The sequence below is a fragment of the Diadema antillarum genome, unplaced genomic scaffold, assembly GCF_040938485.1.
Source record: "Diadema antillarum isolate AM-2024a unplaced genomic scaffold, OU_Dant_1.0 scf00000202, whole genome shotgun sequence".
Lineage (NCBI taxonomy): Eukaryota > Metazoa > Echinodermata > Echinoidea > Diadematoida > Diadematidae > Diadema > Diadema antillarum.
In genome coordinates, this window is record NW_027271091.1 from 470,443 (window position 1) to 588,069 (window position 117,627).

Below are 117,627 nucleotides of genomic sequence, written 5' to 3' on the forward strand. Positions count from 1 at the left end.
AAAGAAAATAGAATAAGGTTCGTTAGTCCTGAAAATGATTTAATGTTTGTTATTCTGAAGAATTTGTAAGTTAGAAAATGGAAGTACAACTATGTGTGATAGTCCTGAAATGGAAAAAAAAGAGGTTCGTTAGTCGAAAAATAAAGTAAGGTTCGCTATCCCGAAGGTTCTTTGATACCACAATGAAATGAGGTTCGTTATTTCGAAGGTTCGTAAATCCGAAAATGAAATAGGCCGAAAATGACATAACTGATATAGGGTTCGGTATTTTGGAAGTCAGAAAATGACAATAAGATCGTTTGTTCGAAAATGCAAAACAAACAAACAAACACACACACACACACACACACACACACACACACTCACACACACACACACACACACACACACAATCTCTGTCGGAGACCCGAGGGCCGAACTGGCGGGGTTGGGGGGGGGGGCATCGTCTCTACTGAGTTGTTATGAACGAAGGAAGATCTTGATCTATCATGACCAGGTGTGTACAAGACTTTTTCAAGGGGGTGGTGATGATTATTATAAGATATCAATGTGTTCCACTTTTTGCAAAGCCTGTTCAGAGGGTTACAGCTCGTTATTCCGAAGGTTCGTTATTCCGAAGGTTCGTTATTCCGAAGATTCGTTATTCCGAAGGTTCGTTAATCCGAAAATGTGATGAGGTTTGTTATTCCGAAGGTTCATTAATCCGAAAATGAAATAAGGTTCGTTATTCCGAAGGTTCGTTAATCCGAAAATGAAACAAAGCTCGTTTTTCCGAAGGTTTGTTACGGACCCTATATCATTTCGGATCAACAAACCTTCGGAATAGCGAACCCTATTTCATTTTCGGATTATTTCACGAACCTTCGATTAACGATTTGTGTGTTTCGGATTAACGAACCTTCGGAATAACGAACCTTCGAATAACGAACAGCACCCGTTCAGAGAGATATCACAGCTGAAATCTGCTGGTTAGTGCATTTTATTGTTTTAATGTTAGTAGACCTAAACGCAGATGTGATCTTTATATTTTCTTTATTTGTGGTCATTCAGGGCCTCATTATAACAAATATTTCTACGTCATGAATGGCTCATCCTGATTACGATGCTGAGGAAGAGGGAAGACACTTATTTTTCATCTTTAATAGAATTACAAATTACTATACAAAATATTCCACTTCTAGTATAAGTGTGTGTATCGTGGGTGTGCATAAATTATTCATGCGCCTGCGTTTCGATGTGTGTGCACGCATGTTTGTTTGTTTAAAGGGTATACTATTACAAGCATTTAGGTATCCACTTGTTAATAGTAAATTTGTCTACCTTGAAATGTTAGGAAATCTGATGCTAAGGTTCAGATTAAACGTGAGTCTTTCTATCTCTAATTTCAAGGATTCCACGTGCATCCTAACCACTTGCTTCAACACACCATAGACATACACGCGCGCGCACACACACACACACACACACACACATATATATATATATATATATATATATATATATATATACATATATATATATATATATATATATATATATATATGTATGTATATATATATATATATATATATATATATATATATATATATATATACTGTTCCGTGAAATCAATTTAAATCTCGCACTATGATTATCAGGATAATGAAATACTGGCACTTGTAATCATTAACAATATCAATTTGCAATAATTAGAACTGGAATTATCATTATTGTTATCATTGTAATATTACCATCATTAAAACGTACGCGTATCATTCTCCCTGATATTTTACCAAAATTACCCTTGCGTGATATCTTTAGCATGTTTGAATGGCAACACGCATGTTGTCATTTTCGAGAAGTTGATTCTATTTCCGGAATAAGGAACCTTATTTCAAATTCGGACTAACAAACCTGTCATTTCTGGACTAGCAAACTTTATACATTATTTTATCATTTTTGTCCTGACGGACCTTATTTCATTTTCGGATTAACAAACCTGATTTACATTTCGGACCAGCGAGCCTTTGGAATAACGATCCTTATTTCATTCTTCTGATTAACGAATCTCCGGAAAACGAACTGTAATAAGCAAAACACCATTCCATTTTGCATACTTGAACTGCAATGCTCTACAGCATTAAGATAGTGTCATAGTGATTTAGTCTCAGAGATGTTTGTTGTTTCCACGCTAATAATAATTTGAAAGCTGCGAAAATCATATCGTTTATAATATCTTGTAGATTTAAGCCCTTCTGACTAAAATTGACAATTTGAGGAGCCGAAGAGACCGGGTGAATAATGCTACTAATCACGAGTCTCTCTGGCGGTACAGCGGTTGTGCCTCTAGGCAAGGCACATTATACCATTGCCTAGTCCTTCTCAAGGGAGTAAAAAGCCGCCGTCTCTGTGGTTGCTTGCTGGTAAGGTTTCATTTCTTCCTTGGCGGTTTCGTAAAACAAATCAATTTAAATCAAAAATAAAACTCTTTAAGAAGGCTGATATGAATAATCCTCATCGAACCCGTACTTTGCCATATTTTCATATGCTGAACTGACCTGAGGGCACAATCATGACACTTCCACATAATATAGATTTCGACACAACAAGTCCCCAGTATGCCAAAGTAGTCAGGTAGTATTTCCCAAAACAGGGAATACTCTATGTTATTAAAAAGGAAACATTTTGTTTTCAATCCGGTCTGTGTGCCAAACTTGTCCTTTAGTTCGAAATATTCATGGTCTGATCTTACGGTCATAAAATCTCCCAGGTTGGAGCTTGTCACCAGCTAATGTTTTCTTTGAGGTTGGAATAATATATTAGTTTGGCTTTGTGGTCGTGACGTTATCAACTGAAAATACACCTTAGCTCGAAAATACATCTTAACTAGTTTTCATCTTGATAATTCTTGGCATTTTTTGTTTTCATTAAGAATATACAGGCTGAAAGATTCACATACGAATACAGACACACATACACACATGCGAGCGCGCACACACACACACACACACACACACACAAAACACACGCACTCACACAAGCAAACGTATACATATTCAGGTTTCTGGGCCACTTTCAGATCGCCCTCACTCTTTTAGCCTTTTATGTCAAGAGGTTGCCGTGGCCCCTTCTGAATGAAAAGTTTGCCAAGATTTACGAGAGACTTGCAAGCAATACGGCGATTGCCTCATCAATAATGACCTGTCAAAAGAGAAAACACTAACATTGAGTGGCTCTGCCTTCGATGCGTCAAATAAAGAAATGTGCCTAATGCATCATTTTTAGAAGGGAAAATATATATTCTTTCATTCATTTTCGTTTTGTTCAGCAACATGCATAACACTGCCACATACATACCTTTAACACTGTCTGAATCTCACTCAAAGTATGGTTTGCACGGTTTATGGTCATATATTATCTACAATCATGGTAATGGCCCAGCGATTCTATAGACCCGGCATACTTCTCTCTTTGCAATATTTATAATCTCATCAGTGGCGATTTTTTTTTTTCGAGCTGATATTTAAAGGGAGATACATAACTTATCTAAAAACGCTATGGAGGAAAAAGTATACCGACATCACATGAAATTATGTCTGTAAAATCCAATGTTCTGTTCCTTGGTTCAAAATTTTGAACTGTTTTCAGTAACCGGCCTTATGCATTTCTGTGAAATATCAAAGGTGAATATAAATCAAGAACATCTCATTTCTTCTCATAGACATCTTTCTGCGAAATTTTGCTCTCTGACTTTGATTTTCGCACTTATTTCTGGTGATATCAAAATGAGGAAGAAAAAATGATAGAAAAAGAATGCTCCGGGAAAACCCCTCAAAATTCTGCCAAAGCTCGGAGAATTGTTTTCGTGATAACCCGTTTCTAAAGAACTCTCCTTGTACTAAACGCAATGCATTTGGTTAATCATCTCCAACCTAAAAACGGTGAAAATGACATACATCAAAACAAAGCATAAAAGTTATTTTATTATCCATCATCATGAACACATTACACATACGCACGTACACACACACACACACACACACACACATACATAGACCCGTAGACACATACACATTTGAATACATATGTAATAATACGTCACGTATACATACTATGCATAACTATTTCCTATATTGCGGCAAGCTTTACTTTCACTGCCATAAATGCAGTCATTGGCCGGCCACATACAAGCTTTCATGAAGTAGAGAATACTCACTCTTTATTACACACTTCATAAACTACATTTTCCTTATCTCCTTACAACCACTGCCCTGTAAAAACATTGCTGTGTAACCCCCCCCCCCCCCCCTCCAGGCAAAAGTATTATTAAAATGTTTCATGTTTTGGGAGAACTATACAATAATACGGTCGAACGTCACTACTAAGTCGTTTATTTGTTGTTTTTGTTGGAGATCAGAAACATTAAAAAAAATATAAGTAGGCTACCCAAGAGGGCCTACTGAAAGCTCCTCTCGTTCCGGTGGCGGGCCTCGTCACGGGAAGTGGCGCATCTCAACCACTTTCTGCCACTTGCATGTTCAGTCGCACATTTCCTCCTTCACAGGGCAATGCATTCTGCGTCCACCTATCCGAGAAAAAAAAAAGGGTCCCTACGTCACCTGATACATCACAAACCGCCCATCAGGCTGCATTTTAGTCTTTGCATGTAGACGGTTCATTGTGACGATGTTTGAATGCAAAGTCAAATTTCTCCTGGGAGTATAGCGCTCTACAGTGGCGGGAAGCTCTCCTTTCTTCGGCAAGGCTGGGAAACCGGGACGGTCTGAAAAAGTTCGATGACTTCATACCTCTGTCTTACCTCGCCTTTAGATCTGTGTGTTAGGTATTCGTGCAGTAATTAAAGTGAGTAGATATTTCTTGCTCGTATGTTATTGTTGTTTGTTTGTTTGTTTGTTTTGGAGAGAGAGAGAGAGAGAGAGACCTTCATTACAAGCCATGTTTCCCAAAGAGATTCTCCTTGTCTTTCTTTGTTGTTAATGTACTTAAACATGTGATTGTTAAGATATTTGTTTTTGAGAAACCCAAGGCAACTATAAGTTCCAATTCATTATTTGGTACAATTTATCATCCTTATACATCTAAAAAAAAACAGTGTTGGCATTTTGAATATCAATGTATTTTTCCAAAGATTTCAAATAGCGTCATTTTTGGAAAACTGGAATAAAACTATCTACAAGTATTGATAACATGACAGTCATTCAGTGTTAATAGGTAAGCTGTACGTAGGGGGGGGGGGGGGTAACGCACAGCAATTCAGAACGTCGTCAGATGTTGATAGAAGCACCCAGGGCCGTTGTCAATAATAGGGTGTGTAAATATGATCGTTGATTTGTAATTCAAGTATTTCAGTCTAGGTACGCAATCCGTCAAGATATGATTCCATCTAGTTAATGTTCATTTCACTTGTTTTTATATTCTACTATTTTTATGTATTATTTTCATATTGCATTTATCCCAGTTAGAAACAAAACACGAAGTGTTTGCGTTTTGGCAGGTCCAATTTCAAACGATTTCGAAATGTCATTGAACAGCACCGACCTCTTAGGTCCCCTGTCCCTGAAACCAAAGCTATAGGAATTACTTTCAGCGATACATAATGTCAAAACTGTTGCCACAGCGTTGCGTACAAGCTAAATTTGTACTGTCATGGTCCAAAATGTTCTATTATCTAAATCAGTCACCGTGAATAGCATTAGAGTCTTTATTTTGTGATGGTCCAAGCGGTCACGTGTCTACCTCGTATGCTGTGTAAAATGTTTATCACAATATAGGCCTATGTGGAAAAGGGGCATAAATATGGACAAGCTTTTGAGGAGTGAGTCTGTCTGTCATGTCTGAAATTAAGCTCTAGATCTTCACTCAATCCTAAACAGTATAAGGCAATTCACATTGGTGAATAGCAAAATTCTTATTCAGCCACCCTTAATCTTTCTGCGACAAAACTCCTAACATGAATATTTACCCACGCACCATTCCCCATCGGGAAGGTGATAAATTCGTGCACTTATTTGCTTCTACCCTCTAACGTAGTTGCGTCTTTTATTGATGGCTCTTACCTTCGACACCATTCTCGCTTTTCAAAGAGGCCTGTAACACTTCTCGCAGCCCTTCCAGTAATTTCTGCGTGATATTTGTCAGCGTATCAAGTTTCTCTTAACAGGCCGGTTTTTGTTACGGTCTGTTCTATAGCTATGCTCAACGATTCCTGCTAGAAGAAAAGATATGTTAAGTCGTGCAAGACTTGGTGTAAGCCTGGGTGTAAGTTAAAAATCGTATATACGAGCCTTAAAACTTCTCACATATCTGATTCTGAAGGTCACTGTTTTAACCATGCAGACGGCTTCTGTGTACTCCATTTTATTGACCGTAATAAACGAGTTACACCAAAGGAAACTCGATGTGACTGGAATCTCATCCAATCTGAATGTGCTTAAACTTTCCCGTCCGAGATACCTAGGCATTTCATGACTTATTCACTATTTACCTGTACGGGACACCAGTGAGGAAACAACCAAAGACCTGCAAGGCATTGGTCATGATGCCAGTTAGAATATTCATCATATCCACGGAGTGGATGTAGCTATAGTTTTGTTGCAATTTATCTGTTTTGTTCGATCGATCCTCATCCCGTAACACACATGGTAACAATGTCATAACGTCTTTTTTTTTAGTATCAACGCTGCTTAAAAGGGAAAGTCGGAGAGATGTTTATTAAACAAAAAAAAAAAAGAGGAAAGGGGAGAAAAGAGAGACCCAGTTTCTCTGTCACTATAGCAGATGCAGGAAGGATGGGGGTGTAAGTGCCCAAACAAAATAAACGGTATTCCGTCTAATGAATCAATGTCATGCTCAACATAGCTGAAGGCAACTCCGCTCATGAATAAAACATGGTGCGGGGAAAGGAGATAAATGAAACGGTAATACGAGCACGGGATACCTTAGGTCGGATCGTTCGGTGAAATGTCTCGGTATGCAGCAGAGGCTTTTGGTGAGAAATGCGATATGAGACAGATAAGACGGCATTAACACAAAGCCGTTCGTGTCACATGTGGCATTTGTTGTTGTTTTTTCTTTGTTGTATTTTCATTTTCACTGCAGCAGTATCTTTTTAGTTGTACATATTGTATATAAAAGATGAGTAGGTCCTACGGTTATCATGTTCAGTCGTTTCATATCTAAGTCAGATCACGTTCTAAAAGTCGTGTAATGATCCCGGGTAATGATCTACAATGCTTATTAGAGACAGACTTAATGTTCTCTTGCAGACCGGCTTGCCATAGATCGCAAAAGCTGGAGGTCATTTATCGCCTATTCCTTCTGCCATCGTACCATGCATTACGGCTTGCAAGCCGAGACTCACTGCCACCGGTGTCTCTCGCCGTTAACTTGTACGTGACTTCCGCTCCTGCAGCTATTGTTTACCGCGTAATTGAAGAATATGTCAACGGACTCGCCGCATGCTTGCCTCCGCAGCGAGAAGATCGTTTTTCTCCAAATTAGATGCTGACGACGTTATTCGATCAAATCAAATCAAGTTTATATTGACTGGCCAGCTCTATCTCGAGTAAAGGTGTTGTGCACTTGCCTTTCCGCCATTTAAGAGTTATATGGATGTGATTTCACCAACGTCATCTAAGTTGACGGTGTAGATAACCTTACACAATAACGTCATGTGACATAATTACGCCCTCACGGTCTTTTTGATAAACCAGAAAGACAAAGATAGAATAGGTCAAAATTTAGCTTACAGTACGTATCATTTTAATGGTAAATTTAGCTTCAGCCGCTAGACAAAAACTGATTTTTGTTAGTGTCACATTAATCATTTATTTATTTTTTTTTTTTTGCTGCCCTAATTAGGACTGGTTTTAAGCTTTAACATGAAAATATAATGCAGAACACTTTTGTGTCCAAGAATTTGTCAGTCTTTATAGGAGGTCTTTGTGTGTCGGGCGAAGATGAATGGAGCACTCTCATCTTTCTGCATTCATGAAAGAGTGATGAAAATATCAATATTAGATAATATCTAAGATGATATCTTATCATTATAAAGGAGTAAAATTGAGAAACAAAAACAGAAACAAACATTAAAATTAGACTTAAAATTTTACCATAATTTGCCCAGTGAGTCTTGTCGTAGTGTTCCTGACTACTCTTGTCGCGCTGGTTACTAGTAACTTTGTGCATGGGAAAGACTGTGTTTTGCAAAGTAAAGAGGTGTTGAAACTAGCTTTAATATTCATGGACATTGAATGGCCCTTTGGCTGAAGGTCACTGACAGATTGGTGTCCATAGATGGTCCCTTGGGCATGTTGGGTATCCTGATTTCTGTACTTCCATCGGCATGCGGTCAAACGTTATTGCGTACGACGGGGCGCTGGCAATTTTTGGCTATAAACTCGAAAGCCGTAAAACTCGTAACCGGAATAGAGATTGCTTTTGTGTGAATTCGCTCATGCAGAAAGCCATTTCCGAGTCAATAAATGAGAACTCCCAGATAGTTACCTGCTCGTAATGATGATTTGATGTTCAACACCCTTGCTCTTGGAACGCAACACACGCAGATCCCATTATAGTCAAGTCGCTTAACGTCAAATTTTTAGATTACCGTTACTAGTACACTGCGGATTAAAAGCACCAAATTTGGAGAGATATATATGACCCCTCAGGACCTACTCATTGATATTTGAGTAGGAACCCTATGTAAGAATTTTATTTTCATTGCATAAATGCTGAATTTCATTTTGCAGAAAATTTCGCGAGCATGAAACTTTCGCAAATGTCACGAGAAGCCAATATTCGCAAAAGCAAAATGCGCGCGATTCTAAACAATGCATTTAATGCCAGTGGCAGTTCGCTGAAGTTTCATGCTGCGAAGAAGACCGTCTGCTCCAATTCGCAAAAATTTCATGTCGCGAAAATTATACTGTATTTATGTATCTGAGGAAGTAAAGTAACAAAAAAATAGGTTTAGATTTGTTGTATTTTTTCCATTTTTCATGGAACTATAACACACTGACCCAATATTGAATTCCGTGATCAACAAAGCATTTAAAACATGGAGATGGTTGAATTAATTACCGATTTATGAATAGAAAGTGCTGTTGAGGTGTCACAGTGTGATGTACTATTGCCAGTTCAGAGTTATGTATATATGTACATGAAACATAGACCCCGATATTAAAGGGAATGCAGAACGTTTTCTAATTTGGGGGGAGGGGGGCTGCGAACCATTGAGGGGGTGATCAAGGGTCAGTGATCTCTCTCCCCCCCCCCCCCCAACCGTGACATAAGAAAACATTCCAAGCCCCTGTGATGTTATATACGTAGCTAAACTGGGAATAGTAGGGAGCTACATCACACTGTGGTACCTCAATAACATTTTCTTTTCATAAATCGGTAATTAATTCAACAACTTCGATGTTTCAAATGCTTTGTTGATCATGGAATTCAAGATTTGGTTCATGTTTTCCAGTTTTATTAAAAGTGAAAAAAGTACAACAAATGTGAACCTCTTTTTTGTTACTTTACTCCCTCAGATACATAAATACGGTGTTGTTTTCGCTACATAAAGCGTTCGTGACTTTGAGCCGACGGTCTTTTTCTCAGCATGAAACTTCCCCGAATTGCCACTGGCATTCAATGCATTATTTAGAATCGCGCGCATTTTGCTTTCGCGAATATTACCTCGCGAAATTTTCTGCAAAATGAAATTCAGCATTTATACAAAAAAAAAAAAAATAGAAATTTTACAGAGGGCTCCTAATCAAATATCAATGGGTAGGTCCTGAGGGGTCATCTCTCCAAATTTGGTGCTTGCAGTGTTTCAAGATTTGTACAGCACCTCCTAGTCCCCAGTACAAATTTGAAATTGAAAACAAGTCAAGCGCGTTGCAGGTTGATATCTTTTAATATATTAATGTCACTGCTGTTTAAAGAATATAGTTTAGATAGATACTCATTAAATTATTTTAGTTCAACAATGAAATATCAAGTTTACTAGACAGGATGAAGCCTAACGAAGTCACAGAAATGACATACCTGGAAGTTGACTTTTCGGAGGGGGGGGGGTATTTGTCATTAAATTGTTCTTATGAGAAAGTAGTGCAAAATATTGAAAGACGAGAATGTAGCGTAGAATACGCGACGTTTGATACTAAATGTCACTTTTACCCGACAGACAGTAACGGAAGAGTTTTGCTGGCAGCAAAAGAGGGTTGCTTTTAAGCTTCAAAGTGAAAATATAACACAGAATACATCTGTCCTCCCAAAATGCGTTAACAGGATGTCTTTGTCTATCAGGCAAAGACGTATGGAGCACGGTTATCTTTTCTATATTCATGAGAGAGAGAGTGAAATTTTTAATTAATTACTCTGGGATGAAAAATATAGCTCAAAGTAAGTTTCATTTTAGTACTAAATGTCAGTTTTAGCCGAAAGACAAAAACGGAAGATTTTTCGCTGACGGTAAAATGGGGCTTGCTTTTAAGCTTCGACGTGAAGATTTGATACAGAATATCATGTGTCGTCCAGAAATGCGCTAACAGGATGTCTTTTTCTGTAAGGCAAAGTTGTGTGAAGCACAGTTTTCTTTATCTGTATTCATTAGGAGAGAGAATGTTAACTCGTATGACTACCAGTCAGATCGGGTGCTTTGTTTCTCTTTCTTCTTCACCATGTCAGTTTCTATTTCTTAACTTCATTTACTTTTGTTTGTTTGCGTCGGTTTGAGTTGAAATGTATCCGGCTCTAGATTTTTTTCTTCTTCAAACAAGAGAGAGTTTCCGTACATACCCCCTACCCCCTCCCCGTAAATATTAATGGACTCATTATGGCATGTTTACGACATTTCTCCAGTGTCCTTATCATAACAGATTCCTTTAAATTGACATTAGCTTCCTTTTGCAAGGATAAAGAAGAAGGTCGGTTGTTAATCTCGTTACCCCGAACGTTGTTAATGGGTTCGGTCTAGTCGGTAGTCTAAAATTTCGAGTGCAGTGGTTTGACCCAACAGCAAGGAAAACATATCAAACAATGTGACCAATGGAATGACATGTGTATTAACCTTCGTGAAGCTAGGAAACGTATTTTCCTACTTCCTCCAATAATGAAGAGAAAGCAACATTTAGATAACAACAATTAGGTAACAACAATAACACGCCGTTTAAAGCATACTTTCTTAATGGTATTTAAAACTTTAAATGATTTTAGCGCTCCTTATTTATTGGATCGGTTTGATTTTGTATCTCATCAATATTCTTTACGATCTTCTGGAAGATTAACGCTGTTAAAGCCCAGAACAGAATCTTGTAGACGCATGTTCGCGTACCGTGGGGCATCCATGTACAATACTGTTCCCTTGGATATAATATCTTCATCATCATGTAATTCCTTTGAAAAAGCAATGAATAATATGTTTTACACCGGATGTTACGATAATGAGAACGGATTTCTGTATTTATGCTAATTCTGAATGATTATGTTATATGGGGAGGGCTGTGGGTGGGAGAGGGTATATTGGTAGTTGGTGTTTTTTTCATAAACTTTTGTTTGTAATGTTATTTTAGTTGATTTTGTACTGATGTATCAATTTTTTGTTCGTATCATATTATGAAAATAAGTGTATGTATGAGTAGTTTTATTGTATGGAGTTTCAACTATTGTACTTTTTCATGTCAAGTTGGACCCCTCGGAAGACCAGCACGGCCATGAAGGCCGAGCTGAGCAGGGCACTCCATCCGTTTTCCTTCTGTTATTTATCCCAGTTGTATTGTATTATTGTTACTTTTGTGATTTTACGGTAAATAAATAAACAAACAAACAAGCAAACAAGAAAATTGTTCGTCCGTTACTCCACGACTTACACAATGAAACCTGTAGATGTAATTCTTAACTTTTTCTTCATCTATTTTCGTATAGTACAGACAGGGTGTTTACGACGTGCAGCTGCTACACCAATTCGTGCAGTCATAAACAGAATTGGGGAAATTCCCAATACATAATTATTAGCATAATCTTGGCCGGTTTCATCGAAAACTAAGTGTTCCATTTCTGGAAAGAAAACGAGGGTATGGGGTTCGACGCTCTTTGAAAAACACCTTTTTTTTCTCCCCGAAGCTGTTATCGCGTGGCCAATCTTTCGCTGCACTTGGCGTACTCGTGATGTAGGCCCCGTGTCGTACGTTGAAACCCGAAACGTCCACACCTGAACGTGTTTGCTCTCTGTAATGAGAATGGGACTAGGAATCGATGCACCAACCTAGATCGGTGCCATATTAACCAGTTTCCTGCGGGAATGCGGTGCGAGCTGTTCGAAATTTGGGGGGATTTTTAGTAGCTTGCAAAGAACGGGTTAGCTTTGTAAACATTGAGCATTATAAGGCGAGATCCGTGTCGATGCCAGTCAGACCTATAATCTCACTTTCTGAAGTCAATGATAGACCAGCTTTAATCAATCTTGAAGCATTTTTTTAGGGGGAGGGGGTGTTTCTGCGTGTTTTTTTCCGCTCTGGAAGTACGCCTAGAAATATCGGAATTTTGATATTCAGATGTGACAAAATCAACAACTTATTCATCCATCGTTTCTCGCACGGAGTGTTAATGATTAAATCTAATGCACCCCACGAACGAGTCTACCCGCGATCATCTGCAGGAGAGTATACATTATTCACATTATCGTAGCTCGCCATGGATACAAAACAATTTTGCGACGGTCACGTTTTCGCGTCAGACAAGAAAATGGGATGTGATTGCGTCTTGATTGCTCCTACCCGCCAGGCGTCACATTGTACTCGCTCGACGGTTACTTTCAGAGCCATAAAGATCACGAACATTATTGTTCATCATTTTCACTGTGTATCATTAGTGTATCATGGATGACTTTAGGCCTTTTCTAGTAGTAGTTGTAGTGGTAGTGGGACAGCCTTAAATGTCGATACGAGTGTTGGGCGAAGCAAAAGATGCAAACGTACTTCCTACTGTTAAAGAATCATTTCTGAGAAGAAAAATAACGATGCGTTCACACGTACATGTAAGAGATTAAAATGTCCATGACTGTTGATTGCCACAAAACGAATGAAAAGAAAGCTCTCTTGGGAATGAAACCGTATAGACGTGGTCGAGAGCCTCAATGAATAGTCAGCCCTCCCGAAACTCAGACTCGCTATCGAACTTATGACGCACACACACACACACACACACGCACACACACACACACACACACACACACACACACACACACACACACACACACACACACACACAGGTTGGATGCGAAAAAGAAAGGGTAATATTCATTGCCTTTTTCCTCGTTGGACGAGGGAGGTGGATACCATCTCCCTGGTTTGACTGTATGCGGAAAATCCTTTTGGCAAATGTACGTAACGTTAAACTGAAACTTATAAGCAGATTCCTTGCATTCTCTTTCTTCCCAATAAACACACAAGCAATTTCCATTCATCGAGACCTTGCCGCGTCACGTGAAGTGGCCGGACAAAGCCATTCATTTTTTATTATTTTCGCTCACTTCATTCTGTCTATCGAAACGCTGATAAAATTACCCTCCAGTACCGTGTCGCAGTTGAAACGTGACGAATTCACCTTTCTCCACCTCCTCTCATACCCATCAATGGGTTCGACAAACTGGCGCACGGGCATCGTCTCAGCATCGCCATGATCACGGATACCATTTCAGATCAACTGCAGCGAGGAGGAGAGGAGTGAGTTCTGTCCACACACCACTCCATGTCGAGACTGAGATCGTTAGAAATTAGCCTCGGGATACAGACCCTTGCCTACTTTTGAAAAGTGGTCTCATTCTTCCTTTTTTTTTCGTTTCCTTCCAGCCTTGTTTGTCTCTTCTTTTGCCACATCCTTACAAACAAACAGACTGGTTTTTAGATTCGGACGGGAAGAGTTCATTGATAATGGACTTCCAGTTTATGCATTGTGTCGCGTTGGACTATAGTAAAATATAACTTCTCATCACCGCATTCGTCAGAACTGTGCTGGCAGTCTCGGCGTATCTTTGAATACACGAAATGAGATTGCTACCTGATCACAAGCTCGCAATTTTGTCTGACAAGAAGTAGTACCTTGGTCATTTGTCCATACAAGTATGCATATTTGGAGTCCGAAAGGTTTGCGTAGATAACAATATTCGCTCAATCCCGTCTGAGATAAAAACATAAGCAAACTTGACAGACGCTTGAAGTGCCGTTCCCCAACATAGTCAATTTGACCTTAGAGGGATCATGCAATGCAAATGCATGTAAACTTGTTTTGGTTCATGATACCCTGACCACCATGTGGCCCAAAGTATGTGCTATATGTTTTATAACAATTGTTCTACTATTTTTCTTCAGATTGCTCTGATACACCCACAAACGAAAACAGCTTTCAAACCAAATTTCTGCCAGTGACATATTCTGTCTATCAATAATCTGAATAGTAACAATAATTTGATTAACAAAAGACATTGGAATGCACCTTCCAATATCTTTTGTTCAATACATCAGTACTTCGCCAGTGAATGACAGATGATGTCACAGACAGAATCTTGGTTTGGAGGTTTGGTTTTTGTAGTTGTTGTTGTTTTTGTGGGGTTTTTTGGAGGCCCGTATAAAAGTAATCTGAAGAAAAATTAGAAAGATAATTATAAAACATATGACACTTAATTGGATGTTCTTTTGGCCTCATAAGGTGATGATCAACATTCTGTACTATCTATCCATCAACACAGGTCAACATGCACTTGCAGTGCGTAGTTCGCAGTGCATAGTTCCTTTAATAAAAACAGTGAAACCATCTCAGAGGAACAGAATGGTAGACTTTTCATGGAAAGTGGATGACAGTTGTAAAATTTGATATCATTTTACGTTATAGGCTTACAGTCTAATGACGCCAGTGGCAATCCCGTATTCAAAACCATAAGGCGATGATGTAATTAACACACAATTCTCTCTTGCTGGAATATATGATAGATATTATACCGCGTTTAGTTTTGTTTGTTATTGACTTTACATAAATAATGACAATGAAATAATGTCATCTTTCACTATCCCTCGTAATATGCTTACTGCTTGGCAAATACCCTATTCAATGTTATTCGAAGTTGATTCTGCAAAACATACCTAAACCTTTGCTACGCACCATTGCTGGGATTATCATATTCATTCCTCTCAAGACTGTAGATCTTCTTTGGCCCAAAACGCATCTAGTTCATGATTGATGCATTAAAATATGTTATGCGCTTGAGGGCATGATTACAATTTTTTTCTTCATGGTACATGTTTGCTGGTTAGGGGTTGTGAGAGCTGATTTGCATTCATTTGATTTTTGTTTTGTTTTGTTTTGTTTTGTTTTGTTCTGAACGTATTGCGTTTAGGTCTTTAACGCGATAATGATGTGGGGTCCACGAACAACGGATTAAAGTATAGCCTCACAGGAAGGGCTGAGAGAGGGAAACTAATTTGGATTGGTGAATATATAGGAGTTCCGGAGAGAGGGAGAGTGTTTGCACCGCCATGTTGACACTCCTCGCAGCGGGTGTTTGAGCAACATCTCAAGTATGAGCCGTTTGAGCTCCGAGCCCACGGTGTGGACACACTGGAGGGACAATGTTTCGATTGATTACTACGGAGGCAAGAGCCCTAGCTGGAAGATGGAGGGTTGGGGGAAAAATTCCATCAACCTCTCCCTCCTCTATCACCCTGGCCCGTACGTGACATTGGCAATGATCCACCGGCATGTGTGGACACTATAGCGTCTCTGTCAGGGTTTGACGCGGAATAATGTATGAGATGATCGAGACGAAAATGTAAAAATCAGTTCCACTGGGTAGGAGACACCTCTGTGATCTAAACGTGAGGAGGGCACACAAAAGATTTCAAAGGATCAGTGTTCATTCTACTGGAGCGTATTCTTTCATACACACCCGACAACAAAGTATAGGTCTTAAATCTACGCCCTTGAGCACCTTGTATGAGGTTGTTTTTTCACAGTCCTCTTATAATAAATGTCCATATTGCTCATGTGTGCGTGCATAGTGTGTGGTAAAACATGATATATTCGCGGCATGAATTTTTTTGCGAATTGGAGCCGAGGGCCTTTTTACCGCACGACATTTTCGCGAACTGCCACTGGCATTCAATGCATATAGTGTAGACAAGAACTTTCGCGTCCATTTTAATTTCGCAAATCTTGGCGCTCGCGAAATACGCGAAATTAAAATGCACGCGGAAACTCCTCGTTTTACAGTAATGGGTGCGTGTATACGTCTATACAGTATACTTGTCAGTCGTATTCAGAGCAACTACCTTTCTCCTCGGCATGAATCCTTGGGTCATCTTCATTTCTAAATTGTCTTTTTTTCTTATGATATACGAAAAAAGACAAAAATATTATTTTTGTTACTTTTCAATATTGTCGAAGGGTGTGGACTTCTTTTAAGCTTATATAATCATTTGCTTTTCTTTTCTTTTCTTTTCTTTTGAAAACGTTCTAGGGTCTTGAAAATATCGGCTGTTATGAAACTTCATTTCATAAACACCACTATGCATCAACCACATAAAATCAACAGTATTTCACTGCAAGTTAATTCCTTTTAACCATTCATTCGCAAATTCCTTTACTTACTCTTCACTCTTTCCTTCTCTCACACTCTATCCCTCGGGATCTCTCCTTCTCGGTCCCCCCCCCCCCGTCTCTCTCTCTCTCTCTCTCTCTCTCTCTACACTTTAGAAGGCCTGCATTGTCATTTGCTCATGCTGACACGAGGTTGGCATTTCTTTTTAAGGCGTATGGTCTTTTACTGTGAACGCATTTGACATCCTTTAAAGCAGGGTCTGCGCGTTCTCCGATACCCACAGTGGGACCGGGTATTTTCACCCTCACAATGAGAGGAGATGATAACTGATCGAATCCTTGTTTCTCGTAAACAATCCCCGTCCACGGGAAAAACATGGGATGAAGATTTATGTTGCGGCCGCGTGTTTTCTCATCTTTTGCTTTTCCGATTCGCTCCCTTATTGCTCCCATTAATCACGGGAAGCTATAACGGTCTATGGCTGTCCAGACACGATTTAAGGGTTCGGAAAGAAGTTGTGAGACAAGACGGGCGGGTAATACAGGGCACGGGTAATAGGCCTACACGACACCGGAAATTCAGCTTCCTTATGAGATCCAACACCTACCAAGGTACCTGTTGCCACGAGAGGAAAATCCCGGACACTGTTCATTGCAACTCATCAATTTTTATAATTTTTCTCCTTTTTTGAGGGTGGGGGGAGGGGGAGGGTGCTTTTTGGTTTGTATCTGTTTTATTTTATCCAATGCTTACTTTAACTGCCTAAGCGTGATTTGGACGGGATTGATTGTTTAGTCTGTGTCCGTGTTTTGGATGTAGAATGCGTTTCATAAACTGTAGTACCATTAGATCCTATGAACTTTACTCACTAAAAGTTGTTTCAGTATATATTCGGGTGCTTTAATCAAGGATGATTTGGCCGTCGGTTTGTTGGTTTGTTTTTACTTACTCTGGGTACCAACGAAATATTTTACAGATTAGCCTAAGTATCCCCCCCCCCCCCCCACCACAAGAAATGGGACTATATACATCCGTCTCTTCAAACTTAAGTTTCGCTGAACTGGATTTACAGCAGCTTCAATGAGGATAGCACACATGACAGGTCGTGTGCGATATATATAACGTGCGGCAATGGTCATCGTATCAAGGTACCACCAAACAGAAAACAATAGTAAAACACTACTCTGCTGCTTATTGCCTAGCGTAATGGATACAAGGCATCTGTCATCCCTGGATGGTTCCTCATCGATCTTTCAAGACAGTGAGAGATCGATTTATGATCTCAAATAATCAAGTATGACCTGCTTATCTCTCTGATTCATCGGTCTTCGTCCGAGAATACAAATTAGTTTCTCTTGCTCCTCCATCTACTGACGCGACTGAAGACACGCGAAGTACCAAACCCGCATCACTTTATTCTGTTTCCTTCCAAATATGCCGTGTAGAGATTGTACATCTCGCGATCTGGACCCGTAAGTAATGGATTATGGTTATAAGCATATCAGGAGGCAAGCTATGGCATGTTAAGCCTGCAATGGCTGGTTGAAATGAAAAAAAAAGAAAAAGAAAAAGAAAGAGGACATCAGATCTTTGATATTATTTATGAGCTCAAAATCTGCAAAGCGTTTCTCGTTTGACTGCATCTGTCCTTAAGGCGACAACGCGAAAGTGGTCGCATGGGGACGGGGTGTTTGTGTTGCAGCTACACATGATTGATGGGTTAGATGAGCAACAGTTTTCGTGTTACGTTCATTCAAGATGCTGGTATGCGCAGGCCCCGCTGGATATGCAACGATCAATGAATTTATACATTTGGGGTAGATAGTATTAAAGGGAAATTCCAGTGCAGTTGAAAGTTAGTCAGAAAAGAAGGAGTAAACTTTTCTCAGCACAACCATGAAAAGTTTGATCGAAATCGGACGAAAACTTATGACATTTCGATATTTTGCTAAGTTTTCAGGAAACAGTTCTTTAACAGTCGATATTATGAATATGCAAATTGTGAAGTGGTGATGTCATGCCCTCACAACTTGTCACTTAGTTTGTACATGAAATTTTAATAGAATTTCCAGTTTTTCGTTTAAACACAATTACGCTCCAGTCTCATATTCTGATATATCTAACTGCTCATTATTCTGAATTTATTCATCTGGGAACAGCATTATGTTTTACACTTTAATAACAAGGAATTGAATTTTCGTCATTTCTTTTCATACATATTCAATCAGTCGAAAATTGTGAGGTGACAACATGATCAGCTCACTCATTTGCATATTCATATCAAGTGCACGAGAACTGCTCTGCAAAAATTAACGTAACTTCACTATTTCATAACTTCCCTATATAGTTTTTATCAAATTTTGGTCAAATTTTCACTGTAGTACTCGTAAGATTTTACTCTTTCTTATCAGACTAACTTATAACTGGAATTCCTCTTTAATGCTTTAAAGTAAATTTATATGCGATTCAATGTATGCATTAAACTCAACCACACAGATATGAATCCATACGCAGCCTCACACACACACACACACACACACACACACACACACACACACATCTCATGGTGCATGGTATGACGAGTTTAGCTGACGACAGTATGAAGGTGCTGTCACAGAAAACCATGACAATTGTCTGCCACGAAAGCAACAGAGTTCAAAATGGTCAACAACCCTTGACGTCACAAGGCGAAGCAACCGGCGGTCATTAAAGGTCTTTCTGACTCTTCCTTCCTCTCTTCCTTCTCCCCTCTCCCTCCCTCTCTCCGTGTCTCTCCCTCTCTCTCTCTCTTTCTTCCTTTCTCTCCCTCCCTTGTCTTTTCCATGGCCCGAATTCACGAAGGTGGTACAAATGAAACCATGGTTTAAACCATGGACAAAAATAGGGAGCGCCAAGTGTCGGATGGAATATTTCGTTGCGAAATCATTCATATCGTTGATGAAATGATTATTTTTTTACGAAATGACAACATTTCGTTACTAAATGAACATTTCGTCCACGAAATGATAATTTCGTTAACGAAACGGTCATTTTCGCATTACCATTTTCGTAATGAAATATCCCGTGCGACACTTGGCGCTCCATGGTTTTGTCCATGGTTTAAACCATGGTTTCATTTGTACCTCCTTCGTGAATTCGGGCCCTTGTGTTTCTGTCTCCCTCTTCTATCTTCACTCCTTTCCACTCTTCAAGCTCTTTTGATAGCTTTTTCCCAATACTGTAAAAGCAAGAAATATTCGCTTCAAGAGATTTAGAATAAAAATGCAGCGAACATTTCTAGTTTTATGGTAGGCCTATCTAGGTCTCTGTCAATACGTTCTCTCTCTCTCTCTCTCTCTCTCTCTCCCTTTCTCTCTCTCTCTCTCTCTCTTTTCCCTCCTCTTTCTATAAAGACTACTCTACGTTCGATTCAATTTCAATTATTATCACATACGCGGTAGGTAACCTTTAAATACATATCCTGAATTTTTATATAGGGCAAAACAAATGAGAGTGTTTTGTTATGAGAAGCACCGTAAAGTTCCATAGAATATAGGTCATGCAACATAATGTATAGACATGGCAAACATAAGAAAAACAATATCCATTAGTCCACTGAGACCGAAACAAAGAAGTCGAAGGCAAACACGTGAACAAAACAGATAAACAGGAAATCTTACTTCAAAGAAAAAAAAATCTTAACAGGAACTGACTCGCTCTGACGGGTAAAGTCTTTAACAAGGTATACATGTACTAGGGAAGACCAAATTAGTGCATAAGGAAATACTTCTCGTAGCCCATCAGTAAAACCTGCCGGAGGCCGTGCAATTTTTGATATTTGGTCTCCCACTTTCACAAAATATCTGAGAACATGCAATTTGCATCGAACTCGTTCAAAAGAGAGTCCTAATATATGATATCATTCGCCATCTCTTCTACTACTCCAGACATCCTGAGATCCTCCCCTCAGCCAACCATACATAGCTCGACTTGCACACTTCGAGAAATTACAGATATGATAAATAAACAGAAAAATCTATGACGCCCAAGGTACAAAATGTTTTAAAAAAACCCTAAGCAGATGATATTTGAACCACTTAGTCAAAACAAAACAAGTGACACAAGCAAAAAAAAAAAGTCTGGTTATCATTTTAAACTTTACCTACAAAAAAAAAAACAGTGCAAACTAGCTTGTTGTTAAAGACATGCATACAATATGAAGCAACTTTGGGCCTTGTTCCTGCTGTCATGCGCAGGGGAAGTTGTGATAAAACGTACAGAAGGTGGGGTGCATGCAAAAGGAAGTTATCGCCTTTTAGAAGATGAAATAATGTATGAAAGATGTAAAACATGGCTTACCTTTTTTTTTATTTTGTCCCTATGTAGGCTCCACATGACATTGAGGCTAACGGCGTTTTGTTGGCAAATCGCGGTGCAACCTTTGACTCTTGTCGCCGTCGGTCTTGCCTCGACGCCTCGCATACGTCTTCGGAGAAAAAGAGTCTGTCTGGGGGATACGCTTCTTCTCCTTCCCGCATAAGATCCTTCCGCATCCCCCTTATGCCCTCACGACTTGCTTCCCCCTCCAATGAGCACAGCTTTTGTCTGTCTGCATTTAATCCAGTTTAACGAACATCGGTGATGAAGTTTTGTGCCGCGTTCCACCAAAACAACAAAAAAAGTAAGTCGAAGCAAAAGGTTAGTACTTTGTCTTGATGGAGAAGCGCCCTTTTAGAGTGATCCGTCCCTTATTGTTGTTGTTATTCTTGTTGTTTGTGCTGATACAGATGTTTCTTTAAACAGTTATATTTGTTGTTTTTATGATCCTGTAGATCTTCTTCCCCTAGGCTGTCACAGAAACCTGGAACGAACACATCCGTAGCTCAAAGGGAAAATATCACTGAATCAAAAGCTCGGCTTTGCAGCATTTTATGCTGTGTACTGTTTGAGTTTTCTGCTCCCCTAATAACACCTCCCCTCAGGATGATCAGGTAAAACGATTTCTAAATGTCAAGACATCGAGGTACGTGAAAATATGACTGACGTTGTAAACAACAATTATTTGTGACATCTCGCCTTGTTGTAAACATTACTGTTGTCTAAAGCATCTAACTCACTTTCGCTAAACCTCGATGTTGAAAACAAAATAATATACCCCCGCGCGTTTTCTCACGTTCTGAATAATTTGAAATACCTGAGTCTCAATTCACTCACAGTAATTAAAGGAGTGAAATTGGCACAACCCTCTGTCTGTAAAGATTTTACCTTTTTGCCTTTACATAAATTTGAGGTGTCAAACTTGTTTTTAAGTACAGCCGATCCCTGTATCAGCTCGATCGTTATCATTGCATCCCTTTTCATCTATAAGGTCATTCAATATTATCCTCTGGTTTCGAATGATTCAGTTCACTTTTATTTTCTGATATCACAGTCAACTTTTTTTTCTTTTCTTTTGGAAAAACAGATCACCATGATTCCATTAAACAAAAGAAAATGATTATCTTGTCTAGATTTATATACAACATATTCATCAACAACAGTTGCACAAACATTCCATCAAAAGTTTTGTTCTTGAGGAAAGGTTTCAGAAAACGGTTTGCGCCTATCATACAATGAGTGTCTCACAGTTTGTCTTCAAACAAAGCACTTCCCTGAAACCTTGATGCGACTGCGTGTACATCGCTATAAACACTTTACGACAGTGCAACATTGCTTAAAGCCTGATGCGCAGTAAGCCTCAACTTATCGTCTCATAGTGTTAACGTTTTCCTTCATCCTTGGCTTCGTTGTGTTTGATATCCTGGAGTACTGGCTTGTTCCAGAACCTTCCAATGCCTTCACCCTTTCGTCATCAACAAATCACTCATAGATCTGCATAGGTCTGTATGTTTAAAGACGGTCTAACTTCAACCACGCGTTTCCAAAATCATTCGACATTTTGCTATCTAACGAAGATGAAGAAGCCAAGAAGAGCAATGAGAATGACTCGCGGGGCGTGGACACCCGGTAGGCACTCGCCGGCAGCGCGGTTACAGAAGTCTTCCTGACAACACGTCTGACAGGCGCCAGTTCGGTTGACTTGGGTCTCACATTCGTTAAGGGGACGACACGGATAGTACACCAAACATCCCCGAGAGAAGCTGGTGATATGGCCGGCCGCAGTCATTTTGTTAACCTGGTAAGACGAATAAAAGACAAATATATTCCTTTCATTTTGTCAAAGCAAGCTGCATGTCATGTCATTTCAAGTTCCACCGTTCTACCCGTAGTCTTCCTTTCACTAAATTGGTTGTGTGTTGTATAAATGCCCCAGAGATATTTTCACATCTGCCTTCTTATGTGTCAACACGTGGAAAATAATATAAATATTTTTGAAGTATTTCAAGTAATATCTATCCATTGTACACAGTTGCTATGGATGTGCTACGTAATCTTCAAGATGATGTCTCTTTCTTAATAACCTAGGAAAAACACACATTAATAAGAGAGGCAATTGACAAGTCATAATCTGAAAGAAAGGCAACCCTCGTGTACGAAGTTCCATTCTTTTTACCAAGGTAGATCAATTTCCTTTTCTGAACAAAGGTTTGCATGTTCAGATGGTTACTTATACACATGAACAAATCGCATGAATGGTTGGATCGGTGCCTAATTCGAAACATATACAAAACACTGCACACCCGTGTGCGATGCAGAAGCAAAAGAAGACGAACCATCAAACTGACTCTTCTTAATGGCCACTGTTACGAGTGCATTGGTTTCCCCCATAACTACGGATAGTTTGCAGGCGTAACAATGACAATGCTGGAAGAAATCCAAGCGAGAGTTTCCAAACTTAGATTGAATGTGGTTCTACAATGTAACAAAGCACTTGGAGAACATGTGTGAGATGGCATGACGACGCATCCCTCCCCCCCCCCCCCCCCCCGATCTTCACAAGACGATATTGACAGTTCCAGATGTGAAGAAAATACATGAATCAAATCATGTAAAATGTGTAGTCTTTGATCGAATGGATCATTTTGCAGAAAGCATTCACATGTGTCTTATACATGTGAAAGGAAATTTGGATGACCTGAATGTAAATGTATCACTCATCTTCTTCAGTTACTCTTTTCATTGAAAGGATGTCTGCAAAACCTGACAGAGCGCGGAGGAGGCAGAAAGAATATTGCAATCCCTCACTGACGTCTACTCGAGGTTTACGTAACCTTTGAACGAGAGTCCAATAACAGGCTGGGAACACAGGCTACTGCGACCAAATCAAACACGCAGGCAGGCATGATGACATACGCATGGGGAGTAATTTTCAGAGTAAACCTGCCCTGCAGGGTTTGTTTTCTGCAGAGATTTGTTTAAGATTTCCCGCTTCTAATGTGCCTTGCTCTCTACTGTGTCATTCACGAATATCTACTACTGTCTTTGATCCAAAAATAATGTATGATGCGCTTCGGGTCTATTGAAGTAACAAATCTTGTGTGAGGTTGTATCTATAGCCGGGGCAGAATGATTGTCAGTTTGGGGACTTCCATTTTTTTTCTTTTGAGGAGGGAGGGAGGATTGAAGTCTAGTGCCAATGTGACAGAGGTGAAATTTGCAGTGAATCGTTCAACCGTGATGTATGACCGCTTGAATTTTCTACACTTGGCAAATGAAAAGTCAGAAGAGCACTTGAGCTGATTCTGCATCTGTCGTGCATAATTGTATCATATCATATCATGTCATATCATATCATAAGTGATTTTACTGTACTGGAATGTATAACATTATAGACACACACACTTTCACAAACAGGCATACTAATATATATGTTTTGTGGTGGCGTAAATCACTGCCGCTTGTCCTTGCGATCAAGTTGATTCGTCATACTTAATTAATCGGTTTGACAGCTATCCATAGATGAAATTATGTGAGCCATATTCTTCTAAGCATAAGATTTTCTGGTTTAGAAGCGCAGGTTGATTGTACTTGGGCCTACATTAAGATGGGAAGTGGGGTATGGATGCTGTCTAATACAGTGTGGGTTCCATTGGATCATTCCAACACTCTGGTGGTATACTCAATGACTGGATGGAGGTCGGGAGATAGATCTGGTCATCGCAGTGTAATGGAAGGGAGATATGAGAAATTTGTGTATCATTACACAATAGTATCATGAAATACGAATGAAATGTTCACAGGGCATTGTCACATTCATAGAAGTAAAATAAAGGTAAAACTTACGTAACAATATGGTATTACTGTCATATTTTCTATCGACGTTGGGCATTCCACCGGGGTCGCCGTTTCCTGGGCCCTGTACATGCAATTGTAGAGGGCGGACTCGTAATCCGTGTCCTCATTATTTTCATAGGCGCCACAACTCAGGCAACTAAGAGTACCCACAAACGCGACCGGTCTCTCTCGTATGGATGCACCGTCGTAGTTCATAATTAGGCCTTGGTCAGTGCGGATATCGTTGATTTCATCTGGCATTGTAGGGGATGCCGTTTGCTCACTTTCCCATGTAGCTGACGTCGGTACAACATTGTACGCTGAGAAGAGCGTGATCAGACGGACTGTAAATTGAAACAGAAGGGAGAGAGATTTTGAAAATATATTATCTGTATAATTATATAGATAAGAAAAACAAAACAAGCGGAGAGTCAGTGCCACCACTCGTTTTTTCTTCTTTGTTGTTTTGTATAATACATTACGAAAACAAAACAAGGTATACAAATGTCTTTAACTCAAGAAAACTTTGCAGCACTGGACAACCCTTAACATTGCTTAAGTGATATGAACCCAATCAACATTTTTTTTTTCTTTCATTGAGTACAGTCAAATTCTGCAACATTAGTAGGCCTACCTAATTTTTGTTTGTTTTATCATGTGCGGCTAATAGTATGGACATCTTACGTTCTTGTTCACCTGTGTCAGAAAAGATACGATTATTCTAGCGGATACGTTTCCATATTTGTTTTTATCTACACGTTGACACAGATACAGTCACAGATACAGATACAGACACAGACACAGACACAAACTAACACACATTTACACAAACAAACGAACAAACAAACAAACAAACAGACACACGCACACCGATCAAGCAATCCGACAACCGCGAAAAAAAAAAAATCTTGCTCAATAACATCGTCACTGCGGATGAATGTACACGTTGTAATGTCGCAAAGGAAGGTCTGACATCCGGTTAGGATACGACAAAAAGACAGGACAGGTGTTTTTATTTCGACAGTGGGGAAGATGGAGGAATGAGGATATATCAGGGTAATCCCCTTTCTTTATTATGGCTTTGTATGTGTGGGGTTTTTGGAGAAAAGAGATCAAGTAAATCTTGAGATACATGAGACGGCATCTTGTTTCTCGTTTTCCACAATCAAAGTTTCTGTGTTTAGTTGTTGATATTTTTTCCCTCATAGAATGGTTGTATCCTTTCAGGACTCCTGTTCAAACATTTTCATGGCATCCCGATGACACAATGATGATGAATTTCTTCGGATACTCTTGGCTTAAATACTCAAAGGAGGGAGAGGAGGAGGAGTCAGTCATAAGCACGATTCACCGCATACGATATGTATATCTTTGTGTGTGCATGGGTAAGAATTTTCGGAAATTTCCTGTACATGTACAATAATATACAAATGATGCACAGGATAGAGTGCGTTAGTGTAGGCGTATAGTGCACTCGAGGGTATTTACAATTGTGAAACATCGTGCATGTTTCACAATTGTAAATACCCTCGAGTGAGCTACGCCTCCACTAACGCCACGAAATAATCCTGTGCATCATTTGTTTTATAAAATGGGTCGAAAATTCGAAAACTAACAGCATTTGTCAGCGTTTTTCACGTACCTTTGTGGGTCAAGACGTCCGAGGATGTTCGTCCCAAACATTTACGCACGTCGCACTCGGAAATCCCGCACATGTAAGTACTGTACGTATAAACGTATACGTACGCCACATGATTGTTGTGCACAAGAAAGGCCGGCTGGCAGCCCGAACGAGAAGTTGTTTACAGGATTGACAGCGCGTATGGTAACGCGCGACGCACTTGTAACAACTGATTAAGTGCGCACTGCTAGTGTAAACATTGTGACGTCAGTGACTTTACGCTTTTTTGCAAGGCCGTGCATGATAGTAAAAATTAATGCACGCACACGTGACTCATTTCAGCGCTTCCAATTGGCTACATTCTTGAACCCATTTTATAACACTCCGCGAACTCATCAACCTCCCACGTGCGTGACTGATGTGACATTGGCAGGACTGGTTTATACGAAGAAATTATTGAAGTCCAGGACTTCAGGCAATTGAAATGGGATTCGGGGATATCAGTGGTTAAAGTTTAACATAATCATGCAATATTAACCAGTACAACCAGTCAGCAGTACTGCCTTGGTCTGAATTGAATGTGAACTTAGGACTTCGATAAAAGGAGGATGAAATGGGAATATAATGTCATTATGTTTTGTTATAAATGGTGAAAACCATATACATCTGCAGCTAGTTTGATATGCAAAGAACAGATCTATTGTAATATTGTATGACAGTAGCATTCAGTCAGAGACACTGTTGTTGTTGTTTTTGTTGTTTCCTGATATTAATGTTCTTGTTCCTTATCTGAATTATACATCTCCATGAAGTTGACGCAAATGTAGCCCATAAGAGACAGCCGCATACTACTAATCTTTCTTGTGCATCGCGTCTTAAGAAAAGGCTGACACACTCACATTATAGTCACGACAGGAGAGTTGAGAAGAGATGAAAGGGACTGACGCAAAAGCACTCCGGAAAAAGGGTAATTTCTTTCCCCCTTTTTCCCTGGGTGCTTACGTGTCAACCATAATCTGTCCCGCTGGGTTTTATCTATTTGTGTCACAATTGTAAATCCACGAGGAAAGAATTACCCGGAGTAACCTCGTTGCGCTAAAGTAAGGTCTCGAGCGTTTAGTCGACCGCCAACGGGGAGCCAAGTAGGGGCAGAACGCATCTAGTCTGCTCCAAACCAGCGGTTATTGTACCACAAGAAATAGTACAGTTTTATCCGCGGGTCATCTACGTGGAATGAGGACAGTACCAATGCGGTTTCTCGCTTTGAGTAGTCAATTCTGTGGAATGAGCCATTATCATTGAATGAAATGACCTCATTTTTCAATCTTTTGGGATGATGAATGCAAATTTAAGCAGCGAGGAGCGAAAAACAGAGTTGCGAAAACTGCAACACATTTCTTTTGTTTTCTTTCTTTTTCTTCTGCTTTTTACAATTTGTTCTTTCGTCCACCCGCGTTTGCTTGTTCCCTTACAAATTACCTATCGATATCGACATTACTAGTTTTTCTGAGACCCTGGAGAATTATATTTATTAGCTCGTTGTTATTATGTTTTCCTAAACATCGATGATTCGCTTGTTTCCAATCAATTTGCCTTTAGAAAAGAAAACGTTATGATATTATTATTCATTGATAAGGTGACATAATGTTTTGCGAGCAAAGAACACCTGATAAGAATTTTCATGGTTTCATCACAGGCATCTGATACCACCGATCATCTTGTTCATATGAAGTAGCAAAACGTGGTTTTCGGAATAATGCTTTGTCTTTGATCGTTGATTATCTATCTAATGAAAAATAGTATTTAGTATTCCGCTCATTAGAATCCTCTGAATCCGAATATTACAAGCGGTTTCCCTCAAGGGTCCAAATTGGGACCCCTTCTTTTTCATACATTTGTCTTTTAAGGATATTATTGTGTTCATTTCCACTTCTTAGTTATCTATACATTTTGCAGACGATACAGACATTTTTTTTTTAAATTCCAGTAAAGGTTTGTTACAACCACACAAAACTGAGATAAATTTAAGTTATCTCAGTGGTAAGTTTGTGAGAAATAACCACTGCATAATTTCATGATAAGATGTATAGAATTTATATCTTATCATTCTTTAAATGTTAATTGTACTTATTATAGTATTTGTGTTGATGGACATCCGACTGTCGAAAAGAAATTTACTTTTTTTTTAGGTGGGATCACTACTGATTCAAATTTGCCGTGGAATTACAATATATTCTCCACGCTCTTGCACAATGTACCACTAGGCATTTTCTCCCTCCACTCGTCAAGAGGTGTCTGGATTATTCATATATTTTACAGTAGTGTTAGTGCTGTTCCTAATGTGTATTTCTAAGGTCATTCTCCTCGTCAAGCATCTGTTTATGATAATAGTTTCTAGTACACTCAGATTTGCTTAAGTTGTCTCTTGAATCACAATTACGTGAAATCTAAAACTTTTAACATGCATTAAAGTGACACCTGCTGGTCTTCATTTTTAAATATCAAGAAAAATAATGCCGTGCTTTTAAAGTCAGTCATTAACCTGTTTCCAAGTATTTCCCCATTCATATTTGAATATTTCGCAATAGGTTTGTTCGCTTGACTTTGTGTTATATTCTTTTAGGCCTACGACCCCCCCCCCCAAAAAAAAAAAAACAAACAAACAAACAAACAAACAAACAAACAAACAAAACAAAACAAAAAAAAAAAAAAAAAAAAAAAAAAAAAAACCAATGGAGATATAAAATGGAATCACTCACTCAAAAACCAGTTACTCAAGTTGTAAGTTGAAGAAGGTGTGGTAACATTACTGGAGAATCAAGACATGCGATAGGTCAACCCACCCCCCCCCCCCCCCCCGTCCCCGTCCTCCCAAACAAACACTTGTAAGTAAACATATCCAATGACCCCTGCTAACACCATATACGGCATTGAGTAGAAACAAGGCCTGTACATGTTTCCACTCCAACCCTTTAGAGCGTCGGGACATCTTTTATGAGCGTAACTCTATAGTAAAGGTCCACGAAGACGCAATCCTTCATGTAACGGTTTTGCTGTTTGTCGATAATTAGTCTCTTGCATGATTATGGATTACAGCCTAACGCAGGAATAAGATACTCTCATTTTGTCTGTGTTAAGCGTTTTTAATTTTTGTCATTTTTAGACAAACTGGAAGTACGCGACCTATATAGTCTGATCCTCAGACTGTATTCCCCTCTCCCGCCACCGCCAAAAGACTCCATCTGAAACTCGGCCCATGGATGGGTATTCTTTACCTTTACGTGCACGCAGGCAATCATGAACACCCACAGATACACACGCGCATTGCGTATCAACGTATCGAGAAAGCATAGGGGGCTGCGCAGCTTCCCCACATTTACGGAGCTTTACGACGAGTGAGAAAAAAATCAGAAAAAAGTCGAAAGTATTTTTTTCTTTAAAAAGAATATAACGATTGAAAATAAACACAACTCCCATGACTTTCCAAAGATTCCGCCCAGAGATTCTTTCTAGAAGCAGTAGGGGACGTGGATGAATTCATCGCTGGGTTACATTTTGTTTCCTTCTTTCCATCCTGGAATGAACATTGGGAGGTACATGCATATTTACAGAGTCTTCTTGACCACATTCTGTGTTATAATCAGGGGAAATCGACGAGTGCTCTACAAGTGGCTCCATGTTAGACCTACAGCTGTGCCACAAAGGCAGGACGAATGTACATGTGTCTCAGTGTGTCTTATTTAAGGGCTTAAAATTCCACTCGGGTTGTTCCTTGGGGTTTTTGCTGCTAATGCATCGGTACCGTTGTTTTTACAAAAATGTTCTAATCAGCATTATCATGTCATCGCCTCGATATGACATCGACGGCGACAGAACTAGCATCTCGCGGGATAGGGAAACAAAGGTAGATATTCCGCTAGCGGACGAAGGGACATTAAGATATTTTTGAGCGATGCAAACGCCTCATTACCTATCAACTTCGTGCCTTGTAATGCTCCTAGGTGTTGTTTTCTATGTATCCATTTTCAGCTTCTGTCAAAACTCTCCTATTCAATGCATCCCTGTGAAAAAAAAATAAGACGGTGTCTCGAATTGAACCTTAAAGCACACATTCACGGACACACACACAGACAGACAGACAGACAGACACAAACATAATGCACTCACAAACTCACGAGCTCATGCACACTTGGAAGAAGACAGAGAGAAGTGGATTGAAAGGGAATTATGTAGGAGAGGAGACCAGATGTATTCTGAGGAAAGCCTACTCCCCGCGGGCTGGGTCACTAATCAGGTCTGGAAACACTGAGATTTGTGTCAAATCCGCGTCAACAAATGGTTCACAATTGAACGTAATCTCGCCTGTACATCAACACGTCATGGCACATTTGCGATGAGATGGAAAGGCGCGGGACTTCGCCATGTACTTTTCTTTCGCCGTCGATTTGCAATCACAGCTTATGTCTGTTATACCTATACTTCCAACCATTCAAATGCATCCCTCGCAGACAGACAGATACCAAAGAGATCAGAATCTGTTTGGCCAGAACACGCACACACACACGCACGCACACACGCACACACACACGCACGCACACACGGCCAGAACACGCACACACACACGCACGCACACACACACACACACACACACGTACGCACACACACACGCACACACGCACACGCGCGCGCACACACACACACACACACACATACGTGCAGTCGAAAATACACAATCATGCTGATTGCTATGCACTTGACGCCATAGTGTACACCCAAATTTACTTTCTTTCCATCTGCGATACAAGCTTGATGATATATAGGGACATCGTGTGCGCTTTCTTCACTCTATTCCGGACTTTAATAATAATCTGACGACGGAAACTACAGGTCATCAAACCAAGGACCAAATGTTGACTCTTTTGATTAAAGAGTCGATTAGTTTATAAGACACATGGTGAAGTTTACGAGAGTAGATTGACTGACTCCTGTGCTACAGCATGTCATAACAAGGATCCCAGATTTGACGCGGAAGTGAATTCATTTTTAGAAGAGCTACAGACAAACGGCAAACGACCGTTTCCGGCGTTAAAGTTTCTGGGGAAAGGCATCTAACTTAGAAAATGGTACGAGTAAGAGGAACAGAAGAATTTAAGAGGACGTGATCAGTGCTGTGCCCTGGGTGTTTCCATTGTAATTCAGGATTGTCTGGTGTTTCCCAAACAAATGTTTCTGCACTTGAACATTATTTACAAAGGCATTATACTGTCAAATTTTGAATTGTTAATCGGCCCTCAACTAAGTTCATCGTACTGCCAATTTCCTTATCTTCTGTTTCAAATTTGGATAGACTTTTCGTATTTTCCATTATGTTTGACTGCTGTTATTGTACTTTCTAAAAAAAAAAAAAACCCAAAGCAACAGCCAGGGTATGCATATGACCTACTATATCTAATTTTTTGACAAGAGCGACAATTTCTACCTCATTTACAAAGTTAAAGATTTACACCCGTAACTTCACTCGAATGCATAAATTTAAGGTCAACGTGTGCTTTATTTCTTCAAACCTTCGTTTTACATCACTGGGATAACTAGTAATCTACTGTTTAAGAGGGATTAGTATGAGATGGACTACAGACTGTGAGAGAACATCGATATTGCCAGGCGATGACAGCATAGCACTTGCTATTGGGAGTGCTCTACACTTTCTGCCGCACTCTCCAATCATATCTCCTCTGCTTCCGTGTCTCCTTCTCTCTCTCCCCCTCTCTCTCGTGTATCTCTCTCCCTCTCTTCTATCTCTCTCTCTCTCTCTCTCTCTCTCGTGTATCTCTCTCCCTCTCTTCTATCTCTCTCTCTCTCTCTCTTCTCTTTCTCTTTTTATCTAATCTCCTATCTCTCCCTCTCTTTCATCTCATTTCAACAAAGTGCTTGTATTTTCCCCGCCAGATTTTATACTGTTGATGTGAGAGATAAGTTACAAGCTGCAAACCTCGAGGGCAGCATAATATACGCAGTAACGTCAATATGTGATGTACATCATATGATAAAATGTAATCGTTGAATTAGCAACGCCATTAAAACCTATTCATTTCAGAGAGCCTCCCTTTCTCTTTCTCTCTCTATCTCTCTCTATCACACACACACACACACACACACACACACACACACACACACACACACACACACACACTTTTCCCTATCTACCAAGTTATCAACCTGGACCACTCTCTCTCTCTCCTAAACTATTTCGCCAGCTAAGTGCGTGCTGTCCCTTAGAAGATCTCACGCTGTTGATGGAGCAGATTAAGAATTGGAAGAAACCCCCGAGGAAGAGAAAAATACTTCGCCATCATGTTAAACGTCTCCCTACAAGCATTTTGACAGAGAAGCTGAAATCTATTGTAATGTAGTAACGTGCATTTATTGCAATCGCTATGTAGCAGCAGGCTCCAAATGATTAATCGACGTAACCATTTAAGTATTGGTGTAGAAATGCAATTATTACAAGTAACAATAGTAGACATGTTTGTGTAATCTTTGATACAGTTAAATCACGCTTTATGATTGTATTTCATTCTCTTAATGATGTGAAATGAACCGCATTGATTTCGCATAACTATGTATATGTAATACTAATGGTATTATGTGTTTATGATCTTTGTTAGATATGAAATGAATAAAATTAAATGTGCCCATAAGATTAAATGTGCCCATATTAAGACAATTCATAATATTTGGTTCTGAGTGTGTCTTTCTGTAGTTATCGTTCTGTTGTTTTACTGGCCTTTTATAAATATTCTCTCTCCCTCACCTTGTCACGATTGAAACAGAATATTTTTAGATACAGATGGAGTGATCTTCAATTTCCCCATTTTAGTCACTATCTCTCATTTTCTTTTTTTTCAAAGCATTATTAGTAACAACGTTCTTATATATCATATATTTTCAGCTTGCGACAGCGAGTCTCCAATAGACCTTGCCTGTATTCTCCTCTTACAAAAGACCATCCAATTAGAAACTCAAGTAATCTCAAGCCATTCGTTCACTCATCATGATTGTAGTAATCACGTTAAATCTAAGAACACAAGATGAGGACAAAATAACGTTGACGACGGTACCAGGTCATCGAAAGTTATGACAAAAGCAAAGGACTCTCTTTTTTCTTTAAAATGTATGACACTATCAGAGAAATCCAAAACACGTTTCAAAAGTCGCAATTGACAGGTTTGCTTTCAATGCCTCCTGCGTTAGACACGAAAGACAAAATGATATACATTTGTATTACATATTCAAAAGTACTGATCAAAAATTTGTAAAGGACTCGAAAAGTACTCAGAAATGGTAGAGCACGAGATGTGTAAATAATGAACAACATTAAACACACAAACAAATAAACAAAAAGGAGTTCCAATCCACTACGACAATATTATATACATCATATAACTTATGCTGGTTTAGAGAGAGGCTAACTTCATCATGTGATCCCATATCTGACTTGAGCATCTGTTCTGCTGAGCGCTCTCATCAAAGATTATATTTTGGGATTTTGAAGGCTCTGATGTAAGTAGGACGCCATCAACCTTAACACGTTTGATCAAAGAGAGGCGACGGCTTCGTCTTTGTTGCTGATATAGCTCTAGCTGCTTCAATAATGCACTCGCTGTCAATTTTGGCAACAACGAAGAAAAAGCCTAATGAATGCAAAGTGCAATTTTCGATGTAATAGTAAGAAGCAGCTTGAATACCAAGTGACAAAGAGGAAAACAAGAAACCAAAAGAAGATTAACGAAATCATGATAAATAAAGGTAAAAGTAGCCGTCCAGAGTGAACTAACGAGTAAGTAGTTCAAGTTCAAGTTCAACTTTATTTTCATTTCCATTAAATAAACAGGAGAAATTATATTCAATGCATTAACAAAACAAATTTGTAGTAATTTCGATAAACGTACATCAACAAGATACATGTGATGATGAGTTACGACATAATTGCATTTATAAGGTATATACATATGCATATTACACGGATGGGAATGGAAATGGAGGGTCCCACTAAAAAGCCAAGCTTGTACGATATGGGACCCTCAGAAATACATAAAAAGCAAATAATGGCTTCATGAAACTACAAACAAATATATGACACAAAATCAAAGAAACCAATGTCAACTGACATGAAATGAAAGTAGTGGTAGATTAGAGGAATGTGAACAAAAGACAGATATACATATATATGTTATTACATATGATTATATTGCATTCAAGAAACCCAAGAAAATGCAGAATTACGATTTTGTCAAAATCATTGAACAAAATAATTTCACAAAGGACAGGGTGCATGTTCTCGATACAAACAGTTCGTGTTGACAGCATGATACGTTTCTTGAGTTCTCCTCTGTTTTGGATATACATAAATAGATAGATAGATAGATAGATAGATAGATAGATAGATAGATAGATAGATAGATATAATTATATACAGACAAATAGAGAGAGGGTGATGCAGACAGAGTAAAGGAGAGAGGAATAAAGAGAAAGAGGTGAAAAGACGTAGAGAGAGTTTTATCAAGCCTCACATATACTAGACTATAATGCTGTCTACGATCGATGCTTTTGATAAGTCGTGCATCAATTCGTGGAGGTGCAACCGAGCGTGTATGGGTTGGCGAAGCTCGATGGGTGAATGCGGTCGATGTTGCTATTCCGAAAACGCCGCAAGGCACCCTGACAGAGCTAGCGTGGGAAATCAAACCCCTATAAGCGATACACGATAGTCTCGGTTGCGCTCGATCGATGATATGATATAACGTAGGGGACAGAAAATATGGCAAAAATAAAGATACCACATTTACTGAGATGTTTAACTTGATTCCTCTCTTCGGTTTTCTAACAAAGCATTGCTCTAGTCAACTGAAGACAACATAGTTTTGTTTGTTTTTGTTTTTGTTTTTTATTTCACTTACTGCAGTCCAGAGATAACTATTTCGCAGGGAAATAAAAGGCAAATCGAGTTAGTCCATGGGTGTGACGTTTAAAGTATAGATTTCTGGAGGTCGCCTGTGTTCGATGTATTCGTGACAATATTGTTTTTATAGCCTTAAACACGTTGAACGGGCATGCTCTTAAAGTAATTGAATAAGGGCTGAGTGATTGCGTTTTAACGGGAGAAGCAATCGACACCATACAGCGCAAGCGAAACATGGGACAAAAGAATGTCGTCACAGACCAACACTTGGCGCTCTAGCTTGAGTTCTTGACGTGGTATACCAACCATACCTGGCGTTTATTCCGATGATTTGTTATCCCAAAACACACACATTCTCTAAACCCAGATATTCTTCATCTGAAAATGAAATAGGGTTCGTTAATTCCAGCATTTGTGACTTTTTTTCCAAAGGTTCGTTAATCTGAAAATGAAACGAGGTTTATCATTCCGAAGGGTCGTTAATCACAAAAGAAAATAAGCTTTTGTATTTCGAAGGTGCATAAATCCGAAATGAAGCAAGGTTCGTTAATCCGAAAATGAAAAGAAGGTGCGCACTAGCGAGGCTTCTGAAGTACAAACCTTATTTCGTTTTCGGATTAACGAACCTTCCTATTAACTACCCCCCCCCCCTATTTTCGAATTATCGAACCGTGGGAATAACGAACCTTACTTCATTTTCGATTCTTTGGATTAACGAACCTTTGTATTAACGCACTGTGACTGATATACCAAGCATTTGACTGGACAATAACACGTATTTATCATATCATTGGAACATTAACTTTTGTAAGTACCGCGATGACTGATCTGACATGAGTGATTTGTTATTTATAAAGTCTTACCTTTAGACCGCCGTAGCTACAATATTATCATAATTATCTTGGTGTATTTTGATTTGAGCTGATCAAGCATTCTTTTATGTCGTCAGAGAGATATCAATGTTTGTTGAGACTGTTAATAAAGTGCCATCTGTCTGATATGTAAAATACAATGGTTTAACCGGGTTTAAATTGAAATGTCTTTTTAAGTGAAGACTTTTGTATCCCACCGTTACTTCAATTCCTCGTTTTTTGCAAGTCCTGTATAGCCGAGGGTTATTGTCAGTTTCCGCTTGCGACGACTCCGTCTAACGAGGCTGTGAGAGCGTCCCTAGGGGGACTGGGTCCGGTCTTAATTGCTTCATGCCTCAGTCTGGTTGCCCATGAGATGTGTTCGATGACTTTCTACCGAGGGGAATTTGAACGGGACTGTAACATTCTCTCCAATCGAGAATGCGCATGAGTGTTCGGAAGTGGCTGAGCCGTCAAGTGTGTGGGAACAAAACCTCACTCATTCATGACGTTAGCCTATCCTGTTTGAATTCAATCCGATGTATACCTTGGTAAACAAAGTAAGGGAAAAAGTATCAGGTTTAACAGGCATCTTATAGTTACTCCAACTGCACTCTTTGTTTCTCAGGTGATATCTAAAGAAGTCCAGGGCACGTTTCATAAACCTATGTATTTTCAGTGACAACTGATTTGATTGATCATTACTTTGTGATGTAGAGGACATCATGTTCGCCACATTTCATTTTGAGTGTAAAAACAAACCAAACATTATTTTGGCGAGTTTGATATACGTGTTTCGAGTATAGCCATACAGTGGAATCATTTAACACGGTGACACGATGTTTAAAGTGATACATTCATCGCAAAACAGGGATTTCAGACATACTTGATAGGGTAGCATTGTCGCACCAGCATGCCAATTCTACTCATACTAGGCTGTCTGTACCAACTCAATAATCATGAGAATTAAAAAAATACAGCTGTCATTAGGTAATAAATGAAACTTTAACTTTAATTTTAACTCAATAGTGAAACTTTGACCTAGTTTGGCAATTGCACTATCAGGCATTTATACATATATATGTAACTATCTTGATGTATACTCAAAGGAGACGCTTTTCTTAACATTGAAAGCAGTTTTAGTTAGACTCATAAGTCTAGATGTTTTAGGAGAAATAGACAATCTGTCTAGAAATATTATGTATTTGGTTTACTATGTTCATTAATTCCATAAGCTTCGATCCCTTCTTCATGGAAGCGCTACAACACTTAATGACATCACAATAGCAGAACAGTAATTACTACAAAACGAAACAAAAAAAGTCAGAAAGACTTTACAAATATTCATTTCTGATAAGAACAAATTCAAACATAATCCGTTAAAAAGCAAATTTAGGATAAATGTCCTCCTTGTGCCATCTTGAGGAGCTCGGGCAAGCGCTTTCACGATGTCATAAGAAATTAAATCACTACAGGAATCTTCTATTTACTCTTACCATAGAAAATCAATCAATCCATCAATGAATCAATTGATCAAATAATAATCAGTTCATCCATAAAATCGGTAAATATATGGCTATCAAATATAGCTAACGTAATATGACATGGGGTTGAGATGCATACTTTCATGAGGCGAATGATAAACTATTTGGTATCTTTCTCTGTCAGGGAAATGAAATCGAAATATTATCGATCTCGATCTGTTAGGGGTACATGAATATAATTTTTACTCACACAGACAGGAAATGCTTTTTTTATCAATAGTCTGACTTTTTTCTTCCTTTGACCTCCGGTTGCGGAGTTAAATCAGAGAAATTCCTTTAGGTACTAATGATTTTTTGTTCACCTGAACAGCCTTGCTTCAAAAGAGAGAATATACATAGTGAGGTTTAATTGTAGGACCTGTGCAGGCTTCGATCCTAGCGGGTTGGCGTGATTTGATTACCATTTTGCGCTTGGTTTCATCGAAAAACGCGCCAACTCGACAGACAGGCAGCGTCCAAACATCCACTTCCCAATTTTGCCCGTTGTGATGTTTTCCTTCCGATCTTCCAGCCAAACCACGGATGCCTCTCCCAAACCATCGCCTTTTGGTGAGAATCAATCGTGACTGACGCGAACAAAAACAAGCCCGTGGTTCACGTCATTGCATTCTGTCGAGTCAGATTTATCACTGTCCCCTCCTTGGAATTCATTTCCAAGTCATTAGCTCGGTAGGAAAAGAATGGACAAAGACACCATGTTGAACAAAGAAGATGCTCTTGGTTACACGCTAAAATTTCCGCAAAACGCCATGAATCTCAATAATATCATGCTTACGAATTAAAACAATGACTGTCTAAAATAAAGTCCGGGACGGTATATAAGTGCATGATAGACGTAACATTAATTCAATTCAATGTAGATGATTTCATATCCAGATAAAGTAACAAGGTAATATACATGATGCTTACATGAAAAAATTATTTCAAATCACCCAAATTTCAATAATACATAATACAATCATACTAAGTTTGTCTTCATATTTCGATAAGAGAACTAAGTAAGCAATTAAAATCATATTGTTTAACTGTATAAGAAAACAGAAAAACCCTCAAGAAAGGGAAAAACTTTTATTAGTATTATCTGTTTAGATTATTGTTAAGATTATCATTAAAAATTATTAGTTTTATCTTTTTCTTCCTTTGAATCATTGGTTTACAGACCAAAAGCAAACTTTTCATTATCAAGCAAAATTTCTGCAGATGTCTGAAATAGAGATGAGTTTCGCTTTCACCAATGTACACATGGATTTGCCAATAATGTTATATTAAAATCGCTTTTGTGGGGATTTAACTGATCTGATTGAAGTTGTTCTATAAGTGTAATATGTTGCCGTACATGCCATGAATTAAGGCGATTCACAGTTACTTCAATTGTATAACGGAAGAAAGGTTTAGTCTATCGTAATATTCTCGATTCAATTAAGGCTGATGAAAAGTCAAATGTGTATTAAAAACAAAACGATTGTCGCAATTTCCGAGTTACGTCGTACGCAATGTAAGATAAGATTTTTAGTTCCATGCAGTTGAACAATTTTCAGAAAAACGGTCTAATGATTATCTAATTGATTGTGCCGGGGTCCATCGGCTTATCATTATGAGCAGACAACATGGGTGCAAGAAGCAGGAAGGAAAAACGCGATTACGACACGTACTTCTCCCATAGGGTTGCAATTACCATCTAGAATGATGGGGGTTCCCATACTGCAGGCACCCAGTCAGTGATTCAGAAAACTACCAGCGGCATGAACAAGGGTAACGCAAACAAATTAGGGGGCGCGGCGCGTGCTTGGAAATCAATTAAGTCGCTACATGAGAAGGTGGGCACGGCGAAGATGTACGGTAGAAGCCGCAACTTGAAATATGGAAATTCGTCGCCTTCAAGGGTTTCTATTTCTGGAGGCAGAAGATTTCAAGTAGACTGTGGTCACTTATAGTCCCCTAATAGGGTAGAGTAAAAGTCTTTCGCATACCTGAATCAAGCCCAAGCCCCACTGCACTGAAGATAACGGCATACATACAGATAGATGCGTTCGTGTGTATACGTTTGCAATTATTCCATCTCCAAGTCATGGGTTTATTCGCAGATAGAGTTTAAATGTCGTATGAATCTGCAGGCAAATCTATGAAGTTTGGAGTTTTTCAAACTCTTTTGATACTGCCGACGTAGAAGAGTTTCAATATGCAGGTCGGTTATTGCATTCGTTGTACTGGAAGACGTGGTCAGTGATGAGTGATGATTTCTACTTAAGCAAAAAGTGCAAACATAAAACCGTACGTCAAGTATTCGTCGAACAGAACATGTTGATCCAACAAAAGTACAAGTTGAACAACTTTTTCCTTCTCTTCTCTTTCTCCTTCTCTCTCTCTTATCCTTCTCTCTCTCATCCTTCTCTCTCTCTCCCTCTCTTTCTATTTCTCTGAATATTCGCTGCACTTTCCGTCTTGCACCTGTTCTCAACTCTTGGTATAGATGTGCACTCAGTATCGCGGAATCTTGGAAAACATGACTCGGCTGTCGACGGCGTGTTATCTGTGCCCATAATTGCTTTTGCAGTTAGCCCGGATGATTGCCAAGGCGTTTGCCTAGTCACGCCCGCTGCATTTGGTTTCCCGACTAGCGGAGATCCTCCTTCGACAAATATTTTCCGAAGCGAGACCCGCGCAGCCCTCTAAATTGCATGATATGTTAGGCGCCTTTCGTGATTTCGCGCCATTCCTTCATGCTCTCCGACGCATTTTGTTATGATAATTTGAGATTTTTCATCACGTTAAGTACGGTTTCTCAGCAAGGCGTTTGTCGCTGCTTGCATGGATGTTTGAGTATTACTTGGAGGTGAATGATAAAAGAACAACCTAACGCGCCAGTTCTGTTTTCTATTTTTCTTTTTTTCCCTTCTTCAAGATCTCAATTACTCTCAAAAAGAATTTTTAAAGATTTCTCGAAAAACATGACAATTGTCTGCTTTTCACTGTTTGACCGATTTTACTGGTTGATATGAAAGTTCCTCAAGGATAAATGCCCGTTATTAAATAAGTGAGAGTGCAAAAATCATGTTTCGATATCATCATGTCATCAAAGTAATGGACGCCAAACTTCTAGAAAAAAAAATGTTCATTTCTCCAAATCATATTGTGATATTATTGAGTCAAACAATCCTGCTTCCCAGGTTTGGTTTCCAAAACATACACGCACACGCGCGCGCACACACTCACACACATACACACACACACACACACACACATACACACACACACACACGCACACCCTATCTCTCTCTATCCCTCTCTCTACATATACATTACTAGTATGTATTTCCTTTACGAAATATTTTAGTATCGCACCAGCTTTTGGAATTTAAAGTGCTGCTTCTTTTTCATCGAGTATCAAAATAATGTTTGTATGGTATAGAAACGTTTGCAAAAGACGATAACAACAAAACCAGACCATTATGTTAGTTTCTTCATCAAAAACTCACTGCACACGTTTGCCTAATGGTTAATGGCATAGAGAAGAAAATACGAGACGATTCGAGCATAGTAAATAATGTGAACTTTGCAAACGCAGCAAGTGCACCGTGTTACTGTACTTCATGTTCCTCAAAGCAGTCACTATCAGGAAAAGCCGAGCGTATATTCGATTTAAAAGAAGGCGCAACCCCTGGGGAAAATATTGAAAGATCCCTTGGGGCTCCATTTGAACCCCCCCCCCCCTTTCATCTTCATCCTCCATCCCACTTGATTTTAAATCCTCGAAGATAAAAAAAAAAGCTTGTGCTCATGACACAGCTTATAAGGTCTATATTACTCTAACAAGTCAGAAAAGAAACAAACTTTAACAGAAAGTTGCAATGGGTATAAGTGCTTCTTTAAAACCAAGGACTTGACAACTTGCCTGCAAACGCTCTTGTACACACAACTTTACTATCTAACATAGATAAAGAAAGATGATTGTTCAGCGAGGAGGCTCTTCAATTCAATTCAAACAAACTGTACAAATCATTGTAGGTGTCAACACTTTATGTAATGGTATCTTTAATCAAACATTTATTGTATTATCTATATCACAGTTCACCATTTGAATCGATGCATAACACATTTACGCGCATTTTAATCATGTGAATTGTGTCTCTGTCTGTGTATGTCTTATAGCAAGCCACAACGAAATGATATATCTCTATTGACAAAATTGGTGTAATAAATTGTGGCACAGTAATCTCAGTCACTGCTCAACAGTCATTTATCTACATCTATTCTGTAAGAGAGAGAAAAAAAGTAATGGACTTGTATCGCAAACGAGTTGAACTAATACATCCCTCAATTGCTTTCCCGGATTTTCATTGTATAAGCAATCAACTCAGTAATGTATAGCGACATTCATGGTTAGGTTATTGCCTTTTGCACCCTCTTCAGCGAGCTTGCGATGGCATCCTAAGCAGTGTTCGCACTCAACACAATCGCCATTCTCGCTTTCTCTGTTCACCCCATTCCAAAGTGATGTAGACATATTCGTTTAATATCCTGCATAGGCATTATGAAAAACATTTCACCCCAGAAGGGGAGCAATTTCTTGCGGGGGAGCGGGGGGGGGGGGGGGGTAAACCTTTCTCGTCCCTGTGTTGTAAGGAATATTTGAATCTTACAGAATTCATGAGAGTGGTCCTCTTTGTAAATGTATTAACGCTAAATGATCATTCACTATTCACTACGTGTGTATGTGTGTGTGATCGTATCTGTAAATCATAAAGTTTAAAATGTTTAGTCGATACTTCTATTTAAAAAAAAATAAAAGCTCAAGGAGCCACTGTTATCAATTGAAAACAACAACAACAACGAAGCAAAGCTGTTTGAGAGCCTTCTTAGCCTAGGATGGGGGAAAAGAAATCTGGAGAAATTATTTCGTTGCCATACAACTTTTCGCTTTTTTTAATCCGAAGGTCCCCGTCGAAGCTGAAACCCCTTTGGTTGGGCTCCTGTATAAACAGCTGAGTGCAACCCGATTTATTTCCTCGCACCCTATCCGTCTCAAAAACTTGCCTTGACAGCCACTCAAAGGTTGTTGCTAGCGTGCGGAAGGGAAGTTGGTCGCATAATTGCACGAATCGGAGAGATTTCAGCCCTCTTGACAGGCTTAATGTTGGCTTGACAGTCTGAGAAAAATAAGCATTCTGCACTCGATTTCCCTGCAAGCCCTATAAGAAAGATAACGTCAGGGAACTTTTAGCTGACGTGGATTGAAATCCAGACACTTCTAATTTTCCAACGTGTGACTGCTAAAACCAGCGCGGTAAGATGATATGCCGGAGCGTTCCAGCATGGCATAGCAGGATTTGTTCGTCCATGAATTCTTTTACCCTATTCGACACACCTGAAAACAGTTGCAGAATGTTTCACTGCACGTTGACATTACACATTTGTTTTAGTCTTGTATCAATGGGACAATAACGATGATTTCAAAATGACCGTATCAGAAAATGGACCCATATGAAATGACTATCAGGGCGTGATAATCACTCCCACAACACATCAAAACTGTCTCTTGTTAAATCATCAGTTGTCTATCAAATGTCTTAAACTATTTGACCTTTAGTTCCATGATCAGGTTGACCTTCGTGGAAGTCATTTTCTTCATATTTCCCTTCATTTCTGTCCATAATTTGCGTGGGGAATCAAACCTCCCTATTTGCACATTTATATTTCATTTCAATATTACCACAAAAATGCACTCCAGTAATTTGATACAGACAGGGAGAGTCACACCCACGGGCATCATTTTTATGCATTTATATTTGTAATTTTAGTTTGTTCAGTTAGTTTGTTGCTGTCCCCTGGGGGGGGGGGGGGATGAGGGAGGGAAGGGCGTTTCTAGTCAAGCATTCCATGACCCAGCATTGGTTCAATCACAATATCTAATCATTACAATTTATTACAGTACATTTACATGCACTCTCATGATGATGTATTCACATGAAGGCCTATATTCATATACGCATAGGCGCAATATGTATGTAATATATATATATATCATATATCATATCGTGTTATGTCATAGTATATCATTGTAAATAGTGCTATAAAAACAAGATTTGTGATTGGCCAGATTGATACTACGTGACGTGCATATATTTTATAGTGCACGATATAACTATTTCGCACTCCTGCGCTCAGTCATGGCGTGCATACAGTGGTAGCGTCTATATCGTCTGGAACGTTTATAACCTTCTGATCTACTCTATTTAGATTTAGACAGGTGTATTTGCATGTAATAATAATAATAATAATTGTGGCCACTTGTAAAGCGCACAGGTCCACATTTCAGTGCTCACGGCGTTTCAAAAATGTAAAGATACATTTACACGTACATGCATAGCATACATGCTCAAACATGTCAACAAAGAAGAAAATGGCATACAAAAAAAAAAAAACCACACACACATACCAAATAAAGAATACAACATATACCAATAAAGAAAACAATATACACGTACAGAGGCTTGATTCTCCATGGACAGTGCAGGGTACGTTTGTGAAGAATATAAAGCCTACTAGTAGCCTTTTCGCAAAGGCAGAGCTAGCTCGCTATGATTTGAGCACACGAACACAGAGAACATTGGACTCACACCCAAAGCGCCTTAGCGGTGAGCTGCGAGCGTAGCGCTATTATGTGCGAGTCCATTCAGAGCTACCAAGTCTCACGCATTCTGAGTGAGACTCAAGCATTTAACGATCTCACGCATGACATCCAATTTTCTCACGCACTGGGCAAAGTTTGCAACTTGGGCCTATTATAATGAGCATAGCCCAAAGGATTAAAGTGATAGTTGCAATTGAAGGGATATTTCCCTTTTGTCTTTCAAAATAAGTAAAAAAAGGTCACTTAAGTATGCACCTGATCGCACCATAAGAGCTAAATGATTGAAAAAGTTCAATACCGTGGGAGGGGTAGAAAACCCCTCCCACCGTCGCTCGCGTGCACATTCGCGCGCTTAGATGCCGAGTCATGAAAATCTCACTCATAAAAATTTTTTGAACTTGGCATCCCTGGTCCATTGCGAGCTGCCTTCGCAAAAGGCTCCACCTTACGGGACTAATGGTCCTGGGGGGTGTTTCATAAAGCTGTTCGTAAAGTTACGAACAACTTACGAGCAACTGGTGATCAGTTGCGATGTGCTATACTTGCTAGAATTTCAATAATTCACCACAAGAACTGATCACCAGTCGCTCGTAAGTCGTTCGTAACTTTACTAACGACTTTATGAAACAGGGCCCTGGCCTAGACCGTTGTAGAGCTAAAAGAATAAGTGTTAACGCACACTTCATTTACTATAACAAATAGTATACAAATAGTGAATGGTCACGAGTGCAATGGTACGAGATTTCGCACGAGGTGAAAGATAGAGGCGCTCTATTCAACGAGGCGAAGCCGAGTTGAATAGTGCGCCTCATCTTTCACCGAGTGCGAAATCTCATTCCATTGCACGAGTAAAGACCATACACTATTTGTTTTATACAACGTCCAAGTAGATCTCTGTTATTTGGTTGGAGGATTGTTGGGTAGGTCTAGGTAGGCCTAGAAGTCTATATGTGTATGAAAAATATAGCCATACTTACATGTGGATCCACTGCGATTCTCTTTCTGGCTTGTGCAATCAGTGTATAACAGGTCACAACTAGCGCTCATACACGTACACTAGCACTACGTCGTGTAGGCCTACATACGCGCATGGGATGTACCGCACACGTTCACCGCGCTAGCTGCAATATGCAACACACAGTACATACAGTACCGTACAATTTCTCGAACCGTGGAATAGAACGAAAAAATCGAACCAAGTTGCACGCAAAAATAGAACCAAAATTGCACGGCGCGTTGAATGGAGTTCTTATTGAATATCACGTCACCAACAATCCTCCAATCAAATTACAAGGATCTAATTGGGCGTTGTATAACACATGCCCTCTCATGCTCTATATCCTAGCAAATATGTACTCCAAATGCACAATTTTTGATTGTGCAATGGTCGTGTCTAATAATCCAGTATAGTTCATTCAAGATCATGTACTATTTGTATATAGTATATATGCTATATGTTCCTTTTTATCATTATGTCATAACATTTTATACATCTTATTATATATCTTATTATATTATATCATATCAATGTAAATGGTATCCAAATCATCCTGTCGTGATCATGTCATCCCGTTTGAATACAAGCCTCATCAAAAAACGTAAGTCCTCTCCTTATATTGTCTGCTCAAATGAGACATTACTTTTTTACTCTTTCTTTTCATCTAGAATGCACATTTTAAGTGCTTATAGAAACAATGTAAAAAGAACTGGGTTGTGCTAAACATTATGTCAGATCACCCGCATTCTTGTTGTGTCTCTTTTCAGCGGAGTCGCAGGAAAATTTTGATCAGCTTAATGCCGTGGAGCGTGGTAATATAACGATAATTTCTTTCATCCGCCTGTTCCTTATGGGCAGCGTCTTTTCTCAGGACTTCCCAGGATTGATGAGCTACGGGACTGGGATCAGTGCTGATGCCCCATGCTTCTACGGTACTGTTGGCACGATAGTTGCCGAGCCGTGACATCACGCTCACAGTGTACTGATGTGCGTGGTCTTAATTAACTCCCCGTCTTTATGAAGAAAAGGCGATTTCGATCCAACTCTCGATTTCCAGATCATTTCCCCTATTTTTTTTTTTATTTTTTTTTTTCGGGAAGGGCGGAGAAACAAGCTATCTTTCCTTAAAAGGAGGAGTCTCTCTGTCTTTTTTTGTACACAAAAGAAAAGAAGATAGACAGAAATGGAGCAGCTTTTGCGATCTTTTTCGAACCAATTTTAATCACGTTTGGAAGGACGTTTGGCAAAGGTTAATCACCATTAAGGGATGTATAATAATGTCCTCATTCATCATGAAAACTAGTTAAGCGTGTTTCTCATTAACCAATGGACAGCACAATATTCCCTTACCACCATGGAGTGGACTCCATTCCCTTGAATTTTTGTCTCTGATATCGTTAATGGAGAAACGGGAGGAGAGCAGCCAGCATCAATATCTCTTGCTTGAATTATAACAGCATGGAGGCAATTATAGGTCCTACTCTTTTCCATAGTCATGGATTGATTTGAATGATTTTGTCATAATCAGAATTTATGGTAAGGAATATGATTGATATATCTCTTGGTATTTCCGAAAACGGGGGGGGGGGGGGGGGGGGTTCGAACAAATGTACCAGGAATTCGTTGAATAGTGATTCAAGTATATTCAGCTTGTCTGTTTATGATTTTACACAATACAATCATCTGCGTTCTGTTGATAGAGTCATTGATTCTGAAAATCAAACAATAAGTGGTAACAGTGTTTGCTGCATTATATTTCAGATGTTCTCGAGAAGATCTTCTGGCCACCAATTGCGACTTACATAAGTTTTGCTTGCAAAATTTTAGGAAAAAAGAAAAGATTAATGACATTCACAATTACAGTTTGTGTGTTATTTGCCCCCGGCCAGCCAATGCAATATAGAAGTCTCAAAATAGTACTGGCAAACACCTCGAACTTGGCAAATAATGTTGACCGAATGAGAGGAGGTTCGTGGAAGTGCACAAAAACAAAGAAAATGGCGCTAAGTGTTTGGGGGCAAAACTTTGATAGATGCCCCGCAGCAAACATTTCCCTTGCACTCCACATTTCCGACTTTTTAAAGACTCAATGAGGGATGAGTTAATCTAAAACATGCGCCGACGACATCCTCTTGCGCCGTCCCCATGGCAACGGGAACGATTCGTTTTTGCGTAATGGCTCCCGATGCAGTATTGTGCCTATATTCGTTGAAGCAATTAATCTGTCAATGAGTTCCTCTCCCCTCTTCTTCTCCACAAACTTCTATCTTTCTTCTCACCCCTCGCCCCCCCCCCCCCCCCCATATTCATCCTTTTTGGTCTACCAGCGGGCACACACGACACTCGCCCAACCATCGGGAATCCAGGGGGACCTTGCTCTGAGGAACACAATGTAAAGCACCTTCATACTCATGCCCCTCTATTGATTTTCCTCTTGTTGAATGTATGCTCCATCACTCCCGAAATCTCTTGCCAGAGGCAGGTGGAGGAATAACTTTTAAAAGTCCTTGTTTTTTTTACCTAAATCGAGTCATGATAAGAAGAATGCAAATACCATGTGTCTGGCACTCTTCTTTTATGTGTGTACGTGTGTCAGGTACATTATTCGGTCGTCGGAAAGGTGCTGTTATTCGCCATTTTCATGAAGAGAACATTCTGTTACCTCATCACATTATCATCTTCAAGAAATTGGAACACTTTCATACTGAAATTAGAATCAAAGGAACACAGACATTTGAAAACCGGTAAAGTGAGGGTATATAAATGGGCAAGAGAAAGATGTACAGTTGTATGCAGTACATATATAAAAATTTCTTAAACAGAAGTTGCCTGTTGTAAACTAGTGAAATAGCGACGCTCTTGTCGATCTCATTGCGTTCGCGATAGTATGAACATTGGAAGAAATGATCGACCTTTACTTGTGGTTAATCCTGTGGGAAAAATAGTCCTTATTAAGGATGAGTAGCTTGATTACTCTCCATTTATAGGTTGAGTATCCACAGAGAGAATCAATCAACTTTTAAGAGAAAACTTTAAGAGACAAATTCATGTCAACATACACTAATGCAAGCATACGGGCAATGTTGGGTTTGAACGTGTATGTGGATACATTAAAACTATGCTTGAGTTATGCGTTTCCTATCGTTTAATAGATTCTTAAGAGCCGGTAATTCTTGAGTTCAGTTTCAGGTTGTTTTTTTGGTTTTCTTTTTTTTTTTCTTAGAATGATTAAGGTCTCTTCACGGCGCATGTTCCACAACAAGAAATAGACAATGGCCTCGTCCATCCCAGCGCCAGTACTCAATATCCGAGACATAAGGCTTGTGATTGAATTTAGTAGATTTCATGGGACACATATGCCTTGTCTATTTCCTTTTTGTGTGTGCATCGACGCCACTATTTACTTATTTTTCGTAGATTATCTTTGTTCATATTCTAAGCCGTTGTAATTAAAGCTAGTCTAAAATAGCAACAGTCAACCAAATTATGGAAAGCGTGTGCAGGCGTTTAGAAATGATTTACCACGCAAAAATGCGAAAAAGAGGCAAACCCCAAAATAACATACATGTTAACGACAACAAAAAAGAGGGAAGGAGAAAAAAAAAAGAATAGGGAGGAGAAGAAGGAGAGAAAGATACCACACAGACATACATGAATAAATCATTGTATAAAACTCGTATATTAGCAGAAGCTTTTGCACTAAAAAAGATTATGGAAATCTTCGTACCAACGGAATTCACCTTTCCGAGTAAGAATGGTAAGTGCTTCTGAAAATACTTTCCATTCGCTTCCCCCCCCCCCCCGCCTCGGTGCCCGTATTTTAATCATTTTAGTTTATCTTTAATCCTTAATTTTACGATCACAATATTTCCACATTAATATTGCTGATCTTCTAGCCGTTGTTGTCTTAAAAACACCAGAATTGTGCATTTCATTTTAGTAGGTCACTGAATGTTGGGAAACCGCTTGAGAGAGAAAAGGGTACCTTATTTCTTCTTTTTTTTCTGGTATAGCTCTTGTTTGAAGTTTGAAGTTTGTTTCTAGGGGCTTACGAATACAGTATAATATATTGATACAAATTACTTCCGTTGACGAAAAAGACATTTTGTTCAGATACGACACAGCAAATCCATGAGTATTTCCCTCGGCCCTCTAGCTAAGACATAATATAAAAAAAAAAAAATTGAATCAAGTTTTGGCAAGAACAATAGCATTGCCCGAGGCTTCATTCGAATGTAATATTCTGTTTTGTGTTTTTCTGGTTTCCTTGAATTTTTTTTCTTTTAACTGTCATGGATCATACCCATTAGGTGACAATGGAACTGTCGAAAGCGAACTAATTAGATAGTCCTTGTCACTGCAGAGGAAAAACAAGCAATTATTTCTCAGCAACTACCATGAAAATGCTCTCCTCTTCTCACTAGCAATTTCATTTTTCTTTCATTTTTCTTTTTTTCTTTACATCTGTCATGTCTGCGTTTGTTGGCCACTGTGCTTTTCCGGTTTGACTAAGAAACATGCAAAACGTAAACAGATTTTTTCTGCACATTATGTTTGCATGGAAAGGTGAAGAATATCGTAAAACCAAAGCAAAAGCATAACAACTATTTATGAAGAAGCTGCCGCCGTTTCAAAATGAAATGAGTGTATTTCGTACACATTGATATCCTGTATCATCTACCCACGCTTCCAAATTGTGACAAATGAGCAGCATAAAAGTGGCAAGAGTGACTTCTTTGGTAGTCAGTCCTGGATATAATGTACGTAAAATGCTTGGTAGTCATATCGCATTATTGTAATAAGAATATCAAATGATCTAATGCAACGTGCTAAATATAAATAAACAAATAATATATATATATATATATATATATATATATATATATATATATATATGTATATAATCATATAAAGTGTATATGTATGTGTGTGTGTGCGTGTGTGTGCAGTTTTACAGACATGCACATGTGCATACACGTAGTCATAGCAATGACTGTTTCGTTTTGGATAAACACACGTCATGAAGGAAACTATATAGAAAGTAAGGAATTACTATTCCTCGACCCCTCCCCCCCCCCCCAAAACAAAATAAAAGTTATCAAGCTAGCACACCACTCTTCAAAAACTAGCACATTCTTATTAAACTCTCAGTCCTACTACTGCAAGGGGACGTGGTGTTTGGCAGCTCTGTAGAGCTTAAAGGCCGTGTCACTCCTTTCCGAGCAAGCTACGCAGGCTTGTTGCGAGGAGGGATTTTCCAGCACGCAGGAGAATTTTCTGCGAGCGGACAAGAATGTTTGCGAGTTCCGCACGTGTATCTTACCTGCTAGACGCGTGCTACTTACCTTCTACTTGCGTGTATTCCGTGTAACCTGCGTAAGAGCTTTGAAACCCAAACTTTTCTCTTACGAGAGACTTACGGGTACTGCGAATTACCTGCGTTGGAGTTACCTGCGAGGTGTTACCGGTAAGGGTCTCCAGACTTACTGGTGTTCTGCATGTACCTCTGCGGGCGAACCCCCACGACTCACTCGGAACAAGTTTTGAGCATACTCAAGGCCTTGTCATACCGTATCTGGGGAAGTTTTACGGGTTGACTTGCGGGGAAACAAATTTGATACCCGGAGCTCTCCGCAGTTGGTCCGCACCTGTCAGTACCTAGCGCGTATCTCCCCCGCAGATGCCCGGAGGTGCGCACGCAAGTCCGATTTACCAGGCAAGTTTAGAGCATGACCGAAACCTTTTCCGGGTGAGTCGCGGGAATTGCCCGCAGAGGTCCACGCAGAACGCCAGTAGGAGGCTCTTAGCGGCGGCACCTCGCAGGCAACTTCCACACAGGTACTTCGCAGTCCCCGTATGCGGCCAAGATAGTGATGTTCTGTGGGACTTCTGCCATTCCTTCAGAGGAATTCCTTCACTGAGTTGTCAGCCCCCACGCGCCTGGCACGCAGGTCACACAGAATGCCCGCAAATAGGACTTACAAAGTAGAACGCGTCCAGCAAGTAAGACACATGCACTGACTCGCCCGAATCCTTGTCCGCCCTCAGAAATTATCCGGTATGCTGGAAAATCCCCACATGCAGCAAGCGCGCGTAGCTTGCTCGGAAAGGTGTGATAGGGCCTAAACATGGTTGTAGTTAAAAAAAAAAAATTGCGTGCGCACCTCCCGGCGACTACGGGTGAGATACGTGCTAGGTAAGGTCATGTGCGGGTCATCTGCGGGGACTAATCTTAGCAAGTCGCACGCAAGGCTTGCCCGGAAAGGTGTGACAGGGACTTAACCTATCTTGCCCGGATCTCAAAAACCTCTGAGAACAATAACAAGAATGTGTGAGACATAGATTATTCAACAGTCAAATCGGTTGAATTGATAAAGATATGACATTTTTGTATTCTTCTAGTGTATATTTTTATACATATGGGGGAGGGGGTTATGTTCCTGTGATCAACAGGTTATAACACATATAAATGGTAAGCAGCTATGAGGTAGTGTCTCCGGGAACAAAAATCAATCTTCACACTTCGAGCCTACCATGTAGCATACTGTAAGAGGGAAGTCTTCAGGTGTCGTACTTAATCATGTCATTAACAATGATGCACTGTCCAGCAGTTTGGACTTGTTTGAATGCAAAACCACGAGACATTCGAGGCATTCATCAAACAGTACGTCAGCCATCAACAAGTCAATCATTTCTTTCCTTCTTTTTTAAATCTCTTTATTTCTATGGTTATTCATGTGGGAAGATTAACTCAAGTTATTCCAATATCTCTATTTTAATGGCCTGCAATCAGGTTTGGGCAAACGCGAACGTAGACACTTAAATATGATATTGACAAGGAAAATACCCGTGAAAAAAAAGACGTACCACTTCAACTTTCAGCAAAATAGCAAGAGCGAAAAATGAAGAAGACTGTACAAATATTATTGTAATCCACAAAGGGTTCTTGGCAATATTCGCATTGTTTATGCCAAGGCGCGCTGTCGTTAAATAACTTGTGGAGACATATTTTTCCAGAAATGCCGCTTTCCTGAAGTGTCTGTTATCTCGACGTGTATTTCGCCTTTCAAGCGCGTAGTATGTAACATGATAACGCCCTAACTCTCCAGCTAATTTCATTCTTTCAAGCGGCGAATCGTCGGCAGCCATTGTAAATTTTCCCACCGAAAATATCAACAGCTCATCTTGTAATCTTGACATGGCGATTGGTGTGACGATATTACGAATGGAGCATATTATATGAGTTGAGTCTGTCTTTACAGCAACAGTTAACATTTTCGTGCACCATCCACGTTGTCTAATTCTACAATCTACTTTCGGAGACATCTGACTTGAAGAGATTTCTTTCCACACAATCCCACTTGTGTACATGTTGTGCACAGACTTAAAACAAAAGAACAAAACTGAAAATTGTGACACGTTCAGTCGTAACCGATGATGATATAGGGGGGAACAAATTCCGCGTAGACTTGCCAATTTTTGTCACGTTTGTCAGGTATCGTTATCATTTCTTACGCAAAAGAAATGAGACACAATTGCTTTTATTCGAACAAGCCAACTACATTATGTTTTCTCCTCACGCATTTGATGATAAAAATAGTGGCGTCGGTGTCATGAAAAATGATAAATGATAGCAATAGTGAAACCAATATTTCTCAGCAGGCCCCACACCACACAGTCGCTTTGTGCATGTGATGTGTGTCGAGGAATGGGAGAATATCAGATAGTATATGTCATCATTTTAAAGTGCAAGTGGCTGAGCTATAATTTTGTATCACTCACACAAAAAAAAAATCAAGCAAAAATATAGAAGGACGCTTTATCTTATTTCTTTTTATGAAATACAGAAATAAATACGTTGACAGAAAAAAATTAAAGCAGTTTGTTCTACATCATACAAAGCGAGGAAAAAGAACTTTCAGTAATTGAATTGGAGCACAAGCAGAGACATTTAGTGCTGACCATATAAATTCATATCATCGTTGTAATTCAGCCATGACATTGTACATTAGGAAACAACCATCCCTGAGTAGACAGTATCTGACCTAATTAATTTGAATATTAAAATTTCTCATCTTAGGCCACGACTCTGCTTTCTTTATTTCGTAGAGTCGTTCGCTCTTCACTCTTACATTATTAAACTTGATGAGGTTGTACCACAGCAGTGATCGTACTACAGGCTTTTTCGCACTCAATTCGTTCCGTGGTTTGGAAGTCGTCATGAATATTGATTGCTGATAATTTGAAAACCAGAAGACTGATATCAACAATCTGACGAGTCCATGATGGAAAGAGTACGTAGCCGATGGGGAAAAAAAACTCGCTATGATATCCGAGGGAAAAAAATCTCATCGCTGACTTTTTGATTGCGAAATTTAGTGACGGTTGAAAACTCAACAACAAAGCATTTCCCTTGTGGCTCCATGGGTACCTCGTTATAACCACAACGGATATTTGTCTTGATAAAAAATATAGATGACCAACCTCATCTAGTATTGTACTCAATCTGTCGTTCATTTCGACTAATTACCGATGATTACGTTTAGATGAAATACATGACACAAGAAAATCAAATATGTTTAAATCTCCAGGGACAGAGTCATCACACATGTTCCAATACACATTTTTGAAATTCTTTGTTTTTTTTTCTTTTATTCGAAAGTTTGAACTGCCGATATTAGATAAAATTACCGTTTTCTTTGATCCTTTGAAATAGAAATGCATCTGAACAAATGTCAAAATCCGAATAAATCATATACATGTATGAATGGATTTGGAAGGAAAAAAAAGCACAGAAACTGAACAGAAAGAAAATATCACATTGGATTTCAGCCCCCCCCCCCCCCTCCCTTCCAATGTAAAAACTATAAACGAGCTGTATTAGGTGGCCGCTGGAGACGTAACGTTATCATGATTTGCAAAAGTGAACTTGGAAGACATGGCAATACTTTGTTCATTAAGTGAGACGTTTGATTCCAACAAATACACAGTATATTCTATTATGGGAGTTTTCTTATATTGTTCATTATGCTGCTGCACATTATATAAGACACATAGACGTGGCTGCCTATCTCCAAGCAGGGAGGTGAACACCTCCCTGCTCCAAGGTATCAACTTTTATAGTACAATGTACCAGGGCTGGGGTGGTTAGGAAGCATTGGGTACTGGTAATGTTGGCCTACCTACCTGCATAAACAAAACATCGTATTTAACAAATATCGCATTACCTATTTAGATGTATGGATCAAATGACTGTAGAACTCATGATTCTGATGCAAGACACAAAAGCTCAAGTTTGAAGTAAAGAAAGATGGTAGCAATTATGAATATCATTGGAATTGACACCATACGAGAGCAGCGATTATGTTCTGTAAATGATCTGTATTCAATTCAATTCAATGAAGATTCAAATTTCATTTCCAATACCGCATAAATTCTTTCACAACAACACAACAATTACAGAAGTCAATAATATAATACAAAATGTATGAATACAATATACTTGTTGAAAGCGGGAAATAAAGATAGGCAAGTGCATACTCTACGTTAAACTGAAGACAGAAAGTCACAGCTATTTTGTTGTTGCATTCCTGTCGTATTAATTAATTAATTACTCACTTCAGCAGTTCCCGTTCTGATTCATAATGATGCAACACAACATGCTTATACCTCAACCAATGAAACTAGAACCGAGGGAAAGACAGACAGGTGCAATTTATCATCATTTTTTTAGCTGCTCCCACGCTCTCATGATTTGTGTGTAAAAGAAAAACAAACTGGAGTCATGAATTTCACGTGATGAAAAGTAAAGGGTTAAGGTTTTTGCTCAGATTACGTGAGCTATTGCTAGGACTTAGCAAGAGGAAAATCGTTAGTTTCCAGTCAATAATTTGGTTTACCCGTAAGATATGATTAGATTTTTTCTTTTTCTTTTTTATTCCCTCACAGCTCATCGACGTTTGACATCAAAATCTTTCTTTATACAGATGATCATCACATCAACTGAAATCTGTAAAGGGGAGTATTTTTGTCATGAAACTTCGCTATGTATCACAAACGAACGTAAAACACTTTTCCTGTTTCAATAAACACGTATCGCACTGTTTACCGGTTGGTCTGTGGATCCCGTATACTTGATATGCGCAAATGAAGCTCATATACCGACGGAGTGCTCTTAAAACACGAATAATCGACAGTGTTCTGTAAATATTTATGTCTCCTTATCCACCGGCAACCATTACAGGAGATGTAGAATAATTTGCTAATAGCGCACGGAAGAAGCCAGACCACTATCTTATGAGTTTTCCTGGAGAAGAGAGAGAGGAGGGCAGATGTGATGATTACAGCTCCTCTATAAACTATATCAGAACTTGAAGGAGCGTAACATTTGACATTCATGACATTCAAGTGGTTAGAAGGGAGATCGTACTTATCGTCAGTGAACTCTTCTTCTTCTTTATTTTTTTTGTCCTGTCATATGACGTTCCGACAAGCTGATGGTGAATCCTTTCCCCGAATACCTTTCTTTTTGTTTCTTTTTGTTTCTTTTTTTTCCTTTTTGCAATCAGCAACGTGTTTCGCAGTCTCGTTGATGAGGACGATTTCAAATGTTGTTTTGGATCAATGTTGTTTGGGTTTTTCTTCCCTCATAATGTTGCAATTGTGCCGTTCATGTTACCTACATGAAGGTAGAAAGCTTAACTGCAACCACGGTTCGGAGATGCTCTTTTTTTTTCTCTCTCTCTCCTCAGCAAGAGTCCCCTTACAAATTCAGCCAACCACACCTCATAAGAAAAACCAAAGAAGTAAGCCATTGGCAGACGAGCGACTATCGATCGCTGTATCGACCCCGAGGGACTTCTGTGCCTATATCTCTCATGCGAGAATAACATATCCCCACTGCTGTTATCATCTCGATCATCTGTGGAGAGATGCGATGACATGCTCTAAGTGGGCCTTTCTGTTCAGTCAAAGACAAGTAGGAAAATGCGCCTTTTGACAGATTTTCTTCTTTATCATCTTTGATATCGGCCGACACGAAGTTTTGAGAGAGAAAAAAAAGAATGTAAAAAAATCAATGAGACGTACACCACCATCAATCTTCTTCTCCACATTAAGATCACTCGACTTCAGTTTAAGTGCATTTCCTTTCGAACAGCCATGCATCACTTATAGAAGCAGAGACCGATCAAAAGGCCACAATATTCTCTCTACTTACCGTCAGTGAGCATGAAATTGATAACTGGAGTCAACTTCCCCTAATCCATCTCGACATATCGCCTCAGTCCCTGGGAGGGCAGTTCGCCCGAGAGGGGAACATGCCGACAAAGAAGCTTATAGCAGCCGCTCAATTGTTACATATCCGCGCCTTTAGTCGCTCTGGCCGCTTGGCATGCCATCTTTATGTTCTCATTAAAAGTTCACCGTGATCTCCTTTTTTTGCAATCATATTTCCCCTGCCTCGACAGAGTATGACTTTTGATCACATTTGGCGGCACACCAAAAAAGGTTGTGATGGCATTACTATGGCCTTTTACGATCTCTTCATGATAAATCATTTCTCAAATTAGCACTGTAAATAACAGCGAAAAAGACACCTGGAACTTGGAAGGCATTTTAACCTGGCTAGATTTCATTCTCAATAGTTTCCTCATTGATACATGCTTTTACTTCATATCAGACATGCCGGGCTTGTTTGGCGTGGAAATAGAGAAACGAAGATCATAATCTCTACGAGGAATATGCCTCGACTTTATCATATTTCGTATTCTCCTTTCTTAGTTCGAATAATTCACGTCAATGCAACGTTTAAATCTTAATCAGAAGAAAATTTAACCCACAGTTGTTTTAGATAGAATTCGCAATGTCTGATAATTTCTTCCACTTGATATTGACTGGTGTATATATATATATATATATATATATATATATATATATATATATATATATATATATATATATATATGAAAGTCATAGAATACACTGAACTGTAGCGCATGCAATCGCATCATCTCGTTTATGTCAGTTCTGTGATTATGACCGATGTTGACGTTTCATGTAAAGATGTGAAACCTTATTTTTGTTTGCTTGTTTGTTTTTGGCTTTGGTGGTTTGTTTGTTTTGTTTAATAGTTTATGTTATTCTCGAACGGTCTCCTCAAGGTATGATACATCTGTTCACAGGCATCCCCCAGTTGCTAAAACGCAATAAGAAAGAAGGAATACAGTCAATTATACAGCGTATGTGTGTGTGTGTGTGTGTGTGTGTGTGTGTGTGTGTGTGCGTGTGTGTGTGTGTGTGTGTGTGTGTGTGGTTCGGGAGAACAGCAGAGGCACGTCAAGCGAACTTTTATGCTGCAGTTCTATTCCTAATTTGTTCCTCATTAATGTTAATGTATACAGTGTTATGCAGGTAGAGGTGTAAGCTCTTCACTCCTGAAATCGCTTTTACATATCATTGCATTTCTTGATGTCCCGCAGGAGTGACACCAGAATGGGAATAAGTTTCTGAATCGGTTGTATCGCTGTTAAGGTGCTCCTCTGTGGAGTCCCGTAAGTCACCCGACAAACACGAGAGAAAATGGTTTTCTCAGCATCGACACGTACGAACGTCAAATATCGTCGCTAATGATGCACACAATCCTACAAGATTACGGCGGTTTCCCCTAAGGGGATAGAGCAACTAGACAATTATTCTCTCCTCCTTTTTATATATTCTTTGCAGGAGGAGCGGGGAAAAAATAACAAAAACAAGTTAGCCGGGTTTTTCGACGTTTTGCGATGGTATAAGGAGCATTAATGATGTTTGTCTTCTTGTCATGTATAGACTGCATATGCATTTTCCCCCCTAGCAATGATAAGTCTAGGACAGTGAAATTGTTTATCGACATTTGCAGAAATCGTACAATGACGTCATCCCATCTCACTCTCATGTTTTTTTTTCTTCTGTATTGCCACGACTTGTCAATGACACGTTGGGTTCTAAAACCAGGCTTTGCAAAGTACATTGTATGTTAGAAATGAATGTACAATCTCGATCTGTTTGTTTCATCAACTCATGGGGGTGTATAGCTCCATGATCAAGTTTACGTGAAGATAATACATAGAGTAAAGGCACATAGGCAACATTTCAAGGGTTTCCTCAAACTTGGATCTAGGCGTGAGAAAGATATGGAATTTCTAAGATACATTTTAAAGGGATGGTACAGTATTGGTGGAGATGAAAATTGGGCTGTAACTTTTTTGCGACATACCAAGAAAACACTTATGAAATAGTACAGAGCATGCCATTTTAAGAGGAATTCAAAATTCATTTGATAAAAATCGGGTTTGGAATAGCTGATACATCCAAAAACAAAGTAAAACAAAACGATCGTAATAAAAGGTGGGTCCCACACTTTATTAGGATCACTCTGTTTTGGATATTTCCGCCATTTCAAAAACAATTTTCATCAAATAAACGTTGAAATCCTCATGGAATGACATGCTCTTTCATATTTCATAGGAGGTTTCTCACTATCTCACCCAAAAAAAAAAAATGATAAAAACCTGCAGTTAAGTCTCAACCAAAACTATACGATCCCTTTAAACAAGGAAATAGAATAGAAGCACAACCACAGACGCAACTTGGAGTATATCCTTACCTCCCTGCTATAACTTAGCACGTCGCAATGACTTGCGCATACATCGTCACTAAATTGCGATGTCCTCAACTTAAAATAAAAGTAATAAGAATAAGTTCCATCATTAGCATCGAATAATGGCAGTGTTGAAATAACCTTGTTGTGGTGACTTCTAAGGGAGAGTAGGGTTTGCCTGATCATGGAACAAAGACATGATTTAGTTTTAGTAATTGTTTTGCTCACAACACAGGAGAAGAATCAATTGTGAGGTAAGGGCATCAATTCCTCTATTATTTGCATGGGCGGTTGTGACTAACTTCATTAACAAATGTATAAAACAATTGGAACTTAATCACCGCTCTCCAATTTTTGTCCGATTTTGACGAAACTCCTATCACAGTCTCGTTTGTCTGGTTTTACTATATCAATAATAAAGTCATATCACATCGCGATGAATTGCACATTAGGGTCTGTGGTCCTGTATTATATCGATCTATCTATCCATCTATCCATCTATCTATCTATCTCTTCACTGAAGATTTTGGCGCGTTTCCTGGAGAAGGCTCGCTCTCACTCTGCTACTCCGCGGCACATCCGGATTTTATGTTGAGTCCCAGACAGCACTTTACGACCAAATAACGCCATGACCTACGGACGCCGCCACTCGAGGCGTGTGCAAGGGGAGGGGAAGGGAAACTGGGACACGCCCTCGCAACAAGAGCGGATGAACGGTTCCAACCGGGGTGCCTTCCTGCTTTTGAATCCTGCTGGGCGCGTCTGTCTTCGGAGGGAAGTTTATCATCCACTATATGGTCTTCTTGATCCGCAGGTGTAGAAAATCTGAATCTAACACCAATGATATTTGAGGATTTCAAGTTAGTGCAAGTGCTATAGTGTTGTGTTTTCTCCCAAACAACTGCATTAAATCGAGCTCCAGCACCGACGTTCCAATTAATCCGTTCCCAGTGATACCGATCACAATTATCTATCCACAACACCAAGTGTTATCTTCAAACCGAAGTCCGCGGGGGAAAAAGTTATGGTAATTGGTTTAAAGTCAAACATTTAAACATGTAGCCATGACTGCTTAGTTTCAGATACATTAGATTAATAGTGAAAGACAAACGTTGTACTATACAACTAACATTATATTTTGATTTGCCTAGTGCCTATAAAGTAAATTGTTACAGTTTAAAGGTAGTAACGGTATTACATTGATTACTTAATTGCCTAATAAGGGTTACAAAACAATTATTGCATTGAAACGTTTGTGAACGGTTAAAAAAAGACGACTTTGTAGTTTGGCTTGCTCTGTCACTGTGTATATATCCATCATGTATCTTCATGAGTGTAACCTGCGATTGTTCGAGAAGTGGTGGAAATAGATGTTAAAAAAATAAATACATATGCTGAGATTGAACTTTAAACTGTGTTGAAAATACCTATACTGTTGCCGATGTAAACAATTTAAACCTCTCAGGAAGAGGTATTCTCATATATTTTGATAATAAAATGTTTTATTTGGTTAGTAACCAGGTTTTATAGCACTGTAAAACTAAGCCCCTATAAATAATTAATGCGGTACGAATCTGGATAGCTGTAGGAATATCATGTTGCTATAGGTGCAGGCTGTAGGATTAAGGATTATAGAAGTAGGATAGGGTTGTTAAATGTCACCATATGTGTGTGTTCGTGCAGCTATCTACAGCCATAATTGATAATTCAATTATTTCCTTATTGGTCGCTTTCGTAACGTTAGTTAACTAACGTTATTATAATGTTATGTTCAATTATTTGTTAAACGATTTTATATGGCTCCCACGCAAACGTCAATAAAACGCAAAACACGTAGGAAAAATTCGCATATAACGTTATAAAAAAGGTACTCTTACCTACAACACACGGGCGTTAAATGAATGATATATATGAATTTATGTAACGTTGAATAACGTTTGATGAAGACAATTAAAAATAATTGTTAATTACGTTATCATAACATTTTTTTAATGTTGGTACAACGTTCATATTTGGTCATTCTGCTATAACGTTCATGTAAACCTTAAAAGTATGTTAAAGCAATTAGAAAACAAACAACTATGTAGCATTCTCCAGTAAACGTTAATGCAACAAACTCATAACCATGTAACGTTACGGCAACGTCAAACTGTTATCTTAGGAAAGACTTATAGAACAAAATTTGGAACTGAAGAATTGACATTAAAGTTGTTGGACCGTTACTCATGATGTTTTGATTTCTTGTTTGTGTATATTGCCAAGAAAAGCTTGGTAAGACCAAAAGTGTAATTGTGAAAACACCAACGAGCAAGAAAGATAGAGGTTTTCTCTTTCCTGCTCTTGCGGTGAATCTATAAAAGCCTATATTTATTCTACCATTCTCATGTGTATCCCATTTCTTATGACACCGATCAATTAGCAGGACACTGTAGGATTTTGACTTCCTTTATGTGCTAAAAATTCGACGTATTCAATTCATCACAGATGCATCTCTTCAAATCGAGGTTACGAAATTCATAAATGGAGGGGACGCTCTGAAACAGCACCAGACGTAGATCGACAATTTGAGAAATTGATGTTCCTTAATATTCAGACATGCAACCTGCAAGCAACCACTTTCCATTTCAATTTGCATTTAGTTAGGACTCCTACGTCGACCCTTTTCTCGGGACGAGATTCCCTTCGCGTTCGAAAAATCGATCTTGTCCGAAACATGTCTGTTACGAGTTGAGAGTGATTGTATCTGCATCGTGTAGTTTTCATCTTAGAATCTGAGGAGCATTCGAAAAATCGAAGTGTCTCCATTAATGTGGACGAAACCTCTTTGTCACTATTTTTGTTTAAAAAAAAGAGGTGATTTTGTTTTTACTCACGCACGAAGAAAGAACAAATGTCTTGCAACAAAGTAGTAAACGTATACATCTTTTAAAGAATATCTCCTCACTGGTTCGTAAACACTTTATTTTACTTTCTTTCTCTTAAAGGTTTCGATTTGGTTACTAATATTGCCGTCTGGGCACCCAACACCTTTACCCCCCCCCCCCCCCCCCCCCCCCTCCAAAAAAAAAAAAAGGAAAGTAGAAAGGAAAGGAGAGAAAAGAGAGAAAGTCAATACCTCTAGCAAAATTAACTCAACAGATGCAGGTGGATTTTATTCGGTTTTGATATTCAAAGCAAGACACCATCTGCCACTGTTTGTCCAAACATAATTCACTGACGACGAAATAAATTTTATAGCGAGGAATGCAAAATTGACACCTCGCTCAACGAAAACTTTGTCCAATATTATGTGCATTCCTTATTGACAAAAGCAAGCCAGATGCGTGGGTTCTCATGCCAGAATAGGGACGTACTCAAACACGGCTCTTTCATACCACTCTTGAAATGATTGATAATGGGAGAGGCAGCGGAAGAATAGGGGAGCAGAAGCAGACGATGATTTGCATTTTGGCGGGAAATTGACAGACAATTGACTGTGATGGATTTGACTCGAGCCTTGCTATATTAATCAGGCGCAGATTACGGATCCTCAGTGTATTAGTTAATGGGGTGGAAATGTAATTGTTTCCTATAATTCATGGTCCAGGATAGACTGCATTATCTCACTTTGAAAATACATTGTATCCAATATTTCACACCATGGCTATACAGCTGTATGCCGTATGTTTATTCACTCAGTGTTTTTGTGACATTGGTCCATGGACGGTTTTCTGTATCTTCCCCAAAGAAAAGTATTACAATAAGATACATCTTAACCATATTATACATACATCTCTTTCTCTCTCTCTCTCTCTCTCTCTCTCTCTCTCTCTCTCTCTCTCTCTCTGTACGTAGGTGTCTGTGTGTGTGTGTGTGTGTGCGAGCGCATGTGTGTGTCTTCACTCTTTGGAAAGTAAATTGAAGTGCATATGCGCTGACAGTACAGAGTTGCCATTTTAACCTTATTAATCACTTTCGATAACGATTGAATGTAAAGCTATAACATTCACAAATAATTGTGGTCACATCAGTGTACGACTGCAAAGCACAATACAATATGACCCTAGAAAGAGCGATTCTTTTTATGAAGAAATGGAGTGAAGTCCGAAATCTGAAGATATTGTATTATAACAATTGTAAGGAGGGGGTTAGGTGAAGTGGCAATACTTTTCTGATTGCCCTATCAAGCTGTTATCAAGCTGTAATCGTAATAATGTTTGAGTTTGCTTGTATTTTTGTTTTGGAGTAGTGGTTGATTTGTAGTATAAGTTATTTTGTTGTTTGTACTTTGTTTTGATGTTTATGACATTTTTATCTGTACATAATGTGAGCAGGGCCCCTTGGTAGAACAGTTAACCAACTGAAAGGGCTACCCTGCTAAAAGAATATTGATATAAATAAATAGATAGATAATTCTTACCAGTCTGCGAATGAGCAGTGTGACGCATTACAGTGTAAGACATAACATTTACATTGGTATAAACTTTTACTATTTTGGCGGGAGATTTCTCTATTTTTCCTCCTGATTGATGAACAACAGTATTCTCTTCCTTTTTGTTACGGTGCGCTTGTCCAACAATGCGTTTTCAGGGGCACAAGCTGAAATTAAAGATTTTGCAGCTTGATCGAGTTTGTGTGTGTGTGGGTTTTTTTCTTCTTCTTTTCTTCGTAAATCTGTCTACTAGCCACGAGGATTACTATTTCTGGAACAGCTAAAGATCGTGTTTCAGTTTTTGTTCCTTTCTTTGGGTGGGGGGTAGGGGGTATTCAGCCTTGTTGTTGTTGCAGTTGTTATTTTTTTTTACTTCCTCGGAAGACCTATATAAAGACATATAGTTACGTAATTTTTCTGAAGAGACAGAATATGATGAAGATATGGATGCAGGAATCATTTTGTGCAGCAGTTGATTAAAGCAAAATTTGAGCTACACGATTGGTTCCAATACATGCACAAAGTCGTCTGCTTTCAGCCTTTAGTCTTGATATCCATTTATTTGTGTGCCACACGCCCAACTCGGACAACGGCTTGAAAAATTTGATGTACAGTATCTTGCTCAAACCCACTACTGCGCACAAAGCCACAACCCCATCGAAAAATCACAATGATATGTCACAGTACATCGGAAGCGTCATAGCTGCAATAGCTTTGTCTCAGAACAAAATGACCCACACGGATTTACACCGAGACATACAAAGAGTCTAGGACCAATCGTCTGTCATGAGATCAAAATATGTCTGCAAAGGTTGTCCTTTGTCTGAATAATACTTGTCTTGTTAACTGTTACCCATAGGAATGTGAGGAAGAAAGCATCTTATAGGGAAAGCCAGCAAGACATATCCCCTCGCCCATTTGCACCCTTGAACACTTGACTGTGAAAACATGACTAAAGTCTCAATAGCCGAGCGTGATCCCTGATTGCTGAAGTATTTGTGACTGTTAAGGGAACCTCGCTTGCAGGTGAAGTAACTTGTGCCACAGGAGTCGTATAGCATCCTGCCACCACTGATATGGACACGGGTATATCGTGTCTTTGGGAGCATCAGAGTGGAATATATTAGCCTAATAAATAGATGATATTAGCACTTGCTGGGAAACAGTGTTTTGCGCCTCATCGAAGCCGAGTTGATTAAACGCGGTGTAATTGCTTCGGGTTTCAGTTTTAAAGCTTGACGCCCCCTGTTCCATCCTCTTATGGTTCATTGATACAGCTTGGCGATGAACATCAGAGAGGTGATTCTACTCTATTTTTACATTTAGGTTATCCTCAAGAGAGCGATGTTACTCCCTACACCATTGTAACTGACAACATAAACTATACATATTTGATAGATGTTTGTCAACCATTGAATCACTATCGCTGAGGACTGAGAGGGGTTGGTCATGTTCGACATGTGCTGATGACAAACGCTAGTGGGGCACTTTCGTGTTATGGTGGTGAAGGAAAGCCTCTCACCACGCCGCAAATGCAGGCGCCACAAAATGAGGAACAATCCCACCGGATTAGCTGGTCCAGCAGTCCTGACAGCCGTAATAAATGGCGAGCATACATATTTGATTGTAATCCATTCGGTGGGAAGCTCAGTCTTGGGTCAGAGCGACACGCTTCCTGCTCAAAGTAACGAGATACAACAACAACAACGCTACATATGCACCATGACGATTTTGCTGGAAAGTATGAAAAATAAAAGAATAAAACGTATGATACATGTAAGATATATGATGCAATACACATACATACATACATACATGCGTATGAATTATTTATGCAGTTCCTACAAATCATTCAGTTTTTCATTATTTTGAAATGAAAACATTTTGCCAAGTTTATTCATGAGTTACACGCGATCAAAAAGAGAAATAAAAAGTATCAACAATATGCGGTTTGAGAAATGTTTCATTTCAAGTGTACTCTATGGATTTTCAAGATGTTAAAATTATTCATACAGAGTTTACAAATTACTGATACAGGATTATAGAGTCCATTGTCCCTTTTGAGCTGTAACTCATAGCATTGCCTTTTGTTATGTAACTGCTTGTAAACGATTCTTGTGCCAGTCCATAAGCTTCCTGCATGTCTTCGGTAGGATGCTGACCCAATCTTTCTTGCAAAAGCTCACAGAAGACATGCACTATGGGACTTTGTTCCATCTGGGTCAGGTTTGTGGGTTTCCTTGCCATCACTCTGATCTTCAAGCCACGACTTCTACATCGGACTCAGGTCAAACTCTGACTTGGCCATTCAAAGAGTTTGACATCATATTCTTGAACCGTTTTTTCCCACTTCATCTGTTCATTGCCAATATATTTTAGAGCACTGTCCGGCTGGTTGGCCTACATGTTGTTCCAGCTGTACCCGTGCAGGAGTTTCTCAGCAGACTCCTTCACATCTGCATCAAGGATACAGACGTAACCTTCCTTTCTCATGATTCCTTGGACCTTGTTCCCTGTGCCGCTGAAAGATACGCATCCCCACAGCATTGTGGATCCACCATGCTTGACAGGAGGCACAGTGTTCCTTAGCTTGTATGAATCTCCTTTCTTCCTCGATCCTGGCGAATTTGCAACCAAATGGCCAAATAATTCCAACGTCGTCTCATCAGACCACAGAGTGGTTGACCCAAAGCTGGTATCTTGCTTCAGATGACCACTACAGGCACATGAACCTCTATTTGTCTCTTTTTGAGTCACGGCGTTTTTATAGGCCGGACGTCCATGGAGACCTCCTTTGTGCAAGCTAGACTTGCTCGTGACACCCATGTTCCTAGCAGCCCAAGCGTTTCAAGGGTGAAACCATTGCTGTTGAGACACATCAGGGGTATGAATAATTCTGATCATGTCCAATAAAAAAGAAAGAAAAACCGTCGGCCATATCTACGATGATGCAAATGAAATCTAGCCTACCCATGAGATAAGTCATGTGGATTTGTGCATACCGGTATAGCAGCATGAGTAGGCGAAATATACATTATGATGGGCCAACATAGTACACTTTATTCAGATGAAAAGTCTAAAAAGGAATGTTTTATAAAATGGGTTCAAGAATGTAGCCAATAGGAAGCGCTGAAATGAGTCACGTGCGCTTTGGCTATTCTAGTCCCATTGCACTGCGTGTTAAATCCTATTGCCGATCGTCTGTGCGCGCGGCGGCTCCTTTGAATTGCATGCATACGCGCTGTCAATCCTGTAAACAACTTCAATTCGGGCTGCCGGCCGGCCGGCCTTTCTTCCCTTGTGCATAACATGTGTGCCATGGCGTACGTATACTCTTGTACGTATATACCGTACAGTAGACCAAGCGTTGTGGGACCGGACGCGTACATGGAGTCACTTTGAAGGGCAAATCCAACGATTTAGCAGGTCAATTCTCACGCCGTTTTCAGAGTATGTTGTCTAGTAGGCCTATATGAGGAGTCTATATCAAGTCTTTAAGGTAAAGGGTGCATATTCTATGTAAAATAAGTAAGTTTTCATTCGTCAACTTTAGTGTCCGGAAACCCAACCCCCATCATACTTATATGTGCGGGATTTCCGAGTGCGACGTGCGTAAATGTTTGGGACGAACATCTTCGAACGTCTTGACCCACAAAGATACGTGAAAAACGCTGAAAAATGCTGTTAGTTTTCGAATTTTCGACCCATTTTCTAAAACAAATGATGCACAGGATTATTTCGTGGCGTTAGTGGAGATGCAGCTCACTCTTGGGTATTTACAATGTAGTGCAACATGCACTCGGCTTCGCCTCGTGCATGTTTCACAATTGTAAATACCCTCGAGTGCGCTATACGCCTCCACTAACGCACTCTATCCTGTGCATCATTTGTATAATATACCGAGGGATATGAATAATTTCGAAGACAGCTGTGTGTGTGAGGGGGGGGGGGTGTATGTGTGTATGAAATATTCGTATGCAGTTTCATATTGTGCCTTTAATCCCAACTTTACCATATAAAATAGAATACTATCGGTCTTTCGAAAAGAAAAAAAAAGAAAGTAAGATTTTTTAAATATGTACTGCATAGTATGGGGAAGTTTTTCCCTCTTCGTCCCTTTCCTGCCTATGCAAGAATTAAGCTCTAGAGAATACCGATATTCCAAACAACACAAAATTGCATACTATGCTAAGCTACCTCAAGGGCATACTTGATTCTGGCCTTCAGGCGGATTTACGGCTGTGCATTTGAAAGAGATGAAATCATATCAGAGAAACCAAAAACAACAAAAGGCATTGAATATATATAAATAAAAGACATTTAGTCTGAAACCATGAATATATCAGAGAGAGCAGGACTATTGATATAAGTCTTTTTGTAACTCGTTACCTGGCGTGACATTGCAAATAAAATGTTATTCTTTTCTAATGATTCTTTATAAGCAAAAAAACAACAATGGATTAGGTGCCTGAACAAGCTTTTATTTTCGATGGTACACACTAGTAAAACGGGCTCTTTATGCACTTGATTACTTATCATCATTGTATGAATATAAACTGTGTTTGTACGTCTTTGCTTTTATGTACACAAAATGATATATGTTCAATATTGTTATGCAAATGTGAGTATATTTATAGATATATATCTAATTAATATATACATTATATATATATATAATATACATACATATATATACATATGTATATATGTATATATTTATACATTGCAGCAAACCATACCAAAGCGTGCTTTATTTCAAATGTCATACCTGACTTATCATAATTGTGAGATACAGTCGAAATAAAGTGGTCTGTTTTTCGAAACTTTCTCTCATATTGCAGCAAATATACCTCTTATGGAGAAATCATTTCAAATGTCATGTGCAGTTATCCGCAGAAAATAAGTATTTCAGGAAAATATGAGAATATGAGAATACGAGAATACCGGGCCCGATGCAAAATAAGCAAACAAAAAGGCCAAACAGCCATGCATAAATGTCAAATAGTGTCTTGAGTCAAGGGACTGGGCAAACATTACAAAAATCAATGGGCAGCCCCGAACGTTCACCCATTGGTTCCTTTACTGTCTCTTTAATCAAGAAGATGAATTGTTGATTTCAGGAGGATGATATGAGAAAATGACTAGGGATATATGCAGCTTCACATATATATGTATATAATATATATATATATATATATAGATATATATATATATATATATATACATACATAGTAATCAAAATATGAAAAGTTCTGCGTCGGTGTGTAGTAAATAGATATCAAGTGTAAAAACAGTCTTATAAACACCGCAGGAGCCAAAAAATGGACTGACGTTTCAACAAGTCAGTCCAATCCAACTTGATACATACCTATATATGATAATAATAATAATGATAATAATGATATATATATATGTATTGATATATATGTATATATATATATATATATATATATCAGCATGCTGGGGAAAATTAAAGCATGAATGAAGCCGTAATGACCGCCATCTAATATCTTGCTGTAAAGCAATTGTTAAGTTTGAGTTTATGTTTCAGTAAAATTATTGAAAAGACAAAAAAAAGGAAAAAGAAAGAAGCAGAGAGAACAATAAGCCTACTTATCTCATGAAATATGCAAAGAAGAGAGAAATTAACACTTTTGGTTGTCATATATTCATATGTGTTATCCATCTATGCAAATTAGAACAAGATGATGTCAGGCATTCATAACTCTCCATGTCATTTCATTTTTTCAAGTATTTTTATTTTTTTACAGCTCGAACAAAGCATCTTAATAGATTTTTTTTTACATAAGATAAAAGTACACACACACACACACACACATATATATATATATATATATATATATATATATATATATATATATAGTAAACGAATCAGTAGAAGAAGAACGCCGTAAAAAATAATAATAAATCCTAGATCTTGAAGATCTTAAAAACGGAGCATAGCTCTCAAATACTGAAAGGCAAGGTCACACTCTTCATCAGTGCCCATGGTGTGACAAAAGATCTTAATCAAACCCGTTTCTGAAACAGACATGAAAACACGTCTGATCATGGGCAATATATATATATATATATATATATATATATATATATATATATATTACAAAATATGATAAATGAAATCTGTGAATACACCATTGATAAGGTAAGGAAGAAAAAACAAAAAAAAAAGCATTCTGAAGTTGCGAAAAAATGCAGGAGATGGGGAGGAATTTTCCAAAAGGCATGCTTGCAGGGTCCATTCCCCTCCCCAAACATAGTAAAAATATCATACTTATATGAATTATCTTCTATTTTTGTACGTGAAACCGGAATAACAAGCGAATTACACGAACTAAGAATTCAAACCTAACTAGCCCTAGATAAACACACAGACAAATCCCAACACTAAGTCGCTGTCATTGGCTGAGCCAAGAAATTAGGCATAGTTTCTTTCTAATAAATAAATAAAAAATAAAGTCAATGTCTATGTAGACAGACAAAAAGTTTAATGCTTCTTCACAAAGGAGAAAAATGAGTATTGGACTGAATGCCAAAATATAATACTGATAGCATAGATTTTATTTCTTTTTACACACAAATTTTCGGGCTCCTCGCCCTATATCAACTGTTTTTGATAAAGGGTGAGGAGGCTGAAAATGTTTGTGTCAAAAAAGAGCTTTAGTTCTCGTCTATATTTGATATTATTTTACTAACACGTGGAGTACGAAATACTCCCTCTCTCTCTTTCTCCCTCTCTTTCTCTCCGTATATATAAATATATATATATATATATATATATATATATATATATATCTAGCATATATGCTATCATCCAATAATGAAACGGATACTACGGTGTAAATCGTCGTGTGGATAACATTGCAGCTTGTTGATGTAATCCAATTTGTAGGGAAGCATTTTGAAATGATGTTGATTTGATATTGAAGGGGAAATGCAATTTAGTCCACCTTTTTATTACGTTTTCTTGGTTTCCGCTGGAATTCAAGCCCGTAAAAAATCAATCTTCCCCTGCAGATTTGGCACTTGGCAGAAACAATAAAATCCACAATTCACTTTTATGAACGTGTGTGAATATTCCTTGGAGACATACGTCAAAGCTGAAATCAAAACGTCTGTGGAAAGACAGTGAAATAAATGCATTTCCGTCCGTAGTACGGCACTGAGATTCATGTCGAATATATGTACAAGTGTGTCAAAATATACTGTTATGTTCTTTGTGCGCTTAATGTTTATTCATGAAAAACTTAAATATTTGCTCCCTATTACACTTGGAAAAATGGATCAGATGGGAATTCATTGCAACTTTTGAATTATGAAAGATGTAATAAAGATGTAAAAATTCACAAGAAAAATCACATTTTGATGACAATTTGTTTGAGAAGATTCCTTTCTACTGAACATTGACTTTGCAGGGGACGCACATATTAAAAAAAGAAGAAGAAATAAGTATAAAATATGCTAAAACAACAATAATTCCTACATATATTTTGTATTTAACTATATGACCTGTGCTTTTTTCAAATTGTTAAACAATATGGACTGACAAATGTCTACTTTGCATTAGGCATTACTTTTTGTTTGATGGAAATAAAGTATAATTGAATTGAATTGAGTTGAATTGAATTGAATTGAATTGAATTGAATTGAATTGAATTGAATTGGATTGAAGTATCCTAATATACCGTGGCATCAAGTAAAGAATCATCCTCTACGCAGGAAATCTAATTGGGACAACTCTCTAGAGTAACATGTGAGGAAAAATGGAACATGTCTCATGATATAATGTGACGCGGCCGAGTGAGGAAGATTATATATTTAAAGCTGTGATGGAAATAGATTTTTTTTTTCAGGTGAACAGGGAATAATTCATTTTCTTCAAGTGAGAATGTGCTATCGTGACAGAGTCCTGGTGTAAATAAGTTTGGGCAGGAGATTGTATATTGGATCAGAGATTTTATATTGGATCATGAATTCAAACCCAAGAATTAAACCTTCATAAGAGATATTGGGGTATTACGCCCTTAAGCAATGTACGTGTACTTCATGCCATATTCGGCAATCGCGAACAGACGCTCTTTAGCTCAGTCTGATAAACGCGACTTTCTGATTTCTGTGGTGTTAATCTCTTTAGACCATAAGCTTTGTAAGGATATATCATGAACATGACAAGAGTCACTTAATTTTCATAAACCTACTACTAAAAAGGTAGGACAGACGCTTCCAGATATTACAGGTATTAGGAAATATACTAGTCCTAAAGTTTTATGTTGCAGACCAGTACACAGGCGAAGATTCAAACGCAAGAGTGCCCTACTTTCTGTGAAAGAAAACAGAAAATAACATTTTGACTTCGAGAAGACGGAAATGTTGATTATTTTAAAAAACTAGTATCAGGTTCGTATCGTTTTAGCCGAACCAGCTAATATGCATTCGTTCGGAATTAATTTCCACAACCTAATCAAGAGAAGCAGCACACCACGCTTCAACATGTGATTTCAGGCGTAAACACACAATGTTGTCAATCTTTCTGATATTAAATAAGATTGTATGATATTTTTATAAGTTCAGATTCGGCTGTCAGCAAAATATCGTCTATGAACAAAGGCAGGTTTGATTTACGGAGCCACTAATACAAACTCCTTGGTTTCGCATGAAAGGGTTTTTGTGACTTTTTCTTCATTTTCAATATTACAGGTGGTATAACTTTTCTTAGATAGTACTGATCAACTCATTGGTTTAAGACACTAAAGTTAAGAAAATACAGAGTCAAGCACCCCATGAGGAAAAGAAAGGAAAGGAAAACTGAAATTTTGTTGACAAATTCATGGTTAAAGATCCTGTTTACCTTTGGGAGCAGCGATAAAAAGAAAACACGTTAAAGATATCACATTTGATGCATATGTGTAGGTCAGTTGTATCATAAAACCTCAAATCATGATGAATTTTTTCACAGTAAAGGCTGAAATATAAGGAGATATCACTGTGTTTCTCAATTAACCATAACTGTAGACGGTTTAGTCTGGAAACATTTTTTATTATAATTATTGTTCACATTTTGTCTATTTAACAATACGTAACATTGATTATTCTGATTCAAATTTTTACATTGGTTGTTTTTATCCCTATAAACTCACATTTTAGAACCGTTTTGAAGCACTAATGCTGGGTTTTTGTTTCATCGACAAATGGTAAATTGTGTCTTTAACATGAGTGTGAAAGTGTAGTCTTAATGTCGATCAGGATTGATTGCGTTTTGAAAGCGTCACTGCGACCAAGAGGAAGCTTGTTTGGCCATGGAGTTATTAAAATCTCTCCAGTTCCACTTACTGTATAGTTTAACCCTGTCTACACTGCAGCTGAACACACGCGGAAGTGCCCCTTTATACGCAGTCAGTCATGCGTAGCATTACTCACCCTGGAAAACACTCTTTTGTTGTTCTTTTTATTATCGTTGTCCTGACCCGCTCGTCCTGAAGGCGAAGAAAATGATTGCCTTCTGCATTATTGATGGCATAGTCTGGTGCAGGGGGTGTATGGTGCCGGCGTAAAATAATAAGACGCGAGAGCATTAAGTATACAGTTCATGTAAGTCATATTGGATAGATGGAATTAACAAGGCAACACAGAGCAGTTGGGCAATAATGATATGAGTAGTGAAAAACAGCCTGTTGAATCCAGTAACGTGTTTATTTTGACTTCTCTTGATTATGATTTTAAACTCATAGTAGATTCAGTTGTATCATTTCAATCAATACTATTGATCTGTTTTGAATCACATGACGTTTTTTCTTATACTTTTTTTATTGTTAAACAATATCACTGATGATAGATAATTTTCTATTACAAAACTATACAGTATGTCCCCCCAAAAAAAATTACAACGGTGCCCTCCGCAATGATATCTTTAAAAACAGTGAATCAATCTAAATACAAATTCAGGGTGATGAAACTATAACTCATTGCCCACATCTTGCAGAAAACCCCACTCGATTTGCTACAGTGGTCAAAGAGAAATGCGGAATTTTGTAGAGGATGTCGGGAATCTCTTCTGTCCAAGTTCTGTCTATTATTCACACACAAGTGCTAAACTCGGAAGAATCCGATTCATGACATGCTTTACATCAATCCACATTTCTCTGTGACCGCTTAACCAAACCGAATGGGGATTCTGCAAAATAGAGCTAAAATGTTATATTTTAAGACTCTGAAGTAGCATTTAAAAATTATAATCATATTGGGCGTTATCAATGCGAAAATCTGATTGTAATTTTTTTGGGGACATACTGCAGTAAGTCGCCCCAAAAATTACAATCAGATTTTCGAATTGATAACACCCAATATGATCAACCTGTCAATAAAAGTGCAACGTCTTAAAACATAACATCTTAGCTCTATTTTTCAGAAAACCACATTCAATTTGGTTAAGCGGTCACAGAGAAATGTGGATTGTTGTAAAGCATGTCATGAGTCTGATTCTTCCAATTTTAGCAATTCAATGCTCTAGTGTGTGAATAATAGACAGAATTTGGACAGAAGAGATTCCCGACATCCTCTACAAAATTCCTCATTTCTCTTTGACCACTGAAGCAAATCGAATGGGATTTTCTGTAAGATGTAGGCAATGAGTTAGAGTTTCACACCCTGAATTTGTATTTAAATTGATTCACTATTTTAAGATATCATTGCGGAGGGCCCCGTTGTAATTTTTTTTGGGGACATACTGCAATATCACTTCTCTTAGGAATAATGTGAATCCATTATGATAGAAAGCATGGATATTCATTGATATCAAAGGAATGATAATATAATTACTTTGATATCAATGAATACTATTGGTCTGTACAGTTTTGGTTGAGATGGGGCTTCAAGTTCCAAATGTTTGTTTGTTTGTTGTTGTTTTTTTTTCAATGGTGAATTCTTTTTTTTAAGATAATGAGAAACCTGTCATGGAATATGAAAAAGCATAAAGTTTTAAAAGGAATTCAAAGTTTATTTGATGAAATTTGTTTTTAAATGGCTCAGATATCCCAAACATCCACAAACCGATCCTAATAAAAGGTGAGAGCCATTTTCTTTTATTAGGATCGCTCTGTTTCACTTTGTTTTTGGATATCCCAGCTATTTCAAAACCGGTTTTCATCAAATAAAGTTTGAATTCCTCTAAGAATTGTACGCTCATTTTATAGAGTTATTTCTAAGTATCGCTCAAAAAGTTAAAAGCTGAATCCTCACCTCATTCAATGCAATACAATCCCTTTAACCATCCCCCCTCCCACACACACACACACCCACACACACTCACACAGACACACACTCCCTGATCTTTATTACAAATGAATCAACAAACAAAAATGTAACCTTGGCTATCCGGTAACAGTGGAATTTATAGTGAATGTAATTTTTATATATTGTTCATCAATTCAATTAATTGATTAGTATACATGTAGTTATATAATAATCTTTCAATCTAACTTATTCATGATTTATTTAATCACTGTCCAATAGCCTAGAATACCCATAAAGGCAGTAAAATATCACAGATTATGATTCCGGTGGTCATCTGAAATAAATAATTTCATATATGAATTTCCCAAATAAGAATTATTTTTACTCTCAACTCAATGACTCGGGATGGTTACCCACATACAATTATGTCATCATGTTCCATCATGAAATAATATTTGATATCAAAGGTTGTTTGTTGTAATGTAGCTTAGAGACAAAACGTAATTGTTTGAAAAGAAAATTACCGTATCATATGACTTTAATCATCATGCTAAAAATCACGAAATCGAAAAGCAAAGTCTTTTCAACATTTCCTATCAAAATAGTCTTTCCTTGTTACCACAAGTTAAGTTTGTATTACAGATGTTCATTTATATTTTTGTTGTTTTTTTTTATTTGCTCTTAAAAGCCAAGTTCACCTTCTTATACATGCGGATTGAGTGAATGTACCAATATTATCAGAACATATCAGTGAAAGTTCGAAGAAAATCAAGCAATTCGTTCAGAAGTTATTAATTTTTTAAGTCTCTATGCAGTCACTGCTGGACGAGAATACTTCTGCAGTTTATGATGTCACATGCGTAGAACAATATGAGGAAATAGAATAGAGAAGTTCATGAAAATTCTTTTTTTTTTTTTAAAAAAAAGGTACACACTCCCACGACTTGACATTGACGTATACGTAAAGGGTGATATTATCCCCTGCCTTCTGAAAGAGGAAAGTCAAGTGCTCTTTTATCTTGCGAGAAAAGTGAAAATATGTTGTTGTTGTTTTTTTAATTTTCCTTTATAGTAGTCTTCTAATCCAGCGATGACGGCAATGATGGCGAAAGGATTGTCCGAATTTTCCAAAAACTTTTACTTATGTGTTTTATTAATATCGCTGCATTCTTTCAATCCACATGTATATGAAGGTGAACTTGTCCTTAAAATTGATTGTACTCTGTTTGAACACTTTGCAATCAATAATTAAAAAAAATGTACAAGCGATTTGGTTTTAGATACATGTATATAATTGTATACTTCGTATATATCCGTGTGTGCGTGTGTATGTGTTTTCATACATGTAGTCTCTCTCGAAAATGAGTGCATAGGATAAGCCTAGTTCTGCCAAAACTAGGGTGAACTCATAGTAAATTGCATTTACATACACTAGAGGATATTGAAAGATATCGCCCAAGAATATTTCCGTCGGGAATTGGCAGCAAAAACAAATGTAATGATGTAGCTGTGTGCCGCATAGTATTACAAGGTATATCCATTCTCAAAATTGCCTTAAATGTGATTAGTCGGCCATGGAATAATCCCAGTAAAGGAACAACATCAACCGTCAAGTTCCCACCGATCAACGAGGGAGGAGGAGAAGATGGCACTTGGAGATTTCACTTTTCAGCCGTCTCTCAAACTCTCAAATCTACTTACTTAAATTCAAGAGATTCTGACACAAGATATACAAAAGTTGGTCCGTTATTTCCGCCTTTGACCCCCCCCCCCAAAAAAAAAAAAAAATGTATTTTGGATAGGGATTTTACATGGCACAGGCATTAAGCTAAATAGTCAGAGCAGCGGTAAAAAAAAAAAGGATACAACATATTGACTGACTCACGAGTATGTAGCACCGATACATTTTGTAACCCAAGGGAAAATGAATTTTTAAAAAAGAAATGACACTCGACATTTTGGCGCCAAGTTCATTTCAGGAGATAAGTATTAGTGCGATAGAGTAGAGTGCCTGCCCGAGTACAAACTTGATCTAACGTGTCTGAAGCATAGAATAATAATCACAATTCCATCTTTTAGGGCTGTTTTGTGTTTTCGTGGAATTTTGAAGACACAAGTGTTTGTAAACGAACACAAAAATAAAGGATCTCTCTGGATTTGAACAAGTTGAAACTTTTCATCCGCCTTTTGCCTTGTCTCAACCTCTAAGTACTTCTCTTCCTCACTCTCTCCTCTAATCACGTGTATAAGTTAATACATACACGCACCCCAACGAATGTGTCTGCAGTACAGAAGAGATTCAGTTGAATTATAAAACTCATCGACAAAATAATTGTATTTGTTTCACGTTTTTGTTCAACACTTTTCTTCCTCTTTCTCTGTGCAATAATACTACTGAAAAAAATTAGAACTGGATGGATTGTAGTCTGTGACTGCAAAGGGTGTGACTTTGGTTTTGGTATGTTGTTCATATATTGAAACTGTTACTATAGAATTACTTTTTTTAAACAATTGGATTCAAGCGAATGAATTATAGATGAATATGCAAAAAAACTCATTAGGCCCCACATGTTATTCAGTAATTCTTTAGAAAATTTTTCTGGACAAATTGTTTTTGATCAAACACTTATACGTCATGTAGTATGCAGTCAACAAAATTCTTGGGGCTTTTTATTGACGATCAATTGAATCGGAACACTCATCTTGTTTATTTGAATAAACTGATTTCAAGAAATGCTGGGGCTATTTATAAATTGAAACAGGTTTTTTTTTTCAATCAGAATACTTTTGATGTTATATCCAAGTATGATTTTGCAATATCTTAATTATGGAATATTATCGTGGGGAAGCTCAGTCAAGATAGATATTGATAAGTTATTGGTTACTCAAAAGAGAGTTTTAAGATGTATTTATGGACGTAATCTATATGTACATACTGATCCGCTTTTCTTAGATAGTAAAATTTCAAAAATAGATGATTTGTATTCAATGAATTAGGAATTCTGATGCATAATTCGAATAATTGTGTTTTGCCTGAAGTTTTGGAGTTTTTATTTAAGAAAAATAAAGAAATACATAGATATCCAACACGACAGAGTGATAGGTTTCATATATCGAAAACTCGATTACGAATATTGCAGATTACTTCTATGTACAATGGCCCCAAATTTTGGAATTCTCTAGATAGTGAAATACAACGAACTCCCGGTTGGTATTCATTCAAACGTGAGCTTAAAAATAAATTTCTTTTGCAATACTCTGATTATATTAAGAATTCATATGATTTAGCAGATGATTTGAAATTATTAATACTGATATAGATTATTCGGCATGTTTGCAGAACAGGTCCACATGGTTTCATTTTTAATTCTTTTCTTTCATATTTCATTCCTCTTGCAGCTGCAGGTACCGTTATTAATACTGTCCCTATGACGGTGTTGTTGGTGTTTTCTCCTCTTCTTCTTTCTCATTCTCTTCTCCTTGTGTGTGCGCGTGTGTGTGTGCACGCACGCTTGTTTAGGTGCACTTGCGTGCGTGCAGTGTATGTGTGAGAGTGTAACAACCTGTGTTTGACTTTCTTTCTGGGGACCTATACTCTCATATGCATCTGCTTCTATTTAGGTTCCCACACACAAATTGTATTCATCCGTCATAAATGTAATGTACTTGAGAATGATTTCAATTGATTCCCGTCATAAATGTAATGTACTTGAGAATGATTTCAATTGATTTTGTGTCATGTAAATGTTATTTGCATAAACTGAACTTATAATCTATGTGTTGTTATTGTCATGGATGGATGTTAAAACACTGTATGATTTGTGTGGAAATTTTAAATAAAATGAAATGAAATGAAATGAAATGAAATGAAATAAAATAAAATGAAATGAAATGAAATGAAATATGTTCTTTTATTCTTCTTGTCAGACAGTCATGTCACTTCAAACGACCTATTCAATTAGAGCAAAACTCCGCCTGACTGGAGTTGCGCATAAATAATGCATTCCTAAATCCGCAAGTCTCATTCATATACTTCTTAATGATGTATATATATATATATATATATATATATATATATACGAAGTAGTTATTCTCGGGGAGGCTTAATGACATGCATACGCCGAATAGACCTCTGGGCGCATTTTAGGCTCCGATTGGTAGGATGTAGGCTAATACTTTTCTCAAGGCGGTCATCCAGATGTAGGTAAAGAATGAAAGGTTTATTGAAGCAGGGAGGTGGAAGGGAGTCTCCCCCTCTCTCCTCCGTGACTGAAGCAAGCACCTCTGCAGAGATGAATCCGACTTCTGAGCACTGTAACTTGAGGCGGCCTTAACTGAGGGGTGGGGGGCTTCCAAAGAAGATCAAAAGCACTTTCAATGAGTTATGCAATAAGCCAGTTAAGTTGCTAAGTCAGTGCATAAATTATTTTTTCTTAGGCATACTTGAAGCCCCTCCCCGTTCGAAATTGCCATAAAAACAGTTTCCAAATTGACTTGGTCTATACGGATTGAAAGGAGGTGAGGGGTGTTAGGAATTGGCTTTTTAAGGGGAAAAATAGATAAAATTTTAGATACATCCCAAGTATAGATAAGCATGCGCCAGGCATGGTTGTTTTTATCATGCAAAATTCTCATGGTTTGGCGTGGTTTAATGTTTCGGATGGAATTCCTTCCCTGCAGAGGCACGAACAATTGAATTACAAATTATGAAAACATGATACCAGTTGAAATGAAAAAGTATCCCTCTGAAATATCGACATCATTGTCGGGCAAAAGAATCGTTAGTAGAGAAGTGAAATCTAATTGATCTCCAGTATCATTTCTTAGTTGGAAAGCGGAAGATATACGAAACCGCTGTCGGAAACAGATCGTGAATATAAGTTTATATGGACTGGCAGTATCAACAAGATGAAAGGGATGAAGCTGAACTTGTCATTGACAATAATTACATCACAATAATTACATTATACAACAAACACTTCCGGGAGTAAGATCAAATTCATCTCACTATATGGTATTCAGTGATTCTTGAATGTTGTTCCAGATACTGTCAAAATACTAAAATGATGTTTAACGCAGGTCAATAACACAAAGTTTTTATTGCTTTGGATTGACCGAGAATTATCCTGGAAAACTTACATTAATTTTGTAAGAAAAATTTTGTCTAGAAATATTGGAATCTTAAATAAGCTTAATTTTTTCCTCCTTATATTTTGCAGAGCAGTATATTCTTCTCTAATATCTCCACACTTTAATTCTGAAATTTTGGCGTGGGGAAATGCAATTAATTCATTATTAGATTCCCTTTTTCGTATTCAAAAGCGCGCAATAAGAATCACAAACCACGCCGGATATTTAGCTCATACTAACTGCTTTTTCCACCAAGACCTATTTGATTATAATCTCGGAATTTTTACGTATAGACTAACAACTAATGAATTCTTTATATTGATTTTTGTACTGGTATGATTTTAATTGGTCAAGATAAACATATCCGTTCTCTGTATAATTCCACGCCTATGAATTCGGAAACCTACAGTTTTACAAGCGTTATAGCTTTTATGTAGGCCCCATCATATTTCTGTTATTTCCTTGTTGCACCTTCATATCATGATATGAACACATACATTTGTGTTCAATATGTGTTTTTTTTTCCTTCAATTAAAAGACATGGTTGTATATATTCTGAGTCCTTACTTGTTGTACTACTGTCAATCATTTTGAAATTTCATCGAGAAAGTGGAAATATGAAATAAATTTGAACTGAATTTGAACTCAATCTGAGAATCGTCGACAGGTGGTTACGGAAGGAAGTGATTAATGAAAGTATAGCTGTGACTACATAGTATACATATATATATATATTTTTATATATATACCAAATACAGGGGCTGCAGAACGTTTCTAGGTGTCCCGTCGACGAGAAGAATTTCCGGGCGGAACCATCGCAGAGTCATTGGTTTTGTTATGATTTTTTTTAAAGTAATTTTTCGATTTCTTTAAAGAGCCAAAAGCGTGTGTGTTTGTGTGTGTGTGTGTGTGTGCGTGTGAGTAGGGGGGGGGGGGGGGGTTCCAGCCCCTGTCCCGGTTCTGCGGCCCCTGAAACGCGTGTGTTCATATTATATATTTGAACATACGTACAATGTATTTATATATACATAAATGTAATTCAGTATAATTACGTAATTGTGGAGAGGGATACACTATATCAGTATGTACTACAGTGAGTAAATTATATCATGTATATAATGCGATTTATGTATTGTGTATGGTCAACTGGAATACAAAATATCGACCGTCCCTTATAACATTTCATTGCACTGGTGCGGCATATACTTGCACTCATTTTCTATAATCATATTCATGATGCCTATTAATCATTTTCATCCTGTAGGTAATGACATTTATATCAGCCCAAGTCAAGCCCTGATTAGCCATCTGCCCAAAACTCCATAATCAAATGACAAATAAGGGGAAAGAAATATCTATTTCATGACACGCTCGGGGCTCATAATCCGCCGAGAAAATTACAAGGTTCTGATAATCCAGCGAGCAGATGACATGTCACGTTTAGAACCGGCTGGAGTGAAAAGCAAGTGAGCGATGCGTTGGGCCGGCAAACTTTGGTCAGATGATTCGCATCATCACCCGAGCGCCGAGAAATCTAAGGAGCTTATTGGTATCTGGGCTAACAGAATGCAAAATGCGAATAACCCACCCACCATGTCATTTTGCGGATGCTATAAAGTTGCAGCATATTAAGGCGCAAGCGATTCGGCGTTTGATGGAATAGCGATGCAATGAAGCTCAGTTCACTCGTTATAAAATTCTAAATAACAGCTCATCATATCTTGGGGGATTGCATGAGCATTTTAATTCCACAGAAATGAAAACTACTTCTTATCCTATCCTCTGTTACTACCTTCCAATCCTTATACTCATAGCAGGCATTTATATTTTTCGATCTTTATTCATTTTTTTTTTTTGGGGGGGGGTTACGTATTAGGAATTACATCATAGACAAGAAACGGGTCGATAACTTAAGTTAGTGCACAGCTACGTATAAACGTAAACACACTCATATTTTAGATTATTTTAACAATATTTCGCTTTTTCTGTTTTTACTCAAAAGTGTTACGATAAAAACAAAAATACATTGTAAGAGTTTCAGAGTTAAATATAAGCAGAACGAAATCGAACAAATCATTGCTCTTCTACATTTGACATTACATGTAAACTGTCTGCCAGACAGGCATTTCATAGTACTTGCAGTAATTCCTCTTACAGTTTAGCTTGAATTATGTCACATATTCAAATTGTCACTGGAAGGAAATCCCTCATGGTACCGCTAACGAAACCATTGTCAACACACGCACCTGCCGAGCTGTATTTCATGCCATAAGAAATACTTGCTTTTCCAATTTGAGGTCAAAGGTATTAAGTATCCTCAGTAATCTTGGAAGATTTCCATGTTTCCAATAGATAGAAAACTGCATCTTAAATCAAGGACGAAAGATTTTGTACTCAATCCCCGCATGATTATATCAATCACACTTGGGAATGCATATGAATGATGCTTCAGAATAGATCCACAATTACAATTTCATTACAACGAGGCATTTATTCTGTGCTTCGCAAATGAGTTTTTTTTTTTTTAGATACTCTCGTTTAAAAGTATGGCATAGTTTTGATTGAGATTGGACTTCAGGTTTCCAGGTATTTTGTGAGATAATGAAAAACCTCTATATATTAAAGAGCATAATTTATACCGATTGTAATAGAAATCCAAAGGTCGTAAAAAAAGGTGATGGGACGTATCTTTAAAGACCACTTTCCTTTACTTTGTTTGTGGATATCTCGGCCATTTCAAAAACGATTTGAATCAAACAAACTTCGAGTGCCTCTTGGAATTGTGTGCTTTATAATATCATTTTCGTAAATAGTTTCTTATCATCCCGAAAAAAGTTAAAATCTGAATCCCCCCCCCATCTCAACCAAAACTATGTTACCCTTTCAATGAATTATTTTGTGGTTCGTTGTGGTTAGCATATTCATAACTAGTATCATCTGTTTGACGATTATTTACATTTCTTTTTTTACACATCAAATCAGTCACATATGCATGAATTGGTTCAAGCGCTACGCTGGCACTTTGAAGTTAGTTAACCCTGTCCGTGGCAGTAAGTCAATGTGAACAAATTTCACACACATACCAGGGGCGGATCTAGCTTTTTCCGAAGGAGGGGTTTAAGGGGCTGAGCTGGGTATTGCAAGGGAGCGTAATAGCGACTGAGCCCGAGCGAGAAAAGCGAGTGGGGGGGGGGGGGGGGGGGTGAGAGGGGGGTATCCCCCCTCCCACAGTAGGGAGATTTTTTCCATTTTTAGGGTTGTCAGCTTGCGATTTGAAGCACACTTGCATGCTCTATTTTTTCTCTTTCTTTTGCCCAAATATATATTTATATATATATTTATTTTTTTTTGGGGGGGGGGAGGGGTGGTGGAGCCCCACCCGCGCCTCATGCGCGCTGGAACACTTCTGTTTGTTTTTTTGTTTGTTTGGTTGTTTTTTTTTTTGGGGGGGGACAAAATCTCGACGGGGGGGGGGGGGGCACATTCATGTGATGGTGTGAGATCCTCGGTGAGGGAGCGAAGCGACCGAGCCGGGGAGGGTGTGGGAAGGGATACCCCCTTCCAAAGTAGGGACTTTTTGTAAAAACGGAGTACAAAAGTCGCGTTTATAAAGCATTTAAACCAAATTTCTAGGAAATTAAACACAGCAAAAAAAAAAAAAAAAATCACTGCGAAGGACTATGACCACAACTTATGCAAACTATTCATTTTACTATAAGTATAACGGACAGAGCGAGCGAGCCACTCTCACTTTGCCATTCGTCTGAAATGTATTCATTAAAACCTAAAACGTAATCACATTGTTCGAGCAATAGAAATTATTCTTGTATTACAAGAAAGCACAGAAGAAAAGGAAAAATGTAGGATTTACTAAAGGTATGTTTCACGTGGCACGCGAGGCTACTATCTTTACACTAAATTTACTCTTAAGTAAATACTAGTGTATGATAATCTTTTTTGTTAGTAACGGGGCGAAAATTTTGCATTTTCAGTTTTGAAATTGACAACTTTTACGCAAGAAAAGTGCCTTTATTGTTCATTTTGGTCTTAAGATAATTGATTAATTATTTGCTGTTTGTTTGTTTGTGTGTTCTTTCTTCTTTTTTTTTCTACTTGGCAGCCCCAGAGGGGGATTTAAACCCCCTAACCCCCCCCCCCCCCTGTAGATCCACCACTGCATACCTTAGGACAGAAAATTAATGTGGCGAGCACGGGGTTGAAAAAAAAAAGAAACACAGTGTGTGCGTGACATTTTGTTAGTATACACTTCCCGTCAACCCTAACACACATACACATACACTCACGCACACTCGTACTCGCACACACACACATAAATCGATAACCCTATACTGTTTGCATAATTATAATAATGTAGCGTTGTAATGTGTGAAAATGACACCAAGAGCATGCAATAAGAAGCATCCATAATGCTCCGCTTCCAGCATCGTCAACAAGGATGACTTTCAAAAACCAAAGGTCAATCGCGGTATATTGTGAGGTTGGTAGAAGGTGATAATAATTATATGTCTTATCACGCGTTTCGTATGTCGCTTTTATTTCTGGTCTTTGCTCTTTTTATGTGATGTTTTAGTGGTCGTTTTAAAAGCCTTGAAAAGGTTGATAATTGTTTTGCTAGAGAAATTGCTCAACCGATGCATATTCTTCGTTGCTTTTTTCCCCGGTTCTATGTCACAGCATGAAAGCAAGAACGTTACAATATGTCATGATTTGCTGCGAGAGACACTGTTTATCGAAAATTAAAAAGTTACATACTGTGAAAGTTACTCTGACAAACATCATAGTGAAATAAAAAATAGAAAAAAAAAATGTCAACCCTATTTTGAAAATTAAATCAAGTCATCAACTCAAATTACACATTGTATTTCATTGTTTCGTTAATAAAATTATCATAAACCTTTTCTTTTTTATCATTTTTTGCTTGGTTGCTGAATCAGCTAACTATACAGCTCTCTTAATGATCAACCCTGTCAAATAAAAGCCTCGGACAGGCTAAGGTATGAACCAATGGTGTACAAATGATTACCAACCTTATGTAAAAATATTCGCATGGGAAGTAACATGCTATGCACGAAAACCAAACTGAGAGTCTGAGACACTAATGCGTCAATGCGCCATGTGAATACGTCAATGATGAGGTCAACCTGGATATTTTGAATACAATGAGGAGCTGTACTACAAGCACTTGTAACATTACATTGCTACAATGCTCTATAAAAAGAGACTCTTTTGTCGTTTATAGATCTAAGAAAGAATTACTAAATGTTTCGTTCGATGTCCTAGTTTGTAGAGCAGGAAAACAACAAACACATGAATGGTATCTTGATCTCTCGTCTTGAAACTTGAAATGCAAATCACTGGGGAATATGTGGATAACATCGGACCAGGCAAACAGAAAAACAACAGACAGGCAGACAGACAGACATACAGACAGAAAGATAGACAGACGAGAGACAGATAGGCGGACTGAAGTCCAACGAGACACTTTAATCCTGGAGGGGAGTGGAATTGACTTACTTGCCAATGCTTCCACTCAGTCGAGGGCATTGGAGTCATGTTGCCATTGCCTAGAAACATTGTAACTCGCGAGACTTCAGCACAATGATATGAACATGAAGGCTGAGATTCAAAATGAAGAGTGGCTTTTGCCTTCCAGGCCTCCAAAGCCTCTTCCCGTTACAAGATGAATGACTTCCAAATTGGGCACCGAATTTCCCCTGATGATACTGAATATGTCGAGCAAATTTGACCTTTCTTCCACATATCAACGCTCACATTTCCAAGGCCATAGACACGCATTGCACAAATGAATGAAGAAACCGAGAAGGAAAATGACACACAGGGAATGATAGCTAAGCTACGGTCACAAATACCATTAAGAACTGCTACGAACGCCATACGAACGATTTGTAGACAATTTCGTAAGATCTTCTTAAGAAGGCCGTACGAAACCAGCGTTCGTAGACCAGTTGTAGACCGTTCGTAAGTTCGTAGCCTGGTCGATGGTCTTGTCCAAGATTTTTTTTTTTAAACTTCGTACGAAACCCTCTCTTCGTAAGGCGTCGTACAAACATCGTAACAACTACGCAAGATTTTTCAGGGTCGAGAGACAATTCTTGAAGCCTTAAATTCTTACGATGATTCTAAGAACGCCCTAGGTTGTTCATAGAGGACTCTTACGTCTTTCGTAAGAATGCCTTACGAACAGATATTCGTACGGCGTTCTTACGAACAACTCTTCGAGTTTGTAAGGCGTTCGTAAGGGACTCGTAAGGCGTAGGTACACAATTTGTTCTTGCGAATTAAACAGTGTTCGTATGAAATTCGTAAGAAGGACGTAAGAGTCTGTGCCCCATCTATCTGTACGAACTCCAGAATTTGTACGAACAGTGACATGCGTACGAACGCATCGTTCGTACGAACCTTTGTGACCGTAGCTTTAGTACAGGTACCTACTTTGAAATTAAATTGCAACAGAGGATTCTGAGGGTGCCAAGACGTCATAACAGATACCATTTAAAGTCGTACGTGTCCTATCATTAGTCAATAATGTTCAAGCAACGAAGAAAGGGCAACACACACACGCTCACACACACACGGCAAACAAACAAACAAACAAACAAGCACACGTAACAGAATAGTGTCCACATGTCTTCGCAGAGAGAGAAAATACTGTATGCGTAATCTTTTCTTTTCAGGTCTGTTTGTTTGCCTCGTGGTGAAGATAATACATGAAATAAATCGTCATGTGTGGTGGACGTCTATCATTGATTTCCCTATAGTGTGTGAGAAAAGGTTTAAGTGGGCTAATGTGCTGTATCTATATGGATCTACCTACTAGCCACTGCATTTTAGTTTCTTTCCTTGTATAACCGGTGAAGGTCAATGCCAGTTATCGATTATTATTTAGCCGCTTCTTCTCAGCGTTTACATTACTCCCATATTCCTCGGATGGTTCAACGCTAAAAGACGACAATGGACGGGGCCGCGCATTGCGTACGTTAACTGGTTACCATTGAGCCATGGCTGGGTATCGATTAGCCGTTTTTAATGAACGACATGCTCCTCTTTGTGCTTTAACGTGGGATGAAACCCCATTTCAGACGAGCGTACTACATAGTGGTGTTTAATAAGATTTATACACTGGGAACGTTAAAAATACTGTTTACCATTATTTGGCAGATGAAAGAAAAACAGCTTTTATAGTGCTTCAAAATTGTTGCGAAATGTGACAGAAAAAAAAAAATGTAAAAATTGATGGTATCCGTATAATCACTGTTGTATTGTTAGATACTAGTATACACTGTACAGTTTTTCTTGAAATAGTTACTAGAAAAACCTTCTGCAGTAATGTTATGGTTTATTCAGAAAATTAATGATATCTCCTTATTTTGTTGTCTTATTGCGAAATTGTTTTATGGTTGGATATTTTTGATACAACTGAACCATTCATACGCATCAAAATGTGATAACTTGAACGTTTTCTTTTTTAAAAACTGCTCCCAACGCACACAGTGTGTTCAAAGAAAAGAAAAAAAAAGGAGCAAAAACGACATCAGTACTTAAACGCATTTCATGGAACGTTTCGATGAAACATCTTAGATCACTCATTAAATTAATACACATAATACATAGGCTGTCTCTTCTATTTCCTTTTTCACTTTTTGAGTTATATTGTCTAATGTGGTGAGCGTTAGGGTACGTATATGCTTGTGTATGTGAAATGTGTGAGTGAGTGTGTGTGAGGGTGTGTGTGTAAGTGAAATGTGATAGGCATTTGCACAACTCTGTGGCTGATGCACTATGTAACAGAGAGATATATAGATATTATATTAGACAGATAGACTCTGACTATACATGTTGATGTTGTTGTTTTAAAGAAAAAGATATTGATCTCTTTTCTTTTCCTCCCCTCTTTTTTATGCCTAATAGTACATTCACATATTCCATCACTCCCTTCTCCTAAGCTGTTGTAACCTTCGTTTTCCTCCCTTTGGGTACGTTTAACTAACCTTTTAAGACATCTGCGTGGGCGGTTTGTTATCGAGTAATCGTCCAACATCTTGTATAGTCCATTTTAAATTGACGGGACGTTTAGACAACCTTGTTACGTACGCCAGGCATGTAAGCGGCTAACAGTGCATGCACTGTAAAGTGAGAATCAATGCTGTATAACAATGGTGTATGTTCGTAAGCGTTATCATTATTTACTCCTCAAGATTGTATAGGACTTTGTTTAAGAAATATAATGCGATCAATACAATACTGTACATTGTCTGCATCACATAATTATAGACCTATTTTTCTCTGTATATTTTAGCATACATTCAAAGCACCGATGTGTATAGGCCTACACCCTTTTCCCCTGCCCGTTTGTCTCTCTCTTTCTCTCTTTTTCTTGCCTTTGATACACACACACACACACACAAACACACACACACACACACACACACACACACACAAATGCACACTTTGTGTGTATAATTATCAGTGTATAAATACATAGATTGTATGCATAAATGTGTATGTGTGTGTGCGTGTGTGTGTATAATACAAATCATTAAAATGCAGGATAAAGAGAGAGGGGTATCAGAGTGCGTACAGGAGCTTCTATCTCTCAAAGCGTTGTAGCTATACGATGAAATTTCTGACATTGGAGACCATGGCAACAAGACACGTGAGAGTCCATTGTCGCTGTGTTGTCGTAAGTGTTACAGTGGGAGTACCGATACAACAATGAGGAAAATAGCTCAATGAAGTCACCTGCATGGCATCCAAATGGGCTTAAAAGGCAGACAAGTGGATTTCTATCTGATTGTTATCAACGCCTCGGGCAAACCTTATCCTGTTTCATCGGCCTCCACATGGTCAGTTGTCTGTTTGATGCAAAGCTACGATTCCTAACTTTTTTTTCTCTGATTTGTGTCGAGGTTTTACGTGCCTCGAGTATAAAGAAATGCCAGCATCTTCACTATCTATCGTAACATTTTTGCTGTAGTACTGTAGTTTTTGGTAGTCTTTGTTATTATTTTTGGCGTGGTTTTGATCTTTTGTTTGTTTGTTTGTTGTTTTTTGGAAAGGTGAATGTGTTTTATTACAGGAAAACTAATTTCTGAATTTGGACTCCAATTTCCAAAACATGAAGATCCTTGATGATATAGGGACGCTGACAATGTCATTGTCACACGTGGTAATGAAATAGTATATGCCCGCTTATGTATATCATTACGTTGGCAATTCGATACGAATGAGCAAAAACAGACAGACAGACAGACAGACAGACACACGTACACAAACACATTATACCTGAAAATGTTAATTGAACTAAAACATCACACACATATCAAATCGCAACCAATAGCATGATTGCTGATTGAAGAGAGTTTATTGGTGATATACTAATAACATCTACCATTTAATACATTGATGCTGAAATCAGCACGATCTTGTTCTGATATGAATCTATCGTATCAATGGGTTACAGGAAAAGCGCGAATCTTTTCCCGGGTAAAGTGCACGTGCCATAAATGTGGTGGTCATGTGCGGAGACATTAAAACACTCTATTGTAGCACCAAGCTCTCTAAAATGAATTTGATTTGAACAAAGGAGGACGCGAATTGAACACCTCACGTGCTATATTCCACATTCTTCGTCAATGGCCCCTCACTGAGTGCTCTCGATTTTGTCTTTCACTTCCTGATTCATTTTCGGTCTCTCGTCCTCATTTCAGATGTGGCAAGTCCGGTCATTCATGCCCCTACAGCATTTTATAGAAATACAACTGTCATGGTTAGACATTGCATAGCGGGGGAAAGACAATCGAAGTCTACAGGCAAATGTAATAGAGCATAAGGTGTATTGGCAAAATTTTACGCCCGAGCAGTGATGACGCGAAACATTCGAGCTATTACCCTCAAACTATCAAGCATCGACATTCGTGACAAATGCAGCACCAAATTCATTTACAAGACGTGCCCTTCTATGAAATTCTATACTATTATGGCACACAGTTGGTTTCAAAATAACTCAAATCAATGAGTTCAAAGATAAAAATACATTATGGATCTCTTGTAGAAAAGAGACTGCTAAATCGAAGCGGCCATCTTAAAAACAGTTCACATATCTAACGCTATGATATATCTAGACTTGAGATTTGAGATGTGGTTGAAATCAACATCGGTGTATAAACACACACACACACACACACACACACACGATATGTACATACGTGAGTAAGTTCATCTCTCCCTAACATTTAATATTATACATAATAATAGTATGCATACATACATACTTTCTTTTTTTTTCTTGTCATTTCATCTAAGCATTTTACACAAGTCTCCAGTTACTTTTGGTTTCGTTACTACGTATTTTTATCTAAATTTATCAAAGTAACCATTTTACAACAATCTGTTTTTTTTTCTTTCACTGCATAGATATGTTTGAGGCTTTTATTTTCAAACACTCCATTTTATATCTTAACATATTCTGATTTGGTTATTGTTATATCTAATTGCCTTTAAGATTTTTCTATTATCAGTAAAAGTTGTCCTTTTTTCTCTCTCTCATTTTACTGTATGTGTTTCCACCTGCATGTTTGTATAATTCATTTTGTACGTGTCCATATTGTACTCATTGTATGTGGACCCCATGGAAGAACAGCGTTGCCATGTTGGCAACGCTGAATATGGGCAATCCACCCTTTTTTTAATTTTTCATACGGAAATAAATACCATACCATACCATACCATACCATATAGCTGTATATACAACATGCGTGTACTATAGTGCATGTATGATCGTATATACCAGTATATTGTATATGAAAGATATTACATTTTTGTGCTCTATAAAAGTATACTTTACATCTTGTCATATCGATTACCTTCTGTATTCTAGTATACGCCCATATGTGAAAGATATTACATTTTCGTGTTCTATAAAAGTATACTTTTCATCTTGTCATATTGATTACCTACACCCTACAGCTTAGATTGCACATGAAAATCTCATATTTCTTTCATCTCGTTCAGTCAATCGCAAAAAGGGTTTCTTTTTCGATTTGCTCTCAAATAGTTATCCTCTGCCCACGTTCTGCATAACATCTAGAACGATTCTCGTCTCCGGGTTTAGTATTTCTATAATAAATTTGATATCAATTTGTTTTCATGCATATAGTGATTAGACATTCATTATTCCATATAAGGATAAATGAGCACATACACATGAAAAAACTGAATTTGTCAGAAAATAAAAATTAAGAGAGACTCATAAATCTAGAATTTTATGTTCCCAAGTCAGTTCAGTTTGTGTTCTGGCAAGGGACGACGGAACAGTTGGGAAAGGCGAGAATGTTGTAAGATTGTCGAATCGAAATTCAAAAAGTATAATAATAATCATTATGATGGCTTTGCAGAAAAGGCAAGGAAAATGGTCTAGGTCATAGTGTATTCTTGCCGAAAACATAACAATTCAACACGAGAACTTTCTACATTTTATAAACAATTTCCTACAGAAATATCACGAAAACTGCATGTATTAAGATTCGAATCAACAACAAGTAGAAAGGTACTATATAGTTCCTGAAATATCTGGAAAACTGATCATTTTAAATTCAAATTAACAATAAGCAGATCAGTACTATATACGGCGTCTGAAATATTCGGAAAACTGCACATATTAAGATTCAAATTAACAATATGCAGATCGGTATTACACAGCACCTGATCAGGGGGTGAAGGTATTATCTGGGATTTGCGACAGGCATAACCTTTAAGTGGAATAATCACCTCACATGTCGATAACAAGTCATCATTTTCATAATGATTCCATTTTACAACGAGGAATAAAGAATTAAGTCAGAATGCTATATATACACTCAGCAAAAAAAGAAAGTAAACACTTTTTCGAGGTCATATTTTTAATAGAAGATTTTTATGAAAATCAATCTATTATATACCATATTAACGGTAATTTAATTGGCTATTAAGCCCATGAGTTAATTAAAAAGAAAACTTTACGCATGACTGAGCACATTCGTTTTTGTCCTCCAAGGCACAAAATCAAAAATTGCAAAAATTGAGATGTTCTCTTTCATTTGCAAATGCCTTTCAAGATAACATTGACAACAAAAGACCAGTTTAACACAATGAGAGACATGAATGAAATAGGAAAAATAAGTTTTTGTTCTCTTTATCTCTTTATTACCTCTAAGAAAACAAAGTGGGAAACTAAAGGGGAGAAATAAGAATTTTCAATCAAGTCAAACTTCAAACGACATAGGGAATAAAAAGCATAAAGATGGTTAAATGAGCAGAATTTATTTATTTATTTATTTACTTTAAACTAGTGATTTAAAATCCATGTGACAATTTCAAGAACCAAACATTACTTACAATTTCCTAATTTGAAAGAAAAAGCTCAATTCTTGTTTGATTACTGCTTCTTCTCTCATTTCATTTGAATTTAGATTTGACATAAGATGCTTTATAATCCTCCATTATTTTTAGCCTTCATTGGTCTTTTAGGCTTTAAAGATACCATAGAGATCAAAGGTTTGTTTTTGCAACTTAATTCAGGTTTCTTTTTGTGTGAAATCTGTTGTTTGTTCTTATTGTTCTATGGAAGAGCACATACGCATGAATGACAATGGCTTTTAGCCAAATATTCAATGAGAAATCATAAGTTGAAAAAAACGTTTACTTTCATTTTTTGCTGAGTGTATATTTACATGTAGGGAGACGAGGATTGATAGCTTGTTGGTTAACTCTTATGAAATGAGAAATTGCGATCCTCACAAGAATTTTGCTCATCGACGAAATAGCAACTCACTTGATTTTTATAATATCCTGATCATCGCTCATGTGGCCAAAAGAATATCTGTAATGTGCCATGCATTCTATGATAATATTTTTGTAGTATTTTTCTTCAGATTACTTGGAAAAGCCCACAAAAATCCAAACTACGATTCTACTCGTGATATTATTATTATCATTATTACTAATCATTTTTATTATTATTATTATCATTTATTCGGCATTTGCAAAACAATACATTTCAAGTGATATCAGAGAAACAAATAAAACAAGCAAAACACAAGAAAACAAAGTGTCAGGCTTTCCTGTTGAGCTTTCCTATCAATCACTGCTAAAGTATACAACATATGCAATTTATAGCACATAATATGACACATATTTATATATTCATTTTGTCATATACTCAGGAAATTAGTGGGGTTCAGGGTATCATGAATGAACACAATGAAATATGCATTTGTATTACATAGTTCTTTTAATACTGTTTAATGTACATAATGTTTGCTTGTGTGTTTATATGCATGTGTGTAAGCAATCCGGCAAACAGGAGCAGATTTCAAAGGAAACATGACCCCACTTCCCTCTGGGACATACATTAATGTTTCTCAAATTCACAGCGTAGCGTGTGATGCTTCTCAGGCGCTCTGATTGTACCTTGTCACATCTGTTGCGTTTAAGGAATCAATACCAATGCACCAAATTGAGTCATCAAGCAACCATGGTATACCTTTTTCGCCCACTTCGGATTCTTCCTCTTTCACCGAATGAAATCGAGGAGGTTCGCTGTTCATAGATTGGGTCAGCCGATTAACACGCTGTCACGGCCCTCAATTACTTAAGTGGACTCTCCACCCTCAAAATTTCAATGTTCGCCCAACCGAGCTCTGATAGTCAAGAAAACTTCAAGACTGAATGCAGATTGTGGTCTTCCTTTTCACCTTTTTCACCTCATGAGTGGAGGTGCAGTTTGTAATTCAATATTCGACTGGTTAGTAGATAAGACGATGCTCAATAGCTAGTATTGCAAGTATACCATGGTAGTGTATCTGTCTTTTAATCTAATGGCTCGGGTTCGGGCGCGAATTCGAAGCCAAGGAAGCTCACTGATCAATGCTGTGTATTATCCGCTTTAGTAGAAGCAAAACACTCTGTCCCTACAGTGGATAAGACATCAGATGGAGGTCCCGTGTGTGAGAATCAAATCCCACGCACGTAAAAGCTTCGTTCATTCATCGGAAAGAGCGTGGTGTGTAAAACCCGGTGAGCTGGTCCTCCTCACTCAAAACTGGACCCCATGGAAGACCAGCAAAGTGCAGCTGAATATGAGCTATGGCTATAAGTCGTCTTGTCAGATAAAAAATGAAAACAACAGAAAAAACGACCAGAGCGATCATTCATTTATCTCACCGGCTCTCTCTTCTAACAAACCTTTGACATATCACACTCTCTTCCTCTTTCACTCTCCTCACCCTCCCTCTCCCCCCCCCCCCCCCTCTCTCTCTCTCTCTCGCTCTCTTTCTTTCTCTCTCTCTCTCTCTTTCTCTCTCTCTCTCTCTTCAACAGAAACCAATACCTACTTCTAGGTGGAGTGAAACACAATTGTCACTTAAAAGGAATGTTTCTCTCCTAGTAAACGTCCTGTTAAGACTACTAGCCATATCAAAGAAGACATCTTGAATTCGCCCGTTTTTCCCTCGGTAAGCGCAATTTACACAATGTCTTTTATACGGCGAGGCGTCTAAATTGTGCCAATATACTGGAAGGAGTGGAGTATTTTTTTTCCCACAGAGCCACCAGAAGCGTATGAGCTTCACCGTGATAGCAGTACAGTTAATCAAGTCAAGCTTATTCCTGGGCATGTTGTGTGACGAACATCAATTCTTTATGAAGCAAAGCATAAAATCATAATTCTTCTAACACCGTGCAAGCGAGAAGGAAGAATTACCTTAATGGGTTGTAAATGCATATCTGGTTTTTCGCTCTAACATCACAGAAGTATCATCAGGACCTCCTCTTCAAAGAACGTTTCCTTCTTATGATTGCAAGACTAGTAATCATGACACAGTTGTCTGCAGCCTGAACGACCGCTTGGTGACCTGCACCGCTGACTTTAAAGCGGATAATAATAACCTTTGGGTACACAGGAAACCAATACATCTGCCTCACACAATAATTGCTGGCTGGTGTTTACAAGTTTGTTTCTTTTCTTTCTTTTTTTCCATTGGAGCGTTTACACACTGCAGACACAGGTTAGCAAGATTGAATATTCCTCCTTGATATCATTAACTGCAGGTGTCTATCGCGTCGTCTATCAAATATGCATCGAGGTATTATTGAATGCAAGTCACTTTCTGGGATATTTGATCATCCTCTTTTGCAAATTCAAGACATTTTTTGTGTGTTTTGTAAGCACTGTCCTTATCTTATGATTAGACTGGTCATATCACTATGAGTTTTATAGGACTATGATAAATCATGCCATTATTGCTTGCTGGTCACATCAGTATCTATAACATTTTGTTTTACTGTGTGTTGTATTCGTCTTTTTGTACTGGCAAGACTTCCCTATATATTGATTAGTTTTTGGCACAGGTGCTGATACTGTCGGCATCCACGTATTATGTGAAATGAAGGAGCAATTACATTGTGTACCACTGAATTCGTGACTAGTGTTCCCATATCCTTCATTCAATGCGTATTTCGTTGTTATTTCCTGGCGCTTGCTAAGACATCGCGCATGTCATTAACACTGTTCTCGTCTCGGTATACACCTCATCGCTGTACAAATTGCATCCATCGCGCCAGTCCAGCGGTGGGCCTACTATGTATGCATATTGCATTGAATGCGAGACGTTTAGAGAGAATTCACGCCAGAGTAAATGACTGATTTTAGCCGCCACAGGAATCATCTGAGACAATTTCATGATCTTACTTTTCGTGCCCAGGAGCAGAGTTCTCGCTGACCTTTCTCCACAAGGGAATAGAATTGACTCTCGCGAAGTTTCATCTACATGACACTTAAGTACAGTGAACCATCGAGCAGTATTAATAGTATCAAAATATTCTCATGCAAACTAACTTTGATACACAAACAATGCTGTCTATATTGATGTCACATCTTAAGTGAGTACACACAAATAAACATAAGCCGTTTGTTAACAACCAGTATATTTCTCATCTATTCCAGTTCTGTCCAATGTTTAAAACAAGACGATGCCAAGTTTAGCTCATGGATGATTATTTCCATTTTTTTTTTCATTTGTTGTTTATTTGAGATAGGACTGCGTCCACATAAATTCTTGATGAAGAAGTCTATATACTCTAAATTGGTCTAGATTTGACAGTTCGATGTAAAACACACTCACAACAAGCTATGAAAACATGTAAGGGCACACGAAATAGGTTATACGAGTTCGATTTTCTCGGCTACGCACTGGCACTTTGTTTTGTGTGCAACGTGTTAATCAAGGTGTTTCCTTGCATCTTGCAGGAGACTTTTTATTTTTCTCTTTCTGTTTTCGCCGGATCCCCTGAAACTTTATCCTGATTTCAGAGATACAAAAAAAAAAGATTCTCACGAGTGGGATATGTCGTGAAAGCAAAAATTAGGCCAACATGACAGCTTCAATGTTTATAGTTTACTGCCCGATGCGATTCGTGGAACTCTTGTTAGAAGACGCGAGGATGCTCTATATCGAGAAGGGTTTCCAGGGTACCAACATCCAGACATTAAATTTGTAATAGAAACCAATTGAGATACATCATTGTACGTGGCGCGTTAAAAATGTTGCGTCCCGATTTTACAAGTTATAATGTATCCTTCCCTGTTATTCAAAATGTCAGAAGCAGTCAACGTCCTAATGAAGTCTGCAATATAGCCTGCAGCAATGTCTCCTGCTCACTTGTTGAATATTTCACAGGATTAGATCAGATACAAGTATAGCAGTTTTTAAACGGGTATAACTTCTAGTTCTACACAAAACTCTCCGATCTTATGGTCATAATGATACGTGATTAACAGGTGCAAACGCGATGTTTTGTTTTCTTTGCCATAATACACGACATCAGCAGAAAAGAGTGATGGAAGAACTTACCAAATAATGTCCGCACATCCACAGGTGGCTGCATGTTCACAAAGTTTCAATTAGCCGGTCACCACGAGATCTTCCTCCTGCCTTATTCCATGGGTCTGCTGTACTATACGCTTGGAGTCATTCCACATTTCCTATATAGTAGGAGGTTAGTGGCTTGCCTCATGAATTTGGTGGTATACAAGCTGTTGTCAACCCTCGTTCAATGAAAATATCAGAGATTCATCGTCCAAGGATTACATGAGGTTTTGATATATATATTTTTTTCTCCTCTCCAGAGCTAAATAAACAAACCAGAATTGATCCAAGGCGTCGACGCGGTAGCTGAAATCAGATTTGCGAAGGAGAAGAGCAAGAAAAGAAAACATCCATTTGATGAAAAAACGAAGGGAAAAATGGTGAATGAAAGTAAAAGTTAATTCGTCGGAGCTTTGTATCAGTCCTTAGCCGTCTCCAACACTAAGTCTTTGGGTTTAATCACTTTCGTTTCACCAGCGATTATTTCCTACTTTCTGGGGCTGTCTTCTCCTGTCTCACCATCCCGCTGAATGCTCTCGTCAAACGACCAGGGTAACGATGACGAACAGTGACTGTCCTTCTGGTTGCTGAGAGGTATGCGTGTATTCCTTGCGTATTCTTTGTGTATGTTTGCGCGAACTTTGGTGCGTGGTCGTAGATGTATGTTTGTATTTTCAAAAGTTAATCAGCCGCGATGTTTGTTGGGATTATGACTTCTAATGCCTCCTTGCCGACTATCGATCGTGCTTCCGTGTGTGTGCAACAGCGGTTGCGTATGAGTGACTCTTTGAAACTTGCAATGATTCTTACTAGATAATAAGAATTTTACAAGAGTGTTTCCATGTATACTAAGTAGATGTGCGCATTACAATTACTTCTTTGAAAACAAGCGGTGTTATAGGTATATCGTCGCGGGTTTTTCCCCACATTACAAGCAAAATGTCAAACACTGAAATTCAAGGAAACGCGCACACATATAGATCAGATGTCGAGTTCCGTTGGGTGTGTCGTTCCTGTTTGGTGGCACTTTGAAGTCAACTTTGAAACGTTGCCAAGAAACGAAAAGTTTTGATTTTGGGGACTCCACGATTCCAAAGACAGTGTTGACAAACACAAAATATAGCAGATTGAAGAGCACAAGTTCGACAGAGAAGTAGCGAGAAGCAAAATGCTGGTTGTCGTTTGCGGCAGACGCTAATCCACGTCTGTTTCAGCTTTAGCGAGTGGTTTACGAGCGACGGCTAAGCATTGCCTCGCACGATTCATCGACAAATCAACTGGTTGGTGGCGAGATACTAGTGATGAATAGATGGATGGCGTAACGCATGAGCAGTGAGCCCTTCCATGTGATGAGAGATGCAGGAGAACGAGTAAAAGAAGTGTGTGTGTGGGGGGGGGGGGGGAGGTGTCGAGAGAAGAGCTGTTCGTCGTGGTAGCACGCCCGCTAGCTATAGCTCCGCCTTTGACCGATTAGTGGTCGCAGCTCCTCGGAAACTTGCATCCAGCTATATCATGGCGATCAGGCATTCTCTCGCGTGTCTTCTCTTGTTCTTCTCCTTCTTACCGTCACCTATTAAAGCTTTAGTGGACCGTCATAACCTCATAATCGAATTTCTATGTGTGTGATCACGTTTCCTCTGCCCGCTGTCTGACTGCTGAAAAATGAGTAGGATTGATGGAAATAATAATTGAACAGAGCCCTGCATGATGATGGATTGAGGATGCAGAGGGTAAATCGAGAACTCCAGTGTCGCAATAAAGAGATTGAAATGTATATAGAGGTATAGGTGAGGATTATACGAGCGTCCACTTACTCGCTGGTCCACTCTTCATAATTGATTAGTACTCGAAAAAAGGTATTATATTTTCGCATTTTGTCTACATTACATTGGTCTGTTTATTTTCCCTCTCAAATATATATATATATCTCTCTCTCTCTCTCTCTCTCTCTCTCTCTATATATATATATATATATATATATATATATGTGTGTGTGTGTGTGTGTGTGTGTGTGCTTGGGTGGGTTTGGATTTTTTTTAAAGAGTACATTTCTGTTTCTCTGTTTGTTTGCACACGCGCACATACACACATTACATGTAAACATATACATATGCACAATATAGATTACTATATTACATATACATATATACATAATATACGTATAATATGAAACGAAGACTTTGAATTTTGCAAGTATGAAAACAAAAACAGATAAAAATCATTCAAAATGTTTTAGAGTAAGATCGTCCTGAAATTAAGAAAATATTTTTTTCTCAATTATACTACACTCACATAACAAGAAACATTTTGAAGATATTGAAAAATTATCACATTTATTCTAATTTGTTTCGTTGTTTTTCAACAACGTAATCATAAACATCTCAAATTTATCAAAATGAAAGTATTTGTTTTTGCATATAAGCTCTTTGTGTCTATATACATAATCTATGTGCATAATCATAAATCTCTTTCTCATGTAAGCACATACAGCCAGGCGATCATTTTCTGATTCACATGCCATTTTACGCATTTCATTATTCTATGTTATTCTTTGCCTTACCCCAACATTGGTTTTGAATGTAATGCCACACTCGCCCCAGCAGTTATGAAGATACGAAATTTACATGAAGTTAAGCAGAAGATATACTAAAGGAAAATATCATGCAATGCAAAATATCCTATGTTACCCACATAACAGTACACGATCCTGACTTTCGAAAGATAATTAGGGATGATTGAGGATGCAAGTCTTGTCATTCTTGTTCTACATCGAAACATGCCCTAAATGATAAATATCATAATCATCCATAATTGCAGTCAGGAAGCTTCAAATGCCATGTTCATGGTTTCGATACTTTGCGGAGTCGTTCATGTTCCATTCGCATTTGCTTGCATCATCACGTGATCAAAAGTCGTCTGTTCAGGCACGCAATGACCTTTGTCTTCATTAGTGTGCGTTTTGCTTCATTTGTCCAGGGGGGGCATTTCATCAACTGTTCTATGGGTGATTTTCACTGACAAATTTGCTCTCAGCCAATCAGAAGCCAGGATTTTAGTAGCTAAAAACATTTGTTGGCAGCGTCTGACAGACTTAATGAAACGCTGCGCAGAATGTATTACATTTCAGGAATATCAGACATTAGGTAACAATTTTCTCATCAAGTGTTTAGGCGAAATACGCTTTGATCTTTCATTTAGCTTAACTATTCGTCTTTGTTTTGTTTTTTTTTTCAAGGTAGAAATGTTGCAGAGATAGATGTTTTACAAAGCGTAATTACTAAACATTTTTTCATTACTTACCATCTTGCTATCAACCCGGAGCTGTTTATTATTTTATGTGATTTGTTCAATCGTGATGGAAGAGTACAGCATGGTGTATGATAATATTGTACAAAGAGAGAGTAAGAAACGGCAGAAGTGTCTCATGTAGAAAAATAATGTTATTTTCAACCGATGCAAGGGGGTGATGGGACGGGGAGTACTAGCACAGGCTGTTGGATGGGATTTATCGATGGTGTGCCAAAGAGGGAGACATTTCTGCTATCGTCGTCATAAAAAAAAAAAGGCAAAGGCGCTAAGAGTCGAGCCATATGTATGGAAAGATTTATCGGCCTACACACTGAGAGGCAAAGACTTATTCCTTTGTGTGGTATCTATTTCAAGTTAAAGATCTGGGTACCTCCACTTTTTTCGCAGAACACAAAGGTGTGTCTGTACATTTCTCTTTTTGTACTGATTATGGATATAAACACACTGTTATTCAAATCCATGTCAAATTTCCGTGCGAATATAGTTTGAATTGAAATGAATCTCGATGCATAGAACCAGGGTGTACGATACGTAATGAAATCTTAACGTTAAAATATGGCAAACAAACAAACCCCTGGACTTTGTCGTTATCTTTTATATATATACACGTATAAGACATGCACGAAATGTACCCAAATCTATACAATGTTGACAAATTATATTTGTCCATTTTGAAAGTCGCTTCAATCGGTGAGGCCTATATCTTAGTTAGATAAAGGTTGTGCGAAATCCTAGTGTCATATTGCGTATATATATATATATATATATATATATATATATATATATACTGACATCAAAGGACTTAAGCACAACATGGCGGGGCGGTGCAAGAACAGTAAATCTATTAAAAGCAAATCTTGCACATATAGACGTGGCTGGTGTTGGGTAGCACCCCTTTAATCATCGAGCTTTCGGGCGAAAAGCCCTTCTTCAGGATCTACACAGTCAATGACAACAACGTATAAATACAATCAATCTAGGTATAAAATCACACTAAACTTAACTAGCCTCATATACTATACATTTCAAAATATACTCAACATAAAACATACCTCAATTCAGCGCATTTTATAACAAAAAACAAATCAGCATGCTATTACTAAATACAATCTCAAAACAAAACTTACTGTGTTGGTGCTGAGTGTGGTCTTGTAGTGTTGTCTGTGTGAAAGTTATGGTCCGGTGTACCTTATATGTATTTGTGTATATTGCGGGGGGGGGGCGTTTCTGTACTAATGCTCGTTCTCATTTAATGAATCATAAACTACAAATACTCAGATTTGTTCACCATCCAACAATATAAAAAACTTCCAAATTACCATTACAATTTCTACATAACACCTCTTATAATACATAAAAACATACATATCCGCGTACATAATATAATTCATACACATGGATCTATTTATCCAAATACTTACATACCTAAAACCACATTACTTTAACTACATTCCAATGTAGTTAATGTTTTTTTTAGTTTACTCGAAATGGTCTTCCATGGACTTGGGTCGTTCTTATATTCATATACTCATATATATATATATATATATATATATATATATATATATATCAAGGGTAAAAGCTTAGGTGTCACATAAAAACACCGCAGGAGCCAAAAAAGAGTTTTTATTTATTTTCTTGATATCTATTTATTAGACACAGACGCAGAATTCTTATATTTTGATTAGTAAATATATATGCATATATATGTACATATCTGTATATATATGTGTGATATATATGAGTAAACGCGGCCTTTAAGAGCCATAGAATTATGTATTCATGGCGTGAGGAAGAGAAAGAACAGAGGCATGCCAATTTCTGAAAAAGCGAGATTTGCTGTTTGATTAAAAGCTCATACATCTCCATTCTATGCAAGTAATGTATACGAATTCCCCTCCCTTGCACTAACTTGTCATCGACGTCGGACAGTTCGCATATATAGATATGCTCTCAAGAGAAAGGGGGAAAAGAGAAGGACAAGAATAATACTCAAAGCAAGGACAAGGAGACAGAAGAGAAGCAGAAGAGTGAGATTTATTTAGAAGTGCTTTTTTTTCATTCGTTTCCACTTTTTGATTGCTGTGTTTGATATAGGCCTACACGATGGGTGACAATGTTGTACAGGAATTGTGTGTGATTGTTAGTCAATACTGTGAGCGCTCTTGATTTATGATCCTCTTTGTTCTAAAATTGCCCTGACTTTTTTTCCTCAGCTTATGTTTTAAATGAACTGGCAATCATTATCAATCTCATCTTGTACAAACAATTATGGAAAAGAACCGTAACGAACACGTATAACCAATAAAACAAGAAATCATAGTGAAATTGGGAGAATCAGATAACGTGTATTTCAGTCACTCAGAAGGCAGGATGTTTAGCGATTTCTTCCTTTTTTTTCTTTTTTAAAGATGTGATTCTGATGAGGAAACATTTCAGAGATATCAGAAAAGTAATAGCATTTTTATTTTTAAATTTCCTCTGGAGAAATTGACATCCATTTCGAATTGTGTTCATCTCAGTGCACTGCTGCACATTTCAATGATTTTCTTCTTTTTTCTTAAATTTGTTCATTCGCTACTTTTTTCCTCAGACTTATTGAGAGACAATAGTAATAAGAAACTTTTCTTCTTTTTTTTTGGCGTAGAGTTTTCGATGAGATTTCTCTGTGTTTATCAAGGAACTCATGATTCATATTAAGAAAAATTGGCCGCAGATGATTTTCAGTAATTTGAGCAGGTGTCAAAGAAATTTGCAATTTTTGAATTACTTGCTAATTCAACGTTGATGGCTTTCACAAATCCATTCGATTACAGATTGCTATCGAAGGTATTACAATAATGGAAAGTCCAAAGCGTTTCCATTCAGGGTGTATAATAATACATGTGTGAGTGTGTGTGTGTGTGAGTGTGTGTGTGTGTGTGTGTGCGTGTGTGTGTGTGTGTGTGTATGTGTGTGTGTGTGTGTGCGTGTGTGTGTGTGTGTGTATGTGTGTTTTACATTTGCCGAGTTGATATGTCTTTTGGGATTACCATTGTTCTTTTCAGCCTAATATTACATAGACAGTTGAAAAACATGTCAGATACGACCAAAAAGCAATTCATTCCTAATTTAGTGTCTTAAAGAGGAGAGCCGAAATTATGTTAAACTTGAGCCCTTACATTTGTTGTATATTACAAAGATCATGTTTGTTTCAGTAACAGAATTTCAAAAGCTCCATCATTGCTAACTTTATGACAGCTTCTCAAAATGCAATTTATTTTTTATTTCCTCCACTACTTAATTTGAAACACAATGGTGTTGATTCACGGACGAAAAGGGAACTATTATTTTTGGCAGCAAAAATTCCCCAGTTAACAGAAACAGAGACTGAAGAATAATATTTTTGCAAACACTACCTGTGATGTATGTAGGAGGTGAAATTCTGTTATATTAAAGCAAGATAAGGTTCATGAAGTGGAGTGCTTTATATTCTCGGTACTAAATGGACCTAGACATTAAATTTTGCGTGACAGCTGGTAGTACAGGTTTCTCCATAAAGATATTCCTTTTGAACACCTTGTGTGCATTTGCTTTAAGACATTTGTATTAATATTCTACAGGTGTTCCTTGATTTTCCTTTGGTAATCCTGATATTCGAAGTCACAATGGTTTCTTGTTTCAACCTATAGAATGACCATGACTTTGAATTTACCGAAACGGATTTGGAGAATTGTGTTCGTGAAATTAAAACTCATTAAAAACGGAAACAGTCCACTGGGAGTTGGAGCATACACAGACAAAAATAAGGACAGATAGGAGATTAGATAGAAAGGGGGAGATTGAAGGACAATCAAATACACGCAGTGTCCTCTGGAGTTAGCTATTACTCCCCTCTCTCCCCCCCCCCCCCCCCCTCCCCGGGCGTATATCCTGCATTGTGACCTGGCGTGACGCTATCTTTATCATAATCGAATCATTGTTAGTATCCTTGTCCTTCGCCAACGCCCAAAGGCCAAGAATCAAATAAGAGACACGCACAACCTTTTTTTTTTGAAGATATGATCTCGGGGATGCCATAAATTATTGAGATGCAATAAAGAAGTTATCCGTCCATTTACGCGGCGCCATTGGACCATCGGAAACTCGCCAGCACTGAGAGGAAATTGATGCAAAGTCACTCTCGTGATGTTTGTACGTACGTTAACCCCAATAAGCGAACATGGAGGCAATAAATTATGACGAAAATATCAGTTGCGCTTGATATGTGCTGAGTGGCAATAAATTGCACACATCTCATTGTTGCTGTCGTACCGATGTGACGCTTAACTTTACTTTTGAATTCATTATTTGATCAATTCGACAACGTGTTGTGCAATCATTGGACATGATATAATGGAACAACATCCATTCAAGCTTTGTCTGTAGGCAACATATTTCAAGGGCTACTTTGACTAACTTTCATTTATTCTACAAAATAATGTAACAAGACAATCACCATTGCCTTCATGATGTACCTTGTTTATTCAATTTCTATGGCTCTTTGTCACCAGAAGCCACATAACCATGCAGATAGACATACGCATACCACACACACGCACACCCACAAAGACACACACACATATTATATTAGATAATGATAATGATAATAATGAAACAATAAATGAACATTGAGCAAAATAAAAGATGAATGCCGATTCCCTCTGGATTCGAACCCAAGACATCCGGTTGCTAGACCTGTGTTCTTACCGATTGAACTATAGGAAGCCCTGGCGAGATGGTCGCCCCCTTAAATCCCTATAAACCTGTATAAAACCCAAAGGATACAATCATTACCTTGGGATGAATGCGAGGGATCACTGAGAGTGATGCAGCTTTTTGAATATCTCTACGAGTGGAAACAGAGGGAAACTGACCAGCTTTACAATGATGAATGAACATTGAGCGAAGATTTTCTAATCCACTGAGAACTAACATTGGTCAAGTGGACTGTATGTCAGAGTTATACTTTGTAGACCTTCGTGAGATGCGTGTAAATTGTTTCTTACGGGCTTTTCACACGCTGTTTAATAATCAATAAAAAGTGATTTAGGGTTGATTATGACTGATTGCATCAGTTGCTCAGCACACGCTTAACCATTGATTTACGATCATCAGTATCCTGCAATATTTCAATTAATTGCCCAGGCCTTCTATCAGACATACAAGTTTGCATTCAAAGAAAATGAAAAAAAAATGATAAAAATCAGGGGAACTGTGCACCAGCACAAAAGGGACAATGATTCACATGTAGGTAAACGTTCATCTGCCAGGCTGATTCCTTTGTTAGACTTTGACCAAGGGGCTGCCTTAATAAAGATGTGTCTTGACCTTCAATATTGTCAAGGGTAAATCTCGCGTTAAAGGGGACCCACGCTTATGCATCTGCCGTGGTTCCGAGCATCCAATACAATGCTGATTCGTACTGAGAGTTTGTCGAAGATGGTCGAAGTGATGTCAGTTTCAGATCGTCTCTTGATTGGGCCGTTGTTACTGGCTGGATCCAACTCAAGCCTTGATTAAGGCTACAAGCCATGATGTCTGGAAACATGCGTAATTAGGACTCCCACAGTATAATGTTATTGTCTCTTGTCTACACATCGACCTCTTACAGGCTATGATTTGACTGTGGAAGAAGGGCACATGATCAATTATACTGGCACGGAGGCACGAAACATTCATGCGTGCTATGTATGCTCGAATCAGCTTAGGTTAATGGTAGGACAAACACAAAACTCTGGGAGGCAGCAGTGAGATAAGTCTATTATCAGCAGTGCCGGTTCGTCTAACGCTGATGTGAAATTACTCCACAGGTGACTGCTAATCACGAAAGTCAGCATTAGAATGAAACGCACCACGTGTCTTCTAACAGGGAAAAGGAAATAGAAAGAGACCAAAAATATTAGATTATTACTTTAATATGTGTGTGTGTGTGTGTGTGTGTGTGTGTGTGTGTGTGTGAAAGAAAGGAAGGAACGAGTGAGCGGATTTATAGACGAGGAAATGTCCCTCTCCATCTCAGTCTCTCTTTATCAATCTCTATCAATACCAACATAATTTTATGTGCCATCTGTATTTCAGGGTTACATAATAATTATTATGATTATAAATAATCATATACAACGATGTGTGTGTATGTGTGTTTGTGTGTGTGTGTGTGTGTGTGTGTGTACATCTACATGAGAAAATGTGTGTAACGATTTCCTCCGTGGACGATTTTATTCTGGATTTGTATAATGTTTTTCAGATTTGATAAGCGGAATATGATCTTTATGACTTAATCTGGTCATAACATTCGTCAGTCAACTTTACGTGAGCCCATTTGCAGCATGCACATATTCACCACTATACCCCCCCCCCCCTCAATCCCTCTATCTCGGAGCAACTTGAAATGAACAAAGTTACAATACACAAATTAACAACATTCCCGCACGAACAGAATACTTGTCAAAGATGTCATTTCTATCCAGCGCTCTTACAATTTGCTGTCATTCCTTTTAATCCTATTACATATGAGTTGACTTTAAAATACATCAACTCCATGGGGAGCGCCTTAGCTAGAGAGATCGTGAGTTTCTTGTGGTTTTCTCCTGCTCCTTAATTCTACCGTGTTCCACGAATAGAATTGGGTTACGTGGAAAGCTGACCCACGGGATCGCCGAAAATATTGACAAAAACGTCAGAAGAAAATGAAAGTGCGTTTGTAATCGTGTTTATTTGTGTCTATGTTTTGTTTTGTGTGTAGCGGTGCAGTGTGCGTGCTGCATGATTGTGTAAAGGTGTGTAACGTCGTACATGTAGATACACGCAGGTGCCCAATGTGTAGGAGAGTGTTTGCCCATAGGAATTCGTCGAGTAGAAGTTGAGTACTTGCTTGAATGTTAAACAGACAGAAAAACATGAATTTCAAATGTACACCATGCCTCATTTCGCAAAGGATGGCACCCTCGAGATTCGTCAAAAAATACCTCTCTCTCTTCCTCTCTCTCTCTCTCCCTTTTGATCACGTTTTTGCTCTCTTCTTGACAGTACGATAGAATACCCGCTGGAATTTTACGCATTCGTTTCACTTAATGTGCGAGAGTTTGTGAAAATGGTTCTGTTCGCTTTCATGTTAAGTTTACTTCGAGATGAATCGCCCCACGGGAAATGAAAGACGACTGCGTTATGAGAGAGTCCGACAATAGCCGACTCTGCTTGTTTGAGAAAGCAATGATTCATTTCACACCATAATAACTGGCGCCTGCAATTCAAATCCTTCACGAACATGTGTAGTATTAGAAAAAAAAAAAGGCGACGTCTTTCTTTACAGCACAAAAATATCACTCCCTATGTAAATATGCATGGATTTCACGATTAATTCAAGCATGCATGGTTGATGAATTGGGTAATCGAGCGTGCAGAGAGTGTGGATTCTACCATTGATAACAGAACAATTTGCTAAAAACACAATTGCAACAAGCCTTAAATATAAACATAAAGCAAAATTAAAGGATTGTTCAAATTCGAAAGCGTTCTTAGAGTCTCGATTGATGTTTATAGGATAGGTAATGTTTATGGTGCATTTCCAAGATTCGCGTTGTATCTAAAGATTAGAGCACTGCCAGGGGACCCGGGGGGAATTTTTTGCCCCAACTTTTTTTTTTTTTTTTTTTTGCACAATACAAAGGAATACATCGGATGTAACTACTTTGGCCTCTCCCACTTTTTTTCTTTTTTTCTTTTAACCCCGGAAAGAGTAAAGCTTTTGGCGATTTGTACCTGATTGATTTATTTTGTTTTGTTTTTTCCAGGGCAATGATTTTTTTTTTTTGTTTGGCTTGCCTGTTAGCTCATGAAACCTGGAAATGGCACCAGAAATATAAAGTGCTCCCCCACCCCTTTCAAAATCGTGGCGCCAAAGGGCTGGTTAGTTTAGAATTTTCAAGAAAATTGGACCTAAAAATGACGACGTTTGGCATTTCAGAGTCTCTCTCATGTTCTCGTGAGTCTCACGCCTATAATGTGTTAGACTTGATAGGTCTCCAGTTTAGCTCAGGTGAATATGTCGCTCCATAATCACGATAATACTCGTAGACTCTGTCGATACTTTGCATTGGAAACAATGTAGTAGTTATAAAATGCATGTTGTTGTTTTTTATTAATCGTCTACAATCTGCTGATCTTGCGACAGTCAGTGTAATTCTTTTAATGGACTAAATTTTCAAAGTGTTGAAGCAACAAAGTTTATTGGAATACACTTTGATTCACGATTATCGTGGAAGCATAACACTCAATGAGGCTGAAAGGAGAATTTCAAAAAAAAAAATATCGGTATCTTAAAATAAACACATTTATTGTGCCGAGAATTGTTTACATGCTTAATGTATACACCCTCATTCTCGCACTTCTACCGCAGGCCTATGTACAGTAATCTACCGTAGAAGCCAAATACATCTGCAACAAAGAGGTTATTTTAGACCCCTACTCCCCCCCCCCCCAGAAATCGAATTAATACAAGAGCGCACAAGCGCTCTCATGTTAAACTGCTCTATCAAAAATTGAAAGTTTTCAATCTTATTGAGCTTATTTGGCATCAATGGGTTTCTTTATCAATAGATCCTTGACCTTATATCGACTCAATGCTCTTATTTGTTTTTATTTACCCATTGTCATTGCCACTATCGTACCTGATGTTTGTCGGGTAACCTGTCACCCGCAAATACCACGTCAAAGGCCGCTCGCAAACAAATATCATGTGAGATTCACTGGCCCGAAAAACAAAATGAAATGAGTTGACACCCGTCATGAAAAATGTAAGTTTGCTTGGCACCTTCAAAACAGAGGTTTAGAATCATCTTCTTACACGATCAATTATTTATTGGTTGGTATTTTTCTATGACGATGGCGGGGTATGCATGCATGAGTAGGTTTTATTTTCTTCTCGCTGTTACTCTGTTCTATATGCATTGCTTTCATGTTTGATGACCATTTTCCATTTCCAGTTCCTCTCCCGCGGTTGTCCTGCATCCTCGTCTACGTCCCAAGTCTTCTTGTTATCATTATGTAAGTCTGTGTTCACGTCCCCATTATGTTATTTCATTCATTCTAAGTTCATTTCTTTTTTATTTTTCTCCATCGCAGCATAAACAGTAACAATCATATATGTACGAACAGTTACTTGGAAGTAAAGAAGTTCAACATAGGTAATCAATAGGTAATCAAGGAGATACGTTATACTTTAGAAGGACATAAGAAGATTCACATTTACAATGTCAATGTCAATATCAATTGATATACAAAGTCGTCGTCCATTATGTATCTTTAGTTTTGTTCCTCTATATATTCACCTCCAATAATCGATAAATCAGTATATTACTGCATATTGTATTCATTTCTGTAAAGCGTACCTTCGCCACAAGATGTTTACTTCGAGAGATGTGGCCCATGTATGAATATTTGTTACGTTATCTATTGTAATTTCATGCAGGTCTATATTATGTTGGAAATAAATGTCGTTGAACCTGAATCTGAACCATATGCATTTGGTCATTCACTACAAGTGGATGACTACAAATCAAATTATTTGATAATGTATTCATGCATTCACCGTGTTCATGTTTACACTAACAGTTCTGATGTACCCATCTATCTACCTATCTATCTACTTCACGAAGAAGCTGCAGCCGTTGTTGTTAAACGCACGGAGAGTAAACACAGACATTTTGCAATGGGCTCGCTCACTGATATCGGAGCCTCTCACAAGTGTGGTTGAAAGCCCAGCGGAGCAGCTGTTCCGTGCTCGGGGAAACATGATACGTCTTGGTCTCATCCTGTATGCTCCTCCCGTGAGGAATTTCGTATTGTAAGACGCAGGGACATCCTGGGGATGTCGTCGTGAACACTGTCCACTGTGTGTTACGCCCATGCGGGGTATATCACACCCCAGGCGAACTTCATCGACGACAGAGCCACTTTTACGTGCGCTCAGCCATTAGTTTCATAATCACACCAAGTTATAAACAAGGTGATGTTTTGGAAAAAGCAAAAAAAAATCTGGGAAGATGTTAGCTTTTGACGCACAATTTCTTCAAACACTGTAATGTTTTCCAGCATTGCAACAGCAATGTTTTAGGCAACCAATATAATAATTTTGTGATTTTCACATGACATTGTGTATGTAGAACGTCATCTATCAAGAAGGGGCAAAATCAAAGGTTTTGATTTGATCACACGATGGTTAGAATGTAATGATATGTTTTTGCATTCGGAGAAAACAAAGATAATGGTTTTTGGTAATAAAAAAAGAACATGTAGATATATGTCCTATAAATATTAGAAACATTTGATACTGTTAAATATCTGAGGGTAGATTCACAATCACAGTGGAATGACCATGTTTATTTCGCATAATACGTGGAAAGACATCTCAAGCAATCGGATGCATGAAAAATATTCTACCAATTTGCATTTGCTCTTATACTTACCCCATATTGGTTATTGCTGTACGGCATATGGAAGTTGTTCAAGAACCGACGCGCAAAAGGTGCAACGGATACAGAATAAGTACACGCGATTAGTGCTGGATGTTGATTGTTATACACCCCAGTGTTCATTGCTTTACCGAATTAAATTGTCTCTCAATCAAAGAAAGAATCAAGTTAGAATATTGCATACTCTCCTTCCAAATCTGTTATAAGCTGTAATACCTGCCTGTTTCAACCTTTTAATGAATTCCTTTCCGGCGAACTACTAAATAACAAGATATAAGACTATAGTATTCTCACTTTCGCACTTTATCAATGATACAACGTGTACCTTGCCCGAAAACCGAATACGAAAAAAAGAGAACACTTTTCATACACCGGCATAGCAGACTACAGACTACAACAGACATGACAGACTGTATAAATAGATGAACGAATAGAAAGGGACAAGTAGACAAAAATAGACATAATTCAGAATGAGTTTCCAGGTAGACGTGTAAGCAAATGCAAAGGGTTTCGTGACCTGACATATGACGGTACAATTTTTTCTCAGACTTTGATTCAATGGATTCAAAAGACACCGGAACAAGAATAAAGTCGCAGAAGGTTGCATCGCAATCGATAGCCGACGAAAGAACGCGAAGAACTTTCAAATTGATACCCTAGAGTCGTCGAGTCGAGTTAAATTCGTCTTAAAAGGGTCGTACTTGGTTTCTAGCCACGCCGTTCAATACTCCACCGTGCATACGTTGCTTGCTTGAGGAGTAAGTTGAGGGCTTCTATTTTGACACCGAGTGTCACCAGATTTCTGCCAGAACGTAACAGGAGACCTTTTCATTTCCATCACAGCGTTTGGCGATTCAGCGTTTAGCGATTCATCTATTTAAAACGCTGCTGCGTCTGTGCATGGCATTGTGAAGTCAGGTACAGCATGGAATGACCTCAACGAACCATTTTTTTTTTTTTTTTTGGTTTTGTTTTGTTGTGGGACTGACTGCAGCGCAGCTTGAAGGACTACCAATCTTTCTAACAACTATCACCATACAACAACTTGCAATTTCTTCTATACGATATGGCACAACCTATCGCGTATAAAGATATGCCGGGCTATAGGTTGTATGGAATTCAACCTCAATAAGCTATATTTGTGTTGACTATACACTTGATTTAATCTATTTGTTTGTTTGTTTGTTTGTTTGTTTGGGTTTTGTTGTTGTTGTTATTTGTTGTTGTTGTTGTTCAAGGAGCGCCGCGGCGCTCCTAAAGACTACAGCAACTTTACCGCCTTTTTTGTCAGTCACTAATGAATTCTACTGATAGCTTATATGCCGGGCTATACGGATTGCATGGAAATCAACTTCAAATAATTATCTATTTTTATATGTACTGACTATATACCTTTGAATTATGTGGGTTTTTTTTTTTTTTTTTTTTTTGATCTGCAACTTTCGCTCAACAGGGCCAATGGCTTCATTGCTAATGCAGCTGCAATCGAATTCACTCCCAGGAGGTTCACTTCGAGATTACTGTAAAATAGAATGCTGCAAGTTGGATGCTAAATATCAGCTTTCAGAATGGTTTTAATCATTTACATACATTGTGTATGCACGAGCCAATTAAGTAAGCAGACACGTGCGCAGCTCGTCACCACAAATCACGCACGCTCGAAATGAGGACAGTCAAATTTCCCCAAAGCGATGTAATCAACGCATGCGCAGTCACCCGTTGTGCTTCCAGACTGGTGGCAAAAGCAGATACACATGATGATAGCGAGGGTCGTGCATGGACAGTCATCGATTACTACTGATGGACACACAGGAAAGAGGGGGCTACGGGGGACTTCGTCTCGGCGTCATGGAGTGGTTTATGAGCAGTCGCTTCCCTGTCAGACATTATTTTTATGCAAGAAGAACAGAAGAAACTCCAAACGATCAATAGGATCCGCCCTCTTCTTTCCAAATCTCAGCCATCATCCCCTTCCCCCTCCCTACCCCCCCCCCCCCCCCCCCCCCCACCAGATGACAGAATTAACATTACTGCAGTATTCTGCGACGTATCTGTTATTGTCTAAAGAATGAAGGGGCTGGGGAGAACATGCATAAGTTGTGACTGCGTTTGTGGTTTAGTTTGTCTGTGTGTGTGTGTGTGTGTGCGTGTGCGTGTGTGTGTGTGTGTGTGTATTGCTATAAAAAGAAATAAGTTGGGATTACATTTGCTGAAATGGGAAAATGTTTCTGAAACGAGAGCTTAAGTATTGTTTTGTTTTGTTTTTCTTTTTATTAGTACAGTGTAGTTATCAGTGGTGAAGGCAATATAATGTGTCATTGGCCGCGCGGGGAGGGATAAGTTTTTGGTGGTGTAAAAGTTATAGGATTTTGTCCGCAACTAGGAGTTTCATGAGTTTTGTTTGATGAATTTGAATGGGTATTTGGAGCGGTATTTGGGTGCGGGCGGACGATGCTTTTCTGCATACGGCCCATTACACGCTGGTACATGTTGTACGTATCAATCAACATTTGGAAGTCGTTTTCATTAGGAAGGAAGGTGGTATCGCTTCGGGTGTGTTTGTGTGTGGGGTGTATGTGTGTATGTGTGTTTTTGGTGTTGGTGTGTGTGTGTTTTTGGTGTTGGTGTGTATGTGTGTTGGTGTTTGGGGTGTATGTGTGTGGTGGTTGTGGATATATGTGTTTGGGGTTGTGGTGGGCGTGTGGGATAGGTTTGAGTGCATCGGGGTTGGTGGAGATGGGGATTTGATTTTCAAAGAAATGATTTCATTCTAGTTTTGTACAACGTATTCTTTTTTGCTTTTTTATGTATATACCCTTGTATATATATACCCTTATATACTCGATTTATAATCGAGTTGTTATGTTGAAGAGGGATGACTGGCAATATAAGTATACCATAGTCAAAGATATATATATATATATATATATATATATATATATATATATATATATTTTTTTTTTTTGTACATGTCAATACTTTCTCGTGAAGAAATGGTCAGTAGGATTGATTTATAATCGAGTTGCTATGTTGAAGGGAGATGATTGGTAGTATAAGTTGGTAATGGATTTGTCTTTTGAATGGCATTTGTACCGTTTTTATGTTCATGTTACACCCAGAATGGGTTGATTTATGATTGATTTGAATGAAATCAATAAAATATCATTGAAAAACAACAACAAAAAAGTATGTGTGTGTATGTGTGTGTGTGTGTGTGCGCGCGCGCATGTACAGAGAAGATAATATAAAACAAGCACATGTTTCTTCTAGTATTAGTTTTGATGTGCTGGTGAGACAGTAATGCAATAGAGCCAACATAGAAATCAATTACTTTCAGATCGAGGAGATTTGACATGATTACTTGAACAGGAGGAAAATTATCTAAAAATATGTCTATTGATGCAGGAAAAGGGTTTGCGGAGCACGCATACAAGCGCACGCACACACACACATACACACACAAACACACACACACACGTGCACAATTATATATTTCACACATTTTTTCAAAGCTTAAATATCTGTAGGTCTATACCTGTTTTTACTGTTTAGACCAAGAAATCAAGTTGACATATGCAACTGTAAATTGCAAATTGTAAATGCTGATTTACGTCAAGAATTACAACAGAAGCTTCATGAGAAAGTGGAAATTAATATCTTTTTTTCCATTGCTTCGACTCACGAGATTTGTTGATTTACGAGAGATCGACTTAGTCGAGGTGTATCGTCTTTGAATGTAGTCTGTAAAAGAAAATGGTCTTTGATGGTAGTACGGATTATTATGTGCATTCTGTATCCACCATCTTATCTTCTGCCACACCCTGCATGGCATGCTGCTGATAAGAAAAAACGTGGCGTCAACCTGTGACACATACTCTGGACTGTCACTACCATTGGCAACAACTTTTTGTACGCACTTTGAATGTCAGCCTGAGCTTTTTGTGACGGTAGTGAGAGCTAGGTTTCGAAGTTAGACACTGTTACGCTGTGCCGCCGGGAGTGAACATTATATATCTCGTTATTGTTATTCTATTATAGTTCTGACCGTCCTTGTTCTAGGCACCTGTGAATTGTAAATGCTGATTTACGCAAAAAAAAAAAAAAAAAAATCAAAACAAGCTACATGAGAAAGTAGAAATTGGATTTTTTTCTTTCATTTCTTCGACTCACGGGATTTGTTGACGTCGACTTAGTCGAGGTTTACCGCTTTGTATATGTGTTTATGTAATATATGGTCTTGATGGTGCGAACATATAACCTTAAGTTGTATGAACGCACGGATTATAATCTTTGCCACACTCTGCAAGGCTGCTGCTGATAGAAAAACGTGGCGCCAACCTGTACTTGATTGTCACTACCGTCGGCAACTTGTTTGTACGCAATTTGAATGTCACCTTGAGGTTTACGGTAGTGAGAGCTAGATTTTGAAGTTAGAAAACTACATGTATTATATGTGACCGTGCACCTCAAAACGAACATAAAGTCGCACACACTGATTTTGCGTGAGGACTGAAAATATGTGAAATGGGTAAACCTAGCCGAACTTGACTTTTTCATATTTTCTGAAAGAGCGGGTCTTCTTTTACATTATGCTAAAATTTGGGATCATAAAACGGGCAGGAAAGTGTGTTTTTTAGCAGTTTATCTCGAACATTTTTGGTAGAATAGTGTGATTAGGTGTGTCTTTAGAATCCCTTTTTCATTTCTGAAAAACCTTGTCCACACTCTTCACTTTCGACTCTAATAACTTTTGAAAGGATACTTGCTACTGCTTTGAAAGTTGGCATTAATTATGGACAGAATAGGTTAATGAGGCATGCTTAATTTCAGTTTAATCTGATAATCCCTTCATTGTTGTTACTCTGGTGGTTTACTTCCTGTTTTTTGTCCCATTCATTGCACAGCCAGCATGGTTTGGTAAAGATTAAGCGCTTGAATAGACACTGTACTTCAGAGCCTCTTTTCTCGGTTCACACTTTTCCTGAGTTTGTGCTTTCTTTCCAATATTTAGATAGGTTAGGAGAGTCCATTTGATTTGAGTTATACATCATTTTAAAGCTTAAAGTCTGCTCTTTCAGAATATGGTCTTAACTTAAAATTCATGTCTGGCGACTTTTTGTTTGTTTTGAGGTGCAGTGTCACATATTATCTGCCGCCGGGAGTGAAAATAATCTGGTTATTGTTATTCTAGTTCTGACCGTCCATGTCCGAACGCCCGGGGCACAACAATTGGTGAGAAATAATAACCATGCTAATCACGACTGGCCGGCATTCGTTCTGCATGTTTCTTGGAGAAAAGACCTCCCAGCAATAATCTTCATTACACTAATATGTTGACTTGTCTCCGAAGACAGACCGACGACGTCACGCCGACAATTGTATGGCAAGTCATCGAGGTCAGTCAGATGTGTGTCAGAGATTGGCTGTGCGCAGTCACGTAGTTCGTAATTACGTGGCGACACTCCACGTGGGGCCCTAGTTCGCAAACGCATACAATATTCATGCGCTTGTAAGACCACATTACAAAATTAGCAAGCCAACCAGGTCCCTACAACTGCTGAGGATAGTCGTTACCACGTACATTTTATCCTGTAAGCCCTATGAAAGTTTCCTGTGGCCCTTATAATGCTGAGAACAGATTTCACACAGTGTAAATTATTCATAGATTATTTGTTTGTGTTAATTACGTGTTCATACCAGTGTAACATCTATGAAGTTCAAAGCACAAAGGCTGAATGGTGACATCAAACACGGGTTCAAATGGAATATAAATATAGTGACTCCATCCTTTTGGTTGTTTTACATACAAGTGCCGCCAAGAAGACGAGATAATTCCTCGTCATCTCGATCTTCTCCGATCCAAGAAGGCAAGAAAGGCGAGATATGAAATCGCAACCCCTTGGACCCGGAATGTTGAGAACGCATCTTGTGTTCTCGAGGGCACTCATAAAAAGCTTCACTACGAGTGTTGTGGCCCTTGCAGAAGGCCCGATTTAAGGTTGATTACTCTTTTTCTTTTCTTTTCTTTTTCTCCCTCGCAGATTATGATGATATTTACATAACAAACAGAAGTTGAAAATTCTCTCTAGATCCACAGTTCAAATATCATTGACAGTTTGTAAAAATGGGCTGATAATGATAATGATCAGAAACAGCCGGTTGAATCACTCCATTACATTTCTGCTGTTACCTTGACTTTACGTATACCTAGAGTATTAAAGTTGTCAACACAAAGCACGTATTAAACAACTGCATCCTATACAATTTTGCATATTCTGTGTAATGACTTCTTGTATGTACTTATTGATCAATATACTAGTAATTCATGCATTTCCCTGTTTGATGTGAATTTCATTTAAAGAAATACATGTACCCTTGGTACATGTAGTCCTTCACATCAAATTAGCCTGAATATGCCATATTTTTATGACTCTAAAAACGATATGTACACTGCACTCCCCCTCCCCCGCAAAAAAATAAAATAAAATAAAATAAAATAAATGCATCCCACATTACACTGTTCAATACAGAATTACTAAGGAGGTATATCATACCTGCTTGATGTTACATTGCAGACACTGCTTTTTTCCGGGGGGGGGGGGGGGGGGGGGGGCAGTACTGGCTCCAGCTAGATTGTAATTATATCTCTGCAATACATATCACATACCTACTTCAACCCCATATTTTTCTTCTGTCTTGTTTTATTCTTGTGATTTTTTTTTTTCTTACAGTCAGATTTGATCTTACTGTCTAATTTGATCATACTGCCTTCAAAGTCACCTAGAACACAAACATGGCATTCCTCTTTCAGATGTCTCAGAAATGTCAAGATATTGTGGCAGTGGGAAATTAATTTGCCTGAGTGCATGGACTAAAACCTGACAAACTAATCCATCTGACAGCATCAAACATACAGAAGTTTTACATACAAATACAGTGTACACACACACACACACACACACACACACACACACAAACATGAACCTGAAAGGGCATATCATACACATGCATGTACACACAAATATACAGCGATGCGAAACAAAATAATCATGCAAACACACATTCTCACACACACAG

General features: G+C 38.3%; 1 protein-coding gene across 1 annotated transcript; it reads right to left on the bottom strand.

Annotated features, from left to right (window-relative positions):
• Window positions 1-21,551: 21,551 nt before the first annotated feature.
• Window positions 21,552-97,552, bottom strand: LOC139723912 (uncharacterized). Its single transcript, XM_071635117.1, has 3 exons — window positions 96,737-97,552; window positions 24,788-25,122; window positions 21,552-22,739 (listed from the first exon to the last, which is right to left on the bottom strand). Exons 1-3 carry the CDS (start codon window positions 96,768-96,770, stop codon window positions 22,506-22,508), a joined length of 603 nt encoding a protein of 200 aa, XP_071491218.1. The 5' UTR covers window positions 96,771-97,552; the 3' UTR covers window positions 21,552-22,505.
• Window positions 97,553-117,627: the final 20,075 nt, after the last annotated feature.

What these genes read in the sequence shown, in the direction of transcription:
- LOC139723912 (XM_071635117.1), bottom strand. Translation starts at nt 96,770, where the DNA reads ATGCAGCCACCTGTGGATGTGCGGACATTATTTG. An exon ending in GGATGTGCGGACATTATTTG is followed by an intron (nt 25,123 to 96,736) that starts GTAAGTTCTTCC and finishes TTCAATTTACAG; the next exon opens with TCCGTCTGATCACGCTCTTC. An exon ending in CAGTAATACCATATTGTTAC is followed by an intron (nt 22,740 to 24,787) that starts GTAAGTTTTACC and finishes TCGTCTTACCAG; the next exon opens with GTTAACAAAATGACTGCGGC.